The 126314-nt window shown below is 38.1% G+C and overlaps 2 protein-coding genes and 1 pseudogene across 2 annotated transcripts; 1 reads left to right on the plus strand and 2 right to left on the minus strand.

Moving 5' to 3' along the window:
* The first annotated feature begins 10605 nt into the window (after positions 1-10605).
* LOC140236977 (uncharacterized) lies at positions 10606-86953 on the plus strand. The gene is made up of 12 exons (XM_072316930.1): positions 10606-10732; positions 32764-32904; positions 51117-51332; positions 60080-60178; positions 67514-67623; positions 74395-74512; positions 76499-76572; positions 77894-78025; positions 82321-82527; positions 84066-84180; positions 85110-85315; positions 86843-86953. The coding sequence occupies exons 1-12, from the start codon at positions 10606-10608 to the stop codon at positions 86951-86953; spliced, it is 1656 nt and encodes a 551-aa protein (XP_072173031.1).
* A 2440-nt stretch (positions 86954-89393) lies between these two features.
* LOC140234175 (glycine amidinotransferase, mitochondrial-like) lies at positions 89394-113888 on the minus strand. The gene is made up of 8 exons (XM_072314248.1): positions 113760-113888; positions 101496-101591; positions 100363-100632; positions 99154-99349; positions 98167-98357; positions 97377-97514; positions 96540-96768; positions 89394-91329 (listed from the first exon to the last, which is right to left on the minus strand). Exons 2-8 carry the CDS (start codon positions 101559-101561, stop codon positions 91103-91105), a joined length of 1317 nt encoding a protein of 438 aa, XP_072170349.1. The 5' UTR covers positions 101562-101591; positions 113760-113888; the 3' UTR covers positions 89394-91102.
* Positions 105652-108317, minus strand: LOC140236989 (uncharacterized; annotated as a pseudogene).
* Positions 113889-126314: the final 12426 nt, after the last annotated feature.

Genomic DNA, 126314 nt, shown 5'->3' on the forward strand with positions numbered 1-126314 from the left:
GCAAATGCTTATCTAATTGGATGTCTTATCACTGTGTTAATTTGATGATAATGATGATGATGATGATGATGAAATGGCATTTGCTGCTGTATTATAGTACCATTTATCTGTAGAAGCATTCAAAGGCACCCCAATTTCTTTCATATTATTTCCTTGCCATTCTAACACTAAACTGCAATTCTTTCCTGCATTCTAACTCATTTTTGAGTTGATTTGCTCGAGAGACATAGTGAAATATTGCCTCAAACCCAAGGCTAGTTATGCCAGGACAATTACGACGGAGGACTGGGCAATGCCCTTGAGAAGTACAATGTACCAGACAAGAAAATTCCCATGAGAGTGATCCTGTTTCTTACCGTTTAAAGGCACAATTTACCATTTGCAGATGAAACAAAAACCCAACATTAGTGCTTTAAATTAGTTCTAAAATGTGAGTTTGGGATAGAAACAACCACTGTAAAAATTTGAATCCGTATAATTGATGTTAAGTATTGTTAAATAAACAAAATGTTAACAATAGTTACAATAAAAATGTTTCCAGACTAAACCGTCTACGGTTACGGTTTACTGATATCTCCTTATATTTCAGGCTTTATTGGGAAAATATTATATGGTAGGATGTTTTGTGATACAACAAACTTACACATCTGCATTAAATGTGATATCTTGAACATTTTTTAAATCATTCTTCCCAAAGGTAAACAGGACCTTTAAAGGATAATTACAAGATGTCCATAGGTATTATTACAGTAACGACAAAAACAAGGATTTTTGTACTCTGTTAAATACAATCCAGGCTAGCCATCTTATGGACAATTCCCACTAGCTATTAACTATGCTCCTTTAAGTCAAGATCAATCTCAGTTGTGGTCATGAATGTGGGGATATATATAGTGGGGAGGCAACTTTCTTTGAAGAGTCTGTGGTTTACGAACGTGAAGGGGCAGATATGTTTGTGTATTTGTTTGTGTGCTCACTTTTTTTATTTATTTTTTTTGGGGGGGGGGGGAAGGAGTTGTAGATGTTTAAATCATCAAGTTGTCTATGGTAGATGTGAACTAATTACGAGAACATACAGTGAACATGACTTGATTAAGGAAATGACATAAATTTTGTAGAAAGTATGTGAGATTGTTCATTTTCAGGAGTGACAATCTGCTCCATAAGCATTACCAAAAAGTTCAGTTTGGATTGCACCCAGTTGTCATTGTGCTCATGAAATGATTCGACTTACTTTTGACATAAAGTAAGTTTCATCCTGTACCTGAGCTGGTCTCTGAATTATATAGATTATGGAAATGTTCAAATTTGTTTGTGTTTGACACATGTTTTCGTGTGTTTGTGTGTGTGTGTGTGTGTGTGTGTGTGTGCACGCACTTTGTCAGTGAGGTAAGGGTAAAAAGTAAGAGAAACAGGCTACATGTGATGTGCCATTAGGGTTTTGTTTAGTTTTTGTTCTGTTTTATTTTAGTCTACACACGCGGTACTTTAAAGCCGTCAAGACTCTTCTGTCGTGTCCGAATGTTCTGTTACTGCTTCCATTCTGTTTGTTTTATTTTCCGTGGGCATTAAAGAGGACTTAACCCAAATATACATGTGCATTGAGTGGATACAGCAATACGTGTATTAGCAGAACGTAGCCGTGAAAGTTTGACGAAAATCGGACAACCTGTTTCAAAGTTATGCATTCTTAAAGATTCGGTGTAGCCATTGCTGGATGACAGGACTGATACAGTTCGTAACGTCATAAAACGAAAACGTCGAAAACGACATAAAGACAGTGTAAAGAGAATTACACAAAATGTCATTTTTTTTAAAATGAAAAATACACATTTCTTTGACTCGTTGCTGACATAATACAGTAAGGGTGGTGTAATTCTCCTTGCTTTCTGAAAGAGGTAAGTCAAATGCTCTTTCATTATGCTAGAAAAGTGAATATATGCTGAATTTTCTTTGTATTTTCTTTTGTTGTCTATACGTGGCGTCACAAAACGTAGTCTTCCCCTCCTGCGGTGGTGGCACCAAAATTTAAAAGATTTATAACTTTTGAACGGATTGTCCTGATTTGATCTACTAATGTGATGAATTCATTCAATCTATATTTATGTTTTAGTTTCATTTTCCTTTAAAGTCAGCCGGAACTTGTGCTGACAATTCACTCGAAGCACATGCAACGATTTTACACAGTGACGAAATGGCCCAACGACACTCGCCATGCACGAACTTATCCCGCAAACGTAATTTCGTACACTCGTGTGCCTCTATTAATCTTCCCCGATATCACAGCATAATTAATAGATGGCTATAGTGGAATGGGAATTGACTTTAAAAAAAGAATTGCTATGAAATGCGTCGAAATTTCTGAAGGATAAGTGAGCATGTTTTCTGAATGTTTTTCCTCGTGTTCATAAAGAGAAAAAGAGTAAACGGGCAGTCGCGCTGCACTAGACCCAAGACACTCGAATGAAGACGCGAAGCGTGGTTTTCAATTCTAAAAGCCTTACTCTTTTTAAAGATATAGAGACTGCACACAAGCACAATCCGAGAGAATCAACATTCACTGTCTCTCCTTCATAGATAGGCCTAATCATACATGCGCTCTTATGCGTGCCCTTGAATATTTCTTTCGTATATGAATCTCCATTTTACAGAGCAGCAATTTGTATAGCATATTAATACACATGCTGAATTTGATTTCCTTATACATGTACAACGTATATAACTACAATATACTGCAGAAACTATTTCTATGTTTCAAATGAAAATTTCATTTTTATGAAATGTGCACAGTCCCTCGACTTGTTACTGGCATGGATGTTGAGAGCAATATTATTCCCTTGCTTTCTGAAAGAGCTAAGTCAAGTGCTCTATCTATATGAATGCCATTGAGATGAGTGAAATATGTGACATTTTCTTTATAAATTGTATTTTCTTGATATCGTTTTCAAAACATGACGTCAAAAAATGTTGTATAGTTTTCTCACCCTGCCATGGCTGCACCAAAATTTCAAAAATTCATAACGTTTTGACGGATTGTCAGATTTTTCTCAAACCTTGCTGATGTGTTAATGTTGCCGCGTTTCCTCAATTTACATAATATGGGGTTCATTCTCCTTTTAATGGAGAATTTCTAGAGATGAATGCGAATGGGTTATATCTTTCTTATACTTTACAAAATTGTCATTATTTTAGCAATTACTATTCAGGTTGAAGGTTTTGTGTTGATGCTGTTATCTTGAGATTTTTGGTTAAATTAACATTGATTAAACAGCTACGCAAGAGTGTTTTGTATACATTTTGCTACATATTTCAAGTACTGAAAATATTGTTGATTTATAGCAGAAGCTGAAGTTAAATATCGCATACCATATATGTTATTAATGTCTTATATTGAATATTTTAAATGGTCTCCACATTCAGGATAACTTGCATGATATGTTGTTTCATGTATTTATTGCATAGCATATTTTAGACTAATTTGCAAAATACAGTTCTGTGAATAGAGTTGGATTCAAAGAAAATTCTGATTATGAAGCAGTAGGAAATCGTTTATAATGAAAGTGTGGCAAATAGTGTTACTGATATAGATGTGATACGGTTGTCGTGTGGCGGGAGAAATGTTTTTTTTTTTTTAATTTATAATAATAGCAGGTTCCATTATTTTTTTTTCTGTTTCAGGAAGTACTTTTAAAGATCTATCTGAATGTAATAGGGGCGAGCTGGGTTCGTAGACGTACGTTAAGTCTGATAAAGCATCCTGTAGACTGCAATGTGCAGATTCACCAGCTCTCCGTACTGTTTCCATTCACCAACTGGCACCCGTCCTTACCCCCTATAGACTCACTGGTGTATGTCGCACCTGCAGAGCGTTTGGGATTGCAACCCACCCCGCCCCGTGATCCGCAGACCTGATAGGACTGTTATAATGGACCTCCACCCGACGCTAATTTCAACCCTTGCAAGGAAAGAACGTTTTGAGGTGCTATTCCTGCATTTAACCACGTTGTAACCGTTTGACTTTTTTTTTCTGCTACACTTTGAGTATATATAGCAACTGGGAATATATATATATATATATATATATATATATATATATTCATATATTCATATATAATATTTTTTGCTTCGCGGGGTAGTCTAAGTGTTAGTAAAACACAAGGTTCAGAATAGTTTCATCCCAGTTCCGTTGTTTGTCATTACAAATTTCACTGGCAGCAGGAATAAAACGAGTAACAAGCCATTGTTGCATTTCTACCTGATACATGAACCGCATAATACTCTCGCAAAGTATGTTAATCATTTTGAAAGAGCCGCGAGCTCTAATCAAAATATTAACAAATCGGATATTATTTTGTGTGAAGTCGCCTCATTTCTCGGTAGTGTGCCGTGATACATTCTACAACAGCATCTAGCGGATCGTTAGTTGGGTAGTAATATACGCCTAATTTTAGTAACAAGAGCTGACACCGTTTTTACCATTGCCACTCACAAGATTAGGAGAAAAGGGGGTTACCCCACCCTCATTAAAAGCTTTTAACAATGGCCTTTAAGTGTCGGGTTATGTATCATGCATGGCGCCCTGCACGGCTGTGATAAAAGCAAGTATAGAGTAAATTATGAAAGTGTGTAACGAGGTACCATGGCAACTATCTGGAGGTTTTTATCTGATTCAGACAGTGCACTTTTATCGTCCTGTAATTCTGCAAAGAAAGATGAACGTAGTGGTTGACAGTGTGTGTGTATGTGTGTGTGTTGAGTGTGTGTGTGTGTGTGTGTTGTGTTGTGTGTTTGCGTTATGTGTATATGTGTGTGTGTGTGCGTGCGTGTATGTGTGCGTGCATGAGTGTGTGTGTGTGTGTGTGTTTGCGTGTGTGTAACAGATACTATCTACAGAAGAGAGAATAATGATATTGTTATGGGTATTCTCCATTCTTGGCGTGGTAATATCAGCGTTGGCTCTCATATCGACAGATCCTGGGCCCTGCTTTATAAAGAGTTAGAATTGATTATTATAGTTGATTTCTATCATAAGTCTATGGCAGTCTGTGCGGTAAGGAAATTTATAATCGATGTGCATCTTTTGATAAAACGGGGCCCTGGTCATGTCGATTCATCTCACCCAGACTCGCTGCTTTCTACTAAAGGTTTCTAGCATTCAATTTGCATTCGAGTAGGCCCTAGGTCTGTTGTATAACATTAATCCCGCACATCAGAAGCATGCACAGCTATAATTTTGTGCCTCATTCATTTCTTCTTCTTCTTCTTCTTCTTTTTTTTTTTTGGAGGGGGGGGGGGTTGTTTTTTTTTCCTGACAGGCAAAAAGTCATTTTCAGTCCTATAACCAACTTTGCCTGCTCATTCTGATAATGTAATCGGGTAATTAATTTCCCATTTGCCTTTCGAAGGAGAACTATTGGAAGACAGCACGCACTACGCAAGCACGCTCCAGTGGCATCAGCCGCGAATGTTTACGATTTTTGTCCACGTACATTGCTAATAGCACTCTCTTTTTCACTTTCATGAATATCCCATAAACCTGTCCATAGATTAATTCACTTGGAATGATAGGTAACGCCATATAGAAATTATGTTTTTGGAAAGCGCACCCTTCCTTGCAGGGCCTGCACATTGGAGTTACACTGTTATTAACCACGGTTAAAATAAATGGAATAGCGAACAAGGATGATAATGATGATCCACGTGACATGATGGACGGTCTCTTTAAAACTATACGAGTCGCCCACGCGATTAATGTTCTATACATACTGCAGGTATTCGTTTGGAAGATCACGCTGTCTTCGAGTGACTCTCCAATCATCGGAGTGTTGAAGGGACTGCAGGTGAAATGGAGGGATAATTGTGGGCTGGACAGCGAACCTAAATCTAATAGAGATTGCCCGTATTGATTTCTTACAGCTTGATTTCCATTACCAGTCGCAGCTTTGTTACTGAAATACATCTGAGTAACGTTGATGGATCTATTACGCTGATGGGGCGCACGCCGCGGCGCCTCGACCTTCAGACAGCTTTAACTGTCCTGTGGCTGCCTAGAAAACAAACAAACAAACAAACAAGAAAACAAACTAAAAACAAAACAAAACCTGCAAGCAAAATAAAATGCGAAGGCGATCCGTTTTCTCGAATAACGTGTCACCCTCTCACTATCTCTCGCGTTCTCCCCAGTCTCTCTATGCGGATGCATTCATGAAGAGACGAGAGATTTCTGGCTCGCGCCGTGAAATTAGTGATATTTGCGGTGCAATTCCTCACCAAATGCACTTGCTGTTGGCTCCAAACACAGTATGACGTGTGTCGCTCCGCTATCGCCCGCTGAAATCAGCTGCGTGTGTTATCTGCCAGCTGAGCCCGATGCGGCGCTTGCGTGGCTGCGTTAAGTGCATGACGCACATGTAAAGAGTAGTGTCGGTCAGAAAACAACTCGGGTCGAGAGAGCTCCGGAGCTCATCTCCACATATCCAGTCCAGAAACCCTCACGACCCTTTATCTTACCCGACCACAGTCCATTATACTCGCGATTGAACTCTCCTCACACAACGCTGTTCATCATTTAAGAAGAACAGAGGGTGGCTCTTGTTTAACGCTCGTGAAAGTTTATTGTGTCAGCAAGATGAACAATGTTTTGTCGTACTTTACTGGCGGAATTGCAAGTTAGCTTATGTGGACTTAACTTCCCGTCCTTTATTCCCTTGGTCTAAAGTGGATACTCATTATCAAGCACGGATTCGCCACAGCCAGGCAGTCACCAATCATGTCGTGTGAGTTGAAAAGATATTTCTCCCAATGTTTATCTTCCTTTCGTTCTCCCCCTCCCTCCCCACCCTCCCCTCTCTTCTATTCCATTCATTGTTTTTCCGCGTGATTATTTCATACAACGGAAGAACTTCGCATGCTGTTTGTCACTGCTGTTGAAAGTCGGGCATGATTCCACTTCATCTGCAGCCTTGTTGTTTGAACTAGTTCGACGCCTCCATGAATTTTCATTTTGCACTTGAACTGAGGTTTCTACACATGCTTGTATTTCTCTCGTCTGTAAAAGAAGATTCTTCCTCATGTACAGCCAGGAAAAAAAAAAAAAATTAGTGTTAATCTCCGTTCGCAGCATGATATTTCTTTTTTTTTTTAACACTACTTGGTTAATTCATTTGACTTTCTTTTATAGGTTATTAGTGTTTGTCAATTTTGTTAAGTTTGCACAATATTTCATACCTATGACAAGAAAATCTAGAGTTATGTAAAATTTACTTGAATCAATTACCAGTATTACCTCATGACGGTCACAAAATTAGCAGAAGAAAAGTAATATGGAACCGATCCAGTGTAGCAGTGTAGGCCTGTATAGTAACATAATTATATATGTATGTAGGCCTATATATATATATATATATATATAATCTACAAGCAGGTCTAAAAAAAAGTCTTCTTAATAAGTGAAGTGGTGAACGACCAAGCCGAAATGACATGGGAAAAGAATTTCTCCCGTGTCGCCACATGTTTGTGACAAAATATTGAATACCTTGCGAATTTTCTGGGACAATTTTCCCTCTTCTTTTTCTTCCTTTTGAGTAACATAATGCCATCCGCCAAAGGCTGAAAAATAATGTAGATTGGCTGGCGGGGAGTCTTTTCTCATTCACATCCAACGTTGTCGTGCGGTTGTACCGACGACGTATATTGAAAGGAGTTAATTAAATTTGTGGGAACCGACATTGTCGTTTTTTTCTTTATCTTCAGCCACAAACATATTGTAAGAATTATCATCAAGACAGGACCAATGATTGTGCAAAAGCGCTTAAAGGAATTACGATTGCCAGTTTTCAAGTCTTTCCATTCATTGTTCAAAAATTTTCACTGAGTATTGAGTTTGATGGTATAATGTGTCACGATTTTAAAGCCCAAGGTATCTTCGGCTTTGGCATTAAAAACTGAATGCCTGCTTTGGATTAACTTCGTGTCATACACCTCGGTCTGTTAAAACGTCAACCGAGGTTTTTTTCGAGGGTTAACTTCATTCGATTTCGTTTCTTTTGTGTTTAATTTTGAAAGGAAATTACATGCGTTGATCAATTGCATATCAGATAATTATGATAATTATGAATATGTGAATTCTCAAGTTTTGTGAGCAAGTTTTCATATCTTCTGGAGTTTATTACCTTATTGTATATAATTATGTAAAATCGAATGTACATTAATAAATTAAACATACTTTTAAAAAACTTCTAAACGAAACGCTTACCAGGTAGGAGGAAAGAAATAGGTACTGCGATACAAGATGAAAATGTAATGTATACAAATATAATGTAAAAAAAAAGTCATAAACATATTATACACTACATGAAAGAAGTTCATTGCTACAAACAGGTCCTCGCTTTGGCGCCATTATAAGCCTTTTGCTGTATATGTTATAATGCCTATAAACATGAGTTGCTGCTTTAAAGGGAAGGGCGAATTCCTGCTTGGTATAAGATTGCCTGACTTTGAAGTGTCTTCACGCATATGGCAAGTATGTGTTGAGAGGAATTTATTATTCTGAGCTTACCTTATCCTGGACAATTTCGTCTCAATTTGAATACTTCTCTCTCTATAAATGGTGCACACAAGCACACAATCACGCGTTTTATTTGATGTACAAACGGCTAACAATTTCCAGGTACCTCCAGCAATATCTTCAGTGGTTAAGCCTTAGTGCCTTCGAAGGATTTATATGCCAAGTGTCTTTTTCTGTGAATATGCTTCTTCCTTCCAGTTTATGGAACTATAGAAGTTGTAAAGAACGCACTACGTTCATAAAAAGAACAAAACGATAAACAAATGAACTCCCCTCCCCCAAAAAACCAAAAAACAAAACAAAAACAAAACAAAACAAAAAACGACAACAACCCTAAAGCAATAATATTTTTCAGCAGGGTCAATGTTGTGAGGCAACCCAGGATGAGATCGGTAAGAGGAGTTGAGGAATTTCAGAGGTTTTCTTCACTTCATTAATGCGAGCAGCATTTACAGCGATTGTTTGTGCGTCCTAAATTACCTGTCCATTTTTCAATGTCGGATTTGTTGACGTTTATAATACGTTCTGCATGGGACCTCCAGGGATTCTTTTTTTTTTTCTCACACCCACTCATAGTCAGATCTGCAGCTACCTCTTAGATGTTATATCATATTACTGCCTCTTGCGGTCTCAATCTTTCTTCTCTCTGTGTATGTCTTTTTCTCTTTAGAGTGAGAGAAATAAGACGTAAAAACAGAGCCGAGAGCGTGCAATTGTTTTCCCTCGATGCTGTCCATTTGCTCTTGGCGACATTTCCAATTTGAATGACAAGATAAAATGGGAAGTCAGCCACAAGTTATCTGTGTGTGTGGGTGACAGATTGGACAGGACGATAAGGGTTGGATTGGAGAATGAGTGAATGCACTCGGTTGTGTAGCCAAGGAATGTCGAGGTACCAAGTTTATTTTGGTGTACGGATGCAGTCGAAATTGCTGTTAAAAACATCTGGAAATATCACTGAATAAAAAAAAACAACATTTTCATCACAGCAACATGATACAGAACACTTCTTTTGTCATCATAATTATTCATATCTAGACAAAATTTCAAAGAATAAAAGCAGGGGAAAAGTGTACGTCCTTACCTGTTGCTTTTCTTTTCTACGGTGCTTGCTCTTGGCGATCAATTAATTTTGTTTATTATTTCCGTATTAAAAAAATAAAATACAAATATAATTATGTAAGGAAAAATTTCAAAATACGTTGGACAGAACGTCATCAGAGATGAAAATATGTCATTACTCCTGGTCTTCCGTGGGTCCCGCTTTTGAAAACAGTCATAAATTGGAAAACAAAACAGAGTAAAAATGGAACATGAAATAGAAATTGAAGTATAGAACGGTAAAACAATAATTATTTACAACACCCGTATGATATACTTCGTTTAACGCGTATTCAAAGTAGTTTTCGTGGATTTTGGCTCAGTATGCACACATATAAAGCTACTTCAATGCTCAAACACACAGACATTCACGCTGACGAAGATTTAATTATAGAACTATATAATACAGTGTGTTTGTATTCAAAAGCCTGATATGTTCAAATTTTACCATACGTAGTGCATGTATCTTGTGTATGTATACTTGTCTCATCTTAGATGCATACTGGGTATATTGCGAGCGCATTCAAGATCTTCTTGCCACTAAATTGACTTTAAAGTAGGCCCGACGTTTTCATTGATGACCAAAATAACTGTTGTTCTTTCCCCATTATCAGATGATTAGCGTTGCATAGGCATGTCCAACTTTATCAATTAAGTGGCTTTTTCCCCTCATCTCTCTCTCTCTCTAATTACCCACCCAACAAGGGGCAAAGGTGACATCTCCGTAGCTGTGTGTTTTATGGAAATTATCTCCTTTTCATTACAGTCATTTAGCACATTATTTGCTCCATGTACTGTTTGCTAGCTGGCTGGCTACACAAGGCGCCGGTTATCTCGATAATAAGTGGAATCTAATAGATAATTGGCAATATCTTCCACACACCAGGTGTCTGACTGGCATGGCTTTCGCATGGCGGTTAGGTGCTACAGCAGGCAACATGGTTATTGTGCGAATGAGGTGTGTTGGTGTCGTCCGACTTCCAAACATGTGCCTGCAGAAAGCAGACGCACACTTCAGCGAGGGTCGGATCTGCTGGTATAGCAGCAAGCAAGTAAGCAAGCGAGGTGGGCGGCTTTAAAAATGGATAGCATGAAAAGGTTATGACCACTTTAAGTTTCTCCTCAAAGGGTACTGCCGCCAAATGTATTGAGCATGTTGTCCTTTTATGCGCGGTACACAAGGGAGTCGGTGTCTTGTGGAGCTCGCTTACTTTTCGATATATATATGAAGAGCTTGCTTTTAAAAGGTGCTGTATCCATTGAAAATGATAGATTTAGCGCCTTTTGGAAGCAAGCTCTTCATATATATTTTTAGTTCCTTTCCTCTCTCATTAAGCTCAGTTCTTTTGTGGGTTTTCCGATCAGTATCATGCGATAATCTTCTACAAATCGACTTTCGATAATGCTTCTAAGGGTTTGAGGTGATTTTTAATTGATATATATTTATTCATTTATTCATTTATTCCTTTGTCTTTAAAAGCAGGGTACTTAGTTCCATACAGAGACACAGATGCCTACTTTACAAGGGAGTCCTGCGTCAATATTTACATTACAAAGTGTGTGCAATCAGTACGAAAAAGCCAAACAAACATAAATATATGATAAGATACAAGTTGTAAACAATCGATTTGTATAAGAGTATAAAACATAAGAAGGACAAACACAAAAACAAGTGATAACATGGTATCTCACTACATAGCTCGTGCACTGGGTGTCATACTGTATTAAAATAGAGATTGGTTTTGTCGCACATGTTTAATGAATGCCTGCAATGAAGAGGGTGTTGGAATAGATATGGGGAAGATAGTGTGCTTGCAGCATATGAGAAAGAACATTATATATATTTGTAAGAAACGCATCGCTCTTTCCCTGTTACGTAAGACTCAAACCGCTGAAGTTCAATTTCACTGATGCCTAAGTACGACAAAAGCAGGTCATGGGGTATGACATCGCAGGCCTTTTCTTAAGTCTAAATTGTAAAAAAAAAAAGACTGGCCCAACCACATTACCTGTGTCAAGGTTTTCACTAGAAAAAAAAAATCACAAATCCTTGTTAAACACGCTGTGGTTGAGTGACTGGGTCTAAAACCCGTTTTGGATTCCCACAATAGATCTTCTTTATCCAAGTAGCTAAGAAGCTGAGAGTGAAGTGCTTATTATATCCGAAAACTTTTGCTACAGTGGATAAGACTGAGATATTAAAGACGATGATTACTGATGTTCTAAGGATTTTGTTTTTAGGTACAAGTACAATTTTAGCAAGCTTAGATAAACGAACGGATAATCCTATTTGTAACAAGTCGTGAACGATATGCCCTAAAGGTGAGGCTATCACTCTTTTTTTTTTTAATTTGGGATGAAGTTCATCCAGTCCAACAAACTTTGTACTGCCAATTTCTGCAAACCCCCTTTGAACCAAGATCTACACTGATTTTAATAAATGAATTAATAGAAAAAAACAGATCATGCACGGTTCACACAATTCAAAGACTTTTCTCGTTTCTAGGTTTTGTCATGCTTTCCATCATTACCACAACATAATTTGCCAACTGAACATCATATTCAACTATGTTGCAATCCTATGTAAATCATCCATCGGTTCCCCCTCCCTATATATTTGGCTATATATTACTTACTTTCTCATTTGGCAATAAATATTTTAGTACCTTTTTAAATTTTTTACTTCATTATAATAATAAGCCCTCTTTAAAATTTTGCTCAAATTATTTGCCTCAATTTATTTCTATAGTATATGTTGTTTTCCTCATATTGTTGTACTATTATTTTCTCTTGTTATATTTACGTTATCTAGCTATACTATCATTAATCCATGGTAATTCCTTCTGTTTTTAACGTACGGTAACGTACAAGATCTGTAGGGGGCATGTTTCTTGGACATTCTTCAAAAAACAAAACTTCATGGAATTAACACCATAACAAGGAACATCTTTATCTTGTGGACATAATCTATTCCAGTCAGCAGCAGCCAAGTCACCCAGAAAGACATATTGATTGGAAAATCGAAAAAAAAAACCCCGAAAAGACAAGGTTCTTGGTACATGCTGTTGTGTCTTTGACCGTGTAATTAAGTGTTCACTTAATCCAAGTGACTTTACACCATATAATAAAGTTCGCCTTAAGACTGAGACACAAAAAACAGGTCTATCAGCGTATACTACTGTTGAGGTCGCCCTGATGGGTTGTCGAATGCACTGCAATAATCCCACCAACCTACTCTATTAATACAATTAAAATCCCATTAAAGGATGATTCTATCTGATTATCTAGGCTTTCTTCTAACAGATCAAGGAAAGACGTTTGACAACTAGGTTTCTATGGGCTACCCCAACAAAAGGACTAGCCTCGTGTTTGTTTTGTTTTGTTTTGTCGTCGTTGTTTTGTTTTTGTTTTTTCTCTCTTTTTTTTTTACCTGAGCTAACAAAAATTTTGAAGATGAATATATAGCCAGTCCAAGGTTTCCTTCGGATCATCGTATTTCGGTTGTGATATATTTATACATTCAATGTGTATACCCATTCATGGCATTGCGTACAATTCAAAGCTTCTTTTTTTTTGGGGGGGGGGGTGTTTTAACACTTTTATCGCTCCTATAACTCATGGAAATGAATAAATCATTTACACTAGCAATCAAATAAAATATTCAGCAGCTTGCTACACTGATGTAACAAACACAAGAAACCTGAAAACAATGAAACTGTCACTTCATAAAACGTTCAAATCAGTTGATTTCGTGAGATTTGAATTTCGAGTCACCTTGACGCGGACACCGCTCGGTGTTTTTACGACCATTGTTTCTCCTTCGGTCCAGATTTTGTGATATTTTTGTCTTGCTTGTTTTAATGATTTTCCAAAACAGATGAGCTCTCTTCTTCGTCAAGTTCTCTTAATGAAGATGGCCTGATCTGCAGACTTTTGGAGATTCATTCTAGCACTGCACACCTTTTTACGAATCCGATAATATGTGACTTTCACGATGAGCTTGTGGGGCATTGTCCTTTGAGGGGATCTCCTGCGCTGGTCAATTTTTATTCTAAAAGGCATCTCAAGGAGAATGTTTCAGTGCTTCTTCCCTCTCTGTCCATGATATATATATATATATATATATATATATATATATATATATATATATATATGAAGACGAAAATGTTGACACAATCCATGACAGATCTTGTGTCGAAATGTGAACTAAGAATTTTACGCTCCTATACGTATAATCATAATTTTATTATTTTTGCTGTCAACATCGTTTAATTGTATATCACATTTGATATAAGTATCATATACAAGCAATTCTAACATTTTGCCTTCAGTATATTGAAGTGATGGGAATAGTGTGTGTGTGTGTGTGTGTGTGTGTGTTTCATTCTGTTATTTTCAACCTCCTGATGAATATTGTGTCGAAGTTATGAAAAAACAAGATATTGAGTTATCGATATAGGTTTGACAGGCGGCGGTGCCTTTTGCGCCTCAGACGATTCCGCGAAATAACGAAGGGGCTCCACCTAATGAGTGTACCCAGTAATAGACGAGAACCAAATAAACGCCAGCATTAATAGATTGATGGGTTTCGTTAAAGAAGTCGGATTACCGCTATCTTTGAAAGTCCATCACCAACTCAGAGTTCTTCGTAATGATGCAGAGATCAGCGCGCAAATTGAAATAACAGGGTGAGAAGACGCCGAAAGTGCTGAAAGCTTTTCCCTCTCCCAGTCAGTTTTGAAACAATTTGAATTGATATTCATACTTGCTCACACTACTTACATTGATCTACTCCACTCCTACGATATTGGAGAACCGCGGGAATGATTGTACGTCAATTCATTTAGCCCCCCCCCCTTCCCCTAAGGTTTCTAAGGTTCTTTGCTTTATTATTTACGTGCAAGAAGGTGTTGGTAAAGTCCCACCGATATACATTCAATACTCAAAATCAAATGCATGTTTTCTTCTTGTTTTATGTAATTATGTAACTTACTCCCTTTTGTATTCAAATGCGTTATATTAGCTCAATCATGTCACTCATCAATATTTTGTCAGGTCACTTTACAAAGAAAAAACACTTCACTCACTATTATTTTCACTCATTATTTTCAACAATAATAAAGTCACAATCTCTAGCCATTGCTAAAGTACACATCGCCAAGTATTATTAAGAACACATAAAACGCATTGGACACAATAAAACACACTGCCGTCTTTAAAGAAACTGTATAAACAAAATATATAGAAAATTCAACGTATTTTTACTTTTCTAGCTTGATGATAGAGCATTTTAACTAACCTCTTTCAGAAAGCAGGGAGAAATAATATCACCTTTAACATCTATATGTCAATAACAAATGGAAGGAAAATGCGATTTTCATTTAAAAGAAATGGAATTTTGTCGAATTCTCTTTATATTTTCTTTATATCGTTGTACATGCAGGATGTCATGAACTATAGTAGTCTTCTAAGCTATAGAGATGGCGGTACCGACAGTTTAAAATTCAAAACATGAACCGATTGTCTGATTTTCCTCAAACTTCGCTGACGTGTGGTACTAATACTTTACAATACAATATTATACTGTACTGTACTATACTATACTATACTTCACTATAAAATACAATGCGATGCAATACAGACAATAAAATACAGTACAATTAATTCTTAATAAACTCTTCCCATAAGGCTCAAAGCGCTTACAAAATTGCAAAAATTAAACATTTATAAACGCAATGCAGAGTTATAAGGTATTAATGGAAAAATTTTGACTATAACATAGGTTTTCCCGGCCAATTTCGCACTTTTGTCAGTCCATTTGATAAAAGATTCATTCAATTTAGCGAAAATCCTCGTCACTGCACATTCTGTCATTCAAAATTGCAACTTGTTCGTTCAATTTAGCATTTCGGTCAATGAAATTCGCACATGTGCCTTTCGAATTCGTAAAACGGGCATTCAAATTGGCACGTGCTCTTTAGTCATTCAAATTCGCCAGCACTGGCAGAAAATGGTATTTCAGTCATTCAATTTCGCGTATGGGCAGTCAAATTCCAAATATGTTCATTCAAATTGGCGTAATGTTATTTCTATTTTGAAAAGGTGAGAACCGTGATTTATGCGTATTTAAATGTGAATTTTTGTTTCATCCACACACTGTTAAGTATATAGTAAAGGTATCTTTGACCCTAAATAACTCAAATTTGTTGTTCTGTAACGCCCCTCTTCTTCCATACATGTTATCAGAACTATACATGCCGTGCTTGCACCAGTACCATAGATTCACTTCACTTTCTTATGTCCAGTCATGGCAGCACGAGTTAGATACAGGCGTATCTCTCAAGAAAACAGGGAAAGAATCATAGAAGCATTTGAGGGTAATAACCTTGACAAATTGATGGCTAGAGCTGATCCAAGAACTTTTATTTATTCCTACTGATAATTAACGCAATCTAGCACCCACCAAATGAAAATAATGAAACATGCAGATGTAAGAAATAATCATGTAAATTGAAACCTCCTTCTCCCAATTATTGACAAAACAAACTTGAGATCAATGTATCTGTGAATGAAATAATGCTATCGAACATTATAAACACATACACTTATTTTGAAAGTACTGTTGCAAAGGTGATATCAGAATAAAAGCATAAGCGTGTCTGCTAAATTGACTGCAGTAAATGCGAAATTGGATGCCCAAGAATGAATTCGAATGAACGAGCGCAGCGTTTACGTGATCACGTGACTATATCGTGCTAAATTGAATGAACGATTTGCGAAATGGTGCTTGTCTTACGAATTTGAACCGAAAAAGTGCTGATTCGAATGATGTAAAAGGTAATTTGAATGCTCCAAAATTAATTTGAATGAAAAGATTTTAAAATTGAAATACCGAACATGCCGTCTAGGCTAAATTGTGCTAAATTGAATGCAGCAATTAGGAATTGGACTGAAAAAAGTGCGAAATTGGCCGGGAAAACCTATAGTATTCAAGCGTCAATCCATCTTTGGACATCACACAGTAGATTCACAGAGGATATACACAAACGTGTATCTATGTATAGGCATACACTGTATGTATACATATTCACAGACACACATGGTACTGTACCTGTGCAGAGCTGGAAATTGCTGTGTATTCTCTCAATCCACATGTATATTTTGGTTTGGTTTTTGTTCGCCTGTCTCACCATGATAAGCCACCTTTTATAAGATAGCCTATTAGATATTACTCTACACTATAGTCGACCTGTTGATTCTCTTATAATATAAATCGCAAAACGTGGCCTAAACTTGAAAATATATACATATATATGATATGATATACTTCCTCGTAATATGGCAGTGAATAATCGAAATAGTTTACTGTCCGAATTGTGTTTATTCTCAGGTATTTTCCAGTCACGGGAATCGTACCAATTATCACGATGTTCAGGTCAATAATCGACAGGGTTGTTCTTAAACATCTAATGGACCCCCTTTTAACTGAAAGCCTCGTGCGGTCTGATGGGAATGAGAGATACATTGTACTATCTAGGAGGTTATCATTAATGGAATACTGCAATCCGTGCGTAAGAACTTTGGTAAGGGGTATTCCTCCCCACAACATGATATCTTTACGTATGGTCTTTTATCCACCACGTTCTACTTCACCGACATGTAAGAACATTTGCCTCAGGTAATGTTGGGAAAATAAAGATAGCAGGGTCTTCTCATCGAATAAAAACCCCAAACCATATAATATGATCATCATTATTGTTATCATTGTTACCATGTTTGGAAGATGCATTGTCAATCAATCGATGTTTTAAGCTAATTGAATAGATGCAAACTGCATTTCCGATCATGTCTTTTCAAAAGGTCTTGGAGAATTAATTAAGACGTTCGAACAACATCCTGATCATTCTGCAGATGATTATGAGACTTTCTTTACCAGAAAGCGTCATTCTGTAGCTTAATATGTGATACTAAAATTGTTTATTTTCAAGAGAAGCTGTCCTGAAGTGATATCAAGGAGTTGTAGAAAACTTTAGATTATTTGTTGAACAGCATATTTCATTCCCTTGCTTTTTGTGATTCTGTAGAAGCACTATGCTACAAAATGAATTTTCCGTTTCTTTTCTGAGAAAATTCAGAAGACTCATAGTAATATCGGAGATGCTACTCTTCAGCCAATATCCAGTCTAAGTGATGATGACGACCCTCACGACATTTAAAGGGTGTGTACAGTTCTGGTCGAGGTGAAGATTTAGTTTTTAACGTTTTGTGAGATATTCAGAAACCACTCTATGAGATGTCAAAGAGCATGCAGTTCTAAGGGGTATCAAAAGTTTATTCGATGAAAATCGGTTTTGAAATGGCTGAGATATCCAAAAAACAAGGTGAAACAAGGAGATACTAATAAAGTTGGGGCATGTCGCCTTTTATTATTAGCACTTTTTGGGATATCTCAGCCATTTGAAAACCAATTTTCATCAAATAAACGTTGAATCCTTCTTAAAATTACATGCTCTTTCATATTTCATAAGAGGCTTTTAATTATCTCACTTAGGAATGTTCAAAACATGAATCCCCACCTCAACCAGTACTGTACAGTCCCTTTAACCACTGTCCCACTTTGCTCCTGTCACTGAAGACGAGGTGTATGCTGAATATAATAATACAGGTGCGAGTTTCTTAACTTGTCTCCCTCTGAATTAGATTTGTTAAGATCGCAACTGCTGATCTGTAAATTAACAAACATGCCGGAAAAAGGAACCAGTGGGACTCGAACCTGTCATCTACTGCTTTCCGGGCAGCGACACTACCACCAGGCTGTCCCTGGTTGCCGGCAGTGACACGATAAGTGAAGAAACTCGCATCTAAACCTTCACCCTTCTGAACAATATCTTTCTTTCATATAATAATGCAGCTGTCTGGATCCCATTCCCATTATGAAGGAAACTATTCATCACTTTCTCCCAGTACCATAACCAAAACCATTAATTCATGCGATAACTTGCCATCCTTATTGAGATCCTCAATTATCCGGCTTCTTCTTAAAGGGGAAATCCAGTCCAAATATAGGATAGTCTGATAAGAAAGAGTAAAATGTTACGAGTTCAACGGCTAAATTTTGATTGGAAGATTAGTGAGCATGTCATCCTCTCACAACTTGCCATAATTTTATAGCCTGTACATAAAATTTTGAAATTTCCGGTTTTTCATTCAAACGCAATTTATGCCCGAGGCTCAAATCCTGGTATCTCACTGATCTGTATTCTGAAGTTATTCAACCAAGAATAACATCAAGTTTCAGATTTCAACGACAGAAACACTAAATTTTTGTCATTTGTTTTGTACACAATCAATGGAAAATTGTGAGGTTATGACATGGTTAGCTCACTCATTTGCATATTAATATCCACTGTACAAGAACTGTTTTGCAGAAATTAGCAAAACTTCAACATTTGATAACTTCCTTTATTGACATCCGTTTTCAGTTCAATTTTTAACGTTGAACTCGTAAAAATTTACTCTTTTTTATTAGACTAACTTATATTTGGACTGGATTTCCCCTTTAAAGAGCATAAACTTGACCAGAATTGTCTTGACAACCAGTGCCTATCATAGACATGTCTCAAATCTCAGTTTTACTGGGAAAATGACGAAGAGGTATAACTTGTCTGACACTCACGCAGAATATATGCGCAAAAACGATTTATGGCATGCTCATCAATCAACCTACCGACCCAATCACAGCACGGAAAGTCATCAAAGTGAAAAATGCCATTTTGTTTGCCATGGATGAAGGTCAAGTAGTACTGGCTTTTATTGTACCTCGGATCTGCGTTCGATACCGTAGACCGGGATATCTGGTGGTCTCGCTTGTCGAGCAGGGTGTGTGTTCATGATACCGCATTACAACGGACTTGGAGAACTTGCTCAAGCAAGTGATACTGCCCTTAACTCAATCTGCAGCTTAGATATCAACCTATAGGCTATAACCCCTCACCCAACTATATTGCATCATAGTACGACAGAAGAAGAAGATTATTCATTATCTTGGTAATTGGACTTTTCATACATCTGTTAAAAACTTGAAGCACCCGTGAATAGTTGCCTTGAATTGTATAGTCCTCTTATAGAGGGAATTTTCGTTCTCTTACCACCCCCCTTTTGTCTTTCCTGTCTCCGAACTCGTAGTAACGCTATAGAGATCTTAACCACCACTGTTAACATCAACATAGGAAAAATAACTCGTGTGTTGTCCTGGGTAGATTATTGTGATGGTATTCTTTTATCTATCTTAAGTAGATTGCAAAGCTTACAGGATTGAGCTGCTCACTTTATATTCTAGGTGGACCGTCATCACAATCCCTCATTCCGGTTAAAGACTCTTTACTGGCTTTTGGCTAAGAAAGGGTTGTATGAAAGATATTGTTGCCTGGTTACAAAACCTCTAATAACCAAGTACCTGTAGATCCTTTAACAATTACACTGAGTGGTATATTCCCCTTACAGTAGGACTCTATACTTCTATAGTATCGCCCCCTTCCAATTCGTCTTCCTGTCCACGAACTTGTAATAAGGCTGAGATCGTACTCACCACTGTTAGTGCAACAGAGGAATAGGACAAACTCCTCACTTCATCAAATCTTCAACTTCTGTGCCCACTTTAAAGAAAATGTGAAAACTTGTTCCTTTTTCCATGATTGTAGTCATTTAAACGTTTTTACTTTGTCCAACTCAATTCTGATGCCATCCAGTGTGCATATTCTTCTCTCTCGAATTTTGTTGCGAGGATTTGTTACTTTTCATCTTCAAATTCTTTTCCATATACGTACATTGTAAATGCAATACAATAAGTAATATATGGAATTGATAACAACAAAATCTCAGAGTGGAGCCATGAATGCAGCATATTGCACGAAGCGGGTTGTTGCAATTAACCCGTAGTTATGCTCGAATATACTGACCGTATTTCCCCTAACCTCTTTTTTTTTCGGCTGTGATGGCATCGAGATAATTTTGATATTAGAAATAGCTCTAACTCTCTCTTTTAATCTCTCTTTCTCTCTCTGCGGTCTGTATATTTCTAGGTGATTATACATATGGTAAATTATGTAGATTATATATTAACACGTATCTATTACATACCCATGAATACGTATGTGGCGTGGGTCTATAGATATTATGTGTATTTACGTCATGTATAAAAATTATGTTATGTGTAAAATCTGTGTATAGATTAGTTACTTATCTTATTTGAAATATACTTTTATCTGTCTTTAACTATATAAAACACAGTTATCCACTTTTCTCCACTTATCTGCTTTTACATCATTATCTTGTTGATATTATAGCCAAAATGTAATGTACGTAGACTATCATTCAAAATAAAATGATGCAAAGGTCTGAGTCAGAAGGAATTGTGCGCATAAGGTAACTCTAGAATTTGTCAAGATATTCCCGAGGTGAAATCAAGGATTGGATTCCATAGCTACTATAGTTACCGCATGCCATCTATAACATCTAATTCCTATGCACTGACTCAAGAAAAGACATGAGCATCATTTGTTTTATAGAACGGTGAACATCTTTTTTTTTTCTCCTGAAATGCATATATTTTTATTATGTAACCTGATGGCAAATTTACTGGATGTATATCCGTTTGGCTTTCCATAAACGCATGGCAAGCAGTACCTTTTCTCTCTTTCTCCCTCTTTCTTCTTCTCTTTCTCTGTTTTTGTTGTAATGTAATGGCGTCATACCTCTTCTATGATGATTATGATCATAAAAAAAGAGATCTCTTTCAATATGGCTCTGATACCTGACCGGCTTGCATCGCAAATTGTTGCAAAATGTAATTTGGGAGAATATCACCCTCTCGATGAATTCTGATGTCATTAATTTTGAACGCCGCAAACCGGCGCGGCGCAGCGATGGAAGCTCGCCATCAATGTCAGTTAATGCGATGGGGAGAGGGGTGCTGTATTCTTCTTGAGATTAGAAAGGCAATGACGTGAGTGCGCTGATACGCATGCCTCGGGAAATGATTATCTATTCATGATAATCATTACCTGGAATATTGAAATTCCAAGTATATAGGACATAGGCCTATGCGCTCAAGATTACATTGATGGGCTGCATTGAAGCGCGAGAGACAATAACCTTAATATAGTGTACCTACCACCCCCTTAAAAAGACCAACGTAAATAACAACTCGGAATCATCGTATTTTTCCTCATTCATGCTTGAAATCTTGGAACCAGCCTTTCTGGAAGAGACACGAAAGCAAATATTGTGGTGCACAGTCGTCGTCCTTGCTTGACGTTGCCTTATAAAACATAGACATTTGGCCTTGAGTCTCTTTTCCCCCCAATGGCAGAGTTTTCCTTTTTCGTTAGCTTCCCTCATTTATAGACATTACTGTACTCCCTTTATAAGTTTGCACAGGAATTCAGCATTGGACACGTCTTGTTGACTCGCTGCGAATGTGTTCATCTTCAATGAAGTGGACAGATGCGCAACCTTATCCGAGCATCTTCCTGGGGGCAGCCGACGCTCTATCGCTATAAATAGCCCTTGTAAATCTGTGCGTCACAATCGCTTTAGTGAAAGCGTTCAATTCAAGCACGATGCAAAAGAGGCCATTAATCGATTTGTGATTTTAAGATTTTCCCTTCTATTTTGTTGTAATATTAAGACCAGACTTTCCCACGCAACAGATTGTCTGTCTGAAAGACAACTGTCCTAATTCAAATTGCAGGAAATCGCTGAAATGGCTGCGGTTTTTGGTTCATATAAAAAACAGATCAATGTAGAGCAGATTTTACTTGGTTGTTGATAACTTGTTTCCCATGTTTTACTCTAGTTAGCCTCAAGCAATCGCCAAATTCACAGCTATATTACAAGTGCCCGTACTAGATTTGGATTTTTTTATTTTTTTATTTTTTTTTAAAGTTGATGCTGACGCTGGAGTGGAAGCTACGCGTTGTATTGAACATGCAGGTCGAGTACATGAGGAAAATTTCTTCGCTTGTTGCGTTAGATGATGCAGAAACTAACCAGAAGGTTATCAAATTGTCAGAAATGGTTTAAGAAGATCATCATCAACATAATTGAAGTGCGTGAATCAAACACTGACTAGTTTCGTGAAACATACTGGGAAAAAAAAAACTGATGAAGGGATAAGGTAGCAGTTTGCTATTTCGAAGGTTTGTTAGTCCAAAGATTTGTCATTTCGAAGATTCATTGATTCGAAAACGTAACAGTGTTCGTTATTCCAAAGACTCGTTAATTAAAAAAATAATAATAAGTTTCGTTATTCGGGAGGTTCGTTTGTCCTAAAATGGAAAAGATTTCGGTATTCCGATGGTTAATCCGAAAGCGAAATAGGTTTGTTGTTCTGAAGGTACGTTACTCTGAAAATGGAAAAGTTCATGGAAATTCTTCCATGGAGATGTTTTATTGCAAGTGATTAACAAATATTATTGCCCTGTATACATCGACGTAAAGCGCTGGATTGATCAGTGTTATAATAGTATAGCCGTAATAAAAGAAATCATGGACGTACGTACTCGAGCAGGATTAATTCGAACCTACGACCTCCTGATCTCCGGACAGTCGTCATCTCTGCTAGACCACCGAGCTTCCGCCCGACAAGAAGTGTTGGCTCTAATCCTTATAGCATGCAGCGGGTACTGCGTAATTATTCAAATTCATGAAATTTTTCTGTCGAGATGTTTTCATTGCAACTGATTGACAAATTGCAGTAAATGATGACATCGACGTAACGAGATAGAAAAAAAATGCCTGTCCATGTTCAAGCTGACTCTCGATCATTGAAAGAAAGAGATGAAAACGAACAATACACAAGTTTTAACTTTAAAGGACAAGTTCACCTTCCCAGACATGTGGGTTGAATGAAAGCAGCAATATTTGTCGAACACATCAGTGAGAGTTTAGGGAAAATCGGACAATCCGTTCAAAAGTTGTGAATTTTGATGTTTCTGCTTAGTCACGGCTGGATGAGAAGACTACTATAGATGTCACATGTGTACAACGTTATAAAGAAAGAATAAAGAAAATTCAACATATTTCCATTTTCTCGCATAACAAAAACACTCGACTTCTCTCTTTCAAGAGGCAGGGGGAATGATATTACCTTTAACATATGTCAGTAACAAGACAAAGAAAATATGTGCACTTTATTCAAAAAGTAAAGTTTAGTGAAATTTTCTTTTTATTTTCCTTATATCGTTGTTCGCATGTGACATCATACACTGTAATAGTCTTCTCATCCAGCAGTGACTGCACAGATACTTTAAGAATTCATAATTTTGGAACGGATTGTCAGATTTTCCCCAAACTTTCACTGATGTGTTCTACTAATATTGTTGCCTTCACTCAGTCCAAATGTATATGAAGGTGAGCTTGCCCTTTAAGATAGAATTTGATATATACACAATGTATTTTGAATGTCCTTTTTTTCCCAAACAGTGGAATTGATCGAAACTAATAAGTAAACTTCATTAGGTGAGGTTATTGCCTAGCAATAATCTCCGTTTTTCCTGTCTCCAAAAATTGACTGTACTCTTCTCAACAAAGTTTTGTAGTGTAAAAGCATAGCCATCTATCATAAATATAAGCGGTAAGGGGCTGTAGTTTACCAATCTGATTTTGATGACATTGGGGAATATATACTTGTAGTACACATAGAATATTTTTATGATGAGATGCCTCACCTTATTAACATTTCAATGGATGCAGCTGATTAATATCATTTTGTAGCGCGTATGGAAATTTGATAATTCCATCACCTTGATGTCTTTTGCCTGGTGGTAGTGAAATACGTAACATGCATGTTTAGGTAATGAAATACGTAACATGCATGCTTGTACGATTTGTCTTCCGATTAATCCACTACGTGCCACATTAATAATCTGTCTATATGTTTGTGTGTGGAAAATTTGTGCACAAACCCACTGGCACAGAACGAGTTAAAGTCATATTCGAAGAGGTAGTATCATTGCCCTTCAGTGTGAGAGCAACCCGTTTTTAACAAGAGTTAATGGTACATCAGCATTTCTCACTAAAATACATTTTGTAAATCATTGTTTCTTTGGTTTGTTCCTTTTTTTCTTTGATAGAGAGGCCAGGAGGTTCGCGAAATGCCTAAAATAGCAGTCTTTTTCATAAGCATTACTTAACACACATGCTTTCCAAACATAGATTAGGCCTACCAGTGAATAGCAAATTGTGTGACGTCACATATGCCGGGTGATCAGGAGGCTAATGGAGTGCACTCAATAATCCTTTGCCGAATCGTCTGCCGAACAGAAAAACATGGATCCATGATTTTTGGGGCTTTTTTGGACGGTCTGGGTACCATGTCGTTTTCCACGAGTGAGCGAGAACTGAAATGAGATTGGACTGTGCTTCCAGCATCGACGAATATTAGAACCTATTTCCGCATGACGACATATCCCTCCCCCCCCCCCCCACTTTTATAGTAATTGTCACGTGCTACACGGGTCGACTTATTTTCTTTAGAGAAAAAACCTACTCCCTTCTTCGATATCTGCATCAGAAATAGTTTGCTAGGCGCGGACTATGTTCGGAGCATGGGGCGTGAAATTACCTCGGAAAGGCATTATGGCTTTGGATGTTTCCTCGTGATCTCTTTTCGGCAGAATGTCGAACGTGAGCAGTAACTAAATCAACTCATGACATTTCGCAGAGAAAGAGAGATGTGTATGTGTGTGTGTGTTTGTTTCTGTGTGTGTGTGTGTGTGTGTGTGTGTGTGCGTGTGTGTGTGTGTGTGTTTGCAAGTCCGTGAATCTGAAGATACAGACAGACGAAGAAAGAGACGCCAGTGACAGTAGGTTTATCAAATCATGGATAGCCATGACAAGTGCAAGTCTTAATAACACGCAGCCGATTGCACAACATCAGTCACGTGTGTTTGTCTCGTTTTTATTCACTCAATTTATCATCATCGTTGTTGTTTTTTTTTTTTTGCATTTATCGTATATTCTCCTAGTCGGTAGGCATGCATTCATCCATGCCAGAGTAATCGCAAAAATGGTATAGATATATCGATCTGTGTTGCCCGTAGAAGTTTTGGCTGACTTCCTGTTTTGTTTTTGCTTTTTGTTTTTGTTTTAATTGTATAGTCCAGCGGCATAGTGAAACGATAAATCGTTCAGATTTGTCTAAAAGCAAATTTGGCACACTTGGAGACTGACATAAATATATTTCATGCAGATCTGCATGGATATTAACAGTGATTGAGCCCTTCCGAATTCTGACGTCTTCTCCCGTTGCCGTGGTAACGATTAAAAAACCCCACATATTTCCAATCATACCATACAAAAATATAAAAAAAAAATCTATAAACTTATAGATTCGGAATTACTCGCTCTATTGCAAGACTCCATATTTTGAAATATATATTATGCACACACACACACACACACACACACACACACACACATATATATATATATATATATATATATATATTACTATATATTACTATTTATGTATATATATAAATGTAAATATATATACACACGCACACACTCACACACACATATATATATATATATATATATATATATATATATATATATATATATATAGTCAAACCTGTCTATAGCGGCCACCCGAGGGAGACAAAAAAGTGGCCGCTATAGACAGGCGGTAGTTAAGACGGGATATATATATATATATATATATATATATATATATATATATATATATATATATATACATATATAAAGTGCATATATATTTCCATTTGAATAATAAAAAAAATGTAATAAAAGTGACTTAAACTATAGATTTTGAATTACTTATCAAATTGCGAATAAAGTCATAGTCATTCCTCGGTGTTTCCTCCTCTTATCGTGGTAACTAAATATAATTGTTTGTTTGTTTGTTTTTTTTTGATTACTCAAATATCCAGTTATACAGTATTAAATATGGCAAAAGTGACTCAATCTGTATTTCATTTGTATTACTTTTCAGTATTTTGTTAGCAATAATGTTAAAAAAATATTCGTGACCATGGCAACGGAAGAAGACGTCGGAATTCTGAAGGGCTCAATACCCAAAACTGCTCAGAATATATCAGTTTACATCAATCTGTGCTTTTAGATATATTCGAACAATTGGTCTGATGTGTTGGGGCTATGCCGTTTGACTATCGTTAATATTCGAAACATAGGTCTTTGTCATTTTCGACCGCAACTAATGTTTTGATCTTCATTATTGAGTTGTCTAGCAAATGCTTCGAGTAAGCCCAACTTGTCTGCTCTGATGTGCTTAGAAAAGTCGGGGACATGCTACATTCATTATGATATGAAAATTAAGTCTTTAGAGAGAATTTCAAAGAAAGTGACCTAAGCAAAAGTGGACAAATAAAACGTCAACGACCTTCACCATATTTATGTGAGATAATGCGCGCAATTGTAGGTAGTTGTGTATGTTCATGTTGGTGTTTATTATGAAACATTGCGTGAAAACGGTAACTTTTTACTCTTTTCACAAACCATGGACTCAGTTTCAGAACTTTCATTTTGACCAAAGTCAACAAAGTCAAAGTCGACTTCATCCACTAGATCGATTTGATCTTTGGTAAAGATGGCTTAACTCGGCTTAGACGTTCGGAAAAAAAAAAATGTTCTCTCTTCATGCTCTTGAATTATTGATCCGAATACTTTGTTTCCCCCATTTTTGTTTTCACCACACTAATTGTAGAGCGCGAATCCGATTGGGCTGACGCCCCGGCAAGATTAGGAAATGTTGCGGAAGCCAATGTGTCATTTTGGCATTCTCTCCGCGTCAAGTCTGCGAACCACAGTTTCCTGGGACATTTTTACGAATATCTGCGTATCGACTGCAGACGAACCTCGGAATCACTCGAAAAGGGCGAGAAATGTTGCGGAAAATACTGATTGATATAGCAGGACAGCGCGGACACATCTATAGGATCACACCGGGAGTGGTACAATCATGGACTAAAACAATCAGGATGACTTTCCGACAACCATTTAGATGGGTGGACAATACGACGAAATGATGCAATCCTTCAAATTCTGTGGTTTTTTTTTCCTTCTCATTTTCTTCCTCAAGGGAAAACTGGACAAATAAACTCTATTCCTCCTCATGGGCACCGCTACCAGTTTGGAGTCAGCGTTGCTGATTGCTATGTCTCAGTCGTGACTGTAGATGTTTATAATATTGATCAATTTTACAAATGTAGCGAAGGAAACGATTATATATAGTAAAGAAGATCATTTAAAAAAATCTAATCCAAACTGAGAATAAACTTCCCAAGAGCTGAAGGGGTTTACTTCTTCCTTGTGGAAACTGTGGACAAAGAATCTGCGATCTTCGGGTTTGGCCTTGTTCTTGGGGCCTGGGGGACGTTGACTTTCTCCAGACGATCGTCAGAGGAAGAGATTTTTCTCGTTCAAAATTTGGGCGCGGAAAGTTTGCACTCGCCTCACGAACGTGCGGAAACGCCCGGAAGTGTTTAGGAATCACGGAGAGGTTGTCAAATGAATGCGTAATTACATATATTTGCGTTCCGCGTATTGTCCGTGCCCTATAAAGAGGACGCCAGATTTTTTTTTTTAATACCAAACTACAGAAAACATAGAAAAAAGGAAGACATATTATAACGTCACCCTTGTATGTGATACGAAATATTTGTGGGTCAATCCAATACTTGTTCGTATCTGTTGCGTCCTCACACACAATTTGTTCACCTATCTTAGCTTTTTTTTTTCTTCTAAGGACGAACATCCTGATCATTGTCATTATAATTATATTCATTCATGCGCAGACACATGATTTTTAAGAGTAGATGTTAGTATCTTTTTTTTTTTCCAGAGAGGTAATTCATATTTGATGTTAGGTTGCATGGTTATAGAAGCTAAAAGCAAACACTGAGATGTGTTGGCCCGACCAGGCAAAAAAAAAAAAAAAAAAAAAAAAAAAAACCAACAAAAAAAACCCAAAAAAAACCAAAAAGCAAACTAAAAAAAACAAACAAACAAACGAACAAAAATACAAGATTTGTGACTCACATTTTTGCTCTTATCTTTTTTTTTTCTTGGGGGGGGGGGGGAGGGATTTTGCAAGGAGACGTGTGTTTAGAATTATGTATGAGCACGCTTGTTTTCTACCATGGGATAGGGTTCGGGAGACGCTGGGCAGACGAGACGTCAAGCGCTTAATCCGGAGACTAAAATGGATGAAAGCACGACTTTTCCGGAATATTGTTTCCTTAAGGGGCAGGATTGGCGTGAAGATATCCCCGTCTTAGTTGCTGGTTGTTGTTGTTGTTGTTTTTTTTTTTGTTATTCGCGTGATTTTCTGTGCATGCTGACATTAAAGCCAAAACGTAGTTCTCAGAAGAGCTCAAGATTCACCTTCCTTTGCAGTTTGCTTGCGGTAGGGCCTACATCGAAAGGGTCTATTTAGAAACGTGCTTGGCTGACGCGATTTGCCAGGATAATTGAATTGCTTTGAAGTATTTTTAGATCAAAAGAGAAAAAAAAAATGTAGGGACCTGAAGTAGTGGGTAAGTAGAATGTTACGTTGCGATCCATCGTGCCCTAGCAATCATTATTTTCCAACAAGCTACATGCGATTCATTCGGAAGATTGGCCCGATTTGTCGATTATCGATAATTTCTTACAAAAAGTTGCGTAATAGCAACCACCATCGGGTATGCTCTGCTACCGTTGTACTTCCAGCGAATCTTCTTGTTTAATATTTCCCATTTTCGTCGTTGCCTAAATGACACATTGTTGTTATGGTCTCGCCACACACATTGATTATGCATAAGTGTACATTTCAGAGCCAAACCCGACAGTTCTGCAAGCATGATATGAGAACTATGTTTTCACTTAAGATAACGTGTGCATGTCTTTGCCTTTATAACAATTGCTATTCGCAGAGGCGCATGATGTGAGTCATTACGACTAAAATGTCAATGTGTTGATTTGATGGCTGTGTCGTGGGACACGCGTCACAATTACGTTTGCTTGGCATGACAATTAGCGCCATGTCGTGTGTGAATTATACACACACACACACACACACACAATATATATATATATATATATATATATATATATATATAAATATATAATATATATATAAATATATAAATATATAAATATATATATATACATACATACATACATATATATAAATATATATATATACAGCTATATATATATATATATATATATATATATATATATATATATATATATATATATATATATATATATACATATATATATACATATATATATATATATATGTACATATATATATATATATATATATAATTGATTATACAAATTGTATGCAGCAGTCATGAAATCGTCGGAGCATGGCAGTGTGATGAGTTCGTGAGGCTGAAAAAAAAAATAACAATCATCACACATCCATGGCTATCGTGACGTCCAATGATTTGATACCCAATCAATTAAGGAAGATGTTATGAAACAGCGGTCTAAAGTAAAACGAAACGAAACGAAACAAAACAACACCATACGAAAGAATACGTGATTAATGGTCGATGAGTGGTGATCCAGTGCATATGAGTGTTTTTTTCTTCTTTTTTTTTTTAATTTCACACGCGTCATCAGTGAATAGAAAGTTTCTGAAGTATGAAATGGTTTTTACGAAAGACAACTTTTTCTCATGATAAGTACTTATACTTTTCAGTCAAACATAGACAAAACAGAGATTTGAAAAGTGAGAATCTCTTGCAGCTCTGGTTGAAGTCAGTCAAAACAAGCCAAGATATCATTCTTATTATGAATCAGTCGAGCAATATCGGGGGAATTAACGGTCCTCGTAATATTTTATGCATTTTAAGGTACTTGAAGGGGCATTATGTTTGTAATTACAAAGTGGGCGGCATTGATATGATTATTCTCTACTTTTTATTTGGACTTGAAATTTAAAAAAAAAATGTATCGCAGTGATCATAACATTATGATTGTGGTAAATACAACGATTATACCACGTGACAATAAACTAATATGGTAATTGATCTAAATCCAGTTGTAAAACTATTTTTAGTTAAAGTTACTGATTACTTTTGGACACTCCAACTCTTACAACATTGTTTTTGTTAATATGTAGGGCCTACACAGAGCAAAACTGTCGATCGATGTGAAATGATGCTCGGTTGACGCTGTGGTTGATTTAATAAGATGAAGAATGGTTATGTATTTACGCACACAATGGTAATAAATAAGAGCGTACACTCGTTACGGCACAAACCTTTCAGCTACGTAATAGCCAATAATTTCTATACCGGTACTCAACAACCTTCGTTTTTACATGAAAGCATACTGCAAATACTACTTCTAATTTAGAGTGCCATGAATACGTAACTTCGGATTACTTTCAGTATAGTTCCGTGTTTTTCTTGCTGCCTTCCCCTCCTGTTACAGCGCCCCACGACTCAATGATTGACTTCTCGCTAAATCATTTCCGTCAGTGATTGGACGTTTGGAAAATGGTCGTTATTGGAATCTAATGGGTGCTGAATGCCATCAGCGCTTGAAGCTATCAAATATCAAAGTACTAGGAATCCGAGTGCTTAGAGCGATTAAGCAAAGGAAAACTTCACAAGTATGTTTGAACGTTGCAAGGAATTCCCAATACATATATTTCATAATTTCCTGGTTTCAGGGAAATCATATATTCTTATCTCAGATCATGTACTGGGACTATCAATTTTCAACATTAAATACAAGTAGGAAAACTCAATGGTGATAGTATTAATGATCTTTTTTCTTCTTCTTTTTTGAAAACTAAGATGCAATTCGTCTCTGAATACATGTATATCCAAAACAAATCGTTAAAGATTTATTCGTATGCGTGATTTTCCGTGAATACAGCTGTTTCACACTCTATAGACATTCTATCATAAAGGGCATGTAAATTTGACTTAGTCTTTGAGTATTTGAAGTACACGCTGGATGATAGCTTCAAAATTACTTCTGAACTTTCTGTATAACACCCAACTCTGCAAGCAAAGCTGATAAACGTGAAGACATAGATATTTAGACTGTGTCTTTTTCTAAATAGTTTCTATATATCTTTGTCTTTCCATCATTCTTTTTTTCTCTCTCTCTCTCTCCATCTCTCTCTCTCTCACCACGTCTCTCTCTCTCTCTCTCTCTCTTTAAAAACGAAACAAACTCGCCAGCTCAAAATTGTCCACCTTCTTCTCCTTCTTCTTCCTCTCTTGCCCCTCCTTCTCTCCCTTTCTTCCTTTCTCTCTCTCTCTCTTTCTTATATCTCCCAATGCGTTCCTCCATTCTTCTCATTAATATAAGCCGTATTATATCTTTATATAGCTTATATTTTTGGTACATTTCATGACGTACATTGTTAACACGGCTTTCTTTTTTTTCATTTTTTTTTCATTTATATTTTATCGTTTCTATTTTGTACTTTTTGAAATTATTTGTTTCAGTTTCCTCGGCTAAACAGCAATAAAAGTGTGTTAAGCATTTTGTACTTGTCATATCAACACATCAGTACCTTTGCAATATTTCAAGTCAAGCTGTATAATGTTGCATGAAATGCTATTTGTATATTTTGTTTATCTCTGCACACATTATATTGTGTTTCTATTTACATAAACTTCTTGTGTGACTGAGAAAAAATCTTGCACATTTTTGTTGCGTTTCTTTGAATTGCTTTATTGCGAATATCGTTGTGTTGTTTGTGTCCAAGTTAATTCATGTCATATTGTTGTTGTTGTTTTTTTCTTTACCGTGATTCTATTGCGGTGGCTGCTTTCTGTTATGTTTCATTTCCACGCAATAACGAAAAATTGGAGCAATTGCACATTTATCAACCGCAAGTAACCGCAACTTTCTAAAATTTGATGAAATTACATAAGCCGTGCAGCAGCATACGACAAGAAATAGATTTGGGCTGGTTTTCTTTTTTTTTCCGGAATGGCAATATTCATTGTGAGTATCACAATATACACGCTGTGATTTGCGTTAAGGTCACTTTTTGAATGCAACCTGTTTGGTCTCTTTGTTTATTCTAGTGTCCATCGGGGCGATTATCGGCATTGCGCTGGCCTGCATCTTCTTCGTGTCCATGGCAGCCTTTATCTTTCATCACCTCGGTGTCTTTAGAGCTAGCAATTGTTTGCGGAAGGTTGGGAGTGATGAGATGCCGATTTTGGGTAAGTCCTCGATCTGCCAATCCAAGCTAATCCACTGACACAGAACAATACAATCAGATCGAATAGTCTTCGAATTTACTGAAATAAAGGAATTAACAGCATTAAACAATAGTCTTTATTAGAATATAAACATTCAACAACCGAAGGTATACACAAACACTGAGAACAAGAACACGAACACGCACACACGCACTCACACCCACGCACATACCCAACCAATAGATTCTTTGTTATATACTCACGTATATGTCTGTAATTCTAAATCATATTATACTGTATGTATGAAAGTTGCTTAAAATTTTGAAGGTGCACCTCCGTGAAGGAAAGGTGGAGCCCGAAAGTGAGAACATTTCAAATATCTTCTCTTTCAAATCCAGAGGTGGGATAAAAAAAAAATCATATCACTTTTACTCTCAGAGTAAAACAAACAAACAAAAAACAAACAAACAAATAAACAAACTAACAGACAAACAGACAAACAAACAGACAGACAAGTTTGTAACGACGGTGGCAGTGGCAGCGCAATTTTTTTTTGGCCCCAATGTAATGCCACAAGGATTCAGAGCACGTTCTCCACATTAAAAAGTGGAACACTCTCGTTACATTGGGTGCAGATATAACTATAGAGGATGAAGTCATTGATTCCATGGTAATGCCAACGGTGAGCCCATTGATCATGTTATTCGCTCTCCCATTACTGAATATATCATGCATTCAGCATGTTCAGAGTTGCTAGGAACCATCCCTGATAGAGGTAAAACTTGAGGAGTTATTCGAATGTCGCTTGTTGTCCGCATTTTGGGCCTTAAATGAGCCGGGATTTCCGCTCTGAGGGCTAGAATCCTGTGATATTTTGTCAGTAACCGACTGGTATAGAATATATTATCTTTTACGATATTTTAAGTTATTTCTTTTCTGAGTAGACGCCCTTACAGAGGGAAAATGATGCGTCTTATTGTTTCTTAGTCCCCCTTCAGACGGTAATAGGGACAATTCAGTTCATGACATATTATCTTAACACAATCTAAACATTAACGTGATGGTGATTTCAAGGATTAGTTATGCAGTGTTTATGAATTTGAACTGTTTGTAATCAAGAATTACTTTCATAACTATATTAAAAAGAAATCAGAAGTTTTTGATCATTCAGAACTGAGTTTGCATTAACATTAACTATTTCTTGTTGATCAATGACACTTCTTCCTAATTTGAAAATTGAAAGAATATCAAGAACACAAGTCGGTTTCAAGAGTTTTACATCTCAATAAGACAAGAAAAAGATACCAGGTCATAATCGTGCTAGCGGCGATGTCGATTTTGCCGAGTCTTGGACATGCGTGCGCTTGTTTGTTGCAGTTCCGGTTTATGCTTCCTGATATACTTCATAATTATCAATATCTCTTTCACAGAACGTTTTCTTTTTATTAGCTATGGGTGAAGAGACATTTCAGTAACTTTTCGTCTTTCCCCAACCCAAGCATGTTTCGCCAAATCAATCTTTAATGGGACACCGTCAATGATATGACCTTATCGATCCATAAAATCAACGAAGCGAAGTCGATCGTCTTTACGTTGAGTAGGCGAGCATATTGCCACAGTGGCTGATATCGTGGCATCTCACTGTGAGTAGATAAACGTGAAAGAGGGTTGTTTTCTTTAAAGCTCTCTCTTGGTGAGATAGATCTTTGGTCTATAAGATTTCGCAAAATCGTGACAAAGAATATGCAGCTATATAGGATCTTTGATTATATATTATGTTTTTATCAGGAGTGTGTTTTGGCATTCCTTTAATTCACAATAAATGTACCAAGTGGGTGTGTCGTTATCGCCCATAATGATTTGTCGATAACATAAATGGCGTCCTCATTGTGTCTGTCAGAAAAAGAATGATATTCCTTGATTCCTGTGATCTTACATGCCTCAAAACAATGTGTCAATTTTGGCACGTATAATGACATCCGATGGGGCTATGAAGGGTTTAACACAGCGGCATTGTACAATCAAGTGAGGCAGATAAAGGATGTGTGGATCTCTCGGATGTGGAAACGGTTGTGGAGTATCTACTCGATATGAATGATATACAGCTACAAGCTCAAATATATAGCTCTAAAAATATCCTGAAATCAAAATTGGCCACTCGGTCTGTCTGTCCGTCGAGTGCTCGGAGACAAATATACAGCATTTGTCTTCTTTTGCCAACAGTAGCTGTATGAGAGAGAGAGAGAGACGATGATGATAACTTGGCGGTCTCGGCGGGGGATGTTGATTGGCGCACTTCACCATCTCGTACCTTTGTCCCGGAGGGCGCACGTACCACAGTACCCACACACGTCTTTATTTATTCATTTATTTATCTGTTCTCATTTTTTTTTTTTTTTTACACCCGAGTAAGAGATGCTTCTTCTAACGTTTCTCTAGGGTAAGGGGACATAATGTCGCCATGACGTGGTGTTTTCAGCGTGCGTGTGTGTGTGTTTGTTTGTTTGTTTGTTTTGTTAGTATGTGTTTTTTTCTTGTCACTAACATGCTGTTGTACTGCGAAATGAGATGTAGCAGACGTTTTATCACTGCTCAGAAATCGAATAACCGTAAATGCTCAAAGGTAATATGTACATAAGTGTTCAGAGATAATGATAATGATGATAGTAATAATGCAAATGATAATGATGATGATAGTAATGATATCAATAATAATCATAACAACCTTAATCCTGATAGTGATAACAACAAGGATTTTTGATCAGCTGTCAATGATTGCCCAACGAGAACTTGCTTGAACGATGATGCTATTGTCTTCATACAGTTTAGGATGTAGATATATGTGGGTTTTCTTTTTATGGGTTGAGAGAGTTATTCGTAGACCAATTAAATGTTCGAAAAGTGACTTATAATAGGAATGATTTACCATATAGAGAGTCAATGCTGTAAAATGACGCAAAATTCAATGATGCGCCTTTCGTCTATACGTACATCGACCCCTTGATGTTGATGCTGTTGGTATGAGTTTGAAGGCGCTTTAAATTCAATGACGTGATAATATTTGCGTGACATGCCCCTCCATATCGCGAAATGCTTCTTGGACGAACGGATTTCATATTCCTATAAATGGTGGATGAGCAATACAACAACTTTTGTATCACCATGTTCCTTTAATAAGAATGGTCCTTTTGCGACCTCATCACTCTACTGCGAAAAAAAAATATGCATAAGATTTAGAACGACCATATATTTCATAAGCCTATAAATAAGATATAAGGCATATCAATGATTATGATTACTATAGTTGCTGCATTTGAGTAGGTGATAATGATAATTCGACTCAGACATAAACACCCGCAAACACTCGCGGAGTCCATGCAATCAAAGTAAATAATTTGCATACAAAAATCTGCTTTCAAACAAACACTTCAATAAGATTTGCACAAGTTAGAAGTTCAAATCCTAACATAACATAATTCATTGTACACGCATGGAACATCCGCAAATATATATTTTCCTGATTTGCTAAAATAATGACTACCTCGCCATTGGACTAGACTTGTTTAAATGAAAACAGCCTTCCTGATCTGAGTCAAAACAGCGATATGAAAAACAAGCATTACCTTGTACACACATACGTCAACACATGCACAAGAGTGCACATTGGTCAATACACCCACACTCACAATGATACACACATTATGTGGAGATGAGTATACGATGGGTGAAATGCGATTGTGTCGCAATGAATAAGTGACTGCCCCAAGTGAGCATTTATATGATTTAATATTTGATACAAAGCCCTCTTGTACTCCAAGACAAGGCATAGGGCCCTACATGTACGTGATCTCTGCCACATAGATGTTTAGATTCCCTTCTCGGTAAAAGAAAATAAAAAGTGTGTGCGTGCGTGCGTGCGTGCGTGTGTGTGTGCGTGTGTGTGCGGGGGGTTAGGGTACTGCATTGATTTGAAACAACTGATAACGAATTTGTCACTACATCACACACACACACACACACACACACACACACACACACACACACACACACACACACACACACACACACACACACACACACAGTAATGCTTTTGCTCTCCTTCACGGTTAAGATGTGTACTCCCTCTGAACGTGTTCAAGACAGAACAAAAACATTTCATATTTGAAATATCGCTCAACGTCAGTTGAGAATGATAAGGGCGTTAAGTGACCACAAAACCCATAGTGTTCGAGACAACTTAAAGCCCTTCTCATTCTCCACAGACGTATTATCTTAACTTCTTTTTGAGGGGGCTGCTCCCTCCCTTAATCTAATTATCATTATTCAGATAATTGAGAAGTGATGCAAATAATTAAAAACATACGTGACTGGTACACGGTTAGTGCTTTAGAATTCACCAATAATTTTCTGGACGCAAAGAAAAAGTAGTCGTACATGTACGTCCTTTTTTTCTTTTTTTTTTTAAGGTTTTGAGTCTGAATCAGAGCATTTATTAAAGATATGTAACGGAATTCTTATTCTTACGTTATTGAAACAAAATACCTAAAAAGGGCAAGATAATATAAGTAGAGAATTATGACGAAATATTTCAAAGTCTCAGCGCAAAAAAAAAAAAAAATGAAAATGCCTGTCCTTGCTTTTAAATATGGTATAAATGAAAAATAAAGAAATATATGCTTTAATAAATGCTCAGATCTTCTTCCAATGTCGGACAAAAGATATCTTACAATTTACGTTGTAATAAGCTTCGAGAGAAAGGTTAATGAATTATGAGCTCAGTTTGCCGCCAAAATAAACCAGGCCTGATCTCAACTTTACCCTTTTAGCACAACTATCAATAATATCTTTTTTTTTTTTTTTTTTTTTTTTTAAGATTCTGGAGTGAAGAAAGAAAAAAAATCACAAATGTCAGTTCATGAGCGTTGGCGCTGAAGTCGGGTACTATTAATCTGCTCTTGGCTCTGGTATAAAGATAAACACAGTTATAATATCTTCCTGCGATTATGATAACAGAATCCAACTTCATTGTCGAGACGTCACAGTCTGGGGCCTGTCCCTTTTCTGTAAACCTTCCTATAATCTTGGTCACGTGATCATAATTATGGCTACATTCCATGGGCAAAGATCCACAATTTAGCAGGTTTTTTTTTTCTTTTCTTCTCCTACTTCAACTTCAATGCACGCTCTAAGGTCAGTGTTTACATCACTTTTCAATAAACCTTTCGATTTTGTGATCCCAAATTAGGCTGAATGAAGAATCGGCGGATGACGTCATTCCATGGTTGCCGTGCTCAAAACATCCTTTTGTCACAAGGGCATACCTATTATGGCGATAAGGGGAGTCAATTAGTGGATCTGTGACAGTGTGTAATGATGCAAAAATTACAGCGTATAAAACCCAATGAACAGCTCCATTTTTTTTCGTTAAGCAACTGTGCAGACTCTCCGCACATGCAAACGTCCATATGCACTGCATATCACGGCAACAGTTTCATGTTGTTAATATCGCATAATTTAGATGCATGGTCTTGCGAGTTGATGGTATTTTCATTGTGCAACGTTAATAATTCAACAGTGTTTCACTACGTACTGAAGTCAGACGTCATTAAGAGAGAAATTAATGAAAACATGCAGATGCTACCAGCAATTACAGCAAGAAATGACGGGCCTACCATTTCATTTGATCTTTTTTCTCGAAAAAAAAAAATTATTTGATGTATTCATTCTCTGTATATGACATTGTTTTGCAGTTCCATACATTGTTTTGCAGTTCCATTAATTTGCACCAATATCTTAAAACAATTTGTATTTATATGTGGTACTAATCACTCTGCTTATTTTGTACAATTTCAATCGTTCTTATTGCACATTCTATACATCTATAAATTCATTCATTTAATTTCCTTTTATCTATAATATAATTACGAATGCCAACAATACGCAAAAAGCTTGACTCAATGCAATAAACAAAATAAAATGGGGTGAGAAAGGGCGGGGGGGGGGGGGGTGATAGAAACCTCCTGATACTGTAGTCTCCACACACACATTCATATTTACATAAATTTAGATTACGGTAATGTGTTCACGTATAGTATGACTCAACAGTATTGCTCTCGTCAAACAAACGTTATATTGAAATTACATGGAAAAAACGACAACAAAAAATCAGAAAACAAAAGTAATAACAACAACAACAACAACTACAAAAACAACCAGAAAAAAAAAAAACACCCAAACAAACACACAAATAAACCTCCAAAAAGAAAGAAAATAAAGATTTCGCCGGCATGTTTAGTGCAGTCTTACCGCCCATAATAGAATTGCGATAGGATGTTGATACTTTTCTTTGTGACGCAGACATACTGCCCTCGTTGGCTGTTTTTCGTCATGCGAAATGGTGATAATTATTCAACACCGTTTACTATAAGTTTTCGCCATGCGTCTCTCCAATGTGAAACTGCTCGTAGCATTGTAATTGTATAAGACCGTGTCGCTTGTTTTGACACTGCCTCCATATCCGATGTCGAGCTCTGAGTTTAAAGTGCATTCTTCTTTATTTTCAAATTTTATTGTTCGGCTGTTTGTGTTATTCAATCATGGGATAAAATGTGCTCGAACAGCAGGCCAGGTAAGGTTGTTTTCCTCAAATGCTAAGACTATAATGTTACAATAACAAAAGAAAAAATGAACAGATCAATTAAATCAAATTAACGAAAAAAAAAACCAAGAATAGCGTAATAACATTTATTACAAAATTATAACAGAAAATGAAATATAAAAGAAATCAGGAAAAATTAATGTGCCCTTAGATTTCGCAGAACACAGAACGCCAAACGTTACAAAAGAACGTAAACCCAACGACGCGTACATACAGGAAGGCGGAAATCTCCCTCCCTTGTTACATACAAGCAATTGCACTTAGGCTTTTGCACTAGAATCAAAGCCATGAATTACATGATCTACTGTTCTTTCAAAAGCGTTTACATTTTTTTATTACTCTAAAGTTTGACTTTAGGAAACAGATTTAGAACTTAAATTCAAACAAACAGAAAGATGAAACGTTTCGTCAAAACATGCCTTGGAACTTGTACCTACTTTTATGCCAGAATGATGTAAGCAGCAACCACTTTTTTTTCCCTATGAAAATTGGGTAATATGATGTAGCCATTGGTTCATAACTGTCCCGTGGCTTTGTTTGAAATCACGTGTCGTTTTATTTTATCAGGCAACTTTACACATTTTGTCATTACTGTTGACTCTGACAACAAATAATGCAAGGGAAATGATCTATTCTTTTCACCTTCGCCAAAAGTAAAAGACATTACTAGCGAACGTTTGTATAAACGCCAATACGAGATCAACTTACGACGTGTGACTTCATTATCGTTCTAATGTATTGCTATTTGATGGTGACCAGGATTACTGTTTCTTGCATACACCTGACACTATTAAGTTTTCATAACCTTGCTGTTTTTTTTTTAGTTCAATTTTTGTAAAAATTTCTACTGTCACGTTTGTTGAAACTTTTCTTTTTCCACTGGAATCAACTTAAACTTGAAGCAGAGTTTTATTTCAAAGGCCAAGCTACCAACAAATTGTTAAAATCCGAATCTACAAAGAGGAAGCACAAAAAAGATGGCTGAAATGGTATCCTTTGGGCGTTTCCACGCTTTTTGTTTTGTTTTGTTTGTTTGTTTGTTTTTTGCCACTGCCAACCTGTTTTTCCGTATGCGATCTAATGATACCCTCGTCCGTGCTCGGGTCACCCACGTTGTAATTGCTGTTAGCTAATGGACACGAGAGACGGTGCGCCATAATGCAAAATGGAAGAAAGTAGGCTGGGTGATCATGATTACGTGCATTACCCGACAATACTCTGACCTTCTCTTCACTACAGGCAGTCCTATTGAATATGTACGCTTTGTATTCGTGGCTGCTCCAGCGAGCAAACAACAGCACAATTACGCCAGTCCATCAGTCAATATTTTGCTTCGTTTGTATTTTATCAAATAATGTTTCATTTTGGGCAAGGAATGTGGTATTTGATAGAGTAAAAAAATTCACAGGTAGAAACATCAATATTCACAGAGAGCGATTTGACGAATAGGACTTGAGGCGTTTTATAGGAGCGTTCGCGTTTGTACAATACTGGGAATCTCAGGATAATCCACAACGGCAGCACGTAATTGTATTCATAGCATGTCCCATATTCTCAGCGTCCCTCTGGAATGTGGGAATAGCAGTCAACACCTTAAAGGTGCACTCTACGATTTGGTCGACGGAATGAGCGATTAGAGTATACATTCTTACAAGATACCCTCCTTGTAAAGAGGAATTTCCAATCACGGCAGCAACAATATTGCTTTGTGTATATAACATGTTGTATGATGCACGTACTTGCTCGTACCGCGGAGGGAAATAACGACGTGTATATTTCATACCTCAAGAGAAATACACCATATTCGATGTATCCGTTGAAAGCCCGTGCGTGCTTTATTTTCACTGCCGTGTTCACTGTATCTATTCTTTATTGCGGTATTTCATCGACTGAACTTAAATAAAAGTGTTTATAACAAGATGTCCTGTAAGAAAGAGAGAAAGAAAGACAGAGAGGGAGAGAGAGAGAGAGGGCAAAGGTAATTCTTCCACTCGAGTGCTTGAAAGAGTAGCCTTACTCAAGAGGGGTATACTTCAATCTGTATATTCAAGTTCAAGTTGTTTTATTTCATCTCCTACAAATTGAGTATACAATGAAATGGTTGGGTAAACAAAATAATGTCATGAAATCGGTACAACAATGTAATGAACATAATACATGTAATAACGACACACATTTTCTTTAATGATTTTTTCATTTCTTCCTTTATTGGACATCTTTCGTTGCGGCATTATAACCCACCTGCCGCCAAATGCCAGGGAATAACGTGCAGGCTCATATGTATACACACAAGTATACTAAAATACAGTGCACTCCCGTTATAACGAACGCAGTTATAACGGAACTCTCGTTACTACAAAGTAAAAATTCAGGTCCCTGAATTATTGTTTATCATTATATCTTTATATACATTTAGATATAACGAAAGAAAACTGTCGGTCCCAGTGACCTTGTTATAAGAGGAGTTGTCTGTATAATAACTTTGCGTGTATGAGAGCCTGCACTTTCAGCTATATGCGTCAGAGTTTGGACAACACCTTCGATGGTTTCACAGTGCCATTGGTAGCGAGCCAGTTGTCCGATGGTACGCAAGACCACCCCTTAGCGTCAGTTCTTAAGGATGTCCTCCGTTTCATTTCGCTAACTATTCCGCACCCATAAGGTAAAGGTGGCAATACAATAAAGTGGCAACGTTATTGTCATTTCAAGACCGAGAGAAGCATGATATGCATAATACAATGTTCTTCTGGTAAGAGCTAACAGCAGCTCCAGCCAATGACGCAGGAGCTCTATGATTCTATCATCTTGGCATGCTTGTAGCATCTTGGCATGTTATAAAAGATGATAGATGACGCTGGATAATAATGGGAAACCTTTGAAAGTCAATGTCTCCTCGGGGAACTGGCTCTGGAGTGCCTGACATCTTCAGGAGACGTGGTATTGTTACGAATGGGCGAGTCAGTGACAAAACAGGTTATTTCACACAGGTGCACTGGGACTGTGGAATCGTTACTGGTATATATCAGATAATAAAGCATTATCATTTGAGGTCACAACCCCCGACGTCGTTTTTCCTCTCCTTTCCCTTTCTTCCTTCTCTCAAGCCCCCCCCCCTCACAAACACACATGAGCGCGCGCACACACACATACACGCACTCACGCACAGACCTACTTGCTATCTCTGTCAATTTCCTTGAAGTTAGTCCCAAGTGAGAAAAAAAAATTTACGGTTCTTAATTAGCTTCAGGTCGTTACTTATCTGTGGCTTAAGAGAGAATAGCTAGCCGTAAGTACGTAGTTTACACAGCATCCCACTCTTTTTTTTTCCCCAAAAGACGTTGCATACAACAAAACTTCGATGGGAGATTAAAAAAAAAATCACATGTTATTTATTCAACGAAAAGGCGATTCATAGTTTACTAACAATATTAAATATCAATGCGGGGTCGAGTGTCGATAGCTTTTATATTTCCCCAACATTTGTCAGCTCTTTTTACCCGCCTTTTCTCTGTATATACCACTTGCCTTCTTTGAAGTCAAGCAACACTAACATGCCTTGACATACTCAAGGCTTATCACTAGCTTGTTGACAATGGTTGACAATGAAAAAATAAAGGACAATGAGTTGTGTAGTGATTAATTACACTCGCTGAATTTTTGTGCTATTGAGAACTAATTCACAATTTCTTATCGGAGGTTGACTGAAAGTTACTGGCTATGTTGTCATTATGTTACTTCTGTTCTACTTCTTCCTAAGTATATGACAACGTTTGACTTATTTTCTAACTTTACGATAAACATTGCGATTTGCATCCTGTTTTAAAATCTCAAATAGCATTGCATTATTTCCAGCTTAAAGGCATATTTTACCATTTGCAGATGAAACAAAAACCCAGCATTAGTGCTTTGAAATAGTCCTAAAATGTGAGTTAGGGATAGAAATAGCCAATGCAAAAAGTTGAACCAGTATAATCCATGTTAAGGAATGTTAAATATACAAAATGTGAACAACAGTTATAATAAAAATGTTTTCAGACTAAACCGTCTACAGTTACGGTTTAATGAGAAAAATAGTGACATCTCCTTATATTTTAGGCTTTATTGCAAAAATCTTATATGGTAGAATGTTTTGTGATACAACTGACCTTCACATATGTATCAAAAGTAATATCTTGAACATTTTTAAATCTTTGCCCCCAAAGGAAACCAGGACTTTTAATAGTCTCCAAACGAATGGTGTTTTTGTCATGTAATCATTGCAGGTAGCCAGTGTGTCATGTCTAGTGCAGATTGCTCGACGAGTTGAGTCAATACAAGTTGTATTTCGGAGCTCCGGTTCTCATAAGCTGTCGGTTAGTATCCTCGACGTAATCTTGTACATTAGTATTCTAACGCTTGTCATGTATCCGCATAATTGACGAAATTGATTCAACTGATTTAATCTACCGTCCAATACATATTCATTAGCGGTTACCTCACTCAGCCTACTCAAAGAATAGGAGGAGCTCATATTATAGCTCCGCTCGGCGCGGCTGTGTGTATGTATGTCGTTTTAATAAAACACGGCATGGCTAGTCGCTGATCGTTTGCCTGTAAATGGGCGCGAAATCTAATCATGTGGGTTATTTCGAGCGCGATGTCAGGCATAATTTGAAGTGGCCACGTGATCTGTGACGTACGGACTCTATTTCTTATGGATTCAGCTGGCTGAAAGCTTGTCCTCCTGCTGCCTTTATAAGAAGATTGATTAGTCGATTAACGTGTCGAACTCTACGATGAATTCGCTATGGAGTACTTCTTTCCGACCGCTGGATATAGTATGCCTTCCTGTCCATTTCACCTCTCAAAATTTTACCACTAACAACATTTTGTTCCGAGCAACCTCATAAGCCTACTTCTAAACTTATTGTTCTGTTTTCAATACTTTCACTCTTGATAAAACCAAAGACATAGATATGTGTGTACAAATCGAATGAAATGATATCATGTGAAAAAAACAAACCTCTCAAACTGTCAATTTTTACCATGTATCTGACTTCGTATGTCGGTTCGTCTGTTTGCAAAATGTGTATTTTTCTTTTTCTGTGCAGTGTCGCCTTTTGGCGACTCATTCGTCGTAAGAATTTAAGGTGTTTATGTAGTTTTAGTACTTGTATAACCTTTGTTGGAATCAGATCAAAGCCAATGTTAAGTTTTTGATATAAAATAGTGTCTTTATGGAAGATCTAAAGTCTGTTATTGTGAAATTGTCCAACTCTAATCTTTCAAACCTTGCTGCGAAGCATAAGAGTGCCAACACGGGATGTGATGGGCTTGTAGTACTGGGGATTACCCGTCGGATGACGATTTCGTGACGGCAAGGAAAATGTAAGATTCTGATGAAGTTTCTTACCCTTTCATACCTTCTTTCTCGATTTTAAGGTAAAAGCAGTCTTCAGCGTTTAATTTACAACGGTTTTTTCCCCGATGTTTACCTAGACTTTGAAGTGATGCTAGTCAATTCTAGAGAGAAAGAGAGGGGCGGAGGAGGAGGAATGTTATGTTTAATTATTTTGCTATTCTCTTGTCTATTTAGTAGATCCACAAGCTACATACACGTAGTAATATGAAAATCATATGGCCTTTTACCCACAGTTGCTTGTGTAGCGGTCGTACTGTTCCTCCCCACAGGGCCATGCCATTAGTAATCACTTCAGCGTTGCCAGGTACCTATTTTCACACCTCGGACAAGAGGGGCATGATGGGAAAAGCGTAATGTCCAAGGAGGCAAGAACCGGACATGGTTCACCCTGTCAGTGCAGGACGATATAATCCCTACACTCCGTGAAATGTTTTCGAAATCAGAGATATATTTACTTGTAATAGTATAAAGCATGCAGTGTCTGTTTAATGAATCATTATGTTGTCTCATTCTCTGGGGATTTCCAAATAGCATATCCTTGTAATGATAATATGTTGACATCAATGCTTGACAATATGAAGACAAAGATGCAAAGTAAATGTATAGGGTGTTCACCTTTCATACCTGTCATAGTAATCATGAGTCCTATCGTGTGCTTCATTTTTTATGGGGGGATTATCTTTTGAATATATTTCAACTCTATCGAGCAAAAACAAACGGTCTGAAGTAGATCGACGATTGAAGAGTACTTAGAGTCTAAAGCTTGAGGTTGGTTACTATATGGCTATCTCATGAGTTCAATCTCTCTCTATCTCTTTCTGGTGCTTTCTCTTGAACTTTCAAACTTGATCTCTGCGATGATTGTGTTTGGTGAGGTACACAAGGCTCACCGAATTACGCCAGCTATAATTCCATTGGTCTGGTTGTGTGGTAAGTGGAGCGAGCAACTCATGTCAATAGTAATTGGACGTAACATTGAGGCAGTCACGTGTAGCATACACCCCCCCCCCCCCTCAAAATGTAAGGTTGATTACCTTTAGTACGGAAACCCGGTCGGGCAAATGAACATCATGGAAAGAGATACAATAACACACACGCACAAACACTAATAGAAAAAAAAACCACACACAAATACACACACATGCACACGCAATACTCATATAGCTCACAAACACTCAAAACACCCAACACAAATATATTGTATGATTTTTTATATGTTACGTTTTCATTTATTAGTAGTTGATTTGTACTCTGTCCTTGTTTACTTTTACATATTCTTCCATTGACCGAGAACTAGTTAAAGTAAAAATTTCATTACAAGTTTAATCGAATAGTTAGACTTAAAGACACACCAAGACTTTTGTTTCTTCTCCAACAGTGCTAACTGTGATTATACAACTTCCAAAAATGTTCTATTCTAATTGGCTCTAATCGGGTCACATGACATTCATTGGGCTGCATTAATAACATAACATTGGAGTGCATAAACGAACTTTACCGATTGAAAGTGGCACAATATTTCCCTTAAAAAAATAATCATAAAAGGTGTACACAATGATTACTTACATTGTATGCCTGCAAGTATAGTCCATTAAAGGTGTAAACTACATCTCCTGCACTCAGAATGATTGCATCAATTCAAGTGCCAATGACCGGGCGTGGAGCGCTCATCTATCTCTATATTTATATTTATACTGTACTCTATACTGCTGCACTGTGTGTGATACTATATAGGACTACCGGGCGTGTAGAGCTCAAATATTACGTTGTGCTGTGCTGCACTGATATGAAACTTTATCGTTAGCTGTGATTTTTTTTCCCCCAAGGCGTGAGCGTGAAGATTTAGGAATACAATTCAATTATTTATGCACTGTTTGTTTGCTTTCTTAGGGGGTAGCTCAGTAGGGAGGGAGAAGTTGTATAAGACAAAATAACGCACGTTTGCTCTTGCATCCGTGGGTGGAAATAATGCGCTCTGTGCTCGACCAGGATAAACCGCGCTCTGTCCTGCGGACCTCGGTGCGGTATATATCCAGGGGCTCTTCTAGCGCGTCGTGCATTATTTGGCCTTACTGAATGCATTCGTTATACCGTGCAATATTTGTAAACTATTTGTAAACATGAACAGATGCGACCTCCTCTAGTGCCGTCGAAATCATTATTCATTCCTATCCCTTTATTCATATTGCACTACATAGCATTGATCCTACTTTTACTGATAGCTACTTCTATGAAAGCGTCTAATACTGCCAGAACTTCAGTGAATATTAATCAGCATACATGAGACGTACATTATTATGACGTTTCTTCCACCTCCCTGCTTCCACGAAACATCATGCCAGTAAGGAATGTCAGTGTCATCGGCACTGTGCTGAAGTAGCTGCTGGATCTATGGGAGTGTATGTACTCACAGAAGAATGGTTGCCAACGCACATTGTAATGGTAACAATCTGTCAGTTATCTTCATGTGATGTGAACATAGCACTTGAGTGGCTATTGGATGAATGAAATGATACACGCTTGACAGGCTAGAGCCACAAATTCCTAAGAATTCATTGAATTGCTACGCATTTCTAAGAGGACAATGTCAAATGTTTGTTTAGTGCTCAATGTATGTTATCTTGGAGATTTTAGTTCAAAAAGACAAAGAAAGAAACCTTTAATTTAATTTCTGGTCATCCCATTCTGGTTGCGATAGCTTGCCCTGATATATCTACGTCATTCTTTGCTTTCCTGTAATTCCAGGCGAGCTGTTGTTTACTTCCGCAACAAGTTTGATGACTACCAAACAATCGCCCTAAAAGCACAAACTAAATAAGTGAAAATGTGTTGGTGAGAATTTGACTTTACTCTTTTTTCATACAACCCCAGCGCCTGTTTACAATTATGCCACGTGAAGCTTTAACCTCGCTCTTTGCCAAGGCGTCTTGAACGTGAGCCAAGTTAGACGATAATGATGTTTGCGTTCAAGCAGGCGATTCAGATTGGGCCGCCTACCCGCCCACCTCACTCCAACTTGCTGAGACGTTCTTAAGGTCAGCCTCCAGGCAGTACACGGATTGATCGATCAAACGGGGAGAGGATTAAAGGTCCCGTCAAACCGAATCCGGTTCCGGTCGCGAAACGGGTTCTGTGGTCCGGACCGTATTAAAACGCTCCCAAAGCGATCGCATAAAAACCGTTCCGGTTACCTTTCCGGTTGCGATGGCACGGTGCGTGTTTGATGTGAACAGTCGCATTAGTAGTGCAAGAGACTGATTTCTTTCAACTCTGCTAAAAGATTCGATGAACAGATGGTTGTATAAGTTTTAACGTACATGTTGTACAGGGTGTTGTATATAAAAACGACTTTACGCACACACACACACACACACACACACACGCACACACACGCACCTACAAACAACCATCTACTTGCGTCAGTATGAATGTTATTGACGCCTGTGACTCATCGCTACGAAATGAATTGTCATAACTACGCATCGAACTCTGCTCTCGTTCAGAGGAAAATGCCTTTTTTTTTTCTAAGCAAACCAATTCATTTGCATTAATATTTCCAGAAATGAGATGACGCCTCATGCCTTGACATTTGTAATTCAATGTCATTTTTCATAAATTGTTTACTAGGCAAAGAAGAAAAATCCATTGTATTATAAAGAGAGCTGAATTATGCATATAGGGCATGCGAATATATATATATATATATATATATATATATATATATATATATATATATATATACATATATATATACAAGAGAAAGAGAGAGAGAGAGAGAGATAGGTAGAGACAATGTACATGCTTTTTAAGTCTCACTTGTGAAACCGATGTCTTTTGCAGGTGAGGTATGTTTGTTTGTTTTTTCCTAGTGGAGTACCATGGTATACAGACGTATTTACCCCAGTTCATTTGCACTATCATTTTAAGAAACGGGATGACGCCTCGTACCTTGACATTTGTAATTAAATGTCACATATTGTATTTTTCATAAATCGTTTACAAGGCAAAGAATAATAATCAATTGTATATAAAGAAGAGAGCTGAATTCTCAATATAGGGCATGCGAATATAATATATATATATAAATATATATATATATATATATATATATATATATATATATATATATCATGCACACACAAAGGTAATCGAAAAGACCCTTAATAGTTTATACTATCATTTGCAAGTGAACAACAATCCCCCAAATTGGAGATGAATTTCCAGGTTCAAACGCTGGTCATTACAAACGTATGCTTAATGTGAATTAAAGTTCATCGTACGGATGCAAAAAGAGGCCTCTGAGTCGTAGAGTATGATGACATTCATTGCACCGTACCAATGGGAGACCATAGTGAGGGCGGATATATATACCAATATATTGAATTCAAATATGAGAAAACAGCCTACAAATTGATTGAAATTCTTCCCGCCTTTCAATCGTTAATGTTTTTTCAGTCGAGTTCGTATGGATTCGTTTTTTCTTTTTCCGTGACCGTGCACTCAGAAAGCCATAAATGGTTGACAAACGAGCAACCACGTGGGTCTGACTGTTTCCTACCGCTTCCCGAGGACTAATAATTGATAACGAGGACCAAACTCCAAGGAATACTGCAATGTCTTGCATGACTGAATGTAATTTGAATTCAAATTAGGCTGCTTCAGACAGAGCACCGTTTCGAAAAATGAACATATACTTTGAACTTATCCAGAATCGTTCACTGTTATTACGTTTTATCGGAATCACTTTTCATATTCTATATTTATCATCGTGTCTTCAAACCCACTCGACCTGACTGCTCTTTCTGTTAAGACACCACCTAATTCACTAATTCCCTTTTTTCTTCTTCACACCAAGTGGCCAAAAAAAAAAAAAAATGTTGGCTGTTGCACATCTACAACATCCCATCCCCTCGACCCACAGTCCCTGAACATAATCTCTATCCACGTCAGCGGTTCCCCCGGACTGAGCGGCTGGAGGGATCATGTACGGTCAATAGCTACTTAGTTCTCTAATTGACTGTAAATATACTCCCCGGGCTTCTTCTCTGTACATCGAACCGATGAACGGGGGGCAAATATCACACCGGTTTGCGTCATCTCTTGGTCTATGCCACCACGCAAGCCTCGGGATATTTTACCATCGATCATGTTCGACCGAGCTCACGAAGGTCTTGTTTCACGTGATGTTTAAAAGAAGACATACGAGCAGGAATGATGCCAAAGAAGTGGCAGAATAGCGACATTTCGCCCAGTCAATCACTGCCGACTATTTGAGGTGTTGAATGAATCTCTGAAAGAAGGATTGATTTTTCTCTCTCTGAGCTGCTGTGACCTGTCGTGATTCCGAGTGAAGTCGTTTTATTTGTTGTACCCCTTCCCAGTATTTGAAAATTGACACATTCTACATATATATATATATATATATATATATATATATATATATATATATATATATATTTATTTATTATTTTTTTTTTGCAGTAGAGCGACTGTAGGAACATACATAATTGTAGTTTGAATAGGGCCGTAAGAAAAAGATCATCCAAAAGAACGATTTAAAGGTAAAACTGATGGAACCTACTTAAAGATTAAAGGGGATGGCTAGTAACTGATCAGTGGGAATCAGTGGGAATGCTGTGGGATGATTGTTCCAATCCTTGTGGGATTCATTTGAGAGTACATTATATAGGCCTATCTATTGTTGTGTGAAAATTGTTTGCTTCAGATTGGTCTCATATTCAAGTAATGTGCAGTTTAATGTTTCCAGGCTAGCATGCCTGTACAGTGACGGAGCATTAAATTGCACATTACTTGAATATGAGACCGTTCTGAAGCAAATCATTTTCACACAACAATAGATATATAATGTACTCTTAAATGAATCCCACAAGAATTGAAACAATCATCTCAGACTGAATCATCTCCCAGCATTCCCACTGATTCCCACTGATCAGTTACTAGCCATCCCCTTTAAAATACAATATCTGCTAACACGCGCTTAACTGTCTAAGATAATTACATGTTCTGTCCTTTGCAAGTTGGGTTTCTAACTGCATTGAGTTCGGCGAAGTAAATACGAACTACTGCAATATGCGTAACAGTGTAAAGCGTAGTCTCCAAACGTTACGTTCAATACGTAGTGACTTATTTTCTTTCCATCCCATATCCTTGTAGAATCATCGCACTCTGTCACGATCAACGTGCCTTCCAAGATCCCGAAGAAGTCGTACGTTTCGGCGCGAAACGGCGGGGCTGCAGTGCTGCAGACGATTCAGATCCAGGACATGGCTAACGGACAAACAAGCCCCAGCTACAACGGCATCACGGCACCGCAGACATCCGATGATGATCTACTCAGCCCCCGGGAGTTCTACGATTCCCAGAGCACAGGTGACAGACTTTCCTTGCACAAAATCTGTTACAGTAATTGTATCTTTCTCGGCAAAGGGAAGACATTCTGGAGTTTGACTATAGATATTTAAGTCAGCACTCAGAACTCTTGCAAAAGTATACCCTTTGAATTCATCTGGTGCACGATCTTCTTTAGATATGCCATTTTCTTTATCTCTTTCTGTCGACACAATAGAAAAAAAGGAGTGAATACAGGGCATCCAAACGTAACTTGAAATATTAATGATATCTCAGTCTAGGGAGACTGATATGATGAGGGATTGCTGTTTAAACAAAACATATAGCGTGATCATAAAAGAGAATATTGTATTTCACATATATAATTTGAAAATGCTTACAAGGTATTATGATACATATACTTCTGACAGAACAGGAAAAACTGTCACGTACGTCTATATAATTATGATCGTTATGATATTTTAGATGTTTCAGGATACACTATGTGCTCTTTCGATTAAAATTTGTGTGAATTTTACGTGATTGCTCCTTCGGATCTATTGTCGCAGTCTTGATCGCATGCACAGACAGATTTCAGGAGACGGTCTTTACTCAATCAACTTTCACGACATCATCAACATTTCTTATCAATATTGTTTGTAGAATCAAGACACATGTCAGCACATGACAGAATAAATCCTTAAAGGGATCATATAGTTTTGATTGAGACCTAATTTCAAGTTTCTAACATTTTTTTTTTTGTGAGATAATGAGAAAGCTCTAATGAAATATGAAAGAGCATGTAATTCCATGAGGAATTCAACGTTTATTTGATGAAAATTGGTTTTGAAATGGCTGAGATATCCAGAACAGAGCGATTCTAATAAGTGTGGGACCCACACTTTATTGCGATCGCTTTGTTTTACTTTGTTTTGGATGTTTCAGTCATTCTAAACTCGATTTTCTTCAAATAAACTTTGAATTCCTCTTAAAATGGTATCCTCTGTACTATTTCATAAGTGTTTTCTTGGTATCTCGCAGATAGTTAAATGCCCAATTCTCATCTCCACCAATACTGTACCATCCCTTTAATGCTGTCATTATGTGAAAAACTTAAATCGAGCGATCAGTTAGTAAAACAAAAGATTGAATGTAAAGGCAAAGGAAATCTTGGTCTTGTTGAATGATATTTTTTGCCAGGACGAAGTTATTTGAGCACGTTGAAAATTCCTACTGGACATTCTTCCTTCTATCTTCTTTTTCTTCTTCATTGCAAACTTCCATCCCGATCAACCATATAGGTTACTTTTTTTTTTGGTGCTTGAAATATCAATGACATGCGTCACGATGCCATCATCACAATCGTTAGTCCAAGATTCAAAGAGATGGGTGGCACTGAGGTCTTCCAACTGCAGCCGCTGCTCTCTTCCTGCGCAATATGTTTCTTTCATAATCTCCCCAAGTCAAAGAATGCCCTCGTTTCACAATCTTCAGAGTTGTTCAAGAAGCTGCGATGAACACGGAGTTTTTAGCTTGTTTGATTTTTGCTTGTTTCTATCTTTCTTTACCTCGGTCTGGTTGTCTTTCCCCTTTTTTTTTTCTCTCTCTCTCTCTGTGTACACATTTCTGCTTCTAAAGTACTTGGTACACAATTACTAAAGTTCGGTTCATCTCAACAATAGCATACTCAAGATAGTTTGCAACCTTTTTTCCGGGGTCATGTTTTCAAAACCTGAAAAGGATGATAGTGGCAGTTATAGGCTCCTCTGGTGCTTATACCTCCGAACGTGTTTCGTTTCGTTTTACGTGATAATGCTCGCCTGTTGTTGTCGTTGTTTTTGTTTTTTTAAGAGTACCTGCGCAAAAATTGTCTGTGAAATTTTGATAATCACGCAATTGAAGATAAGGCCGGAGTTGGCAAGCTGTCACGTTATCACTTATTTACACTTCAGGAGGTCTCATTAACTTCGAATAATCTTGCTGAAATTCTGAAAACAACAAATTTCTGCTGCCCAATTATACTCTCGTTTTCAGTTATTAGAGTCATTCGAAGGATTCGCAATCAGGATCCTCGATTTCAAGTCAGGTCTACCATGTAGAAATGTGAAAACCTTTTATGTCTAGATTCATTGGGAGATAGGCATCTTTCAACGACACCCAAACTTAATAAATGTGTAAAAATATTGAAAGATGAAGAAATAAAATGAAGAGAAAAGCAAACTACTTGACTGTAATTGCGAGATACTTATGTCTCCGAGCTGATTAGGTGTGACGCATGTTGCGACACGGATTGTCGCCCCTACACGGATTGTCGCCTCCTGCTCGGGGCGACAATCCGTGACGGGCGCTGGCGGCACGGATTGTCGCCCCCTACACGGATTGTCGCCTGGCGACAATCCGTGACGCTTGTGCAGTTCACAGTTTTTGACCTCGAAGGCGACAATCCGTGTTGGCAAAAAAAAAATTGTTGCGACACGGATTGTCGCCCCGTCACAGATTGTCGCCCCGGGCTCGGGGTGGTTCCTCCGGTGTTAAGCTTTGGTGGGATGGGTATGACTGGTAAGTTATGCGTATGTGTGTGTGTGTATGTGTGTGTGTGTGTGTGCGTGTGTGTGTGTGTGTGTGTGTGTGTGTATTGTGAGCTGCATGATATGTGATGTGTATGATTTGTTGTGTGTGTGTGTGTCTGTGTGTGTGTGTGTGTGTGTAAATGTGTGTATGTGTGTGTGTTTGGAGTATAATAATACAATACAATTATGTAGAAACTGTGCATGTGTGGTGGTCATAGTGGTAGTGGTTTGTTTGTCTGTGTGTATACGTGTGCCTGTATGCTTACGTGTGTATGTGGAATATAGCGACGCTACTGTGGCAATACAAACGCCTTCAGAGTGTATGAGCACGTGTTTAAAAAATTCACACCAGCGTTGATCTAAAAATAGTATGGGTGCGTGAACCAATATCAGCGGTGAGGCAGGCTAGGCGAGAGAGAGACCGAGAGAAAATACATACGAGGGAGGTACCCTCCCCAAATGTTATTTGTCTTTGTTCATTTTTCACTGCAGTCATTTTCTTCCATCAGTCTTACAAACTAGAACGTCCATACCACTATTCTTAGTCCCAGAATAGGTTTGGCATGCTTTATGCATGAGCGAATAATTTCCACACGCCGTAAAAAATTTTTCAATCGTTAGTTGATTTTAGCACAAACGAACTGCCATTGCATACCGCTAATACATACGTAATACAAACAAACACCAACAAACACTCAAACAAATCCTCATAATGCAAATAGACCAACTCAACACTTTTTTTCCTTGATATTCATTGATTTCATTCAAATCATTCATAAATCGACTCATTCTGGGTGTAACATGAAAAAAAAAGTTACAAATGGCAATTTGAAACAGAAACAAATCCATTTGTCAATTTATACCACAAATAATCATACTTCAACATAGATAACTCGATTATAGACCAACCCTACTAACAATTTCTTCACGAGAAAGTTTTGACATGTAGGGCCCTACCAAACCTATATTCCTTGAAAACATTGGTTTGGATCATGTAACACCTTCTTACTTATAAGGGCATATACATAAAAAAAACCACAAATACATTACACGAATCTAGAATGAAATCAGTCATAAAAAACCCGACCACCCCCTCCCCTCCCCATCCGAAACAAATCTAGGGCCTACATCTATACTAAATATTAAATCCTACCAACATCTGTCATACCATTTATAATCCTTCTTCAAATCCAATCCCCAACCCACCAACCCCTGATTAAACAAAACCTAAATCATCCCACACCCACATTCACGAACCCAAATACATACACACACACACACACACACACACACACACACACACACACACACACACACACACACACACACGCACACACACACACACACACACACACACGAAGGTTCCGTTATTCCGAAGTTTCGTTTTTTCCGAGGCTTCATTTTAATATCCGAAACACACAATTCCCTATACCTAGAGGTTCGTTGATCCAAAAATGAAATTCGGAATAACGAACCTTCGGAATAATGAGCCTTCGGACGAATGAGCCTTCGGACGAATGAGCCTTCGGACGAATGAGCCTTCGGACGAATGAGCCTTCGGACGAATGAGCCTTCAGAGTAACAAACTTTTGCAATAACGAAATGTAACCCCCTTCCCACATACCGACGCACACCCGAACCGATACCACATTCCTTCCTGATGAAACGATTTCCCAATGTTGATAAATAAGACATAATGGACCGTATGCAGAAAAGCAGCATCTGCCCGCACGCAAGCTCCACTCCGAATTCATAATTATACAAATCTGCCAAACAAACTCATCAAATTCAAAGCTGCTGATAAAATCAATATCAACGTTTATGCCAGCAACAGCTTACTAGGTATCCCTCCCCACGCGCAGCTAAAAAACACATACGCAAAAAACTGACATAATAAACACATTCTTCCATCACACACACACACACACACACACACACACACACACACACACACACACACGCACAAATGGACACTAAATTATCATGTGCACGCGCACATACACACTTCCTTGAAACCTCACCATGACTTTTTACATGACATATTTGCATGGATGTAGCCATTTAAGTTATGTGTTAGTATTTCAATGATAATGTCCAGAACGATATTACCCATCAAAATGTGCTTCGAGGGCGGGCGACAATCCGTGCCGCCAACCCCCTACACGGATTGTCGCCAGGCGACAATCCGTGTAGGGGGCGACAATCCGTGCCGCCAACGCCCGTCACGGATTGTCGCCCCGAGCAGGAGGCGACAATCCGTGTAGGGGCGGCAATCCGTGTCGCAACGGACGCATCTGGCAGAGTGTTCATTTTAAAGGCGCGGGGCATATTGGTTATTATACAACTGATTGTAACTGTCACAATATTTTGTATTTAAAGGTCGTAACGTCTCAACAGGCGTTCTCCTAATTATTGTTGTTTTAGTTGGGAAATAAATAAAAAGGTGCTATAATGCTGTGGTTGTATAGGTTAAAAAACTTGAGAACGAAATTTTGAGATGGGGAAGATACTGCATACGATATATAACATGAAGTGTTGATTATACTTAACCATTTTATCGATCGGATTTCTGAATATGAGTACCTTGGTACAGTGATAGACTGAATTTCGATAGGAACTCAGAGCCAGTTTTTTGGCAAGGCAATCGAAAGGTTGTACTTCTTGAGGAAACCTGAAGAACTTCGTGATGATAATCGTATTCTCACCTCTTTTTTTTTTTTTTTTTTTTTACCAGTCTCTCATACAGAGCCTGGTAACATTGAATTTGCTATGTATACCTCTGGCATCCTTGCAAAAGATAACATCAAGAAGTTAGAAAGACCGAGGAAGATCGCTCATCGCAGCGGCTGATATATTCAGATCTTTCTCCAATTAATTTGCTCTTTGTGAAACAAACTTCTCTAAGTTCACAAAATAATGACTGACCCGACACATCCACTCCATACCTATTACAGCTTCAGTCGCTGTTGTATTCACCTTCGTGTTCCAGAGTACACTCCGAATCGTTTAAGTTTTTTCTTTTGTGTGTGTGTGTGTGTTCCCCATTCAATCCATATCGTCAGTAACAACGTCACTGTATTCAGAAAACCAGTTTTCTCTTTTGCTCATGCTGCTCCCACACTGTGGAACGCTGTTCCACGTTCCATGTTATATAAAAGAAGCTCCCATACATACAGTGTTCAAGTTCAAAACTGATCTCAAGACATTTCTGTTTAAAAAGTATTATGAATGAGTTTGGTTTTGCATTTATGGTACATACATTGTACGGTTCATTTCCTCTTTCTATTTTCATCCCTCTCCCTTAAAGCGCACAGAGACACCACGATAGTTATATGCGCTATATAAGCACTGTGTTATTATTATTTTGTTATCATTCTCTTCCCGAGAGTGACCCAGCTCCCTCGGCCGTTCTAAACATACCACCACGTATGTGACTTTGCCTGCAGCTGTGTAACTAGCTGATTACCCTCTTCTTATTTTCTAGAATGACATACCCTGATCTTTTCTGTTTTTCCTGCTTCCTAATTTATTCTTGGTCCTTAAATATCACTTGTTTGCTAAGTAAGTCTCAAAGGAGTTGGAATTTTTTTCTCTTATTTTTTTTTAAAGATTTCTTTCCAGCCAGTGCAGGTTATTTATTTTTTTGATATCATGTATAAATTATATAGATTAAAAACAATGAAATAAGATTGAACTTTGATACAGCATTACATAATCGTCACCGAGTAAAGGATCCACCCACGCCTTCAAATCCTAACGATTAAAAGTTGTCGGTCAAAGGTAAAAACAGCGATGTCTAGGTATTATTATTTCAGTGATGGGTTCTTTTAATTCAAACATTATTGTTTACTTGGAACTCGAATGATACTTACAATCATAGCGTCTCGTTCAATAATCCTCTCAAATTTATACTCTCAACAACAACAAAAAATACTAAACTGTGGAAACTATACATGTATGAGCAAGTGACTTTACAATAATATTTTGTATGTCTGGCATGCTACTGTGTTGTGGGTCCCTGCAGTAATTCATAAACATGTAATTATGATACCACTGAAAAATTAGACAGTCACAACAACGAACTAGATAATTATAATTGACTATTCAATTTTTATGTCGAAGATGTCGAAGATGTCGAAGATCGTTGCTTTATATGGACATGTTCACTTGAATAGACAGAAAAATAATGCATACCACGACACTAAGGATTAAGGTGTTTGTAGAGAACACGGAAAGTACTTTAGCACTGAGTATTTTTAGAGCGTTCTTCACGTTAATTCCATTAAATTGTGAAGGATTTCTCATATATTAGGTCTGACACATATTATAACGGCTTTCCCCCTATGTGATCGTTAAATGTGTTTCAACTTTCGAGCTCAATAGTAACATTCTTCAGAATTTTATTGTCAGTGATTTTCAATATCCTGATAATGAGACAATATCCAGGTTTTCGACAAAATGCTGTCAAAATTCTCCCAAATCATTTGCTCGACACAAATAAAGTGTTTTGTGCAAGGCATAGACATTCCTGGTTATACAACAGCAATGTTGTGAAATTGTGTTTGCTATACACGACATTCATATCTTTATTATATTTGACGTCAAGGTTTGAATTCCTGTATGACCTATAATCAAATTGTCAGTATACTGTATCCTGAAGTGGTTTCTAGCGTGCCATTTCTGAAAAAGAGAACAGAAAAAAAAAAGCCTACGCAACTAGGGACTCTGATAAGTCTGCCAACGAAAGGTTGAATGTTTGTACCACGGTGTCATGTTTTAGCGGAGAGGTGGGTGTCAATACGACAGTTTGTCGTACATTTCCGCTCCCTCCGTGTTACTCAATCCCCATGTTGTTCACTCGTCAAAACATGTACAGCGTGCTCCCTGCAATGCGCGCCTCTTCATCAAACGCCTCTCTGGCATCGCCCCGATGCTGCCGTTTTTCATCTCACCTGTTGGACGAAAAGAAACAAAATCACCCTACAATCCATCTCTCATCGGTAGCCTGCATGATGATTCAGACAAAGTAATGATGACAATGGTGCAATACATTTCGTATGGTGTCATTCGATTTATTTTCATGTGTTTGTTTACGCGTTCTACCGCCACTTTAACGGGGCAGGCACATAACTATTATGCGGTACTTGTTTTCACGCAGAATAGCATGTCTATTTCATTATGGTTTGAAGAATAAAGTGCGCGTATAGGAACCTTTCTATGAGTCATTGCACATCAATGGTGAATACGCAAACAGAAATATGTGTCCAGTTACCAATCTCGCATAAAATAGTCCATAAAATGAAAGCTTATGAAGTTCACTGTTGTCAGTGACATTAATTCATTTAGTGCTGCCACGTCCAAATTATCTCGTACCTGCCACCGTACCCTGTGGATGACTGCTATAGTCTGACTTATCTTCCCTATTTCGTTTGGATTAGAATTTTAATATACAACGTATATCTTTCTTAGGGGGTCAATATTATTGGTTCAACTAAATGACAAACTGCTGATCACGGGCTGTTAATGTCTCAGGACTTCTTGGTCATTTATTCTCTTTAATATGTAATAAGCAATCAAGCTTTGATCATATTAACAACGCAACGGGGTCAATGTGAAATCTTCGTACACATACAATTCAAGACGTTATGATAAGTTATGCTAGTTTTCTGAAAGAGCATCTTTAAGAGGACAATTGTCGTTAATATTTCGAATGAAGAAGAGAACGAAGGTTTAAATTTTTTGTTTTGTTTTTGTTTTGAAAATGCGTGTCAGAAGTACACAAGCTTTTACTATAATCATTGTTCGAGCGTACTTTTTTTTTGTTGCAAATAATAATTGAATATCGCATCGGTGCTATTTCATATTTCAACAAATCACGGAACTAATTTGATAATGAAAATGTTTGGACACTCATGGTACTTGGGGCCACCCATATCTTCCCGACATCTTGTTGTACATACATATTAAAGAGGTTTTAGTTCTTTAGCCATTTGTCGAAGGAATCACCAAGAAGTATATCAAAAGTTGGCGAAAGCTCAAAATCATTCATGCTACGGGATTATCCACGTCATTATAGTTATTACGGTCAGTCAAAATGATTTAACAGAAAACAAAACAAAACAAAACTGGACTCTTTAACTTGAAGAAAGCCAAAACTATGGAGAAAGTCAATTTCCTTCTTCCTTTTTTTTTTTTTGTCGATTTATTTCTAAATGTCAGGTTCCCGAGAGGACGTGAGCAGGAAAAATTCGTCGAGTCGAGTGTTTGACCGCATTCTCCAAGAGGCCACCCGTCTACCAAGCCACATCACACACAAAGGTACGACCTGAAATCCTCGTGGTACTGATGCGCTCTTCTAAACCACAGACCGCGGACTCAGTTCAAGCACGGGATTGTTTTCCAAAATCCGCCATCCTTATTTTGTTGTCCTTTTTTTTTCACCTAATATCTTACAGTATTCCCGATTTTGAATCGTTAATGCGGAATTCCGCGAGCGCAACTGCCGCATGACAAGCTTGCCAAACAAACCACGTTGAAGAATTAAGCACCAAATGCCAGCATATGAGTCGATATTTGGGATGGCGAGTGCCATTATTCCGCGTAAAAACGATCCTGCTACAGGGGAAAAATGTCAGTGTGAAGCCCATTGCATGAAATACTAAAATTGTTAGATAGAGAGTTGACCCAACGTTGTATCAATTTTGTTCAATTAAGAAGAAAAAATTGGGTTTGAACGTCTATTCAACTATTTTCTACCTCAACTCATTCTCCTTAATGAGTGATATTTCGACGTATCAACAACTGCCTTATAGTGCGTATATAGTTCATCAAATTGTTGCTTAAGTAAAGATTCGGTTAGTACGCTTGTGAGTCCGTAACTGTGTGTTTGTGTACGATACGTTATCATAGCATTCTCATGACTTTTCTACACACACACATACACCACACAAACACGCATGATATATATATATATATATATATATATATATATATATATATATATATATATATATAGACAGAAGTATTGGAACAAGTTCACTCGGTTGACATCAGGTTCATCCGTATTTTATTGCTACTCGGAGTTTCATGCCACCTTCATTTAGGGGCAATCATCAGGCAACAGTCAGACCGCAACACCCTGAAAAGCCTTCTCATTTATCGTACGCGTATGCATGGACCTTGCGGACATGAATACGTAATGAGCTGGAAGACCATATTTTTAGAGTCGCTGTAATTCTAAACGACATTACCAATCTTCCTGATTAATACATCGATAAAAAGCTGAAAAGTTGTACTTTGATGACATCCGACTACTTGAAAGGTTGTGACATATAAAATATACTGAACAAGGAAATTATAAAACATTAAATTTGCATATTTTTCATTTTTCTTAGGGGGTACATTAGAACAATGAAATAAACGTGGACCAAAATCGAAGAGGTATGAAATGAAAGAGGAAATATCATACTATGGAAATGTGATGACTTCATGTGGACTCATTATTGGAACGGGTCAGGTGATCGAATAAATCATTGCGTTGTACAGTTAATTTTGGACGAGATTTCAGTTTGCCGAGAATACGCGTTTCTGATTGGTTAATTCCCTCTGAGTGGAGAGTTGAAACAGTTGGTCAGCGCGGAAGGACAGTAAACGTGTGCTGTACATACAGTAATACTCTGTGTGTAGATAAAAGTGTAGGACCCTATGAGTGTGTGTGCGCGCGCGCACGATATATGTATACGCGCTCATTACGTATTCATGTCCGCAAGGTCCATGCATACGCGTACGATAAATGAGAAGGCTTTTCAGGGTGTTGCGGTCTGACTGTTGCCTGATGATTGCCCCTAAATGAAGGTGGCATGAAACTCCGAGTAGCAATAAAATACGGATGAACCTGGGGGGCGTTTCATCAACGAGTTCGTCGGAGGTTTTCACCGACAAATCTGCTATCAGCCAATCAGACGCAAGGATTTCAGTAGCTTTTAACAGTTGTCGGTGTAAATCACTGACAAAAAGTTTCATGAAACACCCCCCAGATGTCAACCGAGTGAACTTGTTCCAATATTTCTGTCTAAAGCTCTTCCTTTGAGGATATCGAGCACTCTTCATAGAAGGATAGAACCACCAAGTGTGTATATATATATATATATATGTATATATATACATATAATGTAAAAGCTCTATTTACTGCTTTAAAAATATAGCAAGGCTAAAAAGAAAATACATAATGTGACGACAATATCATGTTCTTTGGCGTCACCTTCCCTTTTACGCTATTTATGGAGGCAAATCTCTCAGGAGAAAAAAAAAAATAAACGGCTTCCTACTTACCAGATAGTCCGGCCAACATTTGGGAATATGCTGGTCACGAGCACTCGTTAACTCCGTGACCTAATGTCATGCTTCGGAGGCACACGGCGTGAGAATGGGTTTATCAACTCGGTCATTAACTCTCGAAAAGCTCGTTGCATTCAGCGTTAGTGGGGTTTTTAGCTGGTGGCAGCACTGAAAGTGTTAAAGGGGAACTGAGGTACAGGAAGGGAGGGAGGTATATAGCTACAGAGAATCGCGGTATATTCTAATTCCTCGTGTATACTGATTCAATTAAAGGACGAGGGCATCACAAGGCGTTAGTGTTTCATAGTGTATGCAATAATATACTTTGATACTGCGCTGCTTGGCTGATGGGCTTCACCGGTTGTCACTATTGTGATGAATACATATTTTCGATTAAGATGGAGAATTTTTCTCAGTATTACCAAGCATCGAAGGGCGAGTTTAGCTTTCCGTTTGGGCGCTATAGCTGATATTGATGTGAAATGAAAGAAATTAAGCATATCCAAGAAAGTTTGAACAAGGAATCAATTTTCTATTAATGAGATATAACATTAAAGGAATCCATAGTTATTCATAAATGAAATTTGTGTTTCTGTTGATATGAGTCATAAATTCTAACCATGCACTCTCTTTCATACAAAAAGTTGTGCAAAGCACATTCAGAATAGATGCAAAGCAAATTGCACCATATACAGGATACAAATTCAAATACAAATTCTTAAGTTTGATTGAAAATTTTGACAAAAATCAAGAGTTTTACATGTTCTTTAATGCCACGAACCAAGTAAAGGATATTCCAAATGTCATTTGTCCTATGGGAGATAGTGCATGCGTTAAATTGCTTGATTTTTGGTTTTTGCATTGTCCAATACGGCAAGTAAGTGCTGAAATGCACACTCATACAAAAGCACACTAACGCACCCACACACTCGAAACACATTAGTGTTGCATGACCGAGTAAAATGCAGCATAAACTGGAGAGGGATAGACAGAAAGATAGATAGATACTATTAGATATACAGATAGATAAATAGATAAATATATATATATAGATAGATAAATAGATAAATAGATATATATATATATAGATAGATAAATAGATAAATAGATATATATAGATAGATAGATAGATAGATAGATAGATAGATAGATAGATAGATAGATAGATAGATAGATAGAAAGAGATGTCTAATTATAAAAGATGACGGGAAGAGAGGAGGAACGAGAAAATAGAATATGATATCAAAATCCCCTGCCGCGTTTTCTTTAAGGAATGTAAGTTCGTTGTCTACCTAGGGAGGTGGGAACGGAGCTAAAATGTGAATATTTGTGAGCGCAGGACCTCAGCCATTCAACCCTTCGCTCAAAGAGTCTAAAGAGTGCGAGTGACTTGAAAATAATGTGTCCGAAGAAATAAAAAAACAACAATAGCATTGTTGAAGAATCAACGAGAAGCTATTGAATTATAATCATAGTCGATTGTATCATTTGAACACCATCTTGACGTTGCACCTGTCTCATTCCTTTTTCCAATCATGTCACTTTGATTCGGGTCGAATTCCTATTGATAATCACTGAAAGATTAATTTGATTATGATGACTTCAAAGTCCATTGACCCCGGCATTGCCTAAAATGAAAAGTTCAGTAGTCACTGCTTTACTCCCTATATTTTTCTGCTCATTTGTGTTGATCTTCTCGACATTCAATCAAGTGTTATTAATATCATCATTATTACCATCATTAACATCGTTCGACTTTAAACACATCTTTCTTTGCTTATAATATTAAGTGCATCTGTCTGATAAGCTCCTCCTATTTTTTATTCTCGCAGTTCCTTGTATTTTGCTCTGCGTTAATAGAGGCATAATCTCTCCATGATCTTATATGTCATGTCAATCCTTTTTTGTCGGACTATATGCGGTATCAAATCACGACTAAAGGATCTCAGAAAGTCTTTATAGTATACGCATGCTGAATATAAATATGTTCCATGTAGTGTCCATGGATATCCATGTGCAACATCTTATCCAGTCCGGCAGATCTGATAGCATGCAGCAGCTTTGGCAAGGCGTTCGACTATTGTATTCGTTCACCTTACCATCTGCTAATGAGAGCCAGTTGATATTCCTGCCCTGATGTCTTTTGTACCGATTCCATTCATTCCTGACAAAAATCGCTGCGTTTTAATCGCTGGTAATAGGACGTAATAGAAAACCTGATGCCTTCCATTCTTTTGTGTGGTGGTGAATCGATAACCTTGCCTGACTGATATCCTAATGACTGTTTCGTTAACTATTGAATGAAGGAGGTGAAACAGCGCTATCATGAATGATAAACAACAACAAAAAAAAAAAAGATGAAGAGGAAGACTTTATATGAAATCAATCGTAACAATAGACTTCCTAGATATCTACCGTGCATGAAACGTGAGCTGAATACTCTCTAAATTCCTGTAATAATTTTGTGACAGTTAGTGAAGATAGGCGAAATCTATTGCTGACAATTAGATTTCATTCACATTCTTTTGTGTGTGTGTGTTTTTTTTTTTTTCTAGGACTTTGCAAGCAATCGTAGAACAGAATTTCTGATGTTGTGTTGTCTTTTCGCGTCTTTTTGTCAGCAGGAAGAAAGTGCCATTATTTCTATGTGAAAAAGAATAGTGTCATGTAGAATAAGTGAACACACGCAGAACAGAGAAAAATCCGGAAGATTTTGTCACGGTCAAAAGCAACTGCAGAGTTGTTTTCTGTGTCATGTATGTGAAGGACGTTTTACAAATCTTTGCTTTCGCAACGGACTTCTTCAAAATCTAATCCCGAGGATGTCTCAACAGTTCAAATCACAGAGGCAAGCAGAAAGGAAGAAAGTCTCCTAAGCCTAACTGCTCGAGCAGTATGGATACCATCAAGAGGAACGACACCCCTCCTGGCCCACTCACGCATGCTGCCCCAATGAACACGCTTGGCGAAACCTACATTAAACGGTTGGGATCACCGCGTAAAACCGGGGTGTTTTTCCTTACGAGGAGAGCCGGGCATCCATCCAGGCAGGGTGATGTGTCCGAAGAACTGAAGGGATGCATCATTGATGTAAACTGCCCTCGGATGTTCTTATGAGAGCCACTGATGAGGGATGGGGAAAAGCATTGAATTTTGCACGGCGTAGATGGGATTTCAATTCAATTGTCCCACTGCATCCAATCGTGGTAGGCGACCCCCGTCTGCATGCTCCCTGTGCCCCCTTCCACTTCCAACTCTCCCTCACGTCTTTGCTCGGCTTTCAGATCAATCCCGTACTTTCGGACTAATTTGATCTGGAGGAGACGCGATACGAGTGACAGTAAGCCAAGCCATGTGTGAATATCTCGCCCCTTTCTTTGGAGACACAGGCACCACATGCGAGGGAGGCTTGCCTTTCACTAAATCATTCAATTTTAAAACAGGTTGGGTCGTGGAGGGGAGGGAGAAAACAGAGTGAGTGATGGAGAGAAAGGGGAAGGGAAGTATAGGGGGAGAGAGGGAAAGGGAGAGGGAGGGCTGGGAGCAAAAGAAGAGGTTTAGAAGACCTAAGTGTGTATTTAAAAAGAAGAAATCAAACGAAACACACCAGAACTAGACGTTCAACCTCTGGTATTTCGAGCTTCAGTGCATGAAGCTGTCATCCTTGCCACAGTGTGCTCATTGTCGTATTAACCTTCCCGTGGCGTGCTCTAATCCAATCGATGTGCACGGTATCACGTTCCAGCAGCAACACGAACGACCAGTACATGCATATTACCTTTCTCATCTGATCTCTTTCAGCGTCACTCTACCTATGTCTGTCTGTCTTTCAGTATTTTTCTGTTTCTCATTTTCTGTTTATCTCTCCTGTTTCTTACGCGCGTATCAATAAAGAGCATCGAGATATGTTTGTACATTCTTATTGCTCTTTCTTTTCTATTGCGCAAAGCGTTTTTTCCTTCTTAAAAGAGGAGCGTAAAACCTTCTCTCACGCCCACTCAGCGGTGTGATCTTCATGCCCAACGGCATAGAGTGCAGCTGGGGTGACAGCTGCGATGGGTCGACCATGAACGCTCTACATCCCAACACATCGTAGGGACGCATTCACTGTGTTTGGTCACCGAGGGAGATAATCTAAGAAATTGTTCGCATCATCAGGGTGTATGGCATTTGACCAAAAAAAAGCTTCGTGTTATATGTAATCATGCAATAAGTGATATCTTTGTATTAACGATCAATTCCGACATACATATACAATCATTTTGTCCGGGGGACATTATACAATGTTGTTACGTAATATCTCAGACTGGTATGGTACGGAGAAGCCTGCGTCTTGTATCATGTCGAGGATAAAGCCAGGCTGACACTTGCACGACTTTTGGCCACGATTTTGTCGTGGCAAGTCGTGACCAAAATTTTGAACATTGCAAAATTCTTGTCCCGACATGGCACGCAGGTCACGATGGGTCTACGCACACTCCACGCCAGTTTACGACTAGTTTGCGCACTGGCACGACTCGAGTCGTGCCAATGCGTGCCACAGAATCGTGCAAGTGTCAGCCTGGCTTAATTCTTCAATTAGGAACAAGGCACAGTGATTCCCTTGTTGTGTCTATTGAATCGGGCAAAGCGAGATATAACTTTTGTAACTAACAAACAATCAGAAAACAAAATGAGTTAACTATTTGCTGATACATTAATGCGTATTGCGTGTCCTTGAAAATTAATTAACAAGACAGGTCGTTTTGGTCCGTAATTTCATATCACCTTGCAAAACAATAAGGGCAATGTCTGAAAGTATTTTCTAATATGGCCAATTATGAAAAGGCTGTATGATGATAATAGATAATGATCGTTTGCAGTTATTCTGTCTATATCTGAAGTTTACATAAGTATGCTGTTTATATAATAATAATAATAATGATAACAATAATAATAATAATAATAATAATAATAATAATAATAATAATAATGATAGTAATCGTAATGATGGTAATCATAATAACAATGATAATTAATTATTACTTGGTATTATTATGATTATTATTACTATCATCATCATCATCATCATCATCATCATCAATGTCATTTAATTTGATTATACAATTGCAATATAACATACGTAATTTAGATATACATAATATTTTACATTATCATGGCATACGCAAAAACATTTAAACACTATTTGCTGTTTGTTTGTTTATCTTATCATTCGTAATATATCCTTTAATCCTCTTCCCGTCTTATGCCTTTCTCTCTTTATCTAAATCTTTAATCATGTTTAAATTATTTTTTTCTGTAATGATTATATCTTAGTGTCGAAAAAGATCTCAGCGCCGGAAATGCAAGACATACCGGAAGGAGTGGCGCCGCTGTCGTCGAACGGACACCAGCCTGTGAAGAAGACCTTCAGATGGAAGACGAAGGTAAGATGCGATTAAAGAGATGCTGACAATGTATGGATAGACAGGAAGAAGATGGAAAAAGTTATACAAATAGTACACCTAGGCCCCGTTTCAGAAAGCCTGTTATATGTGACAACTGCCACATTTCTATTACAAATTCGCTCTCAGCCAATGAGATGCAAGAATTTGAGTAGCAACTATCACAACTTGTCACCGAGAACATAATCTGCATGGCTGCAAGTGACATGCTGTTGATGACGTGTTAGCCATATCTCTGAAATCCATTTTGAAACGAATTTCATGTATCAACTGCAGTTGATGGTTCGAAAAGTATCAACAAAGTCTAATGGCCGCGACAACTGACCTTTGTGTATTAACGTCGGTATACCATGGTATTCCACTGGAAAAACAAACAGAAAAACAAACTTTAAGACAATGGTTTCACAAATGCGATTTAAAAGGCGTGTGCATTGTCTCTACCTATCTCTCTCTCTCTCTGTCTCTTTCTCCTTTAAGTATTTATATTGTAATATTATATGTGTATACATGTATGGAGAGAATATAGAGGAGATGATATCATAATCTAACGAAAGAGAGAATTAGAGGAGAATAATATACATCATATCTAAGGACAGAGAGACAGACAGACAAACAGAGACAGACAGAAAGAGATAGAGAAAGAGTGGGAGAGAGGTGATAATACTCCCCTTATGAAAGGTCGAATTACGTGAAATGCCTTGCTGTTGGCACACCTAGAAAAATACGATCTCATCATGACAGCTGCGTGCATTTTTAGGAAAAAAATAATGTGTCCCCAAAATGTCAGCAGAAGACAAGAGTCTCTGTCGTCGTAAAGGCTCTTTCTTTTTTCTTGGAAGATTCAAGCAAATATATGCTCTCTATCTCAGATTAATTTCGCTCGATACCCTATAACAGAAAGAAAAGTCATTCTCGAAGAAGATGACAAGCTTCGAAACTGTCATTTTTTTATTCTAGGAGGGGCTGTTGTTGTCTTCATAGAATATCTCTCAAAAGATTTAGCCTAGGGGGCACGTCATTGTGAGAGAAGAATATATTATATGCAACCCATGGAAATCTATGCATATAGATTTCCATAGCGTAAAAGGAGGAGGCGTTTTGGATGAAATGTAAGGAGTGAGAAAATCACTCGGGAAGAAAAGTGAAAAAGATCAACATGTATAATACGGCATGAAACGTCATCGAAGAAAGATCAAAACGAAATAATATCGACCACCGTTCACGAAAAATTAGAAAACGAGGTGCAAACTATAATACTCAGGAGGCAATGTTGATATTTTAAAAAGAAAGAAAAAGAAAAATGTGCGAAAAACCTCCGACAATATTGCTTGACCTCCCCCGTATTCACTTTGTTTGAAAGTACGAGGTAACAAAAACTACACTATTTTTTTTTAATGATTGAAACAAATTACAGGAGACTCTTTCAACATCAAACCAATTGAAAGTAAATCATTGTGTTAACACGAATGTAGTACTATAGATGGATAACATTATGCCCGCAAAATAATTATCTCTTGTAGGCATTTTAAGAATATCATCATGTTGTAGGCCTATATATACAAGCAAATGAAACATCTAATTATTTTGTTTAAACAAAACTTCTAAATTACAGAAACAAGGACGCCGGAAGCGGGGGGGGGGGCACTTGCCCCCCCCCCCCCCCCTCCCCCCAAAGTGGCCCTTGTCACAAATAATTAATCAATTATTAAAAAGAGCAAAAAAAAAAAAATTAATGAACAATTTTATAATTTCATAATACACTAACAATATACATTATCATATCTATATATCAATATTAACTTATGAGTAAATTTAGTGTATACAGAGTAGCCTCGCGTCCTCGAGTGTGCCCACTGAAACATATACCTTTAGTAAACCTTACATTTTGTCCTTTCTTCTCTGCTTTCTAGCAGTATAGGAATATTTTTCATTGCTCGAACAATGCGATCGCGTTTAAGCTTGCTTTTAATGAATACTTTTCAGACGAATGGCAAAGTGAAAGTGGCTCGCTCGCTCTACCCATACTTATATAGTAAAATGAATAGTTTTCATAAGTTATGATCATAGTCCTTCGCAGTGATTTCTTTGTTCTGTTTAATTCCCTAGAAATTTAATTTTAAATGCTCTATAAAAGTGACTTTTACACTCTGTTTTTACAAAAAGTCCCTACCGTGGGAGGGGGGATATCCCCCTCCCAAACCCTCCCCCGCTCGGTCGCTTCGCTCCCTCGCTGAGGATATCACACCGTATGTTATAATCATAGTCCTTCGCACTGAATTTTTACCCTACCCAAGAAATTTGCTTTTAAATGCTCTATAAACGCGACTTTTATACTCTGCTTTTACAAAAAGTCCCTACCGTGGGAGAGGGGTGTCTCCCCTCCCACACCCTCCTCCGCTCGATCGCTTCGCTCCCTCGCCGAAGATCTCACACAGTCACATTAATGTACCCCCGTTTGTAATAATCATAGTCCTTCGCTTTTTTTTTTTTCACTGTGTGTAATTCCTTAGAAAATTGCTTTTAAATGCTCTACAAACGCGACTTTTAAACTCTGTTTTTACAAAAAAAAAAAAGTCCCTACCGTGGAAGGGGAAAAATCCCCCCTCCCACACCCTCCCCAGCTCGGTCGCTTCGCTCCCTCCCCGAAGATCTCACACCGTCACATTAATGTACCCCCGTTTGTAATAATCATAGTCCTTCGCACTGTTTTTTCCACTATGTGTTATTCCTTAGAAAATTACTTTTAAATGCTCTACAAACGCGACTTTGTGGTATTCTTTTTAACAAAATCTCCCTATGCGTGTGTGTGTGTGTGTGTGTGTGTGTGTGGGGGGGGGGGGGGTGTATCACCCTTCCACACCCTCCCCGCTCGGTCGCTTCGCTCCCTCTCCGAGGATCTCACATCGTCACGTAAATGTGCCCCCGTCGAGATTTTGCCCCCCCCCCAAAAAAAAAAAAACCAAACAAACAAAAACAACCCCAAAACCAAAAAACAAAAAACAAAACAAAACAAAACAAAAAACAGAAGTGTTCCGGTGCGCTTGTACAGGAACTATACAAAAACATAAATGCACTATAATCATGTAGATGCGGTCACAATGGCAAAACTTCGAGATCCTAAAGATCGCAATGTTTAACTTCTCGATCTTTTGCCTGCATGGTGACAGAGGTTTACAATGTGACACTCTTTATGCCAGCACTTCACCGCAATGCAGACATACATTCTACATTAAGAGGTGGAACAACAGCTATATCTTCATTGAGTCCAGGTCGTAAGGATCTATGCAGATCTCTTTGGAAGTTTAACGTAATACTGTATTCAACCGTTAAGCACCTGCAGTCGTAAATGGAGCTGAGTACATACACCTCTGTGTTCTCTGTGTATGAACTGAGGTCAAAATGTTTTATTAGAGATGAAATCCTGAGTGCATTGACATTGAATTTCAATTTCACTATGCCACGACTATCCCGACAGTATACATTTATTCTCTCCTGCTGCAATCCACAAAAATGGTTTCATCCGCGTCCTCATTCTTTCGAAAAGTACTTCTTGTATGATATACCTGATAAACGTATTATGCACGGAAAACTCGCATACGTTTGCAGAGAATGTGCTATTACCCTGCATATAAAAGTGCACGCCGCGAATTGCTTATATACATCCGCTGCATTCTTTGGTTTGGTTTGGTTTGGGTTTATTTCCGTATGTTTATTTTTTTTTTTGCAAGTAAATAAATATAATGGATACAAAGTGTGCAAAAAGGAGTGAAAAATAAAAGTCAATATTGGAATTGTCAATTTCTTTACATTGCAGTCCCTGGTACCATAACATAGTTCTTAAAGGAAAATAGCGACATTGCATTTCATACGTATCTATTAAAGAGAGAAAACAATACGGGAAACCGTCATGATCAGCAGAGCTTGACTTGGATGGGTACCCATCATAATCATATTTGTGCATTATCATACCATACATAATATTTTCGTACTGCCTTGGACTATGTGGGTTAGATGAAGTAGCTGTATCATAGATTTCATGTAAATGTATGTGTGTTACAGGTGTGATAGCGTGACAGGTTTACAACTTTGTTGGTGCAACAGAATGCAACTTGCCTTTTACAGTCATTGATAGAAGATCGAGGATGTGTCAAATCAGTTAACATTTCTGTTTAAGACTTATTAAAAAAAGTTATCGAGAACATAGTTATTAGCTGGGTACATTATTCCGATGACAAGTACTTTCTTATATTATGCCTGTGTTAAGGAAAAAAGTGAAACACTTCATTAGTTCATTGGGTAAGTGGTTCCAAAAATCTGGTCCATAATGTCTGATTGATTTCCCCAGTGAAACAAATCTTTGTTGTACGAGGTATAATACTATGTTGGAAATGCGTGGCTACAATTTGAGTTGAAGTGAAATATATTGTGAAAAAAATGAGCGAAGTTGATTTATTGTGTATGTGAACATGAATATACCTCTTTGTAAAAAAGATGAGTTGTGAGGAAGATATTAAAGTGATAAAATAGTGTCTCCGTATATAGATCAATAATGACATGAGAATAGACCGTTTCTGGAGTAATAATTGCTGATAATAATGGGTTCACTACATTTCCCCACATAATGTTTGAATACAATATGTAAAACAGAGTTAAATAATTGTATAAAATGAGTAGGGATCGTTCAGACCAACAGATCTTTCAGCTTGACGAGTACACCGATGTTTGTTGGCTGTTGTTGTTTTTTGCGAAGGGTATTCGTTCCATTAAAGCTGAAAATAGATTTAACAGCTGAAGATTTAATGGATTACTTTTTACAAATGTATATATATATATATATATATATATATATATATATATATATATATATATATTTCATATGAGATAGTCGATAGTACATAAGTGAAACATGTATATACCTATAACGGGATCCTTTTCAGCAAAGTCTGAACAATAATTTTTTTTTTTTTTTGGTGGGCAAAAGTACAATCAGTGGAATATCCGCTTCTGAATCCAATTTCATTACGTTTTGATAGTTGGTTTGTAAGAACGGATGTAGCCTTTGTATATATATATATATATATATATATATATATATATATATATATATATATATATATATATATATATATATATATATATATATATATATATATATATATATATACATATATATATACGGTGCAGGGAGTGGGCCGCAATGTTTATCAGTAAATCTTCTTCTTCTTCTTTTTCTGTGTTTGACGTAATGTGCCTGCTTGATATCGTTTGCAGACTATTGTTCGTCACCTGGGGCAAATCACGAGGTGCGGCGGTTTCAATAAATGAACACTAAGATCATCACACCCACTAGTTTGATTTAGTTGTTTTGAGGTTTTAGACAAAATTAATAATTTGATGATCCAGCTTCATTACCATTCAACGAAAAGGTAATTCATAAGACATAATACAAGCATGTATTTGTCAATCATTGTTTTAAAATTTGTAAGAAATAAGTTGAATCATAAAGTACATCTATAAAATATCATAGTAAATGATTGGAAATTTACTTTGCAAGGATGACAGAAAAGTAAATTTAATGAAGGAAAAGAATGATTCACTAAAGGAGAGCTTGTAAAATTTGAATTACTCAATAAAATCTGATGTAAATAGCAATAGTCCAACGTAGCTACAACAGTATGCACAGCGTGCTATGAAATAGCATTCGATAACTGATTAAAACTGATGCTAAGGAATACGAAACGGCATATCTTAAATAAATCTCGTTTTAAGGTACAGACGATCACGAAATACACATTAAGAGTAAAATATCAATGTTATGGCACATTACACGATTCATTTTTGGTAGGGACGAAACTAACGAACTTTTGCAAGGTGTTCTATCTAATAATAGATTATTGGTAAAATGGTTGGTATTGCAAACTAGATCTATTGGACAGTTGGATGCTAAACGCGGACCAAGGTTGGTAAAGTACTAGTATTTAATAGTGTTAGCAATCTTAATTTGCTTATTGTCAATCCGCAAATCTCGGAGCGATCCCGCAGAAAATGACTTTCTAATCTGAAAGTTTCTGCATGTGTGTGTGTGTCTGTGTGTGTGTGCATGTGGGGGGGGGGGGATAGGGGTGGGCGATGGGGGCACTTCCAAAAGGTTTCCCCACAGAACACTTCACGTCGTGCCACGTACCTGATGAACCGTGCATTGTGTGTGTTTCGCTCTGCCTCTCACGTCGCAATAAAGTGCCAGAGGTATTGCGCTTTGGGGTTGTGCATTCGTCCTCAATTTAGGTATTTACGTGATGAAGCCCAACCAGAGTGGCGAACGACAGAGGTCAATAAAATCACTTCTCTACACGAAAACACTGCGATTCAATGCAATGTAGTGATCACTTACTGGATCACCTTACAGAGACCGCCAAACGATATGAATTCATCTAAAGCGGATAAGGATGCGATATCCGAATGTGCTCCGCACTGCGCCATAGTAAGATAATGCATCAGGCAATAGGAACAAACATACACAGCATCACTTTTATCATATTCGTATGTATTCGTTAAGATTATTCTTTGTCATACAATCTTTTTTTTTCATCCCTCGTGGTTGAAACAACACTTTTTGTACGCTTTGTTACATTTAACACCGATTGTCGTGGAAATAAGCGAAAAGAAAAGAAAAGAAAACAAACAAGTTACTTCTTAACTCTCCGTCCAGTAGTTATGTTTGACATGATGTGACTGACTACGTTATCTTAACAGAGAGCGGTAAGTGTTCCTACCAGACCAAAGTTGTCGGCTTCTTCTGGCCAGTCGGGTTCCCCTACGTCAGATGGAGCCCGGAACAGATCAGCGTCAGCAGACAATCTTCTAAAGCCAGGTAAATTGGAAGGTGATTTTTTTTTTTTGGACATTTTTTTTTTTTTTTTAGGAATATATATAATATAATATATATATATATATATATATATATACATATATATATATATACACATACACATACACACACAACTCTTGCGCTTTTCCGAAAAGGAGGAACAGTAAGAGGAATAATAATGTCAAAGCTACGCACCGATTTTCTCCTTCCTTTCTCATATCTCATATATATATATATATATATATATATATATATATATATATATATATATATATATATATAAGAGAGAGAGAGAGAGAGAAGACATGGCTAGCGGAAGTTTAGTTTCCGTAACTTTGTGACAGGTTGTGTCTGCCTCTGCATGATGGTGACGTGTTTGGTGCTTGATGCTGAAGGAGTTAGCATCATTCCTCTTTCTCGGTGTCCTTGTTCACTGGCTGTTATGCCTCCATCCTCAAACGAGCAACCAGCATGATCAAAGACCTGATCAATGACATCCTTCACGTTACATGTAACTATTAACAGTGCTGAAATCTTTTAATCTTAAATCATTGACATTGACTCTTCTCGGGTATCTTTGTGAAGTGCGATGAATGAGGAGGACAATCATCACTTCATCTCTGGATTTTCCTCTTCAACGGCAATATCAAATCCGTGTGGGCGAGTGTGTGTGTGTGTGTGTGTGTGTCTGTGTGGGTGTGCGTAGACGGACACACTGTTTCCTTTTATTCCTATCATTTTTTTCAATGCCAAAGCGGACTCCAAGTTGGTTGAGGGTGAAGAATATTATGTGCGCTTTTTTGATTATATGAATATATATATATGTAATATTTAATCTAAAGCTTTCATCACTTGAATCTAAATCCTTTCAACGATCAAAGACCGGAAGACATTTTGTATATCACCCTTTCAAGTCTACCAGACTGTACTAATGGACACCATTATTCCTTCCAACTTTACTATTACAAAGCATTTTATCTCGACAGTGCATGTCCAAAGAGTTTCTACCTAATTAAAAAACTCGAATGGAATATTGCACGTGATATTATCCTGTTCATATCTTATAAAACTGAAATGTAGCTGACTGTATCAACTTTACCCAGCAGCTCCATGACATCGGTCTACTTTTCACTCCTCCGTTTTTCCTCCTCTTCATCTTGAATATTGCATCCTTGTCAGGAGTGGTAATTGTCAAGTTATTCATTGACTTTTCGTTCTTCGACATCTCTTTCTTTTCATCCCATCTTGTCTATCTCTCCTTCCTTCTACTTCCCCTCTCTTTCTCTTGGGAGCGGATCGCGAGTTCCCCTTTCCCCTCCCTAATTTCCTTTCCCCTTTATATCCAATTCTCCAGTCCCTCCTACGACATCGGAAAATGTACGTGTATAGTGAGTCTCTGTCCCATTAACCTATTTAGTCACTGCCTTTGCGTGTGCACGCTGTTGTATGTCCGTTTGGGTATGCGTATGTGTATGGGCGAGATGTATGATACGGTAATTGTATACATTTTTAAGAATTACAATGGAGGTACCTGATAAAAGTCCGTGCCATTCATTAATCATATTAATATTACATAGAATTGTCGAAAGTGATTATCTCGAAATATTTTTTCGAATAATTTTTGTCATCATATTTTTTTTTTTGCCTTTATATAAGTATAGTACTGCATAAAATGAACTGTTACTCTATAAATACATGTCAGACATGTGCTAAAACTGTGTTAAAACTAACTTTCAAACTAAGCTAAACTTTCCCAGGAATGACTTTTCCAGATTGAAAGAACCTACTTTTTTTAGAATTGAGGAAACCTAGAACGTTTTGCGTATCACGGTTGCCATATCTCTTCTCTCTTCATTATAAAACCGAATAAAACAATGCTCTTCATTCTACTCGAATTAAAATAAAAATATCATGAATTCAACTGACTGTCATGTACGTGTATGAAAAAACCCAAACTTTCTTTTGTAATGTTTTCTCCTTCAACAACAGAACCCATTGGACAGCTTCATATACGCCTATGTCACAGAACACAAGATGAGCAACTTATAGTCACGATAGCAAAGGTAAGATCTTGTTTTGTGTCTATATGATAAATGGTCCACGCTAACAAGTCATTACAGCTCATGAACCATTCAAATGAAAAAAAAAAAATCATCTCTTTGTGTCCATGCAACAAATAAAACTCCATATGAAGAAAAAGATGACTCTTCATTTCGTATAATGTTCTTTGCAATATTGTCGCTCCATCTATATTATTCATAAGATAGCTCTTTACTGATTAACATACCACTCACGCATGAAAACACTTTGTTCACGACAGATAGCGACTCAATCTGATTTATATTCGTCTCGTGAAATGGAAAAAAAGAAGGGAAGCATTTCATTGTCGAATTGCTACGAAGAGAGAGAGAGTGTGTAGCCACAACTCTACTTAATGGCTCACGTGACAGTTTAGTGGTTGTCTGGTCTTGAAATCCCGCCTCTTTAAAGTGAACCAGATATATTAAACTGATAACAAGAGGGAAAAAAATATCTCTTGAACTTGTTCATGACCCATTGCTGTTTACAAGACAGCCGAGTATCCGTGTATATTACAGCAAGGAGTGGAGGCATCGCACTTTCAGCATTATACCTTGCAAGTCAGCAAAATTGATGAGTAATTCTAACTCGGGTTGGGCCGGAGATGTGATTTTCACATATAGGTAGCGCAATGGAGCCATGGTCTTGTCGTCATAGTAATTCTATTGAGAACAAATCTCGAACGAATTTGAGTCCATCTGGTGTTTTCATTGTAAAAAAAAAGAAAAGAAAAAAAAAAAGACAAATTGAAGGTACCGGCAAAGCAGATACAAAGAAGCACGTGTGCCTCTCTATATGTGTGTGTGCGTGTATGTGTGTATATATATGTGTGTGTGTGTGTGTGTGTGTGCGTGCGTGCGTGTGCGTGTGTGTGTGTGTGTGTGTGTCTGTGTTTGCTTGTTATATGAATACATCGACTATATTTGATGAGTTAATAATCTGGAAGAACTTATATTACCCGTCATGATAAAGATGTATTTTGCTTACAAAGATTGTTTTTTTTAATAGGACCAAGCAAAGAGGTACTGAAAAAAAAATTCGCTGTTCATCCACTCTTTGAAGGCCGTTATTCAACAGTATTCAGTTTCATTTCATAAAATCCATTAAGATGATATAAGGCTGCACACTAATGCATAGTAAATTATTCAAACAATGTTGAAAAAAAATCACACATGTTCTCTTTTCGACGGATTAATTACTCTGATTGTTCCTAGATAATGGTATTGAAAGAAAAAAGGTGCGGTGTTTATTCATATGCAAATTAAAACGCTCAGATATAATTGCTTTCTCCTTCTGTCTGTATAGGCGGAAGAGCTGGAAATAGCGAACAAACCATATGCAGCGGAGCCGTGCGTCAATCCGTTTGTCTACGTCAGAGGTTGTATACTGCCTGGACAAAGGCAACGCTTCAAGACCAAAAACTCCCAACAACTGCAGGTAAAAACAAACAAAAAAACAAAAATCAAGATGAATCCGTCGTTTTTGATGCTGCATACCTAGTATTATAGGCATATAGACTGATCAAAACTATACTGATCAGGCAATAATAAGCCACGATAATCGAGTCACGTTTTCATGTTTGTTGTTGTTGGGTTTTTTTTTTTTGTGTGTGTCTGTTTTTTGAGAGATGATGTGCGCAGAGTGACGTTCGTTTGCCGGATGACATTGTAAGAAGCTTACAGGTTGATACCATATGGAGAGTTATCCATGGAAACTACCACCCTTGTAAAACTCCTACGTGTTATTTTTCTCGGACACATTCACTATCGACAATGCCAGGGAGGGATTATTTTGTCATTGAGACTGAGGTGAGAGCAATTCTCCGGTGATGATACCTCTATAAGGTAACACAATCATAATCATCATTCTCACAGGGCACTATTGACAGGTGATTATCTTCGCGGTAATTGTCCATGCGTATATTCATTATACTTTGTCTATTGACAAGCACGTCGACGCGGAGAATTATTTGGTTTTCAGCTGTCATTATTCTGCGGAAAGTCGTTCTTTTGCGATATTTTTCCCAGGATGAATTCACATTGACAGAGAGCCTGTGGCCTTGTTGAGAATCTCTGTAGGATAGATCAAATTGATCTGCTATTTCACGAGATTGCAGATTGGACGAAAATCAAACCTCTGGGATCATTACTATAGTGCGTTATTTCTTTCATGTTGATGGGCTAGAGTCAATCGCAGGAGAATAAAAATTAACACATTTTCTCTCATCTTTTGAATGACGCTAGAAAGCAGTGTAAAATAGTATATAATATTTCTTATCGAGTCACATTCACTTTTAGCTTCCTGTGTGCCAGAAGGCTTGTCAGTTAGAGTTATTTCTTCATCTTCGTAATGGTTGGAAACATTGTGATGGTTCATAATAGAGCTTTTGATATTTACGCCTGGTTCCTGTCGTTTCACTTCTTTATGACATACCCGTGTATCATGACAAGTTATTCTGAAAATGCATAAATTGAGCTTATTTTCATGATGCAGTTTTTTATGTCAATTTCATGCAAAAAGCCACGGGGCCTGATTTACTGGCGACCGCCAAAGCACGCGACTGCAGCTCAACGAGCCGATTATTTCATCAACCTGTACTATTTACACGAGTGTTGACTTATGCTTATTATTACAGCGTATGAATATTTTAAGAGCTACCCGTGACGAAGCAAGAGACGTTGATTGAAATACAAATTGTGCTTCTATGGATTGCCTAGTGGCACTTGAAGTTTTGACGATGCAATATCTTTCAGCATCGTATATTCACATCTGTCAAACTAAAAGGAGAAACAAACATCTCTCGCTCCACCCAAAACACACTAGCACAAACACACACACACACACACACACACACGCACACACACACACACACACACACACACACGCACGCACACACACACACATACACACACACATACACACGCACATTTTTGTTTTTCAAGAATCTTTATTTGATTTCTATAATTGTACATTAAAAGGCATTCATCTTAAATTTATGCAAACAATATACAATTAACAATATCAATCAAACGAAAAGCAATCAGTCAGTACGTGACCCAAAGATCATAACATGTATATCTTAACTTTATATTGACGCTTTCACTTACACACACAGAAATACCCTCCTTACCTATATACCCACTCCAAATGCTGTTCTAGTGTTCCCGCCCATATCATTATCATACACTTCAATCAATAGTCATAAATTCCATATCATATTCATGCCCTATGTTAATGAATGCACGAATAAATTTAAACACAAATCTAGGCGTTAGCAGTAAGCAACAGAGAAAAGAAAAAAAAAACCAAAAACGTAAATTTGAACCACTGTGAGACTAATCTATCTCCTTAAAACCCCATACGCGCTCTATCAATCAAATGAACATCAAAAAACTTCATTTACTAAACTATTCTTTTTTTAAATAACATATTGAAACTTAATTAAATACAAACCTAATTTTCCTCTCAAAATTGCCACGTTGTCTTCTTCATTATTTGTATACTGTTCTTTTCTGAATTGTGTTAAAGGATGGTACTGTATGTCTTGACTTTAACAATAACATATTTCTATACATAATCAAAGAATTGTCAAACATCCTTCTCACTGAACTACCGAAAAATCCTGCAAATATGTCTGCCCAGTACATACCTGGAATTTCCACAAGATCGTAATATGATATTAAAATTTTCCTCGTATCTGTAATTATCTGAGAAAACAAAAGTACATGTTTGTAAGTTTCTATTTCTTGTTTGCAAAAAGAGCACGCACTATTTGCTACAAAACCAAATTGCAAAAGTTCTTCTTTAGAATAAATCGCTCTTACAATGTATGAATACTCTCTAAAAAAAAGGTTTTTGAGTGATCCCTGAGGTCACTCTAAAACTAGTGAAAATGAACATTTTCACTCAAAATTCACTCCAATTTCACTCTAAATTCACTCTTTTTTGTATTCACTCCTGCAAGAGTGAATATTTTCACTCGATTTTTCTTTTTAGAGAGATAACTAGAATTTAAATTCTCTGCGTTTACTGCCAAGAGTTGTAGATCTTGGTTTAAAAATACTTCTTTGATTTTACTTTCTTCAGTAAACTCAAAACTGTTTTGACCATCTTATTGATATCTTCAAATCATACATTTTTTTTTTTTTGCAAATTGTTAATAAGAAAATCATACAATTTCCATGAATTTACATCTCTTAATGGTATTCTTTGCCCTAAAATCTTCAATTCTAAATAAAACGTAACCATAGATCTCTATGCTGGAATTTAACACCCATCCTCTCATTATCCTTTCATTCTTAAAATGATCTGGTAATATTTGTAAATACCGATAATTGTTAACAAATCAATGCTGATCATACCCAGATTAAAAAAAAAAAAATATTATCTGTCTTGACATGATCGTTATCTAATATGTTATCGATATTATGAATTCCTTTTCCATGCAAATTTTGATTAAAGAACATCTTCCTTTTTAGATAGATTATTTTTATTATAAAAAATAATCGGGCTTCCAAAATACAAATTCACCATCTATATTCCTGCACCCCGAATCTCTTCCCACATTTGTGCCATAAAATATCCATACAAATTTGCGGAATTTCAAATTTCACACAATTCACACACACTCACACACACACACACACACACTCTCTCTCTCTGTCACACACACACACACACACTCTCTCTCTCTCTGTCACACACACACACACACACACTCACCCACAAAAAAAAGATAGAAGGAATCATAATAATACCTATAAGTGCTGCTGTAATCAAGAGAGTAAATATTAAAACTGACATCGGGTTCATATCACCCCTTACTAGAAAATGTGATGCTCCGATTTTTCCCCTCAGCTTGCTGTTGATGAAAATAGTGCTCCCAGGGGTAACAATGGCAATTTACCACTCAAGTGGGATAAAACAAAGGAAGGCAAAGCAAATGAGAAAACATAATGCATCGTGTAAGAGCTGCTCAATTACTTTTATTCCCACATTTGCTGGGCGGTGCACAGTGCAGCAGACGGAATAAATGTCAGTTATTTTATCGCAAGAACTAAGTGGGTCCCATTGCTACTTCCCATTGGGATGTCGTGCCCCGTTTCCATTTATAACGCCTGCACGCTGGCAAAGGCTAAAAGCGATAAAAATGATTCAGTGCATTTTTTTTTCAAACAGGAGCGCGAGTAGCGAAAATACAAACGAAAAGGCAAAAGAGAAGGGGTGGGGGGGGGGGGGGGGGGAGAAAAAAAGACCAGACGCCAGAAAAGACCAGCCGGAGATTACTCCCTGCTCTGACCCATGGAAATATTCGACACGGAAAAAAAAAGTGATGACACTCTTTTTTTATGAAACTTGCGATATCGAACTGGTCTTTAGATTAACCCGTTCCGCACTGAATTCTGAAATGTCCATAGACTTAATACGCACGCCACTGCAGGTTCCCGTAAGGAACGGGTTGAGAGCTGTTGTCGTGATTACTGTGCCACACTTGGTTCTCCCATCAAAAATCATGCATTCTTATTTCATGTACAAGGCAGTTTAGTTTGTACAAAGAGCTGGGTTAGTAGCTCTTTGGTTTATATCTCATCAGTGCTCATTCGCGTTCTTCGTGTTCCACCTCCTTCTTTCTTCCCCCCCCCCCCTCCCCGCCACACTCTCCTCATCCTTCTCCGTACCATACCTCCCCACCCCACCCCCTCTCTCTAACTCTCATCAATCTTGCACAACAGAATCCAGTTTGGAACGAGGAGTTCATCCTCCAAGACATCTCCTTCTCTGCTGTGTGGCAGCTCACCCTGCGTTTCACCCTGGTCTACCGGGCCGGCCCGGGCCAGCGGCCAGCACTGGCTGCTTTCTGCAGTCTACCTCTACGTGATCTCGAGCTTCACCAGCCAGTCGAGAAGACTCTTTACTTCATCCAATCCAGTAATCAACAGGTCTGCTTAATATTATGCATTTATATGATCGAGACAATATGTTTTTAGATTTAAAAAAAAAAAGCGCAGACAAAAAAAAAAACAACAACAAACCGCAACGCAGCACTGAAAACCCCCATCGTCTCCTTTTCCCCTTCCCAAGCCACAAAGAAAAACAAAAACAAAAACAGACTAACAAGCAAAAGTGGATGAGAACCAGTATGCCGATTGACTGCAATAATGAATTTCCTGACTTGAAGCCGTGGTGCAGTATTCTAAATTCATTTCCATTTTGTCATTGAAGATTCCCTGAGCTTAATCAAAAAACAAAACAAAAACAAAACCAAAAAAAAAAAACAAAACATACAGATTATAGCCTTAAGGAATTGCAATTAGCTAACGCCGGGCTGCTGATTATTCAAACCTGCTAAAATGTTTTGCATATTAAAATAATGTCAAACACTTAACACTTTTTAAAATACATGTACTTTAACACTAAGTCTTATTAAACGCCCTAATACCCAAACCGTACTTGCCAGACTTCACAGCTATGAATAGGTCTGATTTCTCACAAAGATATAGCCTTTTTGATTATCAAAAAATAAGAAGACAATATGAATGAAACCAAAAAGTAAATAAAAAAAACAACAACAGCAACTAGGAAATCCATTGTCTTCTGAAGGTTCCTCTCCGAGATGCTTCGATCCGCGATAAATATCTCGCTGTAACCTTCAATAGAACGAGAATCAACCCAGCAACTATACACAAACTTTTCGAAACTCACAGTCTGTCCATGTAGGGTCATCAAAAGATGCATGTTGAGGTAGGAATAATTCGAGTGTGCAGATTAGACTATGATTCCTGACTGTTTCACTACTCAAAAGATACCGCATAAGTTTTTCTCTCTTTTTTAACCTTCATGAACTACTGAAAGTAGTCCTTAGGTAAATGACGTCAGTTAGTCGCCTTGAAATAGAGGAGTTCTAATGGCACAATATATGACTATGAATTGAATGAAGCGATAGGCATACTAAATAAGATGCCAATGCAGTGTATGGTTTACCCATTTGACAATATTAAAATGAACAGAATGATTATTGCTATTTTTTTAGTCAGTGTTTACAATATCAATGTCGCTAGTTGTATATTTCACAAAAGATAATACTTTTCTGCCTTTACTTTTCCCTTTGTTGTACACTCTTGACCGCTGCCGATTCGCGGTAAATGAAGACCGAATTAATGCTGAAAGAAGATGTTAAGGACTGTTTTACAACTCAAAAGAAGACGCATAAATGGTATTTGCCACAGACAAGTCCGATTCGTATTTCCGTACAAGGCTTGCTGACGAAACTACTATACCTTTCGATGACTTGAATGACTAATTAGCATTCACACCTTTGTGTTCGATCCACGGTCGACAGTTTGCTTTACATTAGCGTGAGAAGCGATCAGTATTTCTCTCGGTATGATGTAAAGAAAATCCTTAGATTTCCAAATGGACTCGCTTCAAATCAGAGCTATTCACTTCGTATTTCGTTTCTTCTCCCTCTTGTTTCCAGTCGCCACTTGGTGACATTCATCTATCAGTGTGCTATCAGCCGGATTCCTACCGCATCGTTTTTCTTGTTTACGGGGCTCGAGATTTACCACGCAGCACCATCATTGGAACATTACGTAAGTGGGTTGCCATAGAGACAGCGCCATAAAAACGCTTGGCGGTACAATAATAAGTCATCTCCTGGAGATTGATGCAGACGATGGATGGGGGCTTTACATTAATGCATCCTCGTGGATCTTCCACGCCACGCCTGCCTCGACTGCAATACTAACTAAGGAGGTGAAGAAGGGGGGGGGGGGGTGCCAATAAAAATCAAGGAGACACTGGTTGCTCTATACGCTGCTGATCTCCTCAACACAGCAACAATCAAACAAACTTCTCAATCTCTATACAGGTATTGATGGGATACCACTGTGTGCCTCGTACTAAACGCATGATACACAAATTACAGGTGCTGTAACATGAGGCTGAAGTTGACCAATATTATGGATAATGATTGTGTGTGTGTGGGGGGGGGGGGGGCGGGGGGGGGGGGGACGTACGAACCAATCAATCCGACGGGGGCTGCAGTACCACCACACTTTTGGCTCGTCAAAAACAAAAACAAACAAAAACAAAAAAAAAAAGGAAAAAATCGAAAAAAGAAATGGGGGAAAAAATCACAACACCCATGAATTTCAGTTTCCAAAGATTCCGCCCTTAGATTCTTCCCGTCTAGATGGTCTTGACCTTGACCATCCCCCCAGGCCCCCCCCCCCCACATACACACACACAGTAAAAACGTTCCGTGGCCCCTGTATTATTAGTATTCTCTTCTTCTTCGTCTTACTATTATTGTCATTATTATTATTATTATTGTTATTATTATTATTATCATTATTATTATTTTATTGCTATTATCATTATACTACTACTACTACTACTACTACTACTAATAATAATAATTATATTATTATTATTATTATCATCATCATCATCATCATCATCATCATCATCATCATCATCATCATCATCATCATCATCATCATTACTTTTGCTTTACCAGATTCCTGCACGCGAATTGAAATGTTGTATAACGACTGGCGACTGAGTAAGCAGAAAACACACTTGGTGCGTGAGACGCACGACCCATCATGGAACGATCAGCTGGTCTTCACTTTGCCCGAGGGCAACAGCCGACTCCAGGGCGTCACCTTCGTCGTCTCGCTCGTCCACCGGGACGTTGTCAAGGGCGGTCACGTGGTAGGACGGGTGAGTAACGTGGAGGGCGGGACTGATGTCGTATTTTTTTTTTCCGTGTCGAGACCACTATTTCGCTGCCTTTTTCTGTTCTAACGATAGACACTCCCCTTCATGTTCACTTTCGTCACACAGCTTTGCAAGCGAGTTGCATTGATAATCACGGTAAATGAAACTGAACAGAAAAGTTTTGACGAATGAACAAAAAAAAAAAAAAAAAAATGAATGACGGCCTCAATTCCAGATTAGCAAAATACTTGAGTTGAGGATGTCATCACCTTCAAATACAAACGTCCACTATTTTATAGCATGCACAATGTTATCATCACTTTTCCATTTTGAAGTCGATTCGAACAAGAGAAAAAATATTCTTCACATCATTGATAATAATCTGATGTTAACGGAGTTTAGCAATGTGTTTGTTAATGTGCGTCCGTAAGTGTGCTTGTATCTGTGTATTACTCTTGTCTGTTTTTTTTTTGTTTTTTGTTTTTCTGCTACCGCTTAGGGAAATTTGTTGTTGTTGTTTTTTTGCATTTTTTTTTGCATTTTTTTTGCATCTTTTTTTCTTTCTTGATGAGGGGACTGCATTCTAGAAGCTCTGCTTTTTAGCAGTCCCCTCCATTTCCAGCAACATCGTTTATGTATTTACCACAGTGACGTAACAGATATTTGTATCTCTGTTGATAATTTACCTATATTTTTCTTACAATGTTATTCTGTTCATCGCATTGTGGTACTGATTTCATGACGTCTGTGTATATGAGTGTTTCTTTGTATTTGTTATTTGTTTGTTGGAAGTGAAATAAAATCAACTTGAACAACTTGAACTAGCAATAATTTCTATAAACGCTTTTCACGATAAAGCACTGGGAGGGTAGTAAGGAGCTTACATTATCCCCTAAACGTTTCTGTTTTTTCTTTTCGTAAGGCACTGAACCACATCTGTAATCTCCACAAAAGTCCACAAAATTTAAGTTTAAGTCGCAATGTTTGTTAGTGAAATGTCAGGAATTTACCTGTCCTTTGAATTCCCATCTTTTCGATTGGAATTCACCCTTTTTTTCCGTCCCTTAGATCTAAACCATTGACTCTGATAACCAGATGTTGCTACATATCAACTCTGTGGCGAATTATACCATAACTCGGGCAACGAACTTGAGACTGCCTTCTCATTTCTCATGTTCACGCGGATGTTGCCACGATTCCAAAATATCAATCACTAGATGAGGCTTCATAATCGCCAAGCTCCATTCAGCTTGGTCACAGGAAAATCACATTTTTTCTTGAACCTTGTGAAGAGCTGTTATACGTCCATTCGAATTGGTATTTTTTTTTTAATGCAATTGAAACAATGAAAAACAAACAGACCCCCCCCCCCCGCGCGGTAAAAAGATAAAAAATCTGACTATAAAGGCCATTTGCACTTTTTTGAAAGTTCACCTTCTAAGCTTTATCATAATGCAACGTACAATGTTCCACCATCTACATCCACTTATTGCTGATATGATTATGATCTCCGCGTTCATTCATTTTCAGCTGGAATTAGGGTGGTCGTCGACATGCGAGGAACTAGAGCACTGGGTCGACATCATGAGGACGCCAAACAGACCCATCGCCTCGTGGTTGGCACTCCAGAGTCCAGACTGAAAGGGCCGGCCCTTGCTTCTTCGACCTGTGATCACAACCCTCCCATCACGGAGTCTCCACACAATATTGGTCGCGGGTACAACTCGATCGAAGGCATTCGAAGTGATCCAGAACTTTCTTTTTAAAAATTCATTTTGTCGGCCAGTGGGGATAAGAGTTTTGGTAACACACAGACATGAATTACTGTAAATTGAGGCAAACATAAAGCAAGATGGCAAAAAAAAAAAAAATGCAAGAAACAGGACTACATCCATTGCAAATGCCGTCAAAAAAAAAAAAAGAAAGAAAAGAAAACGCCCATAGAGTCAAACAAAAGTTATTTAAGAAGGCGTTTCATAAGGGAAATTTTTCAATACTCTCCTCCTTTTTAACCTGATATTACTAATTTGTACTTTTAACAGCAGTCATTAATTTTTGGTTAAATTTTCTAGAATCAATGGTAGCATTTCTGAATAATCTAACTTAAGTATTTTCTAGGCACTTCAACCTATACTGAACTGTCCTCTTGATAACTCGTCTGTTTGCGTATATTGTATGTTCGATGAATTCCCTGCGTCAAATTGACGATCGGAAAAATATAATGTATTTTGGACGTGTGTCTATCTTGTCAACAAGGCACGTTATGAATACTTAATGAGGTCAAATTGGCGAAATTATTATGTGCTTCAAACGCGACACCTCTTTCTGCCGTTTTCGTAATCGCTCGGAATATTTTGTCGAGTTGTTTTCGAAGACGAATAATCCATTTTCATGAGATTGTTATTCCTTATTGATTTTTTACTTTTTGCTGCAATTAACACGAATAACGTGTTTATTTAATAGACCTTCCCATTACCATTTTACCAGTATGATTCTATTAAAGAGTAGGGAATTTCATCAATAAGAATTGGTTAGAATTGGTTACAATTAGAACTCATTTAAAAACTGTCTTCTTAACATTTTTCATTCAGTTGAGGAGAATTCAAATGACCATTGACATAAACATTCAAAGAGCAAAAATAGGAGTTATTAGTTTAAAGCAATGATCCTGCGATTTTAAGATTTTGTCAATCGAAAGTCTAAATAGGGTGATTCACATAAAAAACGCGTTAAAACGCCATTCAAATTTGCTATGGCTTCCCACTTGCAAGCGCGTTCCGGAGGAAAACATATTTGATATTCAGGTACTGAATTTCGTTTACACCAGCCAAGTGCAACCAGTGGTTTAATCGCTCCCAGACAAACCTGCCCAGATGCCTAACAAGCCAAGAAATTGGCAGATGAGAAGACTCTGACGAAAACAACAACAACAACAACAACAACAAAAACAACACTAACAACAACAACAACAACGAGGAAAAAAAAAACACAAAAACAGCCGCACGTTAAACAGGATGCAACATGGCTATGCATCCACACCCCACCCAAGTATACAAGTGATCGTACATCTGTGAAGTAGACATGGCTGGGTTAACAAAATTGAGACTTTCGACCAACAATGATGGCATGATCATCTAAATAACGCAAGGCTGTTGAATTTAATTTGAATGTAATGACAAAATTGATTAGAACTATGCATGAGATCTGAAAATGTTGATCGAAAAACAGAAGTGGAAAAGAAAGAAATCAAGTAAAATACATGTATTGCTAACGGTAATGTTGCACGAATTGATTGCTAGGAATACCAATCTGTATTCTTTGAAAACGAAATTTAAACTTGTTTTCCTGACTTTATCATGCCTTGATCTCGACTAGTGTAAAAGTGAAAGAGATTATCGCAATATCGAGATATTTAAATGATTCTCATTTCCACAAAACTGATGATTCGAGCCATGCGAAAAAGCGACTGAGGAGAATCGCTGATACCCGAATGCTTGTCAACGAATTGGAATGGAATTTTTGTCAAATTGGGTGAAAAGAAAAAAGAATGTGAGCTCATACAAATCTCTGTCATTTTAAAGTCTTTTAGAATGTTAAGTCTGAATCAATATTATGTTCATCGTTAAAGTAACCCAGCTATCACTGGCTACTGACATGACTGATGTTAAAATGCCTGAAGATAATGACTCAAGATCCATGCTTTATCGATCCAATCAAAAGAAAAAATAATGGGCTATCTCCATTGCAGTGAACTGTTAAAAAAAAAAAAGTGTTGTGTATGCTCATGTACTGTCCAATTGGATAAAATATGGACAAACGTTGCATGTATCAGGGACCAATGGTGCAGCCATTAAAATATTCGATCTGTACAATGTGAATTCTATTTCTTGAAATTGTGGTGCCGAATGTATAAATTGAAAGATGATGACAATAACAACACCGTGTCTTTTGTTCTATCTGTACATTTCTGTTTCCTGTGATTTCGTCAGTAAGAGGGTTGGCTTGGAATGGAGATGACCGTCATCATGCATGGAAGAAGCGAGTCGGGCACAGTGACACAATGACAATTATGTAGCATCAATTTAGAATGATTTGAAATGCAACTTTATTCTCCGTCTTACAAAAGCTAGAATACATCGCAGCACTGTTTTTTGTTTTCTTCTTCTTCTGACGGGGTCAACGGGATAGGAGATGTAAAGAAATGTAACCATAACTACTTAAGAAATTTCCAGATTATTTTCCGAGATACAAACCAAAGCTTCGAAGCAGCCGCTTCTCACGCAATGAAAGAAGAATCACCGTAATTGCCACGAGTACACTGCCCTTTGTTTACACTGTGTGAAAGGTCACTACCCTTGACCCTACCCTTGACTGATCAAGGATTTACTTTTAACCCTTTGTGCACAAAGAACACATTGTCCAATTTATTTCTCAGTTTCACCATATAACATCAATCTTTTTGGACTAATATGCAGTGGAATTCAAGACTAGGCGAAGAATAATTCAGCCATTTCATTTTTTTTTTTTTTTTTTTACCTATAAACTTGAACTTACGTTCCTTCTATTTTAGACAGCTGAGTACCTATTCATTTTTCTCTTTGAAACCAGAATATGCTGAAATGAGACAATATGTCGAAATGTATTTTCCGCAATGGAATTTCTACAGGGGTTTGAAGCAAACAAAGGAAAAAGAAAAATATAGAATATAGGATAAAAAGCACACATAAGTAATAAAGTAATGTAATAGACGAGGGGACAATGAGTTTACACCCATGTCGTTTAAGTAGATTTAGATATCAGTCAGTCAGGCACATGGCCCCAATAAATTGCACATATGCATGTACTACTTAGAAGATGAAAAAGTTTTTATGAAAAAACAAAACAACCCAACAACTAATCTTGAACACGATTATTCATTATCATCACTACACCATAAGTTACACTCCGTAAAAGTACAGAGATGTGTTTAACATGTAGGATACTGCAGGTGGTTGGATACTAAGATTAACCTCGGCTTTCTCAGAAGGCGTCTACAGCTCAGAAACAACATGGAATATGCAGCAGCGTGTCCCCACACATCGACCCATCCGAGCAAACTTGCCATTCTGCTAATCTTTTTTTTTTTTTTTCAAGTAAACAGGACAGAAAGTCAAGTACTTGTCATGTTACTACGAATGCTTCATGCATGTGCGCGAAGCAGTCAATAGGAGGTGATAACAGCTTCAGTTTGCGATTCTAATGATTAAAACTAAACTAACTAAAAACAAATTAACTTCCCATTTCAAGAAATGGCGTTTTGAGATTTAACTCCTCCATGCAATCCTCAGGCCATTGTAATAGATCAAGTACATTGAATGCTTATTGGTGCCATATTTTGTTTGTTTGTTTGTGTGTTTTTGTATATAGAAAGCCATATTGCGTAATTTATTTGTAGTCGCATATAGTGCATGTAGTAAAATATACATTGTAATGCACATTGTAAAAAAAAAAAAAGTATTGAAATGAATAAGCATTCTCCCAAACGCCTCCCCATTTAGATGTTCTACTTGATACAAACCCCACAGTCCTAATTTGATTGCAGCTGTATGAAACATTCACCCTCATAAACGAATTTGATTGGTCGCAAAGACGGATATATCACGAATGCAGAAATTGGAATTACTATTAACTTCACATTGGTTGCTCGGAACGTTAAATTTACCGGGAAATCCTTTAGTGGCATCGAACACAAGACACTACACAGTGTATCTGCAATTATAAGCGTGTTTTCGGGGAATACAGCTATAGGCCCTAAAGATAAGACTGAAGTGATCCCCTGCGACGGATGTCGCAGGTCCAGCAGTGGAAGCCGCCACCGAGTGAATTGGCGTACTTGATGGAGACCTTGACGCACTCGATGCTCAGGGACTCAAACATTTTGATGATGGGGACCTCGTTGCTGTCAACGACCACACGCTTGGGGTCCAGCATCAGAACATTCATCGATAGCCACTTGGACGACAACCAGAGAGGGTGAGCTGTGAATTGAATAAAGTATGCAGAGATACGAACATAAATGAAAATGGAAATTATGAATTCACTTAGATTTTATCAAAACCCTGTCACTTGCCTGTTATAACAACCTTGACTAATATTCACCCCAGTAAGAATATCCACTTTTAGGCATGGAATTAAATGGAGGTATTTGCAGAAGATCAATTAGGCAAATCGAATACAAAAAAGTTTTACTAATGACATTTATTCATTCATAGAGGTTAAAATCCTGTCGAGACTTTACGGGTCAGAACTATTTTTGTTACAATAGGTTTTCTCAACCAACTCTCGTCAACAACTGTATCTGATTAAACAATGTTATCATTCTGAGGTGAGCAAATTTGACAATCAACGAGATCAGCACTCAAGTAGCTAACTAGTCCATTAAGTTTAATTCTATCAGCATGTGATATTGTGATGTTTTCTCATAATCGTGTGAAAAGAGCGTTCAAATTATGAATGAACGTAAAATGCATTAAAATTTGCACCAGCATGGACTTAATAAAAGTCAGGGAATATAAATTCATGAAGACAAGCATTTATAGCACGTGACCAACGTTTTTCGTTACTCCTTTTGTTGTTTGTATCCTTCATCTTTTTGGATAGATTATGCAAATTTCATTTACCTTTGAGATATACTACTGCTGTAAATTACTCTGAAACTGCTAACTAATGCTACAACTTACAATGCCACTTTGCTACTAGTCCAGTCAAAATATGAAATGACCCACAACTAATTGCAACAGAAACAATTCCACTTGCATTTGACCCGGAAGAGCTATTAGAATAACATATTAAAAGTTCCCTAAAATTCGAGTGGTGGATCAGTGTCTAATTTGCATAAATTCAAAATGGCCGCCATACAACCTATTTATGCCTATATCTCGGGATATATAACCCACAGAAAGTAAATTCCAGTGTCTAAATCTATGTTTTTTAGGTCAAGGAATACAAATATGTTATCTTTATCAACTTTCAAGCATCCCTTTATATAGTTCTTGCATATATTTGCATATAATTACATACAAAATGGCCGCCATATTGCCTGTGCAAGCCCGTATCTTCGTATATCATTAATGTAGTATACACTCAGAATTAAGTCGCTATATATCTGGACATAAAACCTGTAGAAAATAGATTCTGGTGTCTAAACCTATAGTTTTTAGGTCAGGAAATACAATTATGACACAAGCAGTAACTTTCAAGCTTCCCTTTATACATTTTCTGCATATATTTGCATTTAATTAAATGCAAATTGGCCGCCATTATAACTCCACAGGCTTATATCTCTATCTGTAAAAGGTACCCAGTGATGGTGTCTGTGGTCTTAATTTTACTGCTGAGAATCACTAATGTAGAATACGTTCCACTCAGGAATAATTACCTATATCTCACTAAAAATTTGCATGGCTATGTTTAAGCATAAATCTATTCAAATTTTTATCGTGAATATAATTTCTGATATACGAATACGAGCTACAGAACGTTAATTGTACTGTAATTAATGCATCCAATATTTCAAGGGCAAAATTGTTAGAATTCCATTCACGACCTTAACGATTATCCTTACACCCAGTTTTATATTCTTGCATTGATTAAAAGTATTGTACTACATTAAACTCACATTTTCTTGAGATAAAGCCTCAGAACAGAAAACAACTGTAAGTAGCATCAAATAGAACATATCTTTATTTAACTATAATCTCAACTTAGCTTCCAAAGTGTGCTGAATAGGTACACAACAGTAAAGTCTCAAATTATGTAGTAGGAATCGTTAAAACGATTTTTATGATTGCATGATATTTAATGTATTATATCGTGTAATTTTACCCTCATGTTTACTGCTTATACTTGTGTCTATGTTGCAATACTTTTTTTTTTAGGCCAAAGGGGGGGGGGGGGGGAGGAGAAAGTCATCAAGATCATGATTATCCATAAGCTACTCTACAAAAGTTTCATAAGTTTGGACATTTGTTTAGATGCTGTTCTTGTCATATTATCTCATATAGCTTTCAAAGTGTGCTTACGGTACACCAAAATTGGTCTTGAATCATTCAGCAGATTTTTTTTCAAACATCTTTTTGCTTACCTGCGATGATTTGCAGCCATGTTTAGTCGATACTTGTGTCTTTTGTTGCAAAACTTTTGGCAAAGGCATGTTTATCAATGAGCAACATATGACCGTGATAATTTGTATGGAAGTGGATTTTGTCATATTTTTGCGTGGTTTCACCCAATGACTTACAGAAAAAAAGCCAGATACAAAACAAAAAGAAAAGAAAAGAAAAAGGAAATGCCTTAACATTTCTATTCCTAGTACTCTGGATTCATCAGTCGATCAATACAAACAGCATCCTTCTCATTGGCTTCAAGCTCATAAAACGCTTATAAATTCTGATAAATGTTACTTTCACCATTTTTCGTGTTGTATCTGTTACATCAGGCTGTTAGCAAACTGGTAGTGTATAGTTGCAGGGCAAACAGATTTGACTGCACACAACCCATATCAGTGGCAGATGCGGGCCATTATAGATCAGACACTTGTAATGTTGTATTTCTAAAATATCTGAGGAGTCAGATGATGCTGTTCTAATTGGTGACTAGGAATGAATAACATTCTTGAAAGACATCAACACAGTTTACAACAAATGTGAGACTTACCACTCTTCTTTTCGTCAGTATGAAATGAAGCCGGGATCCTGTTTGCTTTACATTAATCGACTGCAATTTCACACTATCCTAGTCCAGAGTTTGTGGTATACAGGTATAGAACACTTTGAGTGTAAGCGAGTTTTCATGTTTTACACTTTTATCATTGATCTATATTTTCAGAGATCACATTACATACATTAAGTATCTGTATTATCGCAAGACAGAAAATGAAAGTGATGTACTTGAAACGGAAGAAAGTTTTCTTGAAATCCAATGACTTTGATTCATTAGATTTTAAATTCATCTTAGCCAAAGGTTCAAGACAGCAAAAAAGGTTCAAGCTAATATTGCAAATAGCCATCATTTATCTTCTGGCGTCCGTCGACAGTCATGCATGCATTTTCAAAAACCATTTTCAGATTCTCTTTTAAGACCCCATGTAATGACAGATCTTCAACAAACTAGGCAAGTAGCATCCCAAGGATGACAGACTATCAAGTTGTTCAAATAGACGCCATGTCCAAAAGGTCCCAGAACCCCCAAATTAAGGAATTTATCATTAAAAAAAACCCCTCACACACACACACACAAGTAGAACCATTTATAACAGAGCTAGGTAAAAAGTACAAAGATGAATATCTTGGAGACTGCATAGTTTCGCAGTTTTATCTTCCTTCTTTTCAAAATTTTACACATTATATATATATATATGGTACCAGTACAGAAAATATGACGAAGTAGGGTGGTAATGCATTTCAGTCCAGCAGTGCTATTTAGTCACACCAAATTTTCGACGAATACATTCGTCTTTCTTCAGAATTGCCATTGTCGACCTTCAGGAAGACAAATATATTCGTCGAAAATTTGGTCTGAATAACTAGCACTGTTGGACTGAAATGCATCACCAGTCTACTTCGTCATCATATATATATATATATATATATATATATATATATATATATATATATATATTTTTTTTTTTTTTTTTTTTTTTTTTTTTTTTAACGTGTGGGCACTAATGTCCCCATCTGTATCTAGAGTTGCTGCTTTTATAAAACCAGAAGAGCATCGAGTAAATACATCAGTGAGTGCATCAGCATACTTTCAAGATTATTATGGCAGATGCAGGGGTGACCTCCTTGGGGCTAGTCCCAAATAGGTACCAATTTTCACTCTTTCATCTTAAAAAAACCCAAAAAACTGTTCAATTTGTTATCAAATTTGGCTGGTAGAATATTGGTATATAAAATGGGAACCATCCCCCGGCCACAGAATGCCCAAAGGCACCTCAAATCTGATCTAGGTGCGGCCACCTTTGGGCTGGGACCAATTAATTATTGGAGGCCACTTTTGATTTTTGATTCTCATTTTGAAAACACATGGTCTAATTTACAACAAACTTAGTACTGTAAGTGCATTTATCGCTAGTGTCATGCATATTATATGGACATCATGCCTCCCTGGGCCCTGGAGGTCCCTAAAGGCTTCCAGATATGGCCCTACAGTTTCCCAACGCCTTCCAATTTCCTTTCTCCCAAGTAATAGTCTGTAAACATGCAAGGAAGGGGAGCTTGAGATGCTCGGATGAGGGCTGGACCCCTGGGTCTTTTATTCAGAAAGTGAGTGAGTGACATGGTACCCTGATATGACAAGATCGTCATCTAATGTCCAAACTCATGAAACTTTTGTAGAGTAGCTTATGGATATAAGCTACCCTTAATTTGAATAGATTTATGTATGAATATACGCAAATTTTTAGTGAAATATAGGTAATTATTCCTGAGTGGAAGGTATACATCAGTGATTCTCAGCAGTAAAATTAAGACCACAGACACCAACACTGGGTACCTTTTACAAATGGAGATATAAGCCTGTAGAGGTATGTGGCGGCTTTTTTGCATTTAATTAAATGCAAATATATGCAGAAAATGTATAAAGGGAAGCTTGAAAGTTACTGCTTATATGATAATTGTATTACGTGACATGAAAAACAAAGGTTTAGACACAAGAATCTATTTTCTGCGGGTTTTATGTCCAGATATATAGCGACTTATTCCTGAGTGTACTACATTACTAAGATACCTGCTTGTACAGGCAATATGGCGGCCATTTTGTATGTAATTATATGCAAATATATGCAAAAACTATATAAAGGGATGCTTGAAAGTTGATGAAGATAACATATCTGTATTCCTTGACCTATAAAACATAGGTTTAGACACCGGAATTTACTTTCTGTGGGTTATATATCCCGAGATATAGGCATAAATAGGTTGTATGGCGGCCATTTTGAATTTATGCAAATTAGACACTGATCCACCACTCGAATTTTAGGGAACTTTTAATATGTTATTTTAATAGCTCCTCCGGTTCATATGCAAGTGGAATCGTTTCTGTTGCAATTAGTTGTGGGTTAACCCACTTTTTGTCGTATTTTGACTGGACTATACTTCCACTAAATTACTTTCAATGCTGAATTCACATGTAAAATGACTGAAAGTATCATCATTATCATCATCCAGCATACTAGCGTACAACTCACAGTCTGGCATGACAGGTTTTGGCGGCTGAACTATCGTCCAACCAGCTTTCTTGAACATGTCGATCTGGTGGCAAGGTCTTTCGGGATTGCACAACACCAGACCAGGCCCGATGATGTTGAAGGTGGCGTCGATGTGCATCGGGTTGGGGTCGTCGAAAGAGAGAACGTGGAGGCGGTAGCGGTTGCCCAGGTGCCGTTTCATCCACTCGATACCAAACATATTTGTGACCTTTAGCGCGGGGTTAATACAGTAGGAGAACATGTACTCCAGTTCAGTACAGGTCAGCAGCAGTATCGCAGTTTTTTTCTTCACGAAAAGTGGATACTGATGTAAACATGCTGGAGTCATGTAGTCAGATATTACCTGTTGTTGTTTTTTTCTCCTTCTTTTGATTTTGTCGAACAAAAAAAAGTATGTTTAGCTCTTTGTCGGAAACCGAAAGGTGTATGTAAGTAGTTTTAGGTTTGTGTTTCGTCTTTTGTCTATATATGAAGCAGTTACTTCTTTACGATGAATTTGCTTTGCAGCAATCGCTGCATTTCGAGCCATTCGAGAGTGCCAAAGCCAATATAAGACCATAACAAATATGAAAAAATCGAGTCTAGAACGCAATCGTGGTAGATAGCATTAGTCGTGATATTTCTGTCTATGTGGCATCCTAAGGTAGGCATGATAGGTATCTCCACGATAGAGACTGTCATTTGCTGTCTTTTCCATTTTGAATGAATTAGAAGAAACTTTAAATTTTGATGGTAGTGACAACAGCGTATCAGAAATGTTCGTTGCATTGCTTGTTAAAAGAAGTACCAAAAGTTAGAATGTCGACTTCTTCTTACCTGGCTTCTTTGGACGAATATGTCTCGTCCGGCTCTCATGAAGTCTGCGGCGTCAAAACAGGGCTCGTACTCGGTTGTAACGAATCGACCTTCGGCCGCAAGTTGATGGCGATCTACCGTGTTGCCCATTGGGTACTCCTGTGAGGAAAAAAAAAAAATGTTTCAGCATTATGACGTATTGAAATAGGTAGTGTGGAAGCACTGCAGTAAGAATGGGGCTGGGTAGAGTGTGTCTGGAATAGACATAGGAGAATTTACATATTGGTTAAAATTGTGATGTGTTACATTTACAAAGTGATTTAGGCATACGATCAGAACGTCAAACTTCCACACTTTAACATTTCAAAACAACAACCTGTATGCAGATTATTTGCCATTGGTCTTCACAAAAAGAATATAACTCTTGATTCTAACGCCTTCAGAACGGTCACTGTAATCCTATGTCATTTACAGAATTATGCGAAATTCCACTATCATTCGCGCTTTTCATAATCCGTTTGTATCAGCGTCAACGGAATGAATGAATATCATGCACTGTGTCAAGAGTACTTCATGACACTTGACCAATTCGTTTTTGAAACAGTCAAGTAGCAAGATGGTGATATTATGACCACAATATTTCTAAATTCCTGTAATGTCCCTATCGCGAATGGTATGCCTCCGCCATAACATAATGCCTCCGGCGACACTTCGTGGCGAAAGCATGAAAAAAAAATGCAGTTGTGCTCAATACAATGAACGACGAAAAGATATATATCATCAGCACAACACCGAAGTTAATCATTTTAACCTGGTCGTACAACTCGTCGTTCATCAGCGGCTTTGGCGGCGTTGTCCACTTGGCACCCTGTTTGAAGTACTCTCTCACCAGTGACCTGTAGGCCCGGTACTCAAAGAAGCGTGATCGCCATGCCATGGGGCATTCGATGATCTCATCGCCGAGCACCAGGAGGATGTCACGGGGCATCGCAGCGTACATACCTGATGGGTATTATCATAGTATTTATGCTGTTCAGGTTTCTATGGGTTTCTCATAAAACACGAACGAAACGCAAATCGTGCCGTCTTGGCAATTTCGGGTGGAGGTAAAGACAGAACGAGTCGTGGAATGGCGGGGTAGGAGAGGAAAGAGGTATCTAACTTTCTTGTTGCCCTTTTTCAGACAAACGTTGAAATCTAGTATCTTACTTTCCAGTCAATCATTATAATAATATGTACCCTAACATCATTCAATTTTATCATCAAGAGGTATTTCTTTGGGCTTGTTTATAACATTCATGAAAACATGTATATCAGCTTGACAAGAGCCTCAAACACTTGCATCAATATTCACCTGTATTTCTATGAAATACAACTGCAGATTTTATGACCTCAGAAAAAATAAATCTCCTTGCCGCTTTTGCGTAAATTAAAAAAAATACAATCCAATTGCCATCTGCATACCAAGAAATACTTTTGACCACTGACTTTTCTTCCAACTACCCTCCTGATTAAAATCTGTGCAGGCTGATAAATTGTACCAACTTTGACTTATTGAATAATGTTTATTTGGCTCCAACTTTAAGCACTCCAAACGAAAAGGGTAACCCCAAGGGCCAGTCATGGGTTATTTTTTTAACATCCGGTCATCTACTGTCGTATTCAGACATTTAAGTTTTTACACAATTCGAGTGGGATGAAACTATTCCATACCCAAAACGTCTGCGTCATCCTCGGTGGAACAAACATAAAACATAAAACAAAAAATCATGGAACTGGGAGCAACACAAGGCCGAACCTGTAGAACGGAAGTCAGGAGTGGTGTATTCCTCTTGAAAATTGCAAATGTCGGGTCGACGAACTGTGATGCCCTCATGTTTCAGAATGTTGACGAACTCTTCGATTTCCTCCTCGGCTGCCTTCAAGTGCTCGAGCGGGAAAGACTGTCCGCCATATTTGCCGAGAAATTCCCATTGCTCGCTACTTGTGTTTGCCTGTAAAAAGGAGGGAAGCAAAATGCTGTTTAGGCAGTATGTGTTCGATTCGGCACGACAAGAGAGTGGAAGCGCAACAGAAAAGATAAGACAAATCTCATGAAGTGAACAATCGAAAAAGTAACACCCTTTACGAGACCAGAGGGTCTATCGATCCCCTGAGCATGACATTTCGCCTTTATGACACTCCATCTTACGCACAACCCTCCTAAGGGACGCTCGGGGCACCATCATCATTTGTGCAAACTATAATCCCCTCCCCCATTAATGATTCCTTTCAAGTTTGATCGAAGTCCAACCACCTCTTTTTCAAGAGAACGTGAAAACGCCAACCATTCTGAAAGGTTATAAAGGTCCTGCCCTAGGACATCGCCACCCCTTCCCGACCCTTGGTGATACTAGATTGGTTTGGTCCAAATCCAGCCAACTGTTTTAAAGAAGATGAATGTGTCAAAACATTACGGCAATTAGCTAATTTGGGGTATTTATAAGGACTACAAACTATACCCCCCCCCCCCCCCCCCCTCCCCCTCACCATTGCTGGTTCAGGCAAAGTTTTGGTCAAAATCCAGATACTATATTTGAAAAAGGAGATGGAAATGTGAACGAAATTTACTCACGACGGACGTCGGACGGTAAACATAGCTCACTTGAGCCATTTGACTCAGGTGACCTAAAAAAATTTCGGTAGAAGATGAAAATGAAGGATAACGATACATTACTGGCGAGTGGAATAGCATTCACTTCAAATGTGGCATGATACTAAATTGCATCTTAAACTTTTTGCACAATAACATAAGACGACAAGCAAGTAAATGTGTAAGCATTGAAACTTGCCGAGCAATTTAAAGGGTTGCATTTTTCGTCAATTTGTTTCCACAGAAATAACTCTTCCTGCCCAGTTAGGTCTTTCAGGCCAACAACAGTTGATATTGCACCTTACAATAATTTTAATTTCACAAAAATGAAGTGCGGTTTCTTGAATTCTTCAAGTGTAAATAACCTATGCTCACTTTGACCTCGGCAGTAAATTGCGGCACCGTTGCCCCTTCGACTCGGCCAACGATCACCTCTTCCAGCGGGTCCCAATCGTTGTTGGACCATACTGGGCTCTTCGCCGCTGACTTCGCCGCTTTTTTCGCAAACGGCAACGTAGAATCGTTTATCTCCTGCTCAGCCGATTTCGCTGCGGTTACGTTACGATCAGCAACCGGATGCGCTGAAGACGACATTGCACTGTACGTGGTTTGAAAACTCCTACAGAGTAAACCAGCACAGCGCATCTGTGGGGACAAAGTAAATCGCGGTACAGATACAAACCAGGGAAAATTGTACGATAAAAGTTGGTCTCGGGTTGATGTCATCACAAACGGATTGCAATAAATCCACAAGCCACAAAGCCACAAGGCCGTAAACTAAAAAGACGCAAAATCACATAATCACTGTGTTGAATATAGAAGAATTCTGTTTTCAAATATTTTCCTTTTTTTTTTTAATGCTTCAAATTTGCAACATTATAACAGTTGACCAGCAGTGCAAATGGGGCTGTGCAACGCACTATTTTAAGCACAAGTGTTACCAGATGTTGATCTGGATAACTGCAGATAAAAACTACCGAGTTGTGAATATTTTTTGGTCATTGCAAGAACAACAAAATGAAAAAAAAAAATAAAAGGAACAAATAGATAAAGAATAATAGATAGCAGGAAATAAGCATATGAAGAAGCCCTTGTAAGACCAAACTTCAAATATTTGAATGTTTTTCTTTCTTTCTGTTGTGTGCGTCTGTTTTCCCTCCCCCTTGCAATATACGTGTATGTGACCTAGGAGATTTTGGTTGATTGTGCCTTGCAATGATACCAATATGTTTGGACCTGTATAAAAGACTGGTACTCGGTGCTCTCGCTTACAATGCTGCCCGAGGTGATTGTGATGCCGCATTTGATAAAAACCTACTTTATAGATCAAATAGAAAAATAAGCAATTCCAAATCACGATAAAGACCTGCATTACGCAGCAAGGTTTTCTGTCATCTTTCAGGTAAACTCTACGTCTTGGGACATGACGCCCTTGATGTTCATGACTCGCTTCGGAGAAAGTAGAACGGAAATCAATTGTCAGTTGGATACATTTAGCGTGTACTCACGTGCGCTCTGAGACGAACAGCTTCTCGCCCCCTGCATCCACCTCGAAATAGTCTGACTCCGATCATGACGTAGACTAGTGATGTCTAATTAAATACCTGTTGATGCAAACGCATGAGAAAGATGTGTTTCGGCATTCAAATGAGAGTGAAATTTCCCCCTTGATCAGTTGATTAAATAATTATTCATGATAAGTACTATCAAACAGAGCAATGAGGATTGCCTGAAATTGAACCAATCCTTCTAATATTATTTTTTTTGTTTAAATGTAGCAAATGTCTTTGCTAAATAATGGGATCATATGCATTCATGCAAACATAAGATGTATAGTGATAAAGTCATGCCTTCACAAGACAAAACTCACTCTCACTTGTACGCAATTTTCCTTTTAACATTTATACGTGTATTGAAAAACAGATGAATACACACACAAACACACACGCATATATATGTATGTATATATATATAAATATGTATATGTATATATATATATAATATATATGGTCTTGTTTCAGATCAATGGTGTAATTTTGAAAATGACTACTTATTGAACTCTAAAAAATAAGTACAAAATCGTATTGCCTTTTCCTTTGGTGATTTGAAAGGGCACCAAAAGTGCTACCTCCCCTAGCATAACAAACTTCTGTGGTCAATTCATCACCTTGCCAGGGAGGCATATGTGGTCCAAAATTACCATTCTTCAGGGACAAATTTTACAAGGTTTTAGGGTAACCAATATTATGTAATGAAGCTTTCCAAAATTAAAATCTTGTTATTGCTGTTGTAGAAGAGGAGTCATCATACTAAATACCTATCACCATTGGAACACTGCAACATCTCATATGTATACGTGACACTAACTTAAAATTGGTGTTTCGGACGTGACATTTTCCGTTAACAGTATAGGGTCTCTTAGAATCAGTGCTTGGAATAACATTAGTAAATTCACAAAGAGAGCATCAAATCACTGTTTAATGCATGACCAATGATGTGTAGATTTACATGCAGCAGTATGAAGGTATCACCCAAGCCTGAATAGAAAACATGCCAAAATACATTTTTATGAACAATTTTCCATTAACTTTTTGTCACGTCCGATACAAATTTCAAATTTAGATAATTAATACTAAAAGATATGATTGAACAGTTTTCACCATTTCTAAATCACCACTGTTACTCCCATAAGAGTCTGTGAAAATTAGGAAAGTATTCGTTTTTTAATAAAAATTTTCTGGGCTAAGGGCAGTAAGATACTTTCACAAGTCCCCTTCTCAATTCTATAATGGTCATTCTTTTGTGCATCTCAATCTGCTCTACCAAAATATGATCAGTCAAGTTTTGTAGGTTGTGCAGATGGACATATTGTAATGCGATGGATCGAGAACAATCAAAAGTAAAGAGAGGTGATTTTGACCTCAAATTGTTGAAATGATGAAATATTCTCTAACACCAAAAGCCCCTCTTCAGTGGAAATTTTTCTAATACAAGCTGTTTCACTTTGCTATACGATTGACCTTTAACGTGGATGGCGGTCATATTGGATTTAACCAATATGGCCACCCCAGGAGGCGCCAGTCTTGGCGCCCATCAAAAATCGAAAAAGTATAAGTGACCTGTATGCCAAATTTGGTGCTTTTGGAAGAATTTGAACCAAACACCCTGCCCTTAGGCCCCCGACTAGGAGGTCTTTGAAATCGTGTTTTTCGTAGGTCAAAGGTAATAGCTTGTTAATAAATAGGGCCTACCAATGCTCTCTAGAACATCATCATGTTAACCATCAAGCAATGATGCCAAACATCAACATTCTGATACTTTGAGGTCATTGACCTCTCAAGTTCATCAGAGGTCAAAGATAGAAACCTGTCTGTGCTCTTTGGAATATATGAAGACAATTTCATTATTGTAAAACAGATGTGCTTGTTTTGTATATCTTAACCATGTTTATCATTAAATAATGACATCACAGATCAATATTATGATATTTTGAGGTCATTGACCCTTAAAGGGGATGGCTAGTAACTGATCAATGGAAATCAGTGGGAATCTGGAGGATGATTGTTCCAATCCTTGTGGGATTCATTCAAGAGTACATTACATATCTATTGTTGTGTGAAAATTATTCGCTTCAGAATGGTCTCATATTCAAGTAATGTGCAGTTTAATGTTTCCAGGTTAGCGTCCCTGGTCAGTGACGGGGCATTAATCTGCACATTACTTGAATATGAGACCGTTCTGAAGCAAACAATTTTCACACAACAGTAGATATATAATGTACTCTTAAATGAATCCCACAAGGATTGAAACAATCATCCCTCAGCATTCCCACTGATTCCCACTGATCGGTTACTAGCCATCCCCTTTAAAGGTCACCGAGATCAAAGGTAGAAACCTGTTTGTGCTATTCATATTCATATTCCACATAGTGGACATTATATCAAAAATATACAGGGTATTAACAGGGTGGACATAGTAGGCCTATATCATAGCTATACAGAGTATAATATATACAAAATGTCGTGATATTTTTAGATAAAACTATAACATGTACAAATGTGGAGGGGACTACTTAAAAGCTCTGCTTGTTAAATGTAGTCCCCCGAGCTCAAAATGTAGTCCCCCTGTGCTTTTTTTTATTTATTTTTTTATTTATTTATTCTCCACTCATGGGACGGATAGCCCTGGTCAGCTAAGAGCTGTTTTTCACAGGGGTCCGACCGTATACAGTATTACAAAAAAACAAACAAAAAAACAAAAACATACAATCATTAAAATGTACAAACATTGAAACACACGTAAAAGGAATAAGAAGGAGATAGAAAAAATATTTGTACAATATATGCAATATGCTTAGAAATACACACAATACATTACAATATAATATGCATTACCTTATTAAAAAAAAACAACATTATTCACACAGAAGAAAGAATGCCTCCATCGCTACACATTTTTTTCTGTTTTTATATGTAATGAGTTCCATGACCTTTTACCCCATGACCCTTAATCCAGGTCAGTTCAGAACCCCAAAACTCAAAACCCAAACCCAAACCCCAAAACCCCAAAATAATTAATTACTGCCACTTCAAAATGTATTGTTATTACATGTCAGGATGAATCGTTTGAAGGATAGGATAGAATTTATACCCTGATAATTTAAATCATTCCATAGTTTAGCTCCTCTGTACCTTAGGGATCTTTTCCCATAATTGGTTTTTGGTCGAAAAAGTTGTAGTTTCTTTTCACCTGACCTAGTACGATACACTAACTCACGGTAACAAAATAACTCGCATAGATATGGCGGATAAAAGTTAAACACAGCCGTAAATCCACCACCGTAAATCAAGACGGTCGAGTTTCAGTACAGTGTACAATGAATTTGAAGGATATCTATAATCAACATTCATAACAATTCGTAAAGATCGATTTTGAAGAACTTGCAATTTTCTCAAAAGCGATTTACTAGCGTTGCTCCATACAGAACTACAGTAATCAAAATGACATTGAATTAAAGATTTAAAGAATGTCAAAGCAACATCTTTATCAATATATGGACGTAGTCTTCGAAACAGGTACATATTCTTCACAACCTTATTCATTACAAGATCAATATGTTTGTTCCATGTTAAATTGTGATCAATGACCACCCCAAGATATTTACAAGATTTAACTTGTTTAATTTCATTACCATCAATATAAATATGACAGTTAGCCAGATCATTTTGAACATATTTCAAACGTTGTTGTGTTCCTATGAACATCAGTTCGCATTTCTTCACATTCACTAACAATTTATTTTGCTTTAACCACAGTGATAAACTGTTTAAATCGTGATCAAGTTTAGTAACTATTTCAGGTATGTTCTCTGAAGACGTAAACAGGCACGTATCATCTGCATATAGCGATACATTGCATCGCAGTCTATTTGGCATATCATTGACGAACAAGGAGAACAATAACGGTCCTAGCAAGGACCCTTATGTCACTAGAAAACAGATCCATACATTCATTAGAACATTTTAAGTGGCACCATTTTTCACAAATGATACATAACATAGCATTTTGATTATTTTTAACACTTTTATTACAAACTATGCATGGATATTTTATCCTCATATTGTTAACAAGTCTTTATAATAAATGAAAACAAGCGATCATGACTTAAATTCGATCGAGATCAGCTGCTCTCGTCACTTTCACCTTTTTGTTGTCTTTTGTCAGGGCAAAGATTCTCCCATCATATGTCCACGTTCTCAGCACATTTTCGAGTTCTCGTGTTTTGTACAATAGATCACTTCGTTCACGGGTTAGATCTTCATGAATTTAAATGTTTGTACCTTTCAGTTTGGATCTTGCCACGTATACATCACGTCGCTTGTTGTACCGGGTGAACTTCACTATGATTGGTTTCGCGGGGGGTCTGCGTTCTCCAGCTCGTTGGTGGACGCGAACCGGTATTCGATGCGATCTGCCAGGTCGTCTGATTGAAGTTCGATGTCCAGTTTTTCTTTCACCAGCTTGATGATGACCTGGTCAGTGTCTTCGTCCGCCGTTTCGTCGATACCATGGAAACGAAGACAGTTCCTCCGGCTATATTGTTCTTGCTCCTCTGCTATTCTCTGGAAAGTACGAACCTCTTTTTTCAAGGTCACGATCTCCTCCTCAAGCTTCAGAATGTGTGCAATTTTCGCCTGGAGATCGAAGTCGATGGCCTTGTACACCTCCGCAGTGACATTTTCCAAGATGGCGTCGGCGACAGCCTTCACTATAGTAGCAATCACTGTTTCGGACATCAAGGCATTGTGAATTCGTGTTTGTAGCTTCGCGTTTGTGCTCTTAGGAATATGAAGACAATTTCATTGTAAAACAGATATATGCTTGTTTTGTCCAACTTAACCATGTTTATCATTAACTAATGACATCGTAGATCAATATCTTTGATTTTATTGACCTCTAAAGGTCATCAGAGGTCAAAGGTAGAAACCTGTCAACTCCCTGTGGAGTGTGTAGTATAGTGTAGTTTGTGTAGTACAAATGCATATTTAGTGCATTGTCTATCATTCACAAAATAATGCCTCCAAACATAATATTCTGATATCTAAAGTTCATTGACCTCTGCAGGTCATCAGAGGTCAAATCAGACTTAAAATTGCCTCCCGATCTTAAAATCCAAAAAACTTTGGTATGTAGGCCTTCTAACACTGGTAAAGTTTCATGCTTTAGTCAAATTTTGCACAATTCTCATGATTTTGAGGGCTTAACCGCTTTACTATTGGCCGCAGCCGAATGTGAACCAACCAGCAGAAAGGCAGTAACTGACCCTCAGCATGCACGCAACTTGCTCGTATAGCTCGCTCCATGACTGTAGTATCGCATGTAGCACCACGTGCCCGCAGAACTGCCCAGCTACACCGACGTTGGCAGTATCGACACCGTTTCTTGCCAGTAAAACACCCGTGCTATGCTTCGTAGAATGCCTGCAGATGACATGCGTCAAATCCTGCGTATAGACACAGATCCACCCGCAACCTACATTTGTAGGCCCTACGTACTTCAAGCAAGTTAACTGCCTGTGACTTGCGGCAACTACGGGCCCTCTGGTGTTCTGCGTTGCCCTCTCCTGGCAATCCCCGGCGACTCACCCAGAACAAGTTTTGAGCATGCTCAAAACTTAGCTGCGGGTAAATCGGACTTGCGTGCGCACCTCCTGGCAACTACGGGCGAGAAACGCGTTAGGTACTATCGGGTGCGGGCCATCTGCGGGGACCTCCGGGTAGCAAAAATTATCCCTCGCAAATCACAAGCAAGGCTTGCCCGGAAAGGCGTGACAGTTGTTCAGCGTTAAGGCCCTGTCACACCTTTTCGGGAAAGCTACGCGGGTTTGTTGCGTGTATGAATTTTCCAGCACGCAGGGTAATTTTCTGAGGGCGGACAAGGATTTGGGCGAGTTTCGCGTACGTGGACGTGTCCTACTATACGTTCTACCCACGTCCTAATTACGGGCTAGTTGCATGGGAATTGCCTGCGTGCTGCTACCGCTACGGCCCTTCTACTGGTGTTCTGCGTGGACATCTGCGCGCAATCCCCGTGACTCAACGGGAACAAGTTTGAGCATGCTCAAGGGCTAGAGCACCGTGCTGCTTCGCCATTTTAGTTTCCAGTTCGGTGGTGAGGACGTGAAGGCTACATTGCACTCCGGCTAGCGCATGCGCACAGGTTTCAAATCCGTCGAACGGAGCAGTTGTCATTCTCACAGGTTCCTCTTGACCGGATCATTTAAAGTCACCAATTTTTACAGAAAGAGACTACTGGAGGAGCAAAACGTTCCCAATCAAGCATTATCAACACTTAGACCAAATCTGTAAATATTCAAATTGAATCAAAGTTGGAATTTACCCGCGATACTACCCCCTATCGTGACCCAATATCCTTCCCTACACAGCCCTTGTGTTTCGCAGTTAAGCTAGACCTAGAATATACCTTTTAAAAGTCCCTTATATCAAGAAGTACAAATTTTGTCGAGACCAAGCCTTCAATATTTTACAGATATCGAATCACAATCTGGGTACTAGTACTCGTGACCACACCAATAGAAGGGTGGCAGATTCCTAAACTCTCCCATCCCCTCCCCTCATCCAGACCCTCCCCAGCCCGGGTTCGGAATCCAATCGCGAAGGGACTTTATTGTAGTCACCCCTCCCCCCCCCCCCTCCACCACCACCACCACCAAACTGCCTCACAAAAGTATTTTATTCATGAAAAAAAAAAAAAAGGCCCTGGATCGGATATGAAACTCTGATTATTCTGAACACTCACAATCCATTCATCGTGCATACCACTGGAATGCATTATAAACGTACCGGAACCATTCAATTAATGCAATAAACTAGCCGGAATTCAGAATGAGAGCATGTGAATTAAACATCCAGTTGTTACCAATACCGTTGAAAATTAGATGTCTAATGGAGAAAACTAGGCAGAACGACGCTAATCGTTGCCAACTGCATTTGATTGAACTTGAAGTTGAATGATGCATTTTGTAATGCGTTAGAGAACTGCATCAATCGAGACATGGCCGCAGGTTTAGAAAATTATAAACTTCCGTTTGTGTAGGGTAGGTTGTATTTGGATCACACACACACACACACACACACAAACTTTGCTAATTGGCAGCCATCATTGTGTAGATCTCAGTTCTAACAAATGTGTTTTCTTCAGTGTTAAAGGGGATTTGTTATATGCATGATTAGATAGATCCAAGATCTTACAGCTTAAGAACTAAAGCTGCACTGTATTTTACAAAATTTCAAGGCAGTATGTGTTTAAAGGATCAAGCTAAATACACATTTACAACCAAAAACTATAAAGAAAGCAGAGATAATCTAGATCTAGTCTAGATATCTATAGCCAGCTGGACATCCTGGATTCCTTTGTCGAGTAGAAACCCTATGTAGTACAGGGGCGGATCTAGCTGTTTTTTCCTTTTTGGGTGTTGCCTGCTTGCGATTTTAAGCATACTTGTATGCTCTATTTTTTTCTCTTTTTCCCCAAAAATAATTGGGGGGGGGGGGGAGGGGGATGCAGCCCCACCAGCACCCCCCGGCTCCACCGTCCCTGGGTTTGACCAAACGACGATGCAGATTTATCTTTGCTATTTGAACCCCCGTAAGTGATGTTTTCCTGGCATCTAATAACGCAGTGGAGACCATAAAAAGCAGTCCATGATAGCGTATTTTTATATCAAGTAACGTTTTAATACACAGTTATATCCAGAGTTATGTGTTTGGCTATAAAACTTAATATGAAAATAAGTTGTGATGGCATTTTCCTATGCATATTACATTTTACTTGACAGCCCAAGGGGGGGGGGGGGGGGGGGAGGGAGGGGGGGGGGGGGAGGAGGGATTAAACCCCCGAACCTCCCCCCCCCCCCCCCCCCCGATCCGCAACTGCAGGTAGCTGGTACAAAACTAGAGTATTACCGCACATATTATGCCTATGGATGGTAATTCCGAACGCGTACATATATCTCCGCATGGTCCTAATACTTATTACTAGGGAAGTTGATAGAACTACGCACAACAGTTCTCTATTTTATCTAACACTAACAGGTTAGAGTGTCTAGGCTGTACTACTACTATATTAGTATATAGAACTAGTAATAGATTCTAGTACTAACATCCAGCAGTACTCCTAGACTCCTAGACCTAGGCTTTCTGATAGGGTCTAGTAATAATATAGACTAGGTCAGTAAGTGGAAATGATCTACGTATGACAATTAAATTACCATGGGACTTCGTAGATCTAAAACGTTAGAACCCCTAACATCACTAGGCCAAGCACAAGGCCCTACCGTATAAACTGTACTCCATTGCTCAGTCTCAGAGTCAGACAATAGGGAGGATCTCTATTCACACGTCTGTATCTATTCACACGTCTGTATTAAACAGTTACTTTTACAGTCTAACGTCAGAAACCTCCCTAACGCCCTAGACATGCTAGACTCTGCCTAACGTTAGATGTAGATTTATTTCTCTAGGCCTAGACACTATAGACTATTAAACGTTATACTCAGTCTATAGGAGAGTGGATTGTATTACCGGGTGCTTAATTTGTGGCTCTTTACTCTTAATTAAAGTCTTAGGGCTCCTGTCTGGAATCTGAAATCCGCACTCGGAGTCAGAGGATGAAATTTCGGCCAAAAATAAAATGGCTGAAAGTAATATTTATGAATATCTTTAGAGTTCGATCTATTTAAATATGCTGGTGAACTTTTTCCATTTCGGAATGGGCATCCTCCGCCAAGGGTATTTTTTTCATACGCATGCCCCGGTTTCAGACCATCCATGCGCGAAGTAGGCCTAGCTCTCGTCAATGGCGAGACTTATCTAGTGTTTAAGGATCTACGCATGACTTACTAGTGATTTTAGAATATAACAACGTTTAATACTATAGGCTTAAGATTTCTAGAGTGGTCTATTGAGTATTTAGATAGCGAGTTGTTACTTTGAAGTTTTGACTATGACTGGTATGACTATGAGTCTTCACTTTGTGAAACAGATTGTAAAGTTGTGAGTAAAGCTAGGCCCCCAACTTCTACGCCTACGCATACTAATACTATTTGGATTTAGTCATCATGGCTCTAGTTGGCCTCTACGCATGATCTTTGTCTCTGTGATTTTGTGACTTTGTACGCATGGCTCTAACGCTAGAGTTAGAATCTAACGTGTCAGTCAAATTCAAATTTATTTGTGAAACAACCCAGGCCGGGCAGGGCACGGGTCACGTCTGTACGTACCATAAGGCGTCACTATGAGAACAGCCGGCCCCGTTGCTAGAAACTCAAATTGCGTTTAAACGCAACTTGACATCCAACGCAAGTAAAAAGTAGGGTGGCACATCCAATTACCGGACGCTTTCTTTCGTGGCTTTGAATTCCGTACTCAGAGGATGAAATTTGGGCTAAAAATAAAATCACTTATTCACAGACTCCTGGAAATTACGAATTCAGCCAACTGATGTCAATTGTTCACTCCAGTTTTTAGAAAATATGCTTCAAACATAACCCTCTAACGTTACAAAAGTTGTCTTTTTGCGCGGTGCAAAATCGCATTGTATTACCGGACACGATTTTCGCAATGAAATAATCGACATCTTTCGCACCTAATCCTTGCACAAGAATCACAATTTATCCCACAAATCATCGTACACATTATCACTGAGCGGATGACAAAGAAAAAATTGGCAAATGAGGCTAAAATTTCGTATTTTACGGTAAAATGTCTGTCTTGAACATTTCGAACAGTTCACAGAATAAAACCTTGTGAAAAAATCGACAACTGGTTAGACTCTACTTCTAGTTTACATGTTTTGTCTATGGGAGCTGCACGCGCGGGTAATGAGTTGCGGGCCCCTTAGCGCACAACTATTCCGCATCGTTCGCGTTTGAGGACGATAGCTACAAATTTCCGTTATCGAACTTTTGGTTCTATTGGAATCTTCAGCATTTTTATGCCTCCGCCACGAAGTGGTGCCGGAGGCATTATGTTTTTGGGTTGTCCGTCCGTCCGTCCGTCCGTCCTTCCGTCCGTCCGTAATGAATTTTGTGGACAAGGTAACTATCAAAACCTGTTGAGGTATCCTAATGAAACTTGGCATGTATGTGTATTAGGGGGTGAAGTTGTGCCTATCAACTTTTGGGTGCACATGCTCAAGGTCAAAGGTCAAAAGGTCAAGGTCAAATACAAAAAATTTCACTATTTCCACCATATCTATTGAATGCCTGAAGATATTTTCTTGAAACTTAGTGTATACATGTATTAACCAATCAAGATTCTCTGGTGAAAGTTTGGGTCATGAGGTCAAAGGTCAAAGGTCAAAAGGTCAGGGTCAAATACATGAAATTTCACTATTTTCGCCATATCTATTGAATGCCTGAAGATATTTTCTTGAAACTTAGTGTATACATGTATTACCCAATCAAGATTCTCTGGTGAAAGTTTGGGTCATGAGGTCAAAGGTCAAAGGTCAAAAGGTCAAGTAAAAATATCAAAACTTCTTTTTTTTCTCCGTGCCTTGGAAAATTGTTCAAGGTATCTTCATGGAACATAGTATATACATGTACTGACTGGAAGTGATTATCTAGAGAATGTAGGGTTCATGGGGTCAAAGGTCAGGGGTCAAAGGTCAAGTGCAACACTTCAAAATTTTACTATTTCCCTCATATTTATGCAATGCCAGCAGGGTTATTATTTTTTTACACTTGGTGTATGCATGTGTAACCTAATAGAAATTCTTTGGAAAGTTTTTTTTTTCTTCTTTTTTTGCCTCAAAGGTCAAAAGGTCAAAGATCAAGTGAAAGTGCTGAACTAACTTTTTCCTCCATATCTCGAAGTGGCTCAAGTTATCTTGAAACTTAGTACATATTATGCATGTTCTACCTGAAAGTGATTATCTTATGAATTTTAGGGTCAAGGGCCAGATGAAAATGGTAACAATTTACTATTCAATTCAGAAATTGCACTTTTTCTCCACACCTGTACCTTGAAAATTACTCAATGCCTAAATGTATGAATGGGTCAAAGTCAAGTTAAAGTCCTTAAATCCCTAGATACATGCTCTCCTATTCATCCAATTAAACCTAGGTCAAGGAAGGTGAACATTCAACACATTTGTGACAAACTTGTCATTTCAATATTTTGCCAATTTTGTGAAAATGTAATCACACATTGTCCACATGTAGGGTTGGACCTACTACTAATCGACCGCCTAATGTTTATTTGCTTGATAAGAATATTTAACACTGAAATTCACGTAAAAAACTTGACCTACGTGATTGAGAAAATCCAGCTCTATCAAATGCCGTTGTTCCCTTTTCGATTCGAAGTTTCAGTGCAAAAATATCGCCGACGAACTTGCGTGGCCTCGTTTCAGCTCCCCGCGGTAAATCGCGTTTTTAGGATCGACCGCTGATTTTGCATTGACAATGCACGTAAACCGAGTTGTATTGAACACCGTGTTGTACGAAGCTTTTTAGAAGCCTTTTAGAAACTTCCATAGACATTACATTGTGCTGTCATTACGATTCGGTGAAAATATTCATTCGAAATTTTGTCCTTGATTAAAACCATTAATGAAGAGTGAATTATCGCGTTTTCCCACACCATCCTAATCTACATTCAAAGCCAATCCATTTTTATGTGCTTTGCGCGCAGAGAAGTGCGTATTAAGTGTTCAGTGCGCGAATTATACGCGGTCGGTTTCAATAAGGGTGGTCGATATGTAGTAAGGCTACCATACTATCTAGACCTATTGGGAAAATCATGCATTATGGCGGAGGCATACCAGTCGCCAAAGCGACATTTCTAGTTCCTGTATGTGAGTGGGATTTCATAGAATTTCAGTCGCGAAATGTGATACAAACCTGCATAAATATTAGCTATCTCGAGGTGCGGGTCACTCAACTATAAATTTGAGGTAAAATGTGAATTGTCTAGGAATATAATCCATAGTAGTACTAACGTCGTGTTACTGTTGTGTTGGGGTCGCTGTTGGCGCTCTAGCTAACCATTATACTAGTAGACGTCTAGGCCTAACCGCTCCTGTACAATCGTGGGAGCCCCAAACGGGTAGATACTAGTAGTAAGCGTTGGGGCTGGTCGCAGTTAAGTTAGGCCCTAGACTCTACTTTAAAAGTTTATACCGGTACTCAACTGTCTTAACTCTCTTTTCATTACTTATTCTGTTAGACTTCTTATCAATAAACTTACCAACAAATCATGTGAAACGTAGACGCAGAAGCTACCAAGGGCAAAGGCCAGGCCGTAATACAGAAAAAAAAATGAACGAACAATCGGAGTCGTGTTTAGTGTGTAGCTAGCCGGCCGTACGTAAACTGTATAGGCCTATTGACCGATTCTGTGACGCGCTATGTGTATTTTTGGCATGGGCAGCGCCATTACGCGGTGTCTCAGCCGACCCCCCCTTCCCACTCCCCACCCCTCTCCCTACATTAGCACGCGCGCAGAATGAAAAACTGATGCATGGTTGCTTTAGCCAATGGGCGTCTCGTACTGAGTGCGCGAATGCTTGCTTAGTGCGCGAACCTTTGTTACAAGTGCGCGATAAACATGTTACCCGTGGGGTGGGGGAGAGCAGGGGGGGTCGGCTGAGACACCGCAATTTGAGCTCATGGCTGCGCCCAGTGCCATGAAATGTCTGCTGCCCTCAACGAACCCGAATCGGTCAATAATAGGACTCGATGAAAGCGCGCCGCCGCAAGTCTAGCGAAAGTACACACATGTATACCAAGTACATCCACGCCACTCGCTTCTATCGCTGGTACTCTTTGCAAATTTGCTATGTACCTAGGCTTATGCGTAAATAACTACATTGTACGCGCGCAATGCAGAAATGAAGTCGTCAAAAGCAAAGATCGTAGCGCACGCTTTTAGCACACTTTCTAATCGTGCTACCGGTATCACAGGCGATCTGCTGGGGGGCGTTTCGTGAAGGAACTTGTCGGATAAAAATGTCCGACAAGTCAATTAGATCCGACAAGTTCAGAGAAATCAGCCAACCAGACTAAAGAATTTCTCAAAACTTGTCGGATATAATTGACTTGTCAGATGTTTTATCCGACAAGTTCCTTCATGAAATGCCCCCCTGTTCCGAATCGGCGGAATTTGGCCAGAAGTACATGTACTAACGTAAGTATATCGGATCCCCCGGAACCAATCGGCGGGATATTTGCCTCACCGTGGCGCCGATACCATCCCCCTATGGCCACCGCCGATCGTATTTTCTTAATATTAATAATTGGTATTGCAGGAATGTAATCTTCGTATTTTGTATACTAAGTACTCCATTACTCATAATCATGTATATTGCATTACAACGGCGTAGCCAGGATTTCATCTTAGGGGGGGGGGGGGCGGTTAGTCTGCGAGGGAGCGAAGCGACCGAGCCCGAGCGAGCGGAGCGAGCGAGGGGGGGAGGGTGTGGGAGGGGGGTGTCCCCCTCGCACAGTAAGAACTTTGTGCATTTTGATGTTGTAAATGGTGCAATTTGATGCATGTTTTTGCGCGTTTTATCGACGTGAAACAGTCCCACTTGTTTAAGGTAGCAGTATATTTGAGTGTAGATTATTATTGAACAATTTGCCTATGAAATGGTACCATTTAAATACACTTCTTGTATTAGTTCTTCTCACTGAATATCATGAACGCGACTGAACCCGAGCGAGCGGAGCGAGCGAGGGGGAGGGGAGGGTGTGGGAGGGGGGTGTCCCCCCTCCCACAGTAAGAACTTTTTACATTTTGATGTTGCAAATGGTGCAATTTGATGCATGTTTTTGCGCGTTTTATCGACGTGAAACAGTCCAACTTGTTTAAGGTATAGCAGTATATTTTTATGTAGATTATTATTGAACAATTTGCCTATAAAATGGTATCATTTAAATACACTTCTTGTACTAATTCTTCGCACTGAATATCATGAACGCGACTGAACCCGAGCGAGCGGAGCGAGCGAGGGGGGAGGGGAGGGTGTGGGAGGGGGGTGTCCCCCCTCCCACGATAAGAACTTTTGCTTTTGATGTTGCAAATGGTGCAATTTGATGCATGTTTTTGCGCGTTTTTATCGACGTGAAACAGTCCCATTTGTTTAAGGTATAGCAGTATATTTGAGTGTAGATTATTATTGAACAATTTGCCTAATAATTCAAATACACTTCTTGTATTAATTCTTTTCCACTGAATATCATGAACGCGACTGAACCCGAGCGAGCGGAGCGAGCGAGGGGGGAGGGGAGGGTGTGGGAGGGGGTGTCCCCCCTCCCACGGTAAGAACTTTTTGCATTTTGATGTTGCAAATGGTGCAATTTGATGAATGTTTTTGCGCGTTTTATCGACGTGAAACAGTCCCACTTGCTTAAAGTAGCAGTATATTTTTATGTAGATTATTATTGAACAATTTGCCTATAAAATAGTATCATTTAAATAATCTTCTTGTATAAATTCTTTTCACTGAATATCATGAACGCGACTGAACCCGAGCGAGCGGAGCGAGCGAGGGGGAAGGGGAGGGTGTGGGAGGGGGGTGTCCCCCTCCCACAGTAAGAACTTTTTGCATTTTGATGTTGCAAATGGCGCACTTTGATGCATGTTTTTGCGCGTTTTATCGACGTGAAACAGTCCCACTTGTTAAGGTAGCAGTATATTTTGATGTAGATTATTATTGAACAATTTGCCTATAAAATGGTATCATTCAAATAATCTTCTTGTATTAATTCTTTTCACTGAATATCATGAACGCGACTGAACCCAAGCGAGCCGAGCGAGCGAAGGGGGAGGGGAGGGTGTGGGAGGGGGGTGTCCCCCCTCCACGGTGAGAACTTTTTGCATTTTGATGTCGCAAATGGTGCAATTTGATGCATGTTTTTGCGTGTTTTAACGAGTTGAAACAGTCCCACTTGTTTAAGGTTGCAGTATATTTTAGTGTAGATTATTATTGAACAATTTGCCTATAAAATGGTATCATTTAAATAATCTTGTTGTATTAATTCTTACACTGAATATCATGAACGCTGTTTTCAGACCTGAAATTCAGCGATCTGGTGCAAATGTTTGGTGCAATACTTTTTCATTAGTGTTAAAATCACGGAATTTAGCTTTTATTCCGAATGTGCACCATCTGTGTGTATGTATAAAGTCTAGTGAGGTAGAGCTTAGGGGAAGGGGGATTCCCCCTCCCGCTCGCGGAGCTTTTGCGTTTTTAGAATTGAAATAAAGCGATCTGGGTATAGCCACAGTCTACTTCTATGCATGGCGGAAGGGGGGGGGGGGGTGGCGGGCGAGAAGGGAGAAGGCGTGGGCGAGTGTTATCTCCACCCTTCCCTTCCGATGGAGCTTTTGCCTTTTTAAGGTTGAAATTGAGATATCTCGTTTACGCCTATTTGATCAATCAACATTATTGGGAAATCACCAAAGAAAAAAAAAAACGGATGGGGGGGGGGGGGACTGAGGGAGGAAAGGGTCCATTAAAAGGGGAAATTCCCCTTATACAAGAGGGAACCTTGAGTTTTCGAAATATAAGTGATAAGTCTTGTGCACTCAGAATTATTCATATATTTTTTTTTTTTGGTAAATCTAAAAAGTGTATTAAGCTAGGGAAAGAGGCACAGAGGGGGAGGGTTTGGGAGGGGGAAACCCCCTCCCAAGCACGAGAGATTTTGCATATTTTGAATTGAAATTCAACGATCTGGTGCACACTTTGAGTGAAATATTCAAAAAAAATATCTTATTTGATGAAAGGTTGCAAAGGAGACCCGCTTCATGTGCATGCATACAGTATACACGCATTTTTTTTTTCGCCTCCCAAATCCCCGGTCCAAATCTTAGGGGGGGGGGGGGGGCGACCGCCCCCATCGCCCCCCCCCCCCCTGGCTACGCCAGTGTTGCATTATTACAAGCTGCGTAACGTGATAATTCAATCTTGTCACATTTCCCCCATTATTGTTCGTCGTTGGATATTCAAACTGTGTGCTTGTCAAGCTTTTGTTTCAGGACATTATTCGTAACGGTTTGGAAAAGACTATACGATATATAGCGCACGTATATCGAATTATTGTAGATAATCCCCCTCCTTGACACACACCCTCACCCCCACAAACCCGCACCCCCCACCACACAACCACAAAACAAATTTGTTTTGCACGACATCAACTCAAACTTGAGCCTCCTAGATGTAATACTGAATTTTACAAGCGATCATTTATATGCTCAGCAATATCCGATTATAATAATCTGCCCATAGAGACACGCTGTTCCCCTAATTTAGAATTGTTTAAAAGTAAATTATGATATGCATAGATGTTTTTCATACCAGGAGGACTCCTTCTCAATAGTCAATACCCACACAGGATAAATTATACCAGAGGTTTAATTTGTGTAATAAATGTTATTGTTCATTTTACCCCAATTAATTTCACAATTCAACTTTGAAAAATCTACCCAGTAATAAATGACCAAATGCAAGAATTCCTTTTTTTCCTACAAGAAAACAATAATACTACTTAAAGTTGTTATATTGACATCAATTATGTCACCTGTTGCAAAGTCCATTTTATCCATTTCTGTCTCTATGATGATTTGTTTAACCCATGTACTTATGCCATTTTTTTTATAAAACGGTTTATTATGAAATATGAGTATGTATATTATATATGATTTTATATACAATATCTGAAGTTACCATTCTACACTGGATTGTTGTAAGCATATGTCTTTCAATTCTTAAAACCTATTCTCATTGTTTGTTAGTTACAAGACCATTTCAAAATTTCTTTCATATATTACAGGATCCGAAGTTGATTTAAATTAGAAACAACACAAAACATGTCGATAGAAATTGTTCTCGTCAACAATCCTGCAACTAAAAGAGATCACCAAGTAACCTCATTGAGCTAACCCCCCCCCCAAAAAAAAAAAAAAAAAAAAAAACAACCCTTTGTGATATCTCTCTTTCATGCGAAGAGCAGGAGTATATTAAAAAAAATATCCAGCGACAAGGGTATTTGTTTAAAGCGTACACGCAATCCAAAACATCCCTAACGGGCTTTTTGTTTTGTTTGTTCACTGGTTTGTTTTTATGCCTCCGCCAACGAAGTGGCTGGAGGCATTAAGTTTTCGGGTCGTCCGTCCGTCCGTACGTCCGTCCCGTTTTGTTTTTGTCGATATCTCAAGAACCGTGAGGTGGTTTTGCATCAAACTTGGTATGAGGGTATATCCTGGGGGGATAATACTTTGTTTCGATTTTAGGGTCACGGGGTGAAGGTCAAAGGTCACAGGTTATTTTGTGAAAAAAAGGTTGAAATTTCATGTTTTTCTCCATATCTCGCAAATGGTTCAAGGTATCTTCATGGAACTTTAATATGCATGTACCGATGGGCAGTGATTATCTAGGGAAGTTGGGGGTCATGGGTCAAAGGTCAGGATCAAAGGTCAAGGTCAACTCCTCAAAATATCACTACTTTCCTTATATTTATGCAATGCCTGAAGGATTTTTTTTTTAAACTTCATGTATGCATGTATAACCCAATATATATTCTGTGGGAAGTTTCTTGCCAAAAGGTCAAAGGTCAAAAGGTCAAAGGTCAAGTGAAAGTGCTAAATTGCACTTCTTCCTCCATATCTCAAAAGTAACTCAAGGTATTATCATGAAACTTACACGTATATGTTCTACCTAACAGTGATTTTCTTTGGAACTGTGGGGTCAAAGGTCAAAGGCCAGGTTTCGATAATACTATTTTACCATTTGATACTGAAATCATACTTTTTCTCAATACCTTGAAAATTACTCAATGCATAAACTTGTAAAAGGGTCAAAAGTCAAGTGAAAATCATCAGTTCCCCCAAATACCTGCACTCTGACGTTTTAATCATTCATCCAAAACCTAGTTCTAGGAAAGTGAACATTCAGCACATTTGTGGCAAACCTGTCATTTTGATATTTTGCCAATTGTGTGAAACTGTCATCACACATTGTCAAGACATTGTACTATAGACCTATTAGGAGAACCACGCATTATGGCGGAGGCATACACCAGTCGCCATGGCGACATTTCTAGTTTATTTATATGTATGGGTGCAGGGCGGCACCAAGGCGCCCCCTATGATTTTGCTTAAAAAAAAAAGTAAAGAAACAAAAAAAAAAAACGGAAAGGAGAGGAGAAAGAGCGAAGATTAAAAAAAAAAATGCCCCCTGATTATAAACCTATATGTGGGTCTAAAATTTACATTATTTCCTAGTGCGAAAAAGAATACGTGGATAATGGATTTGTTATTGGGTTTCGGGGGGGGGGGTGTTAAAACATGACCAAAAGAAATCTACGATTTTATTTCGGTAGTTAATCATCATGATACCCCACTTATTACTTTGATAACACTATAATTGATTTAGCAATGTTACAGTTCGCTGAATTATGTTAATGGTAATGTTTCATAGATACGTATTTTCTGATTTTGCTATTCATGTATTTGTTATTTTGTCAATTGTAAAAGTCATATTAGTTTGTTATTTTGAAAATTGTGAAAGTCATATTATTTCATTATTTCTTCAATTGTGAAAGTCATATACTATTTGTCGAAAATTTATTGTAATCCTTTTTGTTTGGATCAGATCAATAAACTCAATTGAATTGAATTGAATTGAACACATGGGCGCCGGAGCGGGAGACAGAGTGGGCCCTTGCCCTCCCCCCCCCCCCCCCTAAGAATTTTTCTTCGGGGGGAACGAATGTGCCCCCGGAAGGTTAAGAAATGATTAATAAATCAATTAGTTAAAGACAAAATTAAACAATAAGGCACTTTTCTTGTCTAAAACTTGTCAATAATATAACTGAAAATTGCAAAATTTTCGCCCCTGCTGGACGGGGCGCTTAGAATTAATGTATTTCAATTTCAATTTAATTTTTATTCCAACGCTGACGGTGTCGTGTTTGATGTTCTTGACTTTCATTTGTCGCTGGAGCAACTGTCGCCGGAGTATTTGTCTCCGGAGCAAATGTCGGAGGAGCAAATGTCGTACCTGTCTGTACCTTCAGACCTTTACATCATATGACGTCGGAGCAAATGTCGCCGGAGCAAACGTCACTGGAGCAAATGTCACCGGAACATTTGTCGTAGGAGCAAACGTCGGAAGAGCAAAGGTCGTACCTGTGTGTACTTTCAGACCTTTGCATCATGTGACGTCAGAGCAAATGTCGTAGGAGCAAATATCGCCGGAGCAAAATGTCACCGGAGCAATTGTCGCACTTTAGGAGCATTTGTCGTCGGAGCAGATGTCGCCGGACCAAACGTCGCTGGAGCAAATGCCGCCGGAGCATTTGTCGTAGGAGCAAACGTCGCCGGAGCAAATGTCGCTGGAGCAAATATCGCCAGAGCATTTGTCGGCGGAGCAAATGTCGCCGGAGCATTTGTCGGCGGAGCAAATTTCGGCGGAGCAATTGTCGCGGAGCAAATGTCGCGGAGCATTTGTCGCATTTTTCGGAGCAATTGTCGTCGGAGCATATGTCGCCGGAGCAAATGTCATGGAATGGTATAGTGGGGAAACACCCCTTCAGTAGAATGTACTCTTCCAGTCTCCCTCCGCACAGCCAATGAACTTCTCCAAATCTCTCTAACCAGCCAATCGAACAAAGTTGCCAATTTGAAACCCGGACTACAAAGCAATTCTTTTTTTTTTCTCTCTCCCTAATCTCTTTCGTCGTCATGGTGGCCATGATACAGTACATTCACGCACCGAGTACCGATATGACGTTGGTCATCATGCCAACCTCTCTCTGATTTGAATCGTCTTGAACAAAATAACCAAACGAGTTACTGTAGTCAGGATGTTCGGCATGCACGCATGAGCTCAAATAGTCCACCTTCATTTTAATGTCTATTTTCAGCGCCCAGAATCTAATTATTTAGTACGATATAACAACCAATATAATCGCCAACGTCTATACATGCATGCTTTGTTTTTGTTTTTGTTTTTTTGGTATTTTTTTACCAGTTGTAACAACTTCAAATGACGGGGTGAATATTACAGCCAATAGTGGCAAGGGAGTTATAGACAGAAATTAAAAGAGATAAGAAAATGAAAAACAGCTAGAAATAAACTACCTCTTACATGAATTGACAGGAAACAGACAGAAATATGGTTTAATGTACCCCAAAATGGAATCTATATAAATAAAAAGTAAAAAGGGTAAAAAATGTGAGCTAACGGAGAAAAAAACATAGAATTAAAAATGAAAAATAGAGAAGAAATTGAGAGTGCGAAGGAGAAAAATAAGGAGATAAGGATACTTAGGAATATGTTATTCATCTCGAGTTATAACAGCTTTACATCAACAGCTTTAAATCATGAAATTTTAATCCATAATGCGGATGTATGTATAATGTGTTTGCACGTGGGTATGAGTGTGTGCATAAGTGTGTAGGAGGGACTACGACAGATAACTATTGGTGATCACCCCCCCCCCCCCCACCCCCGAATCCAAAGTAAAGAGAGCTCTTGTAGTACAGAGTTCATAGCAAATCTCTGATCATGTGATCACACACAGACATGCAGAAGCGGCTGTCACTCCATTCTGTGAATAGGGAACTTTAGATTTTCGCAACTGGGACGTTCAGAGGGGGAAAAAAAGCCTATTCTGAACATGCGCAAAATCGCCCGTCAAGTCGATCTATTTATAGCTTGCGTCGTCTGAGTTTTTCACTACGCGTTATGTGCTATTTTTACGTCCGCTCAATTCACGACGTAAGAGCTACTTCATGCCCCGATCATATGGGGCGCCATTTTCGTCGGCCTTATGCCATAACATAAGGGCCTTTTGGCATAAGGCCGACGTTTTATTTTTTATAGGTTGCGTCTCAGCGTAATCTAAAGCTGCCTTTCAACACGACGCAGGGAAGAGGAGAACCGGCGTCCAGCTCAAGCGTCGCCTCAAACGTCCGCGCCGCAAATCTAAAGCAAACGCACAGCACGATAAAACGGCCAGACAAAGTCAGGAGAATGGGAGAGTGCAACAAGACTCGTGTTTTCCAGACAATCTCGCGTATTTATGTACAGACTCTTGGTCTGAAACATACAGAAAATGGCCGCTTTAGCTTAGACTCTAGGAGAAGATTATGGTGAAGTTTTGACACATTTCTGGTTGTGACATTGAAACTTGCAGTCCACCGAGTGCGGCAATCTTTTTATATATACTTCCTGTACGAGGGAATGTTTGCCTTTTTAAAGTTGAAATTGAGATATCTCGTATACGTATAAAGATCTGATGGAAAATGTTAAAAATTGTCAAAATTGTAATAAATCTGATACAGGGAACTGAGCGAGGACAGGGTTGATTTGAGGGGGATATTCCCCTTGTAACATGAGGGAACTTTTGAATTTTTGAAATTTACGCAATAAGTCTTGCGCACTCAGAATTATTAATGATTGTCCAGAATTTTGTGTCAATATGAAAAGTGTACTGAGGATATAGAAAAGGGCACACAGGAGGAGGGTGTATCCCCCTCCCAAGCAAGAGAGATTTTGCAATGTCAGAACTGAAATTCAACGATCTGGTGCACACTTTGAGTGAAATATTGGAACAATAATCTTACTTGGAAAAACAAAAAGTTGAAGGGCAGCGGCTTCACATATACATACATTATACACGCAGTTGTTCGTCTTTGTTTTTTCCGCCTTCCAAGTCCCTGGTCCTAATCCTGCGGGGGGGGGGGGGGGGGGGGGAGGGGGAGGGGGAGGGGGGGGGGGACCGCCCCCATCGTCCCCTTGGCTACGCCGGTGGTAGGAGGGAGCCAATGGTGGAAGGGTGACTGTATTTTGGTCAAACCTCTACCCAATTTGAGAGCCAGCTTTTCACGCCTGCTATAAAAATCTAGAGTTGGGAGACAGAATTTCCAGATCATGTTTGTTATGGCGACTCAAGCATGAAGCGGCAAGCACTTCGTTGGATTCGCTCGGAGCTTTCTGACTTTCGGTTATACCCGAGTGCAAAACTGGTGCACAATATACTCTACCACAGGCCAAACAATAGACCGACAACAAGTCACGCAGGGAAAGATTGAATCGAGTTTCAATGAATTGACGAGATAATTCGAAGCATGTGCAGCCTCATGCTTACCTGCTTGACAATGTCATTAACAAGACAATTCCACTTGAGGTAATTGTACACACAATCTATTTTACTCTTTCCTTAGCATTATGTTCTTTAAACTGTTATAATCTCTTACTTGTAATATTGTCTTATTTGTAATGAATATTGTGTGTATGGACATTACATGCTATGTCTCAAACTGTCCTTAGTTTGTGTCATGCTACAATGTAAAAGTGAAAGTAGATGAATTGAATTGTAAAAAAAAAAAATCGATTAACTTAAGCTTGTGTAAAAACAAAAGTAATGGAAACTTATTTGATTTAGAATGAGCAATATCAACATAATTCAAATATATATTACAATCAATGTAAGAGAGTTGTTTTCAAGCAATTCGCTGTTTTTAGAACACTACAGTTTATTCACAATATTTTTGTCTGTATCACATACCTTGTCGTTACCAAGCCTATCATGGCTTGATTTGTTTGCGAACATAATTTTTTATTCGAGAATATTGTCTGGACAGATATCGTTCACATGTCTTTTTAGGTTGTTCTACAGGGTATAGTTTAACAAGAACGAAAGTATGATTATACTTTGACAACTGTGGTGATACATGTGATCTTTATATCCAGAGCAAGAAATCACTCTAACCTCCAAAGGAAACGATACAATCATATCGAAAATTGTTTTTGACTTTCAGAAGAAGAAAACAGAACTTGGCAATTTAAGCAGACACGCATGCTCTGGTCACACTTTCAAGAAATTTAAATTGATGTGAAAGTACTTATTGATTTCGAAGAGTTTAAGGTATATTGACTGACAAAAGAAAAACAGTAATGATAATAAAGATCAATGATTGATGATAATAGTGATGATAATAATGAAGATGAGTATCTTATCACAAATCAATGTGAGAGAGTTGTTTCCAAACAATTTTTAGAGCACTTCATCGAGACTCATTCACCGCCAGCGTATAGAGCTTTGCAGCCGTGTTGTTCCAAATTTATATAAGCATTATTAATGTGCTTACGGTATACGTATGAACAGTGCTTGTATATTACTGTTGTGCATTTGCTTGAGACTACACATCGATACGTGACCGCGCGGCTAAGATTAAAAAAAAAAGTATATAGGCCGAAGTGAGTTTTTTTTTTCTTTTCTTCATAGTTTTAAAGGTTAATTTCTAAGCATTAAAATGATATATGACTTGTATTGGGCTTGTGCCGAAAGGGTGGGTTGGGTGGTGGCGCGTCGCGTTAATGGGAACACCACCCTTCGTCCAAAGCCCCCCCCCCCCCCCCGGTTTTGCCGAAAGGGTGCGTTGGGAGCGTTGGGTCGCGTCGCGTTGACTGGAACCCCACCCTTCGTCCAAAGCCCCCCCGGTTTTGCCGAAAGGGTGCGTTGGTACTTTTTCTCATGTAATATTAAAAGACGCGTTTTGAATTTATATTTAACCTTAAAACAACCATTTCAAAGAAGCTATCGTCCGGATCGGTTTACACTCTATTACAACTTGGTCTACAGCCAGTTGGTCTAATAGACTGTTTAATATCATGCAGTTGGTCTAATATATACCAGTTGGTCTAGTCATCATTTCGTCCAATTACTGTTTGGTCTAATTGCTATTTGTTGTTTAATACAAAACTCGTCTTTTAACCCTATAAAGCCCAAGGGGGGGGGGGCACATTGTGCCCCCTACCAGATTTTCATTCCCCACTCCTTCGCCCTTAATCCAGTTTTAACCAAATTTGGTGACTTTTCCAAAAATGTTATTTCCAACATTTTGATATATAGTTTAGCTATATTTGATATTGCTGGTTGCCATGGCAACAATAAAACTGACAACCATGTCAGTCAGATTTTGCATATTTTTCTGTTCCAATTCCAATTAACCATATTATAATGTATAAAATGGGCGTTTGTTGGCTGAAATTTGCTGAAGGAGCAAAATGTGAAGTAATTATCGCCCTGAAATGTTTTTCCTATTATTTCCTTTGTTTTTCTGTGACAATGCCATAAAACAGTAGCTATAGTAGAGATACTTGAAAATAACAGTATTTTCCAAAGATTGCCATTCTATTTTGTGTCATTTTGATTCCTCCACCCAAGTTATACCTCTAATATCATTTGTTTATCACATTATCAATCTGCAAACTTAAAATTCCGATATTATTGGACTATGAAATATGATAACTATGCATGTACCTATCCCTAACAATACATCACAGGTCTCATAATGTATTCCTTTATTTTGTTATGAATAGCGCCCCCAAGTAGTGACCTTGAGAAATTTTAACCATAAAAACTAATGAGCTTTGACTTGCAGATCATTTGTGGCAAATATGAAAAATATTGGTCTATGATAAGACATACTGGGGATAAAGAAATTATACAGAAAAATCATGTTTTTAGCATATTTCCTATGTATTTCTTTATATTATGGTAAATAGCGCCCTCTATGTGTCACCATAAAAAAATCAAGTATGTGGTCATGTACACTATGAGTTGCTCTACCCATGTGCCAAATGTGACGATGAAACATCAAAAAATAACATCAAAATAGCTTGGGCTTTATAGGGTTACATGAGAAAAAGAGAAAAAGTACCAACGCACCCTTTCGGCAAAACCGGGGGGGGGGGGATTTGGACGAAGGGTGGGGTTCCAGTCAACG

Source organism: Diadema setosum, chromosome 1 (assembly GCF_964275005.1).
Source record: "Diadema setosum chromosome 1, eeDiaSeto1, whole genome shotgun sequence".
NCBI classification, from domain to species: domain Eukaryota; kingdom Metazoa; phylum Echinodermata; class Echinoidea; order Diadematoida; family Diadematidae; genus Diadema; species Diadema setosum.

Coding starts and splice junctions, on each gene's coding strand:
- LOC140236977 (XM_072316930.1), top strand. CDS start 10,606: ATGGTTATTGTGCGAATGAGGTGTGTTGGTGTCGTCCGACTTCCAAAC. Junction 51,333..60,079: donor CTACGATTCCCAGAGCACAG/GTGACAGACTTT, acceptor TCTAAATGTCAG/GTTCCCGAGAGGACGTGAGC. Junction 84,181..85,109: donor CACCATCATTGGAACATTAC/GTAAGTGGGTTG, acceptor TTGCTTTACCAG/ATTCCTGCACGCGAATTGAA.
- LOC140234175 (XM_072314248.1), bottom strand. CDS start 101,561: ATGATCGGAGTCAGACTATTTCGAGGTGGATGCAGGGGGCGAGAAGCT. Junction 99,350..100,362: donor AATTTACTGCCGAGGTCAAA/GTGAGCATAGGT, acceptor TCCTTTTTACAG/GCAAACACAAGTAGCGAGCA. Junction 97,515..98,166: donor ACGACGAGTTGTACGACCAG/GTTAAAATGATT, acceptor TTTTCCTCACAG/GAGTACCCAATGGGCAACAC.